At 51.4% G+C, this 128,716-nt stretch overlaps 1 pseudogene; it reads left to right on the plus strand.

Moving 5' to 3' along the window:
* The first annotated feature begins 22,687 nt into the window (after positions 1 to 22,687).
* Positions 22,688 to 120,208, plus strand: LOC141918807 (hydrocephalus-inducing protein homolog; annotated as a pseudogene).
* Positions 120,209 to 128,716: the final 8,508 nt, after the last annotated feature.

A 128,716-nucleotide genomic window follows, 5' to 3' on the forward strand; every position in this document is an offset into this window, starting at 1 on the left:
TCCAGGGCCAGGCGGAGCTGTGGGCGCAGGGTGGTGCCACCTCTGCAGAGAGCAGAGGCAGGCAGTGAGCTGGAGGTGGCCTCCTTGGGGTGCCCCCCCGGGCAGAGCCCTGCTCCCCTCCTGCCCTTGGGATGGGCATTGGTGCATCCAGCACACAGGTCCTGGGGCCGGGGGCCAGGGTGTCCCAGCCCTTGAGCCGGGGCCAGGGATGGGGCAAGGGCAGCTGGGTCGGAGGGTCTTACCGCAGCTTGGTGACCACCAGTTCCTCCTGGAGGAGGAGAAGGCGCCTCTCGCTCCTCTTGCAGCCCCGGGTCAGCTGCACATCTGCGCTCAGCACCGGCTCTGCATCGGCGAGAGCGTCCCTGCGGAGCAGAGCACGGCAGGCATCAGAAAGGCCGCTGCTGCGGGGCCCGGCCGTGCCCCCCTGTCCCCGAGCCACGGGGGGAGCCCACCTGGAGCCGCAGCAGCCGTTGGCCTGGCCCATCCTGCCCGGGACAGGAGGACCCTCGCTGTGCACCAAGGATGCGGCCCAGCCGGTGACAGCGAGGATGGGAAGCGGGTTGCCGGAGCCTGGTCAGCGCTGCTCGGCCAGACCCTGCCTCCTCCCAGTGCCGCTCTGTGCCAGCACAGCTCCGTGCTGCCGGCGCTGGGGGCTGTTGGCTCCAACTGATTGACAGCCCAACCCCAACGGACAGTGGGCGGGGCCACAGGCTGGGCGTTCTCTCCAGCATGGCCCCGCCTCTCTAGCATGGCCCCGCCTCTCTTGCCCTGGGGAGCCCAGCGCAGGACGGAGCAGAGGGAAGGACCCCTCCTCCCTCCACCTGCTGGCAATGCCTCTTGCCTTGGGCTTCCCCGCTGGCTCCCGGGCTCCAGCTGCACTTGGTGCCGCTGCTCACCACCCTCTGGCCTTGGCTGGTCAGCCACTTTCTACCCACCTCCCCCTCTCCTCAGCCAGCCCACGCTGCTTCAGCGTCTCCACGGGGCTATTCTGGCAGACGCTGCGGAAAGCCTTCCTCACGTCTGGGTGGACAGTGGCCACCGCACTCCTCTCGTCTCCCCAGCCAGTCATTTCACCACAGAAGGTTATTAGGTGGGGCCAGCAGGGTTTCTCCTGCTGACTCCATGCTGACGCCTAGTTCCAATGACCTTCGTTCCTTCATGTTTCCAGGATGTGCTGCGGCATTCCCAGCACCTCCATGAACACAGAAGCCCCTTTTCTCATCCAATATAATAATACAATAATATTATAATAATTATAATAATAATATAATGGTGCCTGGGACACACACACACACACACACAGAGTGACAGAGAGGGGTGTCTTGGGAGGAACCAGGCACCTGGGGAGTCCCCAGCCCCACTCTGAGGGAACCCAGGTGTCCGGGGGGTACCCTGGTGTGTGTGGGGGTCACTGGAGTGGAGGTTGGCCATGGGGGTGTTTGGGGAAGTTCTGGGGTGATTTGGGGTACATGGGCTGATTTGGGATGATATGGGGGGCTTGGGGGCATATGGGGAGGTTTTGGGGGTGATTTAGGATATATGGGGGTTTTTGGGGTGGTTTGGGGGGATATGGTGTTTTGAGGGGATATGAGGGTTTGGGGAGTGATTTGGGGGGTATGGTGGTTTGAGGGGATGGGGGGGTGATTTGGGGTATATATGGGGGTTTGGGGGGATATGGGCAGGTTTTGAGGAGATTTGGGGGTATTTGGGGAGATATGGGGGATTTAGGGGGGATTTGGGGGGGTTGGGGGGTATGGGAAGGTTTTGGGGGTGATTTAGGGGATATGGGGAATTTTGGGGTGATTTGTTGAGATACGGGTGGTTTTGGGGTCATATGGGGGATATGGGGGAATATGGGGGTGTTTTAGGTTTATTTGGGTGGTTATGGGGGTTTTGGGGGATGTGGGGTTGATTTGGGGGGATATGGGGTTTTGGGGGGGTGATTTGCTGAGATATGTGGGGGGTTGGGAAGATATGGGGGATATAAGGGGGACTTTAGAAGGATATGGGGGGTTAGGGGTGTAATGGGCAGGTTTTGAGATGATTTGTGGGGATATGGGGAGATATGGAGGGTTTCGGGGGGTTGGGTAGATATGGGGGATTTTGGGGGCATATGGGGATGTTTTGGGGGTGATTTAGGGGATATGGGGAATTTGGGGGTGATTTGTTGGGATATGGGTGGCTCTGGGGTCATATGGGGGCTATGGGGGTGTTTTAGAGCTATTTGGGTGTTTGGGGAGTTTTGGGGGATATGGGGCAGTGGTTTGGGGGGATACAGTTTATTTGGGGGTGATTTGGTGGGATATATGGGTGTTTGGGGGTACATGGGGGATAGAAGTGGTATTTTGGAAGGATATGGTGGGGTTTGGGGTGATATGGGAAGGTTTTGAGGTGATTTGGGTGTATTTGGGGAGATATGGGGGATTTAGGGGGGATTTGGTGAGATATGGGGGGGGTTTGGGGGCATATGGGTAGGTTTGGGGGGTGATTTAGGGGATATGGGTGGGTTGTGGGTTGATTTGGGGATATAGAGGAGGTTTAGCGGGTATAGTAAGTTTGGGGGTGTTATGGGGGTGGTTGAGGGGATATGGGGGTGATTTGGGGTTTATGGGGGTTTTGGGGGATATGGGAGTGTATGGGGAATTTTAGGGGTGATTTGGGGATATATGGGGGGGTTGTGGTGATATGGGGGTATATGGTGGGGTTGGGGGTATATGGGGGTGATTTGGGGACATATGGGTAGTTTGGAAGGATATAGGGGGGAGACCTGGGGGATATGGGGGTGTTTGGGGGATATAAGGGTTATTTTGGAAGGATATGTGGGGTTTTGGGGTGCTATGGGAAACTTTTGAGGTGATCTGGGTGGATTTGGTGAGATATGGGGGTTTGGGGGGTTATGGGGAGGTTTTGGGGTTGATTTAGGGGATATGGGGTGTTTTGGGGTGATTTGGGGAGATATGGGGGGTTTGGGGGTGATTTGGTAGGATATGGGGTGGTTTGGGGGGATATGGGGGATATAAGAGGTGTTTTGAAATGTTATGGGGGTGTTTATCCCCCACAAGATCCCTCCCAGTACCCCAGCAGCCCCCACTGGACCCTTCTTGCACCCCATTACTGTCCCCCAGGACCCCAATATCTCCCCCAGAAACCACCCCCAGGAGACCATTACACACTTCCCCCCCCCCCCCCCCCCGACACTAATAACCCCCTGAACTCCCCCATCACCCCAGTAACACCCCCCAAGCACCAAGACCCTCCACCAATACCTCCCTCAAAACACCCCCAGGACCCCAGTACCTCCCCCAGAACCCCCTCCAGGATGTCCCCAATCCCCCCACCTCGGACACCAATATCTCCCTCAAGACCCCCCCCGAGGACCCCAATAACCCTCCCAAACCCCTCTAGGACACCCCCCACCCCCCGACTCCATTACACTCCCTCTAGGACCCAAATAACCCCCTCAGGACACCAATAACTCCCACAACTCCCACAGAACCCCAATAACACCCCCCCAAGAATCCCCCCAGCTCCCAAATCCCCCACTCACGGCACAGGCAGGAGTGTGGGCAGGTGCTGGGGGGGGGGTCAACGTGCTGGAGCCCCCCTGGGGGTCCCCTGGCCCCCACAGGGCCTACTTCCTGCTGACAGTCTGCGAGGGCTTATGGTCTGCAGTGAGGCGGCCTAGGCAGGAGGTCCTCCAGCTCTCTGTGGTCTGCACTGAGGGGTGTTCCAGGAAGAGAGTTTGGTTCACCCAGCAAGTGGGAATTCCTCCTTTTAAAACACTCGCTTTGTTCTGGACGGCTGAATGAATAGTCTTCCTGCAAAGGTGGCACCAGCACCAGCACCAGCAGCACCAGCACCAGCACCAGTGGTGGTGGCTCCGGCCTAGCAGTGGGTGAGTGCAGGGGCTGGGGCCGATTTCCCTGGAGGGGGTGGTGGGATCCCTGGGGAAGGGGAAGCTTTGGTCTAAAAACCCAAACTTTTTCATGGTTCTGATTTTTTTTAAAAAAAGTTTTGTTGTCACAGTTTGGGCTGTTCAGAAGTTCTGATGTGTGTCTGTGCTTGTCCTTTTACCTTGAACTTGGTGGGTCTTTGCTGTCTGTAAGGGTCTGTTGTGTCTGCGGGGTTTATCTGTCAGGTTACCCCAGGGAAAGTGACTTTTACTCTTTATTTTTACTTGAAGTGTGAAGGAGGTGACGCATTTAATATTTTCTGCTCTCTGTGGTGATTTGGGTTGGGTGGGTTCAATCTGATGAAACACCTCAGAGTGGTGCTTCAGAGGGTGCCAGTCACCAGAGCCAAGAGGTGCTGATCAGAAACCGGCATTAAGCCCAAGGGCGAGAGCTGGCCCAGGCGGGCTCTTGCCTTCTGGCTGTGGGACAGTTTTTCCCAGCTTGGGGGTGCTGGGAGCCATGTGGGGGGGTGAGCATGGGGGTGTGCTGGAGCCCAGCCCCTTTGCAGAGCCCCGCTGCTCCTCTGGCTTTCTGGACGAATTTCAGTTTCTGTGCTGAGCTTCTAATTTGCACCTTTTCCAAAAGACAAATCCTGTTTGTTTCAAGTTGGAACAACCCTGCTCTGCTTTCAGAAAAGAATCTCTTGACATCTGCAGGCAGAGCAGAAGTCTCACACAATGAAGGTACAAGAAGTAATTGAAAAGTAATTAAAGGACAAGTTTCTGTGTGCTGGGATCCTGGGAGTGCTTCTGGTTGTGAAATCCGGCAGCAACACTTGCTCTCAGGCTGCAAACAGCCGGCAGAGCTCCTGCCGTGGGTGGCACTGCTTCAGCCTCCCCTGTCAGCCGCTCCTTCATCTCCAGCTCTCTGCTCTGCACCAGCTCTGCATAAAATAGTCGCTTTTCACTGCATGTGGCTGTGGATTGCTGTAAATGTGCTGTAACCAGTTGTTTTTTCCAGAGCTGGGGAGCAGATTCTTACCCTGTCTATACTGCATCTGCACTGTGAAAGCTTGTGCACAGTAATGCCTTGCTGTCTGTCCCTTCTGTTTCAGAGTTCTGCTGTCAGTTATTTAATACCCTGCTCTGGTTACTGTTGTCATGGTCCTGTTTTCCTTCATCCTTCACTGACCTTGCTGAGTAGCAGGCATCTGAAGGTGTTGATGAAAATGTGATGGAGCAGGAGAGGCAGCAGGACCACTGGCAGTGAAAGAGTTGTCAGGTGTTCAGTGTCACAGGAGAAGCAGCTGAGAGGTTTCAGAATGGTGATTTGTTTGAAGATGGGTCACACGGGGTCACCAGGACATCATGAAGTTTAATTTTGTGTTATAAAGGGATTTTCCACTCTAAACCTCAGGCAAGTAGCAGTTATTTCTTGGTATATTAAAAACAGTTAGAATTTCCTCTACTACTTCTGTCATTACCAGGTGTTGAACTGGCAGCTGACAACCCCAGAGGTCTCGCTTCTGTCTCACCATCTTCCACATCACACCAGCTGTTCCTGTGTGGTTCAGCTGTGTGCATTGCTGAGGCGCCTGCACACATTCCTCTCTATCCCATTGTTTCCTACGGGAAAAATGGAATTGGGAACAGTCGCACTCTGGGGATTCCATCCTGGGCAGGCAATGGGATGTGCCTGAAACTGTAGTTTGACTGTGTGGGGAATTATTGCAGAACCAGAGTGTAGGGTTGGGGAGTCAAAATCTTTCAGCAGCAATGAAGAGAGAAGTATGGGAAGGTTTCAGCTGCCAGCCTGCACACACTGGGTGTGCATGTACTCGAATGCACGGCTGCATTGCCCCAGGCTGCAGAGGTTATTGTGTAGAAAAGCCCTTGGTTAGTGGAATAATTCTCTGTTGGAATAAATCTGCATCTGGGCAGCGGAATGGGATATTTACCTTGTGACACAGAGGTGCCTCTTGGGCAAAGCAAAATACTATGTGATTTTTTTGACGAATGTTCATTTTCATTCTGATTTCATGCTGTCTGAACTGTTTTGTCCAATCCTGACTGTTCTCCCCAGCTGTCCATCACCCACTCTCATGTTTTGATGGCTCGTGTCACAGACAGCCTTGTGAAAAGATCTTGGTTATTTTTTCTTTCCTTTTTTTCCCCTTTGAGAAGTCTCATGAACTTTTTGCAGCTGTCCTGACTCTCCTTCCCTGTCCTCCCTGAGCAGCAGTGTGGCAGTTAGAGCTGGCCACCCCTGGGAGGAGGTGTGCTCTGCTGGCTGTTAAAGAGTTGGCAGTGCTGTGCGCTGTGCTCATCTCCAAAGCTTCTCTGTTCTCCCTGGGCAATGGATTTTAGTGTTCTGCCATTCCTAGTACAGTAACATCTGTACAGATACAGAACCTCTAGTTCATGGATTGGGTTCATGAACACCTGATTCTATTAATCTCCTTTGGAAGCTCCATTGCCCCACATTTTTTCTCTCCCCTCTTCTCTGTCAAACTGTTTCACAGCTGGCCTTCTTCCCCAGGCTTTGCCTCATCCCCTGGTCAGACTCGAGCTGTTCAGTTCCTGCAGGCCCAGCGGCTGTTGGGGGATCTGAGCTGCTCAGAGACAGCAGGGCCTGATCTCTAAAGGAAGGCAGATTTTGTGGTCTGACTCTGATCTTGCTGAAGCTGCTTTTGTCACCCTTTCAGAAAACCAACCGAGGGCTGAATCAGAGCTGGTGGTTTGCTGAAGGTACCAAAGAATGGTACCTTTAGAAGCCAATGCCTAATCCCGAGGACAACCTTAATGCTGTTGCTTTGATAACCTGTAGGAGGTATTTTATTGTGGGTTTTGTGTAAGGTGCTATAAAGCAATCCCATGCAGCTGGAAGCCAGAGGCAAGACTATTTATTTCAGAGCTTTGAAGATCTGTACTCCTGTGACAGCTGTCTCGCTGCTGCAGTGGTTGAGTTTTATTTTGCTTTGGAAAAACTGAACAAATATTTTCGTTCCATTTCCTTTTCCTTGAGTTGGGAGAATTCCTGGAAGTCTCCAAATCGAGTTAAGGGGTGTCTTCATCTTTTTTCCCTGCACTGGGCTGAGTGCAGCTCCCAGAAGGGCGGGGTTTGGAAGGCTGGGAGCGCTGACCCGACCAGTCCGAGAGGACTCCTGACAGCAGGGCTGGGCTGCGGCTGTGGCTGCAGGTACTGCGGGGAGATGCTGGTTGTCTGGGTGGGCTGACCTGGCTGGTTTGGTTGTTTTGAGGGCGCTGTACTCTCTGCACCAGCTGCTAATAAGGTGTTTTCTGTCGGCAGGTCTGGTGGCCCATCAGTCTGTGTTCTCAGAGATGAGCCCACAGGAGTCCCTCGCTGGGTCTTGGCTGCAGAGAGCTTTGTGGTATCTTGACAGTGTTTGATATTTCCCAGACAATGCTTAAACCTGCCAGTTGACGCTATTTAACACTCTCCTCTGTAAGAGCCTTCCAGCGGTGATGCCTATCAACTCTGGCTTTCCCTTCAAAGAATTGTTATCAAAAGCTGCTGTTATCTTTGTCACTCGCCAGATGCCACCAATGAATCTCTACTTTTGTTGCTTTGGGCTTTTACATGTTGCCTTTAATTAGGATGTGTGCTCTTCTGTCCAGGGGCTGGTGGGCAGCTCTCTGGTGACCAAATCCAGGAGAAAACAAGAGGGTTTACTGTATTACCTCTTGTACTTGAAGGAACAATCCTTTAGCCCGGGTGTCTTTGGACATGTCTTTTGGGAGGGGGCTACCAGGCCTCCAAATCCAGCAGTTTGTCAGTTTATTCTTTGTCCTGTTTGTGTTTTGCTTCTGGCCCTTAATCTGCAGCAGCAGATTGGGGCTGCGTGATGCACAGAGGTTCAGGGCAGGGTTACCTGTTCCTCCAGGACAGGATCTGCTGATTCAGCTCAGTATTTTAAGCAAGATGGAGCCGAATGAATCCTCCTCGTAGCAAGAGCTGGTAGCCAGGATGGATGAGCAGTTCATTCGCAGTTGCTTAAACACTGAAGGAAATTCTATTTGTATATTAAAAATTGCTTTCTTAACCAATGTTTAGCATCTTGGGGTCTCAAGGGTTAAAATACCTCTGGCAACTTGGATCAGTGTATGGGGATTTAAAAGTGCTCTGGATTAAGCAGGCAACTGAGTTAAACTGCATTTAGCTGATTCCCTGGCTGTGAATAATCCAGCCAACCCTGTGCTGAAGACATCTGGGGCTCGTCTGCTGTTCGCAGTGGAGGTTTCGGAGCCTTTCTCAAAGATGTCACCGCTCTGTAAGTTATGGCTGTACTGACCAGAAGTTAGGAGTCACTTTGGGAGTGGCCCCTTGTGATGGAGACTGGAGACCTCTGCTCTTCTGTCCTGGACGTCAGGCAGTGGCTTTCACAGTGGTCCCATCTCTCAGCTCAGCTCTGCTTTCCGTCATTAGGATACAGCTTTGATTTGCCAGGGGTGAGTGAATTGGACATCCCCTACTGCAGATCTGCACGAGACATACCCCTCTAGCAAGGTACAGGACAACCTTACAAATACAGAAAGCTGAACCTCCCACTAATTACTCAATGGGAATGCAGCAGGCAGAGCTTTTGGTCTAGATTGCATCCGTGCTGCTGTTAGCTTCAGGAAGCCAGTGCTTCCAGCACTGCATCTTCCTCCGTGTTCTCCCCCATGCCCTGGGCAGATCTCTGTTTCAGGGTTGGCCCTGCTGTTCCATGAGCTGTGCCCTCTAGGTGTGGTTATCAAGTGTTAGCACAGACTTTGGATTTGCGCTGTGTTATTGCAGTGGTTGTGTCAGTCAGATGTGGACAAGTTCTGAGTGCAGGTGTGTGGTGACTAGTCCCCGTTATTTGGCCTTGACTGCAGGAAGAACTGAACCCCTTCAGCCTTCTCAATCTGGGTGGCGATGAGTGATGGAAAGCAGTTGCATACTTTCAAGGGATCAGTGAAAGGAGGATCCTTTGCTCTGCTCCCTCAACTAAAATGCTCTGCTGGCAAGCAGCAGCTCTGGGTTTGCCTTGATTATTGCAGTGACTGCTTGTTGTGTTTAGTCTGCTGCGCTGTTATAAGCAGTCTCCCTGCGAGCAAGAAACTTGTGAGTGGCTGAGCTGAGATTTCCAGGTTCCTGATCAGAGGAGGGGCTGTCCCAGCCAAATTGGAGTTGGGTTCCTGATTGCATCCCGATAGAAAAGATTATTCATCCAGTGGGAAAAAAGCCCCAAACCGGAACTGCTGTTTTATTGTTTGACATATCTTAGCTGAGCAGATCTTGGCGCTCAGTACGAGTTACAGCTCTGCTTTTCTGAGCCCATGAGCTGGGCTCACTTACAGCTGGCCTGACTCTCAGGAATGCTACCTGCCTTCTGACTTTTCCTGCCTCATGGGCCTTGGGGGCTTCAGGAACCCTTTTCCTTCTTTCCATCAGCCCATTTACCACATGCTCTACTATCAGGTTGTTTGGGACTCTGGCCTCTCCTCAGTATTTTCTGGCTGAAAGAGTTTGGTTTGTACAAGCAACTGTCTGGATGTCCATCTCTGACTTGCTCTGTCTGTACTCAGCTGACAGACCAGGAAGTGGAACGGGCATCGCTGCTTCCCAGTTAACCCCCTCCTACCACTGCAGGGAGCTCCGGGTGGCTTTGGGGGACCAGACCTTACCATTCCTATAACGTAGGTGACCCTGACTGAGACTGGGACGTGCCCTTTCTGTGTTACTGCTCCAACCATCACCTTTAGTTTTTCCAGGAAAGAGAAACACAAAGAGATGTAGCCCAACATACCAAAAAGTCAAATTCTTCCTCCCGACTTTGTGGCGAGAGCCAGTTCAGCCAGAATCACTGACATGCTGCCCTCTTCTCTTCTGGCTGGCACAAGTCTGGCAGCCTGTGTCTCCAAGGGCTTCTTACTGAAAAGGCCCCAGGGCAGACGTTAGCACTTTAAAGTACTTGGAGCAGACACAAATCTGCACCAATTTGTTGCAATCACCCATATTTAAAGGCAAGTGGTACCTTTTATTTCCATGGGATTATTGGTCCATGGCACATCTGGCACTCCTGTGCACAAGGTCGATGACCTCCCTGCCTTTCTGCTGTACGCTGGGTTTGGCTTTTATCTTTGGTAGGAAGCAACTGGCATTTTGGTCTCAGCAGATGGCTGCTTAAAAATAAAAAAACACCCAAACTAGGAGACTTTCTCTTCTTTTCCAGGAGCCAAGGACTTTGAAGGCACGTGCTGAGGTTCACTTCCAGAACAAAGGCTGCAGGGTCACAACACACAGTATCTCTTGGAGCCTGTGCTGTAGCTGAGGACAAACGTCTGGTAACTTTAAAGGCAGGTAAAAGTTTATTGTGATCCAGAGAGGTGGGGAATCTCCATCCTGGGAGACATTTAGCGCTGCTGGACACATCCTGCACAATCTGTTTTAACTTTGAAATTGTCTGTTTTGCGCAGAGGGGTTGGACCAGAGACATCCAAAGTCTCTTCCTCCTAAATTTTTCCGTGTTTCTCTACCTGATCGTGCTGATGACCCATGCAGTCTGCTTTATGAGTGAAAGGAAGAGAAAAATCATTGTAAAACATGGAGAATTGTATCAATATTGCTGTCTGCTGCAAGCTCTGCCAGGGAGCAGATGCTAGCTGCCTTTTCTCTTCTAGATGAATTTGTTTGACTGGAAAGGCAACTGCTGTTGCTGTGAAGTGTCCAGATGAACCTGTACATAGACCTGGGGCAAGTGGGAGTGACAAGGGGGGAATTTTGGAAGGCAGGGAGCCCATGCTGGCAGCAGCCCCTGCCCTGCTCGGAGACCAAGCAGGACTCTGGGAGTGATGTGCTGGGGAGGAGCTCCTTGTATTGCTTCTTTCCTCAAGAGCAGCTGTTTCAGGCTTACCTGGATTATGACCATAATGAGAGAGGGTTTCTTGTTGGGCGTACATCCCCAGGAGGGGTTGCACTTGATGTCTGACCTTTGTTTTCATTTCATACCAGGTGTTTCTAGGCCTTGAAATTTTTCTGTGGGCTCAAGGGGACAGTTAAGTCAAAGAGGACGAGAGTAGGGAGACAGGATGTGTGCAAGGGTTGTGCTTTTGTGTTGTAGCTTTTGTGGGAGACAGACAAGCTTTGTGGGCCAAGAACAGCAGGACTAATGATGGGCATTTCTGGAGGGTTGTGTGCCTTCAGAGCTCTCGGCAAATGTCAGCCAGTTTGTCTGCTGCCCTGCAAATGCTGCTTGCTTGGAAGGAGAAATCCGACTGTCCCAAGTGAATCCTTCTCCTCAGCTGCTTTTCAGCTCACTTTGCCAGAGAGACTGAAAAAAGGGCTTCCCTTATGTGCAGGGACTGTGGATTGCATAGAGATACAGCCCAGCAAGCTTGAAAGCATGGAGGGGCCAGTCCAACCTCCCCAGGGCCCTCTCCCAAGTTCAGGGCAGGGAGGGACCAGTGTGTCCAACGAGACAGAAAAGCTCTCTGAGCTGTGGAGAAGAAGGAAGCTAAGCCCAGGGATCGAAGCTGCCATTATAGACTCAGATGTCCTGTCTGAAGGGAGGTTGGCTACCTCATCTGCTGCCTCTGCCTGGGGAGGGAGGGCTTGCAAAGTGGTGGAGGAGGGAGCTGTGTTCTGCCAGCAGCTGGAGCCTCCCAGAGTCAGCCTGCAAAGCTGTCACTGCTCTTGCTCATGGAGAAGAAGTGTTACTGACAAGCTGGCTTCCTGACCAGTCTCCTTGCTGGGCTGGTTACCCAGATCTGCTCCATAAGGAGGTTCATCAGTTCCCCTGCAGCCCAGCTATTCCTTGGGACGGTTTGATGTAGCTGGCTTGGTTAATACCAGATGTATTTTTAATGAGATGTCATTTGTAAAAGGAGTTCCCAGTGCTGGTGAGACCAGACAGGGAAAAACAAAGTTTCCAAACAGGTTTGGAAACCTCTGTCTTCTAGTCATAGGAAAATTAAACAGAAGCCATCTTTCTGCGTTCAGCCCAGCAACGTACTGTGAACCTGTCTGGGAGAAATCAGCATCCAGTTCCTGATTAAAAAGGTGGGAGCAACAGCCAGGGAGGGTTAAAAGAAGGTATGTGCCTTGAGGCTGTGCTAAAGGGAAACCCTAGATATTTGTTTCTCAGTCAGAAGTTCAGCTGATGGATGCCTCTAGAAGGTCCTGGTGCCTGGGCATAATTTTACTTGCCCTGCTCTGTTTTTCTTTAGAGATGGAGGATGCTGAAGGCTGAAGGCACCAGCTGGGTGCTTGGTGCCCTTCCATTTCCCTCTTCAAGGGTTTTAGGTGGGTGGCCAAGGCCGGAGGCAGGCAGCTGTAACCTGGCTGCAGATGTGCCGGGCATCGAAGCCCACAGCAAATGGGGAGTGTGACACCTCGTGTCTTCTGTGGGACAGGACCCTGCTTGTAGGCAGTTACTGGAGAAAATCTGATGCATAATAGACTTACACCTTAATTCTGCTGTGCAATATCATCTGCATCACAGTTCTATCCACCAAGCTGAGATGCTTTTTTCTCTGCCTTTCAGGACTGCTGTAGGCACATACTTTAAGGAATGCTGATCTAGCCAACATGCTGTAAGGATATGGAGAAGGTAAAGTTTGTCAGTAAAACTTTTTGTTCCCATCGAGTTAGTCTGGTAAAAGATACCATTTTCTACTAAGAAAGTTTATTCTGTATGTTGTGAAAAACACTAGGCTGCTCAGAGAGGCTGATGACAGAGAGGATAGCTAAGCCTCTCTGCAGCATTCACAGCACCGTGTTGAATGTGAGCTGTTTGCTTGTCCTTGTGACTTTGCCTTTTCCCAAATCTGTATTGCTGGACTGGCCTGGCAGGTAGGAAAGTTGAGTCCCTGTGAGATCAAACACCTTGCCTGGTCCCTGGCAGAGCTGTGATGAGATGAGTGCAAATTTGTGACCTTCAGTGTCACCCTTGGTCCATCTTAGGTGCTGACTCTGTCGTGGGGGGGATTTTTTTTCTATCTATAGGAAAGAGGAAAAAGTTTTGGGTTGGTTCAGGAAATGGGGAAGGTTTCTTCTCTGGCCTAGTTGCCCTGGAAGTTCCCGTGCGGTTTTGTAAGGGAAAGTGTCAGGGCTGTGTCTGTGGTGGAGCTCACGGGGGATGCTCTGGGCATAGCAATGAAGCAAACACCTTGGAGGGAAGGGTGGTGGATATATGTACCTTCTCTTATGCTCTTGCTTACAGGACATCACCTGGGTCTGCTGAGGCTTCCTGGAGTGCTTGAATACTTGAACTAGAGGCTGTGGGATAGGAGTGTGATTCCCGCAGGCCCTGCCGGGGATCCCAGCTCAGGTACCGGGACTTTGCTGCTGGGTTTGCTGGTGCCTGGAGGCAGAGATGTGCTGGAGAGGCTTGAGACATGGTGGCTGTTCCAGCCAGCACCCCGCTTCTCACTGTTTGCAGGGACAGGATGGTCCTGGATGTGGCACAGTCTTCACATGTTGTCTTTCCTGATTGCAGATGAATTTCTTCCTGACAAAGGATCTCTTATTTACCAAGATTTCATCTGCTCCTGCTGTTTACTGCCCACCTGAAATCCTCCTTGTCTCCTGCTGGCCTTGTTGTTGTCCTTCCATGATCAGCCAGTTGTGCCTCTGCCGCAGTGGGGCGAGGGATGGAGTCGGATGGGGTCAGTGGTTGGCAGGTGACAGCTGCTTTTGGTTTCCATCTGTTCCCCTCTTCCTTTTTAATGAGATCAGGTGCCAGGATGCACTAGGAAGACTTTTCAGTGTGAGAGGAAGTCACAAGTGGGGTACTCAGATCCCTGTTTTCATCCTTGGCAGAGAGAGGCTGCTCAAACCAAACCTGCACCCTCTTGAGCTGCTCCTATAACAGACCTGGTAATGGGAAGCAAAAGCTCTGCCGTGAGGCTGACAGCTCTGGGTTGGGTGGGTCTGTCCTGCAACGCTGAGCCTTGAAACTCGGAGATGTTTGTGCTGGTGGTCCCTGAAATGCAAACATGGCTGATTCTGGACCCACTGGGGTGCCTATCTTTTAATTTTTTATCCTCCTTTTTTTTTTTTTTTTTTTTTTTTTTTTAATGTGGCTACTGTCTTGTCTTCTAAAATCCCAGCTGTTTTCAATGATATCAGTGGCTTGGCAGATTCATTCTTTCAGGCCTTTGGTGCTCCCTGCACAGACCGATCAGCATTTCTGATGAACCAGTCTGATTTCACAAGTGGCTCCACTCCTGCTTTGTGTTTTGAAGGGTTTTCCCCTCTGCTTTGGAGGCCGTGTGCTTATTACAGAGCTGTTTTTTCACGAGTGGGAAGGTTTCTCTCAAGGAGAATCTGCAGATGTTTGGGGCTGGTTTTGTTGCTGGCTCTTTGATTCATGGTAGTTCTTGGGATGTGTGAAGGGTGGGAAGAGGTTCAAAGGAAGAACCCGAGGAGCTCGTTTAACAGTTCAGCTTGGACGATCTCTATGTGGAAAATGAAAACTTGCCTTTCTGCTCCCACTGCCAGGATGTGATGTGCTGGGAGTCAGCATGGAGACCTCGATCACGTCAAAGCTGTGGAGTCTGACAGTACTTCCACGGCAGAGAGCAGAGGCTCTTTTGTGGGGTGCACTAGGTGCCCTGTTTAAAAATCATAAAGCCCTGGCTCAGGTTCCAGTCCAGGACTGCCTCTGTGTGGCTGTTCTTTAACAAAACGCCCATTTTTTTTTGGCAAAAGACTTCTGGATACAAATGCAGTCAAATATTTGACAAATCCAGCAATTGCTTTGGGATTTTGCTTGAGTTCAAACTCAGCAGTTGTGGCTGTTGCATGGTTGTATTAAGCCTCTGAAGGCAACTGCCCAGAGCAGGTAAAACCACATTCCACTTTGCCTTTTTTCTTGATGCCTGTTCACATTGTAACTTCCTCGCCCAGCAGAGCTGGTGCCTTCAGGCTGCCCCAGCACCTCTTGGCACAGCCCGTGTGCTGCAGGGAGCTGCACCCGCTGGCCTGGCAGTGGCAAGGAGACCAGTTTGTCCCTTCAGTGCTTCACAAGGCATAAAGAAAGCAAGCTGCTCCTTTCCCAGCACTGCTTCTGAACACGCTGTGGTGCTTTGTAGCTGCCGTGACTGTGCCTGGGGCTCCTGTGGGCTGAGGCTGAAATGCATGTCACGGGCTGGGTTTGTCCCTTCCCTGTGTCCCACTTACAGCTCTTGTTTTTTCTAATCTTCCTCTCCTTTGCTTCAAATCACAGAACCAGATGTTGGTGTTTGAAAGCGCCCTGCAGGAGAGGTACTGGACCTGCTGGGGCTTTGGATGACCGATTTGCTGTGAAACCAGGAGCCAAGGAGACCCGTCCCACTGCAAATGGAGCTGCCAAGTGATGCCAGAAGCTGCAAATGCAAACCAAGCTGTGGTGGACCAGGTAAAGCACATTGTTTTTTTTTCTTGTCCTGGAGAAGTTGGAGGGAAGGACCACTTGTGGTATTTAGCGTGGTCCTTGGAGCTGACCATGGAATGATCTTGCTGGGCTGTGGATGCTCAGGTATTGCCATGGTTTTAAATGCATGAGATGTCCAGTGGTAGAGAGTTGCCATGTGCTTGGGCTCTGAAGGAGGCTCTGTGCCCTCCTTGGGTGGAGGAGAGGAGGGCCTGGTGCTCCCCAGCCTGTGGTGCCCCATGGCACAGGGTGGGATGGAGAATGCTCTGGCAGGACCCTGCCAGCTGAGGAGAAGAGCTGGGTGTGGAGGAGGAGAGACTGACCCCTGCTCTGCCTCTGTGACTGTGAAAGGTCACTAAGCCCTGCCCCTACAGTGCACTGGTACTGCAGTGTGTTTCTGCCCTCAATATGGTGGGGACTTAGGTGTCTTTTAGCTGCCAGAGGGAACACAAGGCCAGGAGAGTTGGGATTAAGGTAGAGTGAGCCCCAGAACAACTATCGAAGCATCCTGTAACTGTGTAGGTGATCAGTGCCCTTGACAACTGTCCACTTTCTTGTTTAGGCTGAGATGCCTAAGGGCAGTACCCTGCTGAGTCAGGCCTGAACCTCCATCCAGAATCGACCCATCTTCCTGTGGCGTTGTCTCCTGGCAGTCACAGCCTCACAGTTACTGCCTTGCTGACCTCCATGTCAGAGATTCCCCTTGAGCTGTGATTAACTTGTTGAGGCTTGTAAATTTTCTTCTGCATTTACACAAAGACAGCTGGCTGGATTAAATGGTTTCGTAGTATTACAGAAAAGGAAAACCTAGGAGGCATTACATTTGTTGGGGCCAAGGACTTTGATTTGTTTCAAAAAGTAGTGGGGAAAAATGAGTTTACTCTTTTTGGATTTCGTGGTTGCACCGCTAATGTCAGGGTGTGCAAAATGTAGACGTCTGAGATATTGTCTTCATTTAGAAAAGGAGTAGAGAACCAGCTCAGGGTTTGGAAGTGAGATGTAAAATAAACAGAAAGTGAGGAAAAAAATTGATTCCGAACATGGGAATAGAAAGGGAGAAAGCAAACCCAGGGCTGTGTGTTGAGGTGTGTGCTACCAAAAAAATCAATGTTCTCCCCTGCAATGTGGGATTGCATTGCTCAGGGGAAGGCAGGAGAAACATGTCTGAAAGGAGCCAACTTTATTTCCCTTCTTTCTCAGAAGAAAACAAGTACAAACCCTGCTTGGATTAGAGAGGATTATGGGCTGCCCATTTGGGAATTCATGTTTGGGACTTCGTGACGATGCAGCTGGGTAAGTGATCTCACTGCAGTTATTTGGTAGGAAACCTTTTGATAGCACCTAAAACGGTTTGAGTGTCGCAGTCAGTCCCTTCGTTGAGCGCTGGAGTTCTTCCTTCATGGGTTAAAACGGGGGAAGGGAATGCTCCCATGGATGGTGTAAGCTGTCTGTGCCAGCACTGCCCTCCTCTCCCTTGGTCCTCACTGCAGCCCTTGTCTTTGTCTTTGCTGCAGCTCCATGTCCTCTGCAAGACACCAGCTGTGCCCAGTTACTCTGTGGGTTCGATCTGGTGAGTGCAGCACTGATGCCAGGAAAGACATTTCTGATGTGCCTGTGTCACCCCCCAGGGGCTCTGGTCCTGGTGTCCAGAAGCTGGGCAGTGCCTGTGCTGGGGCTTTGTCTCGGAGTCTGCAGCAGGGCTGTGGGGGGACGCAGGCTGATGGTGCCCTGTGTCCTTCTGGCACTGCAGCAAGAGAAAGGTTAATAATGCCACACACCTGCTGCTGGCCTTGGCTGTACTCTCGTGTGTTTCTGCAGGAGGATGACAGCTGTCAGTAGCATTTCCCAGGGGATGGGGGAAGGATTTTCAGCCCTGTAGAGCAGCTCCCTGCGTGAACCAACAGTTCCCTGTGCCTCTGAGGAGAGCAGGGCCAGCAGCCTGCTTTGGTCAGACCCTGCTAGGATGGAGGAGGGTGGCTTGTCTGAAGTGCTGAGGGGGCTGGCTTGCTTCTGTGCTGGGCTGTGTGCCAGTGTGATCCTCCCTCCATGCCCTGGGCTGCTCCACATGTGTCCTCTTGGAGTCAGAAATGCAGGCAGCCAGCTGAGAGCCAAGTGTGAGCTGGGAATGATGGCTCCGAGCTGAGCTTACTGGTAACAGTTGGATATTGTGCAGGAAAGCAGAGGGGAGCTCATGGGACAGAGGGAGTGTTGGCAAGGGAAGAGGGGCTTGTTGGTCCCTGAGGGAGCAGAGGTGGGTATGTCCAACCCCAGGAATGGAGAGGGGGCAGCGATATAAACCCTGTCCCTCCTCTGACTCCATGGTCCTGAGCATCCACGGTGGTGAAATTTCAGCTTCTGGGCTCTCTTTTTGAAAGCGTGGGTCTCCCCTAGGGGTAGTGGCTGATGCTTCCTTTTGTGGCTGGCTTGCAAGCCTTCTTGGAACTGATAAGCCCGGTCATTGGGAAGAAGCCCGGAAGAGACTTGGTCCTCCTTCGACTTCCCTGTCTCAGCTGCACCCGTGTACCTGGGCAGGGAGCTCTGTGAGAGGGGGGATTGTCTGAGGAGTTTTCCATCTCCAGGCATGGTGAGGCCCAGGACTGGGTCAGAGAGCGGAGCAGGGTCAGCAAGGGACTGGCTGTAGCCGCTGCCCCGTGCCGGGGTAACGCACCCGGGGCTGCAGCTGTGCTGGAGCTTGGCGGGTGTGCTGGAGGCAGTTTCAGGACCTGCTTGCTGTGCTCACTGGGGGCTTTGGGCGTTGAGCATCCCTGTCCCCTCTGCCTCCGTGTCCCGGAGATGCCCGCCTCCCCCCACCCCCGGCACATCACCGCTGTTGCCATGGCAGTTTGGGGGCCAGCCAGGATGCCCAGTTGCCCTGGAAATGGGGGCAACAGCCTGTCTGGCATTGGGGATCCTCCCGTGAGTGTGTCCCCGTGGCCCTTGCAGAGTGAGAGAGGTGAGGGATCCTGGGGGGGGGGGGGGTGCCTGCGTCCCCTCCCCGACCGAAAGCCGAAGGGTGGCTCTGGGTGCCGGTGCTGCCAGGAGGCTCACCCATGGGCAGGGGGGTCTTGGGAGCGAGGCTGAGCAGGGACCGGGGCTGTGGGGGAACTCGGGGGGGGTGGTGACACCCCCTGCCCCATGCCGCAGGGCTGGGGGCATCCCTTGTGCAAGAGTGGGGTGCCTGGGGCAGGGTGGTGCCCGGGGCAGGGGGCCCACGGTCCTGCCCAACCTCTGCTGGCCGTGGGCTGTGCTCACCCTCCTGTGGGATCTGTGTCCCTGCACGGCAGCCGCTGGTCTGGGGAGGGTCTGAGGGGGGAGGTTGCCCCCAGAGCACAGGGCAGGGGGGGCTCTTGTGCTGGGCGAGAGGCACCTGGAGGATGAAGCACTTTCCCTGTCAGGGGCTGGGAGCTGGAGCCTCTTCTCCCCCCAAGCGGAGCTGGGCAGGGAGCAAGCTTTGCTCCCAGAGAGAGAAAGTGCCGGCCTGTCTCCCTTTCTTCCCCGGGGCTGCGGCTGTGAGTGCACCTGGGCTGTGGGTGAAACGTGAAGGGAGGGGGGCTGCCTGCCTTGCCGCCGCTGGCCTTGCCCGCCTTGGTTTACACACGGCCTTTGGGCTGTTTTGGCCTGGAATCTGTTTTGCATGGTGTGCACATGAGGGCTTAGATTATTCTTGCTCTGTCTAGAAAATGCTGTGGAGGCTGAGGATGAAAAATGCAGCAGGTGGCCTAGCTGGGAGGGACTGCAAAGCCAACTCCCCCTCCCTGTCCTTTCCCTGCATTTGAAATCCATAGGGATTTTCTGAGCAGCAGTTCCTGCGTACATCCAGGGAAAGGAGCAGTGGGCTTGGCAGTGCTAGGTCTACAGTTGCACTTGATGATCTTAAAGGTCTTTTCCAGCCTAAATGATTCTATGAAATGTGGTCCAGATGCCAGTAAAAGCATAAATAAAAAGGGAGATGCAAAGTTGCCAAGCCAGGATAGCAGAGATCGGATGCTGGGAAGGGGAAAATGGTGCTGTAAATACCTAAGGCGGGAGCTCCATAGTATGTGGAGCTCCATAGTATGTGGAGCTGGGGACTCTCCAGCAGACCCTTGGAAGGGACCCTTGGTGCATCTCACTGTCAGCGGACAGCTGAAGTTCATTAAATAACAGGAAGGTGTAACACTGGGCGCCTATTCATTCTCTCAACTATGGTAGAGCTTTTGTAATAAATTGCGGGATGACAGTACCAAAGTGATAAAATTCAGAGGGACTGAATTTTAGAGGTGACGGGTGAGGCTTCCTGGGTAGCGAGACTTGATTTAGAAAGCACTCAGCCACTTAGCTGTGGGCTGGAGGGGCAAGAGATTAGTCCTGGAAATCCTTCTCCTTTCCTGGATCCCTTGAGATGCTGTTTATGTGATAATTATAGCTAAGCAGGTGAATTCTAGGCAAGAAATGTGACCTTTCTACTTAAGCCTGAACAGGGCAAGATGATGTAACTGAACAAAATTGTTCAACAGCATCCTGCATCTCACTTGTAACAGATCTCCTCTATTCCTCTTCCAGCAAAGTGTAATAGGAAGGCAAATTAACCAACTACTCCAGAGGGAGATGGTTGATCTTTGCGTAAGGAAGAAGGCAGAGGCTTTATTGTGCATAGTGAAGCAAGGTTCAGACACCAGCCTGTGATCCCACAAGAGCCGCTGGGTGCAGTGTATTCTAGGGCAGAGTGTGCCCATCTATCCCCAGCCTTTAAGTTTGGAGGGCGATCAGTTGGTATCCGACAGCTCTGAGGCTGGTGCTGCTGCTCCAGCACGAGTGACGTGGGGTCCCTTGAAACAAGAGCTCTGGCACGGGGCACAGTGACAGCCACAGGATCTGTACAGGCACGGAGCTGTGCCTCTACATGGAACTTGCCTTTTTGTTCTTCATGTCCTTTAAGCACTTTGCTGTTTATTCTTAATTTCCCGTCCCTGTCAGCACAGTCTCATCAGAGCTCTGTTCAGTTTTATTTTACCAAGGGAAGCTGTTGGACACATGCACAAAGGGATTTGGGTGCCTGAGGGCCGTATGGAAGTGCTCACATCAGCTTCTTCCTCAGCACAGCTTTTGCCAAGCTCCCGGGCCCTGAAGGCCTTTAATCCCAGCTCTTGCTGCAGCATGGCCTTGTGTCCATAGGACAGGGCTGTGCTCTGGGGTTTCTTGCAAACACGAAAGGAACCGACAACCTTGTCCTTTCCTGAAACTGTAAAGGGCCCAGTACCTCGGACATGTACAACGCTGCAGCTGTTTTGGGGGGAGTGAAGGAGTGAAGTTACTGCCTTGCTTGCAGGCTGTGTGTAAAAGTTGAGGGGAAGAGAATGTTAATCTTTGCATAGATGATGTGGAACAGAGGAAGCAGGAGGGAATATGATCTGTGATTTTACTCAATGTCAGGATGCAAAAAATTTTAGAGTAGAGCTGTGTTTGAGGGCGCTGGTCTTTCAAGTCCCAGAAAATAAGTGGGCAAATCCATCTGTTCCTTGGTCCAGTTAGCCAGAAAGGGAGGGAAAATTATTTCTAGTCCAGAGTAGTGCTTAGTAAATGTAGATGTTTATCTTTGATTTTTGTTGGTTTGCCAAGCAGGAAAGTGTTCTGATTTTGTTGACACTCGGAGCAGCAGCGATCCGTGGGTTTGAGGCTGTTCATAATATTCTGAGCACTTAGTAAGGTCAGGCACGAAGTCACGTCGGGTCAGCTGCTCTCGTGAAGTGAAGCAGCTAAGTGACGTTTACCTTCCTTCTGTTCCCACCAAAAAAATTTAAAGAGTAATAAAGGACAGTTTGGATATTAATAGCGGTTTAGTTCATAATCCCAGTAAATGGGGTTCCAAAAGTAATGGAAGCGGGGGGAAGGTGAGAAGTGCCAGCAGGCCCTGGTGTGTGTTTGTGGCTCGACCGTGGCTCGTTTTCCGCTGTGCTCTGGCCAGCCAGCCAAGCCGTCCGGTTTTGCTGGTTGCAGAAGCATCTCTGGCCTTGGAATGAACACGAGGGATTTGAGCCAAGCTCAGCAAGGCCTGACCTCCCCTTAGCCCCGTGCCAGCCCCTGCACAAGGGCACTGGGCAGAGGCACTGGGGTGCGATGCATCTGCTGAGCGGAGCCCAGGGGGTGGAGCTGCTGGGTGAGGGCGTGGGGGGAGCCGGGGTTCAGTCAGGAGTTAGTGCTGTGCCTGTCGGGCTGCGCTTCGCAGGGTTAATTTATGACAGGGCGTCCCCGAGAAGGACAGGGGTGGTTGTGCTGTTTGTGCATCAGTGTGGGCCCGTGCCAGAGCCCTGCTGTGGGCGGGCTGGGAGGTGTGAGGTGGCAGCAAAGCAGCTGAGCTGGTGGAACTGGGATCCGGGTTAGGACCAAGCGTGCGGAGAGGGAAGCAGCTCATCCTTTTGGAGGGGGGTGCTGGCACCACTGTGGGCTGTGTGTGAGTGGCTTTGAAGGCTCTGTTGCCCCCCTCGGTGTTCCCCAGAGAGGGAGAGGTGGGGGATGCTGGGGGGGGTGGTGGCTGCATCCCCTCCCTGGCCGAAAGCCAGAGGGCGGCTCTGGGTGCTGGTGCTGCCGGGAGGCTCAGCCGCGGGCGGGCGGGGGGGGCTTGGGAGCAGGGCGGAGCAGGGACCCGGGGTGCAGGGGAGCTCGGGGCGGGGGGGGCGGTGTGTGTGACACCCCCTGCACCATGCCGCAGGGCTGGGGGCATCCCTTGTGCAAGAGTGGGGTGCCTGGGGCAGGGTGGCGCCCGGGGCAGGGGGCCCTCGGTCCTGCATTTGAAATCCATAGGGATTTTCTGAGCATCAGTTCTTGCGTACATCCAGGGAAAGGAGTGATGGGCTTGGCAGTGCTAGGTCTACAGCTGCACTCGATGATCTGAAAAGTCTTTTCCAGCCTAAATGATTCTATGAAATGTGGTCCAGATGTCAGAAAAAGAGTAAATAAAAAAGGAGATGCAAAGTTGCCAAGCCAGTATAGCAGAGATCGGATGCTGGGAAGGGGAAAATGGTACTGTAAAGACTTAACGCAGGAGCTGCCGCAGTAAATGATAGTATGTGGAGCTGGGGACTCTCCATCAGACCCTTGGAAAGGACCCTTGGTGGATCTCACTGTCAGCTGACAGATAAAGTTCATGAAAAGATATAGTTGTGGCTCGTGGGACTGCACCCACAGCAAAAGGCTTTTTTGTCTCAGGGAATATTTTTATGGAGTTTTACTTCTATGAATCTTAACTCTGCCACTTAAATATGGTCTAATCACGAAACAGTGTGGGACGGCCTTATGTTCTCCACTTAGGAAGGATGCCACAGCCTGGAGACACAGGTGTATCCTTTGGGTCTGCTGTGAATGGGATTCTGGATTTTCAAAGTCTCATTGTTACTCCTTCCAGGTTTGCCTAGTCATGGCCACTGGCAAGATTCATCGGTCCATGGGATCCTCCAAAACGGCTGATGGACTCCAGAGTAAGGTGGCAGTATGTTGTTATCCGAAGCTGGTCAGAGAGGCAGAGCAGCGTGTGACTGTAAGTACCTGCTGGGGGCCAGGTAGGAGCTGGGTTGACGCTGGAAGCTGCCCCTGTCCCTCCTCTGCCTTCCCCTCTGGTTGTCAGGGTGCTGTGGAGCCAGGCACCACCTCCCCAACTCTTTGCTGCCGTGCTTCTGTTGGAGGGGGCTGTCATGGTGCAGTGGGGGGTGGACTGTGTTGCTTCAGGATAAAGTCCAGGGTCTTGCCTGAACGTGCCAGCGGAGCTGAGATAAAGGAATGTACTGGGCATTGCACGGGAACAGCTGAAGCACAAACATCTGCTTCCGTCCGTCCTCTTTGCTATGTGGGCAGTAACATCTTCTGTCACGTGGGCATACCTGCCAGTGCTGCCCTGGCCACACCGCTGGGCACCTGGGCATGTGGTAGGCTGCTCAAACCACCTGGAGTCTTGACAGGACACGGCTGGTTCCAGATAGAATAGCTTCCAAAAGAGTTGTTTCATGGTATCTCGTGTCCTGTGTGGATCACAGATGCAGCCCTGCAAACAGCAGTGGATCCAGGGCGATTCCTCCTTCCCATCCACAACTGTCCCCTTTGCTGGCTGGAGCTCCCTTAACTGGAGGTCACCCAGTGCTGAGGCTCTGTCAAGGAGACATCTCTGTATCCTTCTGTGGAGGGGTCTGTGAGGCCAGAACAGAGAGAAAACAAGTGCTAATGGAAAAGAAATAATGAAAACTTGGACCCATTCCTCTCCACCTCAGTCTTGGCACAACGCTGCTTTTCTGCTTTCCTCTGACTCATCCAGCAGTGCCATCTCCACCTGCGTGTTGGTTGTGAGCACTGTGCAAGGGTGAAGTTAGGGGATGTCTGATATCTCCTCCCCGCTCTCTCCAGAGGTCTCTGACTCAATCCAGCAAAACTCAAGAGGGTACAAATACCCGAAGAGCAGAAATCCCCAAACATGTCACATCATCTCATGAAGGAGAAGCTAATGGGACAGAGCCACTTGCTTAGAGCGTGTGTATTCCGCTCTATATCATTAATTTACTGATGTTAAATATTTCAGCAGGTAATTTACGGGACTTCCAGGACTATCCTAGTGGCTGTGATCACAAATTACTCATCAGTGGCACTTGAACAAGAAAAGTCTTTCTGCAGAAAGGCATTTCTGTAGCTCTTGCTGGTGTTTTGCGTTTCAGCTGACTCCCTCTGCCTTCCTGAAGGAGATGTCTCTTACCACCAAGCAGAGGCTGGCCAGCACCCGAGAGATGAGGCGGCCCCGGATTACCCAGCTTCTAGACATGGGTGAAACCTCCCATCACAAGGTAGCCTTTTCCTGTCCTTTTCCTTGCTGTTTGATGTGACATTTGAAGAGGGTGTGTGTTTGTGACAGGAGTGCCTCCGGCTCATCTGAATACCTCAGTGACTAGGGCCTGTTGTCTTTTCAAACTGCTGGTGGTGGTGGAGTTCCTTCTGCTGGGGAAAGGTAGAACGTTTTTCCCTGGTGAGAGGTTGGAAGTCCCGATCTGTGCTAAGTCAATATAAATAACCTCTGCTGAAGTTGGTGGGTTTTGCTGGAGGTTAGCTGATACTGGGGGAAGGCTGGGGCAGGCCACAAGGGCCCGAGCTTGCCATTTTCCATCCTCCTGGTGAAATAGCCACCTCGTGCTTTGGTGTAGTCTCTGTCAAATGCTTGGGGTCATGAGACTCCCTCAACGGTGGCAGCATTGGCCTTTGAAGGCTGAGGGCCTATAGTAATTACTTAAGATTTAACAAAACCAAGTGCATTAATGTTTTGGGTTGGAACAATGTGTGGGACCTTTACAGGGTGTTAGATTTTGCAGGCTGCCAGATATACAGGGGAATTGCCCTGGGCAGAGGGGAGTGGAAGTGCGTTCTCTGGATCACTTAGATGTATGTTTAAGCTGCTTTTCTCACAGGACTGCTCACTGTAGCACACAGTCCAAACGGGTGGATCGCTGAGGTAGGCTGTTGAGTGGAAAATTGCCAGCAAGAGACCTGTAACCAATTGGTTAAGGATTGCCCTAGGCAGCACAGGAGGTTGGGAACGCATCAGATGAGCGCACACATAACTGGTAGCGTGCTGCAGGCACGAGCTGCCGTGTGAGCGTGGCTCCTGTGGAGCAGCAGGAGGCCTGCCTGGGTCTTTTGAGTGGGAACAGTGCAGCTGGGAGAGGGGAGACAAAGCAGGGAGGAATTTTCTCAAGTATTGCCTCTGCTCTGTGAACATTTGCGGTTTGTGTATATTTTCAGACGTGCTTCTGCGGTGGTATTAAATGAAATGGCAATAATGGAATATAATAAAGCATCTATTTAAAGCCTGTGGATAAAGGAGATACCAAGTCCAGTCTTACTCAAGTTGCCCAGTAATGCTGAGAAAAGATCTAAACCTTACCACTATCCAGCATTCACCTCCTTTGTCTTTTTCCCAACTACTGTGTTACTTTCTTTTTAGCCTTACCTCCTCTGGGACTGTGGTCTTCTAAGTGGTTTCTAGGCTCTCTATCAAAAAGGTATTTAGGGATGTGTGGGACTCGGTCTCTCTGTCTCAGAGTAAAGATCATCCCAAAATTGTTTCCCATGGAGTCTCGTGTAAATTCTTGGGTTTCGCTTGCTCCGTGAGTGCTCGTGGCTCTTCCAGGAAGTGCTCTGGAGCTGTGTGACCACGTTAGCACAGGGCTCTGCTGGCAGTAAGCGCTGCCTTGCATTCTGGAGAAGGAAACCTGGAGGAACACCCGCCAAAAGAGCTTCTTAGCTTGAGCCTGCTCAGTGTGGTCCAGAAACTTTTGATCAGCTCAGAACACAGGTGGGGGGCTGTTTCCCTAGCGTGAGCCACGTGGACGTACTCACCAAGAGACTGTACTCCACTGGAGATCGGTAGGATTCTTTCATGAATCTTTCTCCCAGCAGCTGACCCTCCTCTCACCGCTCTGTCTTGCCTCTCCAGTTCTCAGCAGTTGACCTGGAGCAGAGCTTGTTTCAGCCTTTTCCTTCAGAGGTGGTATTTCAGAACTACGTCCCCGTCGAGGTCTACGAAGTGCCACTGATTCTGAGGAACACTGACAAGGTAAGTGCTGGGATGCGGAGCTTTAACACTGTGCTGGAAGAGGAGAGTAGTGTAATTCCTGTGGTTTACAGCATAACAAGTTACCTGCTGCAGCACAGCACATCGAGAATAAAATGTCTCACCACCTTTATTTTGCAAGACAGTGGAAATCTTCCCATGCTGGGAATCCTCCCCCTGATTTTGGCCATGCATTGGTGGTATCTAACTCAAAGGAGCTTTTCTAGTCAGCATCCTTCCCCTTGAAAGCCCTGGATTGATGGGAATGTTGAGGGTTGTACAGTTCTTTCTGCTCTCCTGCTTTACCTCGAGTGTGCACCATGTGCTGGTGGCTCCCTGGTTAATCTCCGTTTCTGGCAGGACACCTCTGCCTCTCACAGCCTGTTTAGCTGCCTCTGTGCAGCTCACTGTCAAAGCCCAGGGCTTGAGCCTTCTCCATGCTAGAGGAAGTTATGGTTAGTGGCATTAGCACTCCAGGAAGGGTGTTTTGAAGCAGCAGGGGAAACGGACTGATTTAGCAGAAGCAGTGGGAGGCCTTTAGGTGCCACTTTAGGCTCCTGCTAAGCTTAATGCAGTTCTGCTCAGGTTTTTCTAAGCAACGTGGCTCTCTGCTTTCCCTTTGGAGAACCACAGCACATCCAGAGTAATGTTCTCTTGAAGGTCTCCACCTTCACTTGAAAAAATTGTGATCGTTTTGATATTTCCCGGGAAAGTTGAGAAGGGAGAAGTTGAAAAATGCCAGCAATGTTGTTGCACTGTAAGGAGGAAAATTGAGACCTTTTGAATTTCGGCAGGGGAAACGTTTGCTTGAATGAGGCATGTGCCAAGAGCAGCTGGTGGGAAAAGACAGGAGGGAGGAAAGGAGCTGAGTGGGAAGGTGCTCTGGGAGAGAACATTGTACATGCAAGGGTTTCTCTTGACACGTAAGAGTAAGTGTGCTGGAAGCAGAGAATGTTCAGAAAAAGAAAGGTGTAATTAAAGATACCGTTCTGTAATAAAGAGTAAGATGTGTACGTGAGAGGAGGGCAGGATGGGCAGGTGGAAGTGTACGTGAGAGCACGTGAATTAACCCCCCCTCCAAATCTACCAGTCTTGTTGGAAAACAAACAAGTGGACAAAAAAAGCTGTCAGGGCATGTTGCAGGTGGGGGAACAGCAAGAGAAGTCAAAATGTATTCTGAGATAACAGGTTTTGACAGGGACATGGTTGGAAATGGAAGACCCTTTGGCAAAGACAGTTGCAGGGTGGTCCCTCAGTTGTTCCTGGAGAGTCCTGCGCCATTCCTGGCCTGGCGTTTAGCTTGGGAATACTGGAAAGAGCAGCGTGGGTGCCCCTGTCCAAGGGATACCGTTCATGGGGTCCACGCTGATTCTGGGCACTCTTTGCTGTAGTATCCTCTGTCCTGATTAAAATGTGCCTCAGCTTCTCTTTTTTCCTATAGCTCTGCTTTTTTCCCATTAAGTCTTTTGGCTTCAGCTGCTCTGTTATCCAGACAGCACTTCAAAGTATTTGACGTTGCCAAGTACCAGCAACAGGCAAACAGTCAATTTGCTCTATTCATGCTTCCTCCAGTGGAAAAGAACATCTGCATCAACATGTCTGCTATTCCCAGTAAAAAATAATAAACTTGTACAGCTGCACCTTGTGATTTTTATGCCCTGTAAAGGGGAGGCAATGTGTGAGCTGTTGATTTTTTCCAAAAGGAGTTAGTTTTGAAGCTAGTAAGACCTCAGCCATTGGACAGCTCTGGTGTAAAAGTAAGATCAGCTTTAAGGAAAATCCTTGGCATATTTAAGTATACAAACATAGAGATGATAATCCCAAGAGAGGTGGTTATATTCTAATTTTGTTGGCTTTTGGTGATGTCCAGCAACATTGTACTCTGTCTCAAAGTCTTCTCACCAGTTTCACAGATTCCTCCAAATCACACTGACCTATACTGCATGGTAGCCTGAGGTTGTCTGATCCATAAAAATCCAGCTGACAGCAAAGTATATATTCCAGATAGAGGCTCTGTAATCATGCAAATACAGAAGTGCTTTGCTGTATAGTTACTGCTCTTCCCTGTGTGTTGTAAAATTGCTTTTCTGTCTTCAGGCTGCTCCTCACCACCCTCAGCGATGTTCTGGGTGGCTTTTGCTGAAGGTCTTAGCTCATCTCCCAAGGGACTCGGTGACCAAAATGTTTGTCTGCAGTGTGAAATTGGCTCCTGGAACTCGCTGTCCCAGGGCACTGCTGGGAGCAAAGGGCGTTTGGAGACTTCAGGACTTTCTTGGCCATGGGTTATCAGGCTCGAGCGGGTGGTGAAGAATGAACCTCCATTTTTCCCAAGCCTCACGTGCGTTTGTTGTTTATCAGCGAAGCTGCCTGTCAGTCAAAATTGCCTGTTTTAGACTTTCTGAGATGAGATTTGATGCTCAGGGGTTGATATCACTGTGCTAGAAAACATCTATTTGCTGTGTCTGTGCTTGTGGTATCCCAGAGGGCAGAAACTTGCAGCAAGGTGCCTGCCTGGACTCCTGGGTGTGGGGAGGAATGCCCAGAAATCTGCCTTGCCTGCACTGGCAGCTGCCTGGCTACAGGCACCAGGCAGCAAGAGCCTCCAGAGAGCCGAGAGTGGCTTTTAATAATGAAACCACACTGTGAGTCAGTGCTGGTCATGTATCTCAAGGCAGAAAATGCCTCTGAAGCCCATAATTGATAGGCCCAGCCTGGGGGGTTGTCTGGCTTTCCATCATTTTGGCAAGTTGACCGCTCTCATCTTCTGCATCAGACTTTCCTTGTAGTGTATTGATCTTCTCCCTTGCTTCTTTACAGGCCCCTTTAAATTCCCTTAGCCATCTCCTTGTTTCTTGTCTCCTTGTCTTTCTATGTTCCTCCTTTTGCTCTTCAGGTTTCCTTTTACTCCCAGTAAGGCCACAGTGTCTGTGGTCTCCTCCTCTTGCTGGTCTGCCTGCACGACTGTAGCACTGCAGCTTGACTGTCCCACTCAAACCCAGTATGTTAGTAGTGAATTTCTTCCTCCCCCCAGTATAACAGGTACTGTTTTGCCTTCAGGTCTTTCATCCCCCTCCAGAGGCATGACTGCTTGGGTGTGTGCAGGCAGAAGCCCGCAGGTTCTTTGGGCTGGTTGATATGTGGACTTGATTCAGGTATTATTGCTCGGGTGCTGCTGGTGTCTCACCTGCTCGGTGATTCCTTCACAGCAGGGCGTTGCCCTACTGCCTCTGGCCTAGAGCTATTTTGCCCTGGCAGGATGGATTCCATCCTGGTGTATTAGGTGAATGTACCTCTGTAAGGAACTGAAGGAATTGATGCCTCAAACATTCATCGACCCAGAAAACCTCCAGGACAAGCTGTGGCCTTTGTGATTAGTCTAAGGAATGTCACCCGAGGGAGCGGGAGTGTATGGAAGGCTGCACCCCCCACTCCCTTGCAGTTGTATTGACAAACTACTTATGTGGGCCTCAGAGTGGGGAAACTGAGTGAAACCAAAAGTTTCCCCTCAAGCACAAAGACCGCTAATCACTGTCTGCACTGTGTAAGCCCGGTACTGTGTGGCTCTATTGTGTAAGCCAGACACCATGCTTGCCTTGCTAACGACTTCGTGCCTTCACCATTGAAGAGGCGACAAGGCCTGACGAGAGGTGAGCATTTCTGCCCCAGAAGCAGAAGTATGTTAATCAGCTGATAAGATGAAACTGAAACTTTGCTGTGTGTGCACCCACCACCCAAGATGGTCGGACCTGAGACAACTCTGGATCCAGGGGTGCTGATCCAGATTTCTTTGACTCTCTTTCTCACCTTTCTATTTCTTTCCTTTCTTTTATTTCTTACAGATTTATAAGAGATCACATTGTTTATTATTCTTTTCCAAGTTTAAATTGTTTTCTACTGCAAGTAAAACATTTTAACCGGTCGTTTGGTGTCGTTTCACCTTAATTTAACCCAAGGGGATCACGGAACTGTTGCGACTTCCTGGGCTTCCAGTCTGGGTTGTGACAACCTCAAGAGTTAAAAGTGCTTTGGAAAGGTGGTTAAGGCAGGATGTCCCCAGGGCATGGCCAGGTATTTTCTCCTCATGTTTCCATATGAGTGGCAAAATCATAGTTTCCTGTCTTTCCTGCAGGTTTCTCAGCTGGTGAAGGTTGTCTTGGAGACGTCATCGTACTTCAAGTTCACCAGCCCCGGTGGTGTGTGCTGTAAGGTAGCACCTGGCATGTGTTCAACTTTCCGCATCCAGTTCAACCCTGAGGAGAACAAGGTGAGACTGGAGGTCCAGAGAGGTTGGTGCCTTCAGTGGAAGCTGAACCTGCTGGGCTGGATTCAGAACAGGGCATCTGCTGTGGGTTTTGAGGACTGTCCTGGTTCCAGTGGGGTTGCCCTGGATCTAGAACGGGGGGAAACTCTTTCCCCATGGTGAAGATTATGCTCTCATAGGCTGGAGTCTCTTACGTGTTTCAGGCCATTTTTATCCTTCAGTGATGGAACATTTAATGTCATGTCTGCTGGTTTCAGAGATAAGAGAGTCTTCCGTCTGTGGTGGGGCGGCCTCCCAAGGTGTTGGTTTCTGGTATCTGTCCAGTGCTGTGTGATTATGGGTTTGCTCCACTAACGGTAGATACAGAGATCTGTTTAAAAGTGACCTGTTATTTGGAAGACCCAAAGTGAGCCTGATCAGAGTGGGGACCGCCACCTTTGAAAACTAGAGTCACCTTAATGCCTAGGGTGTTGGACACGGTAGCGAGACAGCGGAACATTATGTCTGAAGTCATCGCGGTTTTTACGCACTGGTTATAGCCCACAGACTGCTGTGGGGTCTGCTCCAGGCTGTGGTCGGGCAGTCTGCAGCTGGTCCCCTCTTGGCACTGCAGGATGCTGTTAGCTGCTGCAGCAGGGACTGACGGGCTGTGCTTTCCCTCCCTGCGCTTCCTTGAGCGTTTACGAGGGAAGATGCATGTGGAACAGTAGGAAAATGGCAGGGTGGGGTACTCAGATAGTAGGTGCTTTAAATTCCCATGGGCTGCCCATCCCTTTTATTTTAGATGGCTTAGGCTGCAGGATTGAGTACAAAATTGCTAATTCAGAAAGACTTGCTGAAGATGAAACACTCTCCTGAAATGTGATACTCAGTTCTGTAGGACGTTTGCTGCAGTTCCCTTCCTGGTATTTTACCTTCCAAATACGAGAAGCAAAAGCCCTTCTGCAAGGTCCAGTGTGAATATTTGATATGTCTAGGGAAGAAGATCCTTCTTTATTCTTTTTACATCTTGGCTGTGACAACATCTGTTACAGCAACCTTAAACCCCAGCTGGTGGGTAGCGCTGGGTGTTAGTTGTTGTGTTAAAGCAGTATCTCTGTGTCTGTGCCTCCTCTGGCTGCCTTAGGTCCCTTCCAGGCTTGGAGGGGGCGGGTGTGGGAGAGCAGGAAATCCCAAGCGCAGAGGAATCTGAATCTGTTCTGGTTAAGAGTTTGTTGTGTGCAATTCCTAAATCAAATTATCTGCTTGCTGCTTCAACAATGATAAAAATATCAGACGGCTTCAAAGCACCAAGGAAAAAAGATCAGGACAGCAAGCGAGTGATAAGATGCAGAGGTTCCATCAACTCATGGATAAGAGAGCTGCTGGAGGTAATGGCTCCTGGCCCTACTGCAACAGTTTTACCAGTGATTTCAGCGGGGGCAAGGGGATACTTGCAGCCCTGCGATGGCACACCGTCCATCTGGAGATGGATCTGCTCCTCCCTACAGTTAAATGATTTGGGTGATTTGATTTGCCTTCCTACTGCTAAACGCCAGACAGCTGGGGGAACTGTCTGTCTCTTTTGTGATCAAGCCAATGCCGGGGAGTAGCACAGTTGAGTTTGCTCTGGCAGGGCTGTCCCAGTGTCTCCCATCTGCAGCTCCTGCTACCACCTGCCTCAGGTAGGCATTCTAACAAGGCATCAACCCTGCAGCAGAGAGGAAGCAAAGCTATTTCCCACGTCCCCTGAGGCTAGGTGAGCTGGAAAGGGAAGCTGAGATTAGACACAGGAAGAACTCTTAAGTCTAGGGTAGAGCTGGAATAGGCTGCTGAGCGCAGGGGTGGAATTGTTAGTGCTTTTAAGTACTTGTCAGACATCTTGCAAGAATAGTTTGGGTGTAGAGCTGAGCCAGTTCTGGGGTGGGGAGATAGATCAGATAGCTTCTTAAGGGTGTGTGTCCCCAGCCTTATCCCTATAATGCTCTGGGAAGGGGTGGGAAATACACACTTACCCTACGCTCACCTGAGATTAAAACAATTCCCGTGTCCAGCTTGTTAAATATTTCACCAAAGACTGCGTGTTGGTTGTGCCTGTGGCAAAGTCCTTTTGAAAATGCACCTGAGCATCCCCTGGCCAGTGTCAGTGAAGTCGCTGCGTTGCTGGGATTGGAGTTAGTGCTGTGGCACAGCTGGGTGCTTAGTGGAGCCTTTGATCATCTGTGGTGGTGATCGAAGCGGGTTCTTGTTACTACTGGAATCCCTTACATGAAATTGCTCTATTTTGGTGCCTCCGAATCAAAGTATCAGATAATTTTGTCTGGTTCTGCCAGCTTGCTGTGAAAGCAGGTGAATCAATGGGATTGGTTCTTCTTTGCAAGTTAACAGCCCTGTTCAAGTCATGCTGCAGGAATGAAAGGTCGCTAAGGTAAAAAGTACTTTGACATTGCTGGATGCTACTGTTAGAGTCATAGGAAACAGCAGTTTTTCTTCTGCCGTGGGATGGTACTGAATGCACTGTGCTGAGATTGTTTCTTTCCCTGCAGGATTATTTCTGCCAGCTCACCTGCATCACAGAAAGGGAAAAGTTTATTGTGCCAATCTGAGCTATAGGTGCCCGAGCTCTCCTGGACTTCCCTGACCAGCTGAACTTCTCCGTCTGTCCAGTCAAGTACAGCTCCCAGAAAACTCTGCTGGTTCGCAACATCGGTAACCGGGAGGCTCGCTACCGCATCAGCACTGAGAGGTAAAGGAACTCGTCTTCTTTGTGTAAAACACTGTTGCATGATAACGTGGTTGGTAAACAGTAACAACAAGGAACCAGAGCATCTGAGCTGCTGTATTGCAGCCGTAGCTGGAAACGGGCAGGACACATGGGGTTTGCTGTTGCTTATAGTGTTTTAAGTGTGTTAGGCGTTGGAATGGGCTGCCCAGGGCAGTGGTGGAGTCCCCATCCCTGGAGGTGTTCAAGAGTCGGGTTGACATAGCACTTAGGGATATGGTGTAGTTGGGAACTGTCAATGTTAGGTTAATGGTTGGACTGGATGATCTTCAAGGTCTTTTCCAACCTAGACGAAAAGAAAAAAAAAAAACCAAACAAACGCGTGATGCAACCTTTGATAAAACTCTGCATGCTGCAGCGAGGTTTTGTACTGCAGTGGTGTCTCTGACACAGCATCTTGCAAGAGTGATTCTGTTAGATTGAAAGAGCAAACGAAGGAAGGCAACCTGGCTGCCCGTGGGCTGTGTAAGATGCTGCGTGGCAGGCGACAGCTCTAGGAGCTCAGTTCCTGTAGACCAAATGCAGTGTTAAGAAATGGGCAAGCTGTGAGCTGGTGAGAGAGACATTTAAGAATTTACCAGCAGCTGTGTCTTTATTTGCAAGTGCCATTAGAGATCATAGATCAAAGTAATTGGTATTGAGGCTCTGACAAGAACACTGTGTGGTCCAGGAACTTTGTTTTCCAGTAGGTTTGGTCTGGTCCCTGGGACCAAATATTAAGTAGAATGAGCTTTTAGGTGGAGATGAGCAGACACTGGCTTCAGAACTGCACCACAGCCCCAAAGCAGCATGCTAATGAGGGCACAGGCAAAAGATGCAGCAAGTGTCTGGTGCATGAGTTGGGGGCCTTTTCTTCTAGAGCTTTCTCTCTCCCAGATTTCCTGGAGAGTGCTCGAATCTGTAAGTATCCAGCTTGCAACCTCCTGATCCTGAGTACCTTCTGAAACGGTTACATACCAGTGTCGGCCAAAGACACCCACGCTCTTGGGAGGCTGCAGGCACATGGTGTTCCGATGGTCCCGAATCAAACGCCTGACATGAGTTGTGTTGTGAACAGCCTGTCCTGCTCCTTTTGGTCTCAGAAGAGAGTCACTGGTTTCCCAGTTTGCTGTATGGGAGAGGGTGATGCAGCTGCAGGGAAAGTGGTTCAGTTGGCTGGTAATTCGTGGTGAGTTGCTTGGTCATGGAGGTCTTGGTGTAGGAGCTGAGGTCAAGAATGCAGCAAAGACCAGCACTCTGACTTGGTGCACCTGAGTTGCTTCAGCTTCTTCTCCAGGAAAACAGGGCTCAAAAGGCTACTCTTTACTTCTCTCTTGTGAAACATGAGGGTTTAAGAGGAGCTTCCACCAAAGCTTGTCAAGGCTATTTAAGCAGGCTTCTAGGATGCTATTTAAGGAGGCTTCTTCTTTTCCCTGTGGAAACACGTAGGCAGGAACTTGTAAATCACTGCACAGTTTTCCTCTGGGATCTCCAGATCTAGTTGTTGCCACCAAAATAAATACTCAGTGAAGTCCAGCATCTTTTTGCAATGTACTCTCCAACTCTTCTATTGAGTGATACAGCACATGTCGAACCCTGCTTGATATGGATTTTAAGAGTTTCTGAACTTCAGCAATTAAATATTTCAGTCCTGATTTGCAATAAAGAAATGGGAAGCATTGCAAACGTTTTATTTCAAACTACACAAAAAAATATTCTGAACAACTGGATTGGATGTGTACAGGGATGGAAAGCTGGTATGATTTCCTTTGTCAGCTGATGACATCTGCCATCTCTTCCATTTCATTGTGAACTTTTGAAAGCCACTTTGACATTTCAAACAGATGATTTAAATCTTTGACTATAAGTAGCATTTTATTCTAATTAAGTTGCCCTGACTTTCATTCAGATTTCTTAAAAGAGTATTTAAAAACACATGCTTGCATGTGAGAGGAGGAGGAGGATGATTAGTGGCGTAGAAGGGAGTGAGAGATCTGTGTAAGCTTAGATCCATCAGGTGACCTCTGTATCCTTTATTCTCTATCTAAACAATTTAAACTTGTGTTCTGGCCTGAGCATATTCAGGCTCTTGCCCATTCACAAGTCAGCTGCAGATGCCACCATTTCCTAGTCCATCGTGCTGCTCATATCATGTTTCCTTGCAGCTTTTCTCTGGATTTCCTTCTCTGTGGCACCAAGCATAACCTGTTTGCCTTCACCTTCAGTGCATTTTTCAGCCCATCTCCAATCCTAACCTTTCCCCTCAGTACTGAGAGCTCAGCTCTTGCATCTGGTCACTTCATGATGATGTTCCCTGCCTGTTACTCATTTATCTAAAGGCTTTGATGTTTTCTGTTGTGCATTTCCCTCCAGGGAAGAGCTCTTAAGTGAAGCCATGGGGCCAATTCAGCATCCTTCTGCTGTTCCCTGTTTGGAGCTCTCCCTTGCCATGGTTTCTACCAGAAGCATGGCTGCATTTTGACCACTTTTTCATGAAGGGAGAAAACCACCAAAGCACTCCCTGTTATGCAGTCTGGCTTTGTGCCTCTCCTCCCTCTGCATGTCCATACCCAGCTCTTAACTGCATAGCATGGTAATAAAAAATAATAATAGTATAAATAGAGAAAGTCTCTTCCTGTTGTCTCATTGTTAAGGCAGGATAATGAGTTTCTGCTCCATGACATTCACAGAGATAAATGTCATTCCAGTACATTCAAGTTGAAAATGGTGTCTGGAAGCAGATCTCAGTGCAGCACTGCCTTTTCTTGACATTGCTGACGTTGTGCTATGCCATGCTATGGGGCTAGAGGGGATCAGTCCGAGATAAGATCCATTTAGGAATGTCCCCAGCAAGCTCTGAAAGCTCAGGAAATGATCCTGCGAGGCACAGTGCCTCGAGCCCCCTTGCATCCCTCCCTGTAGTACCCATACGCTACGTGGAGGCGTGAGATTGGCCAGTTACCATAGGACGTGCAAAGACCATCCAAGGACATGAAAATAGAGCCTAGGTGCAGTGAAAGAGGGAAATACAGAGCTTGCGAGATGCTGACTCCACACAGGATTTCTCAGCACAGAGATGGAGTCTTGGATGCTTTGACTGTAGCAGACTGGGTTTACTAGAATGGTTATACTGCTTGACTTTGGCTGTTATACCATTACTAAAAAATAATATATGTGAAGATTAAACGACCTTTGTTTTTTTACCTGCATAGATCTTAGTGGACAGAAGAGGCAATTCAATCACCGGTAATGTTACTGTCTTCCTTGGATTTGGAGGTAGCTTGTAATGAAATCAATTGTCCCAAACTCAAATGATTTTATAGTGCACCAATAGACCAAAGAAAGGTTGGCTGCAGAAGATAAAGATGCCACGGCACTTGAAGTGTATTGCAGCCTCCTTGCACACTGCATGTGCCAAAGGTGTGGTTGCAGGAGAACAGGCGGCATGGTGGTTTGAGGGCCTGGGCCACAGAACTGCCAGCTTTGTTCACTTGTCAGTTGTGTTTCTCAATTCTGTCAGGAGCATTTGGCCTTTGGTATCATCATGGGATGCCCAACTGTCAAGATGGTGAAAGTAAGCAAGATGTAAATGCCAAAATATATCATTATGAAATTGCTTACAAATCTAGTGTTGCTTTCTTTCTGAAGGGCAATAACAGGCAAGATCTCGGCAAGTGCTGATGTGCAGGTCTCTCCTAAATTGGTGTGGCTAGATAAGTTTATACAAGCTGGGGACTGCAAGGTGCCATTGGGAGATCTGGACTTGTGAAAGTTTAGATGTCGTACAACAAAGCAAACCTACAAACGGACATAGTTAAAAAGCATGTCAGAAGAAAATGAGCTATTAAAAAACCTCCAAACCTTATCTTTTGTGTCTTTCAGGAGCAGTAGTGATTCATTAGAAGGGTAGATCTAATGATGAGAATTATCCTAAAGAACAGGTCACACTTAATGGATAAAAAACCAACGTCTAAATCACTAGCGTCATCTCTCAGCAGTGGTTTTCATTTGGCTATGACAATGTGTCAGGGATGTCTCCTTGGCATCTCTTCTTATCTGTAGGCTACAGGCAACAGCTTAGTGACGGTGACTGAAATTCAGGGGAGTTAAATTTAACCATGGAGCTTTCATCCTTGGGTCTTGGAGAACCAGGTCCATGTGAGGAATAACGAGCTCCTGCTACAGCACTAAGAGAGTTGTCTTGTGGGTACAGCATGGGGTGGGATGTAGGACATGCAGTGTCTGATTTGTGCTCCGTTTCTCAGTCCTGAGAACTGAGTCCTGAACTTGGTTGGATCCTCTTCTTCTGACAATTTGAAAAGATGAAGATATCTTCAGGAGTGTTATTCCCATCCTATCCCATCCATCTGAGGGCAGGAGTATGTAGCCATGGGGAAGGAGCAGGAAGGTGATGGGATGGGAGGTAGTGCTGAAGTGTTGCCTGGGATCCCCCTTAACTAGCAGCTTTTCTGTTCTGGCAACATTTCTGAAAAAAAAAAAAAAAAAAAAAGGAAACAAACAAAATCTCTGCCTTTCCCACACCAGGCAATGGTCCCACCCAAGCCCTGGCAGAGACCTGCAGCAGTCCTGCCATAACCATCAGTGCGGATTCAGGACCATGTAGAACAGCCTAGTTCTGAGGCTGGTGGTGCCTTGTCTTTCCTCCTCTCTCTCCAGAGTCTCAGGTCCAGCACACAAACATTGCAGGCCCCGTGCTTCGGTGGCAATGTTCTCGCTGGTTGTAATGGGAACAGGTCAGGCCCTTAATTGCAGCGATATCTCCTTAATGAGCAGAAACTCCAGCAATTTCATCAGCTGTCACTACTTACATGAGCAAAGTTCAGCTTGCGCATGGCTCCAGTTGTTCTCAATATTTTTGTGTGTGTTGCATTCTGTAATCATGGTAAAACTCTCCAGCACATGTTTTTAAGGTGACAAATTGACCGCCAGCAAAGCACTAAACCAAATAACTTTTGTTTTCTAAGTGGGGCTGTAGAAGAGCCATGAACCCCAGCTGCAGAAGCATGTTTCACCTGACTTGTCCCTTTGCATTAAAGCACTGAGTTTTGTGTCTGTCAGCCAAGAGCCATTTACCTGGTGACAAATAAGAATTGCTCATATTAAATTCAAAGTACCCCAACACATTTTCATAATTATTTTCAATGCATTGCACAGAATTTGCCTGGTGGGCCAAGCAAACAGTTATTGAGCTTGGATTACAACCCAGAGTCCCAGATTGCAGTGCTTGTGAATACACAGAAAACCTCCTGTTAAACTCGCCTTGATGTGCTCCTGGTAATGGCACTTCATGTAGCCAGGGGTTTAATGGTTCAGGATGTAAATGGGATCCCCCTTCCGTGTCTTGTTTCCGTGTCATTGTATTGCTCTAATCTGCGTTTGCACTTATTCAGCTTTTTCTGGTTGTTCCTTTTCTTAGAGCAGCTTTCGTTGTAATGCCGATAAAACATGCCCTTTCTTAGGCTAAACTAGGATGTTTTCAAGGTAAAAAAGTGAATTCTGCAAATTAAACCATAATTATTTTCTGGTCTTCCAGAAGGACACTTATTCTCCCTGTCTGATTCCTAGGCTGCAGTCTCACTGGGACAAGTAATGCCCTGACATTTGCATCTCTTGAGGTGGAGTTTATAGGTGGCAGAAAAAGACAGATTCCTGAGGAAGTCAGTGTCAAGTTGTGCAGGTAGATAGCTCTCACCATCTCTGTGCTCCTCAAAACCCATCCTCTGTCTGTATTACTAGTGGTCGGACTCCTGAGCCTCCCTGCAGAGAAGGGGATGCAGAGTATGGGGGAGATGAGGTCGTTTGACACCACAGGATGTTCGGAGAGCTGGATCTCTTCAGAAGTGAGAGTCAGTAGAGCCATTTCTGATCCTCTATGTTCTGGGTTTTTTTACTGACTGTGGCTTGTTTGCTTTTTGCTTGCACAAGTGAGCTGAAGTGGAGTAGACTGCAAAAGGAGTGTAGTCCCCGAATCGCCCACAGTAGCCCTGATGTGTCTCTTTCTCTGCGTTGCAGCCCCTCCTCTGTCAAGCCGTCCATTGGAACTCTTGGGATTGGCGATGCCATGCAAGTAACAGTGGAGTTTCACCCGCTGAAGACTGGGGATCATTCCAGTTCCCTGGTAGTTCACTATGACACAGGTAAGTGCTGGGCACTGCGTGGTGCACGCTCTCTGCATCCTTCAGAACAGAGCCCTTTCTAAGCAGAATAATGTTAAACTTGCTTTGCAAACTACTTCTGAAAGCTTTTCTTTCAAAACCTCTGCACGTTTCAGTGCTTAGAAGGGAGCAGATAAGGGACAAAGGCTGAGTCTGTTCTGTGTGTCCTGTGTGGCTGTGTGCTGGTCCATCCCTGGTGTCAGCATGGTGTTCTCCACCCAGCACGCCCCCGTGACAGTCATCTGCCATCATTTCCCATTGCTGCAGCCACCTTAATTCCCTCTCCAGGTGTGCCTCCCCTGTCCTTTACCTCAGGGAAAAAGTGACAAATAGTTGGTGTTTAGGGGGTTGTTAAAGTGGATCCCCTCAAGCAGGAATGAGATTTTTGGCAGGCTGTTTTGCTGGGAGTTGCTGAGTGGAGGAAGGAGGAACCTTGATTCTCCGTTGCAGTGCGCACATGCAGGTGTGAAGTTTTATTCCTAGACAATGCTCTGTTTGAAGTGTAACGTGGGGAATGCATGTCTCTGTCGGACTCTCTCTAAATGCCCCTGTCTCTTACACACCTCTGTCCCCTGTACTGCTTCTCCGTTGTCTTGCCACAGACCCTTTTTTTATGTTGCCCTCTACCCACCTACATCCCACACTTCACAGCATCAGGACTGAAGCAGCCAGGACTTGAGGGCTCTTGGGGTTTGGCAGGGAGTGCTCGCTGCCTCCCAGGATAGGTATAAAATTTATACTAGGGTACGAGAAGCCAAGCTCAGGCCACAGAAATGCTGTCAGCTTTGTAAGTCACTTTAAGAGTAAGCGGGAAAAACTCAAGAAAAGGTGTGATGTTAAAATGCCTTTGTCTGCCTTGGTTCAGCAGAGGTATCTTGTGATGCCGGTCGAGACACTTCCTCAGTTGCCTGAATGCATTTGGTGTGCCTTTTCTCTTGCCTGAAAGAGAGGTTTGTTTTGTCCCTATTCCTGAACTTTGGTCCTGGGAAGTGTGATGTTCTCACCTAGGTGCTGCTGTGATGCTTTAGCCCAGCAACGAGCATTTTATTGTCTTGAGTTTGTAGAAGTTCTAGAAATGCTCCTGTATCTTCCAAATGCTCTTTGTAGGCTTCTGAGTTATCACAGCTTTGTTTAATATTTTTCAGTCAATGACACATTCACAGAGAATGGTTTATGCTCACTCAGAGAAGCTCATTGGTTTGGGTAACACTGTCTTGACAGAACTACTGAAATTTCAGATAGAGAAGGACAAAAGGTGCCTCATTTGTATGCATATAGGGAACCTATAGGATAAACTTCAGAGGGATAGATCTTCTTCTGAGTTAGATCAGGGCTAACTACCCTAGAGGTTAGGGCTGTGGGGTTTATAGCATGTGAAATGAAAAGTCCAAGTGAAGAATCCAGGGCCAGGATCTTCACAGCTTGCTTTGAAAACCTGAGTCTTGTTCTTACTGAAACACCTGATTCCTCCATGGTTAATCTTTGAAAAAGTGATTTTCATGGATAGGCCACAGGGACCAAACTATCTGCTGGCTCTGGGATAGGCAACCTCCCCGGAACATGGTGCAGCCACCTGGGAGATGAAGCCAGGATTCGTTCCTGCCTGTCAGTACAGCACTGCAGTTATTTTTCAATAAACCACAGACTGAGAAGGAGAGCAAGGAATAATTAAGGGATTATCTCTCAAGCTTTGAAGCATACAAATAAGTAAAAGGCTGCTGAGATTAATTGCTGAAGTGAAACCGAAACATTTAATCAGTCTTAAAAGCTGCTTGTTGCAGGTGTAGTGCAGAGCAGCAGACAATGTTACCCAACCTGGCGGGGCGAGCCCTGGCTGATTTGTCCTGTGCTAAGTCAGACTGCCTGTGACTCGCATACAAAAGCAGCTGGGTTGCTCTTTCAGAGTCACCAACAGACTGTTTCTTAGGAAACAGAGGCACTAAGAGCAAAATATCAGTGTAGGGTGTTGGGAGGCATTTTCCTTGCTTTACTGTGTGTCTGTATTGACTTGCTCACAAGTGGCAGTAGTTCTCAGTGAATCACACTGTTGTTAGTGTGACTGACGCAGGATCAGGTGCATGGTGCGTGGGTTTAGTTTTTGCTGAACTTGAGTCAAATCTGTCCCTAGCATTGCTTAAGCAAACATGGAGCTCTTCCCTTTGCCTGCTATTTGGTTGATTAGAATTGTGTGTCCTTTAGACTGTCCTGGTTAGGAGTACAGGTGTTGTCCCCTAGATAGACTGTCTATGTGGTGGTAGTTGTGTTGCTACAAACTTTACAGGTGAGTGTGAAGAAAATGTCTTTGCTGCTAAAAGCATAATGATTTACAATGAAAATTTGACCTTCACTGCTTTATATGTCCAAACTCCTCCATTTCCCCCATGTACATGGGTCTGGGTGTGAAAAATCCCAGCTCATACTCCAGCTGGGAATGTAAACGTGTCAGGATGCTGAATCCCTCTCTTCAGGTAAAATTGGTGCTGGGTTTGGCTGAACCGGCTTACTTTGGTAAATGAGGCCACCCATGCAAGGGCTTGGCGCTGTGTTAGTGGTCACTGTACACATGCAGGAAACTCATGAAATCCCAGCCCTGGTTGTTTACTGCTGTTTGAGGTTGAATAAGTAACTGTAGCATGGACGTGCCAGCACGTCTGAACATCTCAGCTACCCACAAGGATAAAGCATCCGAGAAAAGCACTGCCTTGCTGTGATAGTCATCTGTGGTTTTGTGTAGGCTTTGGAGAAAACAACCACCTTTGTAGAGCTCTGTTCTCTTTCCTTTAAGAACCCCCTTTCAACCAAGGGTCTTGTCATCTGTCTTGCAAGGCTGGCATTGCAATCAGTGGCTTCCAGGAACTTTTTTGAAAATGAAATGAAAATCCTATTGATGAGTCTCTAGATCAAGCCTTTTCCTTTCTCTTTTTTCTCCTTTGTAAATCCACTGAGGCATGTGGACAGGCAGCAGGGTTTAACTGAGGTTTAGCCCTTGTTGTGCTGTATTTTCCATTCCTGAGATCACTCAAACAAGTTGCTGAGTGTTCTCAATTTGCACTGACTTCAGCCAGAATGGAGGAGGCTCAGTACTTGTCTGAGCAAACTCCCTACCTCGTTGCATACTTGAGTCGTCCCTGTATTGTGCAGGATACCAGGGTGGGAATACCGAAACCATTTTCTGATTTTAATCTTAGTCTTGTGCCAGTGTTTACAGGGACTCTGACGTTGCCGTGAGCAGCGTTAAGTTACTGTTGAGCTAAATTCATGGCAACAGACCGTGAGCTTCTGACGGCCACCGCTGTGTGCCACTGCCACTCCAGCCTGCAGTTGTTCATCTTCATGCACTTCTCCATTCCTTCCACACCAGGCAGATTTATAGTAGCTGCTTACAAGTGCTAAGAGGTGGGGAAATCTTCCACTTCCTAAGCAGCAGCCCCTTTTGAATCCAAAGCTTCACTGTAGTGCACTAATCGATGTAATTCTTCTTTATTTGTGTTTAGTGCTGGCAGATGGTTAGAAACTTACAGTATTCTTACATTATTACAGTTTTTAAAGAAGATCTTGTTTCCCGTGTTATCCTAAAGTGTAAGCCAGAATGCTGTACAAGAGGCTTCTCTAGATTTTCCTTGGTCTATCAGGCATTTAAAACCTTTGCAAAGGGATTTTTCTTTCTGCCTGTCATAGGTGGTGAGTGCACGTTGTGCTTTTTTTCCTCCGCTTGTGAGAATTCCCAGCAGTGTGGATGGTTTCTGTCAAACTTGTATGTTCTTGTACATCTGCTTCAAAGTGAGTGGAGGAAGTCGTATATTGTAGGCAAAAGAAGTGCAAATAGGAGTTTGTGCAATTATATGTTGTCTTTGCATCTTAATAGTAGCAGCACTGCAACAGGCCGAGGATTGGTAACTAATACTTTATACAGCTGATTGGTTATATGCTTTTATAGTTCAAATCACTTAGATTGATGGGTGAGTCTAGTTGGTCTCCAAAGTGTTCGTTTCTGTCAAAACAGCTAATAGGTAACAACTGTTTCCTGTCTTTGTTCCCCTCTTCTAGAACTGCTTGTAATAATGAATTTTTCTTATACTGTTTTTGATAAGGTCGTTCTGCTCCTTGCAGAGTATGGCCCCTCTCCAGGGCCTTGTGTTTCAAGAGAGATGATCTGTCACTTTGAGGGCAGATGAAGGGGAATTAAATTTGTGCTTCATTTGCTTGAGGTTTCTTTGCACAGCTTTGTAGCTCCACAACTCCATAACACCTCTCCGAACAAAAAGCCTGCTCCAGCAACCCATGGAGTTGACTGCGTGAGCACAGACTGGGATATATGTACTAGGAGGGTCACTTGGAAGTTAAAAATCTCCTTCTGGCTGTTTTGTTCATCCTCAGGCATGCACAGAAACAGACTTCTGTGTGACGCTGCATACCCCATTTTTAGCACATGAAAGATTTCTGGAAGAATGTGGTTTTCATCTCTTTGCAGGTCATCCTTGACCGCAGCTTGTCTACTCTATCATCAGTGGAAATCACTGACATGTTCTGAAGTGTCATTACCGGTGGATGTGTTTCAGGGCAGAACTGACCATTCATTAGCCTCCTTTCCTTGTGGATCGATCAGCATCTGCTGAGAAGCAGAAGAGCAGCTTGAAGGGTGACTGATTTATTACGTGGTCTATTGGGCATGTCTTTGCCAGGCAATCAGAATGAAAGTTCCTGCACTATTTTCCCCATGGCCAAAAGCAACGTTTCAGCCAGTCAGGTACCCCAGCGTATCGTTACTGTAGTAGCAATAATGGTTAAAAATAGCCCGTGGCATCCTGGGTATGCGGCAGTGGTCTTTCATCATCCGACGGTTTCATTGTCCTTTTCAATACGTTCTGCGAAGCTCCTTCATGCTGGGCAGGATGAAGCCTCCGTGCTGGCTCCCAGATATTCCTGTGCCAGAGTATTTCATCCTGGAAGGAGGCAAACAGTTCTTCCTAAGCACAGTGCAGAGGGGGTGATGGGGAATGCTGTGGGTGCTCGGTCACAGAAGGAGGCACAGCGAGAGCCTGACTGCAGAGGAGATAACTTAACGTGCAGGAGAGCTGTCTGAAGAGCCTGCAGCCTGTCCTGTGGAGCACTGCTGGCTGGTCACTGCTTTCCACCTCCCTTTTCATCCCCATCTGTTGTCTTACGGCTCCTTGCAGGGCCTCTGGGGTAGAGACCCTCTTCTTGCACTGTGCTGCGTGGGCTCAGTGGGTGCTTTGCCGAGGCTGGGGCCACACTGGGGACTCTGACTGTTACAGCAATAACTGTGGCCACAGTAATGATGAGGATGCTCTGAGCTTTGTTGTAGCCTGGGAATGGTTCTTTAGAAACACCTGTGTTAGCAGCAGCAGTTATTTAGTGGTGAGGTTTATAAACGAGGTCTGGAGTAAATAACGTGATGGTTTAATGATGTCTGAAGGCAGCTCCTGAACACCACCTCGGAGAAGCACTTACAAATGACTGTCGCTGCTCTGCATTTTGCTCTAGGGCTGGAAATACAAGCGTGGGGACGGACAGATGGCCTTTCTCAGGCCGGCGGAGACTCAGCGCATCTTGTAGGTGAAGCCATTAGCTTCCCAACAGCGAAACAACTCAGAGCAGTGCTCCTGACTCTGATCTAGTGGTAGCTCTGTGGGAGACACAGCAAAAACCACATGGTGGGGGGGCTGGATCAGGCGGTAGGTGACTTCTCCAGCTTTCCAGAGGTCGCTTAGCCTGGTGAAGTGACTTGCTTCTTCGGTGGTGAAGTGGTAACAGAGACCTCTGCATGCTGTTTGAAAAACAAGGATATGCCGGCAGTGGAGGCAGCTGGGTATGATAGTAGCAGGAGCAAAAGAATTACTTACCATATGTCGATATGGGGGTACAGTAACATCCTTTTGAGTGAAGAGCTCTGCTTTCATTGCTTGCTTGTATTTTCAGTGAAAAAGCAGCAGGACCTGTCTCTCTCCAGCTGCGTTCATAGAAGAGATGAGAGCAAGGCACTGTCTTCTGACAAACTGGGCAAATGAAATTACACTTGCTTTCCATGCTACCTAAATATTCCAAATTTGACTGTCATTCACTCCTAAAAAGATTTAAAATCCAAATTCAGCAGAGAGGGAGACACAGGGATAGAGGAAGAATATGTCTTGGTGAAGACAAAATGCATCAGGGTGCTGTTTTGCTTCTGTTCAGTCTAATCAATCTGGCTACCAGCTTCCTAATGTTTAGAGCAGTAATCAATGAAGGAAAGTACCAGCTGTTGAATACTAGGAAAGCGTTCTTCATAAAACCTGAAATTTGTTTTGAAATCTTGTTCAAGGGTTTGCTCATCCATTCATTGTTCTATACTTTCAGGCTAAACAAAACCTGTCTTTCTGTTTAAGAACAGTTTGTACTGCTCTGAAAATTATTCCCCCTTGCACCAGGATGATCATGTAGTATTAGAAGAATTCAGAAAGATGTTTTAGCTGTTCTGTAAATTCTCTCTTTGACTGTTTCCCTGCACAACAGGAGCACCACAGAGGATGACCCAATGCTATATTTCTCACTTCAAGATAGTGAAAAGTTATCATGGTGTGCTCAGATACCTGTGTCCGTAGTCACGCAGATGGATGCTGGGATAAAACACAGTGGTGTTTCTGCTGTGTCAAAGAGCATCGCTCAGGAGTGCACAACCCAAAGCATCTGCTCTACTGCTCTATAAAAAGTCTAGCTTTTAATTTCAAGTTCAGGCATTGCTTTGTTCAGGTTGCAGAGAAAAAGCTGTGTCCTGCCACCTGTAGGAAATGTATCAAAAGCATGTAGGAATGAGAGAGTTGACAGCCTGTAATAAGATCATGTTGTGTAAATAACGATAGGGCAGACACATCTAGATTCAGTAAATGCGCTTTCATGGCAGCCAAGCATCCCAAACCACACGCCATGGACATTACCCTGTCAAGTGAAATACCTAGTGCTATGTCGCTGTTACAGTACAGAGGGTTTTTTTAAAAAACTTATATATTAAAGAGCCAAGAGTCTTAAATGAAATGTCACATCTAATTTGAGACCCAAGACATGAAGCCTGCAGCCGCCCATGGCCGACCCTGGCAGGTCCGCTCTCTGTGTCAGCTCATTGGCCTGGCAGACAGATCCGTGGCTCCTCCTGACTCACTGGCAGCTGTGCACGCTCTCCTGGACCCAGAGATTTGTGGGTTTATGTATTCAGAACGATGCCAAATGCTCTCTGTGGTAGAAGGTGCTCCATCAAACCGTCCAGCTTTCAGAAGAGTCCTCGGTGCCTGCAGCCAGGACCGCAAGGGTGGCTGCGTCCCCAGCTCCTCCCCGGGAGAGCAGCAATAGGGGATGTTTAGCGAATTGTGTAGAAACAGGCAGTGCATATGCTTTCTCCCTCATGGGCTCTAGAGTTAGCATTTTTCTGTGCTGGAGGCTTTATTCTCATCACTGCTTAATAGCTTCTGATGGCTTTATCTTCAAAGAATTTGTCCAGTTGCTCTCTGGATTTACAGCTGTTAGCCTCTACAGCCTCCTGTGGCAGTGTGTTCCAAAGGAAGGAATACTCCCTGGAAAAGTGCTACCACTTTTGTGTAATTTCTGACTAATAACATTATTTCAGGCCCTCAGGTTCCTGTTTTATGACAAATAGTGACCAGTTTTTCCTTATTCATGTTTCCCAGGCCATTCATGCTTTTACAATCTCTCCCGTCTATCTCCCATATGATTTCTAGGATGAAGAGTCCTATTCAATCTTCTTATAAAAGCTGCTTCATACTTTTAATTGTTCCTTCTGCCCTTCTCTATTTAGCTTCAAATGATTCAGCTTGTTTTTTGAGATCAGAACTATACCCAGTATTTCAAGACGCATGTGGCCATGGGTTTAGACAGTGAGATGATGATAGTTTTCGTGGTGTTTATTTTGCAGTAGTTTGTCATCTTGATCGTTGTAGAGTGCTGGCTCGTGTTTCCATAAACCCGAGCTCGAAGCACTGTGCATGTCTCCCATTTCTTGGCTCCTGGCTCCTTTGTTTGCCAATATATGCCAAGGATTCAGTGGAGGGAGAGGCAATGCTTATAAAGCATACCCACCTCTGTAACCCTCCTGAACATCAGTTATTTTTGTATGCCAAGTTGTCCATTATAGAAAGCAGATTGCCCAGTCATTGTAAACATTGCTGCTGTCCTCGCAACGTAACTCATCTCTGGCCACAAGTCCCTACCACTCCAGACTCCCTTAAGAGCAGAGAAATTGAGGCTATACAGGCATGAAGACTGAATTCTCTGTGTGTGGAGATGAGTGAATGACTCTAGAGATCTACTGGTTTAAGGGTGAGTCTTGCTTCATTCCCCAGTGCCCCCCCAAAAGAGGGGGCTCCTTTTTTTTTTTTTTTCCCCTGGAATCAATGTGATTCTGCCGTGTTGTGTCTGGCTTAGGATTTCAGGAGTCCACCCAGCGCACATCCAGCTCTCTCCCTGTGTTGTTGCACGGTAGCCGTTTAAAGGCAGGTCCGTTCTCTGGCTGCCTTGCTGTGACCTGTGCAGTGAGGAGGAGGCTCTGCCTTTGCAGAGGGATGCTCTCCAGGCTATGGCCGGGTTGCTGCACTTGTCCATTGGGGCTGGCTCTGAGCCTTTAAGCACCACTCCACCGAAATGCCGTTTCTAGAGAGCATGTCTGATGTTTGCTGTTTGCATCTCACCTGGGAAACACTTGCCTGCAAGAGGAAGAGTGGGCTTGGTACTGAAGTTTGAGCTCATTTGACTCCCAGGAGTTACTTGGCTGGGAAGAAGGAAGGTTTGAAAGCTCTGGAAATGAGGGAGCCTTTGGTGGGAGTCTGTTCGGGAGGGTGACGTGCTGGCAGGTACTCCAGCAAGGCTCCAGTCGTTAGTCAGTTGATGTGCACAGCCCGGGACACTCTCCTCTTCAGCTGGGTCTGAGGTGGAAAGCAAAGATGCCCTCGCTCTGGTCATTGAATGGCTTGGGAAGACGCAGCGTAGACTTGCAGACTCAGGCATAAGCAACATGGTCCTGGCTGAGGAAATGGGCTTGCAGGACTGTAATGGGCAGGTTGGGGTGGGCCATGCCCCACCAGTCTCGTTTTGACATGTCTTCACAAACCCACAGCAAGTGAGGGCGCTGCTTCTGCAACACAGTGAAGCTCTCTTTTGTGTCCCATCCTGCCTTGGGCTGTCAGTTGTTCCTCCGAACCTCCATTTCCTGCTCACGTGCCCCCAGGCATCTTTGCTTGTCAGCAACAAGGGATCAGGAGAGACACAACACTGGGCAAGCCCTGACTGAGGTGGGACTCCTCAGAGTCACCCGAATGACTTGGATGCAGAATTCTCTGTGACTTGAGTGGGATGGCAACCCAAAGGCCACCTGAGCACATCTGAAAAATCTCACTGTAAAAATGTGACCTTGGGGATAAATCTCTACAAACACACCCAGAAATAAGGTGCTGACGGTGATGCCCAGGACATCCTCATTCTGTAGACGGGCATCTGTCAGGATGTGATAAATGTGCTGATCTGTGGAACTGCTAATATAGGTAAAAGCTGTAACAATTTCTTCTGTTACTGGTGGCTTGCTTTGTTCCTCGTACTTCGACCAGCAAGTGAGATGAGCAAAGATTCCCCTATGCTTTTTTCTGGGTGAAGATATTCACACAAGCCTTTATGGAGCAGCTGTAGATGTCAACATCGGGCTGGCCAGGAGCTCCCTGACAGTTGAGAAGACTTACCTCACGCTGTCAAACCACAGATCTGTGGTCATCCACAATCGGAGTGAAATCATAGTCCACTTCCAGTGGAAGGCTTTTGTTACTCAGGAAGAGGAAGATTATCAGAAGCTGAGGTTTGTTTGAAAGATTCATTTCAGTAAGATACACTGCCCAAGGGTAAAACTAATGTATGACCTCAAGGGGTGTTGGTGCATTGAATGGTTTAGGACAAGTAAACCATCTACGGCATCAGGTTACGTGTCCCTGGGCTTTAGGGTAATGGAGCTCAGTGCCTCCCATTCCAGCTCCATCCATACTCCAGCTGAGGATGGTGTTTTGGGGAGGAAAGGCTGATTGCAATGACTGGGTTTCCTCAGAGAGCAAATTTGCTTTGTGGGAGCACCAAACCACTGAGGTCCAGAGGCCCCTGGCTATGGAGGGTCCATGAGGCTGAGGAAAGTGTCAGCACTCGTTACCTGGGACTGCACTGAGTAGCAGCACTTAACATAGCTACAGGTAGCATAACTGTTATGATATTCACTGCAGCTTCTTCCACTCCAGCTTTGATAAGGTGGCAGGCTCCTTCTCCAGTAATGTGCAGGTAAAATGCTTCGTTGGCTCAGCAAGTTGAGGCCATCCTGCTGTAGGATGTTGAATTGCCTTGCACTGTCCCGGTTTCCAGCACAACGAGGTATTTCTACCCTTCCTCAGAGACTGGGGAGAATTCGGAGGTGAAGGGTTCTGCAGGGAAGGTAGGGCAGCACAGGACAGAGCGCATTTGGGGTGCAGCAGCCTGTGTCTTCATGGTGCTGAGAGATGGGGCAGGTTCTTCAAAGGGTGCCTGTGGTGAAGCTTTGAAATTCCCCTTTCAGGCAGCAGAGAAACACTTATAGCGCGGGGGGATGAACTGGAAATGACACTTAAAAGTTTGGGTGATTAAGGGAATCCTTGTGGGACTTTTCAGACTTGCATGAATGTAGGTGTATAGGAGTTAGCTCATAGCTGATCAGGAAACTGCCTTAAACTGGAGCACTTTTTAAGGGCTTCTGAGCCAATAAAGATCAACATAATTAGGTCAAAAATGCCTTGAAGGCCAAAACTAGTTTTCCTCTGTTCTCTATTTTTAATTACACAGTGTGTGACTTCCATGCAAGCTCAGTGTGTTAAAAGAAAATCTCATTACCTTCTCTGGGCACTTGCCTGGACCGTTCCTTTACCACTCTCTTCTCGCCTGCCTGTCTCAGATTGGACCCTGAGTGATCCTCTTTCCCCTCAGAGGCAACCAGGTTTCCCCCCAGTTCACTTCAACCTGATTCTTTTCCAATTACATTTGATCTCATGCCAGATTATGTCCTAGAGTCTGATCAGGATGTTTTTTCCCTCCTACTTGCAATCTCAGGGATGGTCATAGCTCCAAGGCCACTGTCCTGCTGTCAGAGAAGCTTTTGAGATCTCAGAGCAGAGAGGGCTTTTTCCATGAGAGGAGGCAGTGCAGGACCCTGCTCTGGGCTGTGACCCCAAAAGACCTGGATCATTAGAAGGTCTATCCAGGGGTTTGCTCTGTCTCCCTCCTGCAGGACTTTCTGGGATGTAATGGTGGAATTATTGTCGTTGATGGAGGTTGAGTTGAGGGTTGCTCATCGGTGGCTGTAAGCCCTCCTCACGTGCAGCGCTGTAGGTCAGCCATGGAGAAACATTTCCCACTGCACTCCAGGGGGAGCGAGCCAAAGCAAGTGGTTTTGGCGCTGGTGCCAGCCTTTGCCCAAGGCTCTGTCTGTGTACAGCTAGTTACGTCCATGACCGTATTTCCTTTTGAACTGTATTTGAATTTAGCTGAGTGATGATTGCTATCCTGTTTATACTACATTGCCTCGATCTGCTACACATGGAGCACTTCATAAGTGTCCTTACACTGCTGAGAGCTATCGATAATTATGAGTAAGGACACAGCTTACACATAGTGTATAGGGATTAACAAAGGATATCAGAGCACTCTCAGTTCACATATTGACCTGAGAAATGAAATGGTCCTCTGTGGAAAGGAGGCCAAATTCAACCCAAGTTTGATCACAGACATATCAATCTCTTCATATAACCTGGATGGATACCACGGCTGAATCTCCCTTCCAGTGTCATCTGTGAGCCTGGACACAAGGCTGGCAGGTTTAAACGGACTTTTTGAGTTTCATTGCACATAGGTACAGAAATTTTTTTGCTTCTTCTGTTTATGCAAGCAAAACGCCATATCCTTCAATCAGCCAGAGCCCTGGTTCTGAGTATTTGCATGGTCTGAGATGAAGAATGGCCACTGTCCGAGCAATGCAAAATCCCTTTTCATCTTGGAGTAAATCCTAGGATAATCTCAACCTCTTCTTCCTTTTAAAATAGGTGAAACTATTTTTTTTTTTTTTCAAGGAAGGGGATCATCTTCTCTTCTCAGTTACTCCTATATCCCATATAAGTCTGAGAGCCACCAATGTTGGCACAGCTGCAGTTTCACACCACTATAGCTGACAGCAGCATGATGTGACCAAGAGGTTGTGTCAGAGTGGTGGGAATATTGTAGAGAGTGGGAGCTGATCAGCTGAGCATTAAGAGCACGCTGCGGTGTGTCAGAGCTGGTTTTGGAGTGTGTCCCAGGGCTCCTGCTGCTTTACAGTCGGACTGTGTCTCCACAACTAGCTTAGCCTGCTCTTGAGCTCCTGAAGTGCGTTAAGGTGAGGTCCAGAAGTCCGGCTGCCCACAGTGCCGAGTCCTGGTACTCCATGTAGTGACATACGGACATAAAGTGTAGCGTGGCCTCAACTCTCAAGTGGAAACCTTTCCTGAATGGCTGTGTTAATGTTACGCAGTTTTCTCTAGGACTGAATATAAGTGGGCTACTGCATGAGTCTCTCCCCTTCTGTATTGTCCAGCATTATCAACCTTTTGATTTCCGTTAATTCCATTATTTATGGAACAATCAGGTTCACATTCAGTTTTGCTCATGCCTGTCTTTCCCCCTGGCATATGGGTGTCTTTACATCAAATGGTAGTAAGTATTTTCTCCTCTTTATCAAATGTAGAATCTAAAAATCCACTGCTGCTGGCTTCCACAACCTTCTCTCCAGTGACAGCCCTGTAACTTTTAGCTTGGGCAGACACCCTTCTTGCACTGCCATGTAAATCTGCTGGAGAGGCCCCCCAGAGATGGTACCTTGCTGCCTCAGACCTTCTGGCCAAAAGTGGCTGCTCTCTTCTTCCCACCTCTCACCCGTGATGTGTAGGAGCTCCCCACAGAAATAATGAAACCCTTGTAACAGGTGACTGGAGGAAATAATTGCTTCCAGAGGTTAAGAAGCTGGTGGAGGGAGAGTAATCTTGGAAACACTTTCTGGGTGGGATGGCTTTGCAGGGTTTGTGCAGAAGCTTTGTTGTGTCAGTGGACCATTAGCTGCCAGTATTTTCAGGTGCTGCAATCTGTAGAAGCTGCAGCAGGTCACTTCAGTCTGTATAGGGTTAACTTGCTGATGAAAATAATAACAAAAAAGAGGAGGCATGATTTTGGAATTACCGTGTGACCGAGAACATTTTGAGCAGTTGTCCAAGCCTATGGGAAACAAGCTGATACACAGCTCTGACTTTCTGAGCACATCTCAAATTTGGTTTATTTTTGCATCTACACGTGTTATGTCAGCAGAGGCAGCTGTGATAGAGGCCCAGGTGGCTGCCAAAGGACAAAGTCCTTGCAGTTTGCTGCATCCTCCCCACCACAGCTCGGCTGTAAGTCACATTGCAGACCCGTGGGAGCTGACTCCTTGGAAATGGCAACCAGAGGAGAGGGAGGACGAGGACTTGTTACTGTTACACTGACCTTGACAAGTCATCGCTATCCTGTCCTTGCCTGGTAGTGACTCTTCAGTGTCACGTGTGAACTCTGAGCTGATGGAGGTGGTCTTCAAGATGTCCAGGTTGCGAAGGTGCTACTGTTGTTGATCCAGAGGTTGGGCCAGGAGGTAACAGTGTTGTTTGTTGCTGCAAATCTGCACCTCAGCTGGGGAACCAAGCTGTTCCCCATCCAGATGAGAGGCTACTGCAGAGCACTTTGTTTTTTGGCAGAAGGCACCATCTCCAGTGGGAGCCGTGGTCCATCCCACAGCTCCCTGTGGGTTCAGTTATTTATGGAAAGAGGCAGATGTTGGCTTTGGCACTGCCTTTCTCCTAAGTGCCCTGAGCTGACAGGATGCACTTTGAGTGTCATTTTAGTACTTCTGTTGCCAGCTCTGTCTTTTGTTTCTTTGACTGCTTTGAGCAGTGATTTCCTTCCACTGCCTTCCCCCTCTGCAAAGCAAAGCAGGTGATTTGGCCAGCAGTTGGTGGTGCCTGGCTTTTCAAGACCAGCTTTTTCTTACTCAGACTGGTGGAGATCTAGCAGATTCTCATTATTTAGGGGCTGAGGGAGAAATAGGATCTGCATGTATTTACGGTTGGGCTCTTGCAGAGAGACCACTTGTGTAGCTGTGAGTCATGGTGTGCCATCCCCTCCCGTATCACCTTGCTTTATGCTGTAGCAAAACCAGGGTACGACAGCTGGAGTGGTTGTGCTGTACCATCATACATCCACCATCTGTATTTTATGCCACCGGCCAGTTGCAGCCTGTCTGAGGCCAGAAGTGTTTCAGCCAGACGTGTTGCAATACCATGTTCACAGCACTGCGTAGTTTTACATCTGTCCTGGTTACCATCCATGGTGGTTCTCCATGCTCTGACTCAACTGCCATCCTATAGAGAACACGTAGCCCAGGCAGACCGCTGGCTCCTGAGGTGCTACTGGAGTGTGAGCCAGTTTGGTTGCTTCGTTATAGCCCTAATTTAACAAAACGCCTCTACCAGATGCCAGTAAAGGTAAGAAACTTAGAAAGTTTTTTTGCAGCTGCTTCCAAACTCCCATAAATTTTGTTGATAAGTGTTGCTTGTTCCCTGCTCTTCACTGATGCTCTAAATAAAGGCTACAGGGCTGTGGTTGAAAACAAGAAATGTGACATTTGAAGACAAATGGTTTGCTGTCTCCTTCTGTTTCAGGAGGGAGATATCTGGCCAAATTCCTCAGCTGAAATTAATGTGATCTTTAGACCCCGAGAAGCCAGAGTCTATCAACAAACGGTCTACTGCGACATCTCAGGTACGGCTCCTTTCTCCTGCTTCTGTTGCCCACAGTGGAGGCGCAAGTAGTCTTGCAGCCCACTCGGTTCTCGTGTAGTTGGTAGGAAGGGTCAGTGGTCAGCAGGGTGCTGGTATGTGCCCACTGTCCCTGTGGTTTCCAGGTGGTCTCCTGTCCAAGGCCAGCCCTCAGGATGTGTCACTACAAGCCTGGATCACCGATGCCAGAACAATCAAGGCAGTGAAGGGATAGGTTTTCATGCCGTGGGTTTGCCAGCATTTGCTCTGCTGCCAGGTGCCTGTAGAGGCCAAAGAGCTACAGTGGCCAGGATTCAGGCACTTGAGGCTGCTCCAGTGGTTCAGAGCATCCTTCAGACAAAGATCCCACACTGTCATCTTAGCAGGCTTACGGAAGAAAATGAGCATCTTAGAGTTTAGCTGTAAGCCTTGCAGTCTCAGTTCCTTTGCAGCAAGGGGTGTGTGTATTAGCAGTATGTTTATGGCTTCTCTGACCTCAGCAGTGAGGTTTTCCATAACTGTTCAGCGTGCTTCAGGTAAGGTGTCTTTACAAAGCTGAGCTCTCGGTATCATGGTGGGCATAGGTGAGTGCTTCTCTCTGGAGATCACAAAGCCCTGTCTCATTTAGGTGCCACTGCAGGAGGTGAGCCCCGGAGCCCCGGGCACGGAGCTGTGTGTCAGGCACGGGCAGTGGCTGAGACGCTCTGCCTGCTGGAGGCAGTCTCAGACGTGCATACCGCCGTTAGCAGGGAGCTTCGCCTTGCCTGGGCTCGTACTTCTCGGCTCCTGTGCTCTTGTCTCTGATTGCATCAGTATAGATGGCGTATTTTTATCTTCTGTTTTGTGAGCTTTGTGCCTTCACTGAGTGGATTTCAGAGCTCATCTAAACACATGGGAAGAAATTCAGAGATTGTGTTTTAAACTCATCATCGCTTTTTCAGGGTGCAAACTGATGGCTAAATGAGAAACCAGCCCGAGGGGTTGGTTAGAAATTAGAAGCCAGCCCCAAGGCATATCTCTTGAGGGAAGGGAAGAGTCCTGTATCTCCTCCTGGAGCACCTAGAGCTGGTCCCATCCAGCCCCGAGTCAGGGAGTAGCACTGAGGCAGCCTGGACAGTCCAGGATAACAGAGGGAATTACTGTACTGAAGTGGAAATCTCTCCCTAGGCCGCGAGACCAGGCTGCCCCTGCGCATCAAAGGGGAAGGCACAGGGCCTCGGCTCCACTTCAGCTTTGAGCAGCTGGACATCGGGAAGGTTTTTGTTGGATTAGAGCACAGCTATGAGGTGATTCTGAGGGGCTGGGGGGTATCCTGATGACTCCCAGGGCAGCAGTGAGCCTCGTGGACCTGTGGGATTTCTGGCAACTCGGGTCATTGTGAGCAGGGAGTATTTGACATACTAGTCAAATCCGGGGGCTTTCCCAGAATCTGGATACTTCTGATGGGATCTGAAAGGTGCATATGTTGTTTGTGAAGCCTTAATCCCTGCTTTTTGGCAGCCTTCCTTGGAGATCAGCTGGGAGGCTTCATGTGAAAAAATACCCCCTTGACACATGAAAGCAACACTGGGACAAAAAGATAAATATTCAGAGGCTTTTGTTTCAGCCCTGGATGCAATACACCTTTGTACCCGGGCTGTTAAAAAGCAGCTGGAACAAATTTACTGTGTTTGAACTCCAGTCCAGTGCAGCCAGTTTTCGGTTAAGTGCGTGCTGCTGGTTCCTGAGAGTTGGAGGAAAGCTGTCCAGCCTCCTGGCTCAGAGCTGTGTCTTGCAACAGAACTGGGAGTGCTTTCCCTTGCTGACCAGTCTCCCGCCACTCTTCAGATTTGCTGCATCTCTATGAAGAGCAAAGCATTTCTGGAAATGAAGCAAAGGAATTTTCTACATATTTGCCTCCCCCTGCCAATGGTGTCAAGTCTTCTGCAAAAAAAATAAGATAGGGCAACTGAAAGAGGTAGATCTGAGGCAATACTTTTAAAAGCTTGACTGTGGCAGGGAAGGACACATTAAGGTGTTTTCTTACCAAAATATTGTGCTGTCTATGCATTTTTAATGGTGATAATTTATTGATTATCGGTTTATTATTTTCATGACTTGAGAAAATGTGACTAAGTAGATGATACTGTTAGTGCTGTACTAAGCAGCTAGACTGGAGGTAAACCTCAGCTCAGCGTTGGATCCCTAAGTGCAATTTGTAACTGAGGTGTAAAAGACAAGAGAGGAGAGAGTAGTTTTCAGGTTACCCTTGCAGAGCTTGAATACGTGAATATTTTTAACAGCAGCTGCAAAATTAAAAAATAAGGGACATCTCTCTGCTTCTGTCTCAATTTTTCTACCAGGTTTTACAAGGACAAAAGTTAGGGAAAAGAAATCCAAAGCAGATAGTTAAGTCCATGGAAATGGCAGGATTTCACCCTGCAGCAATCAGAACCTTTACCGCTTTGCTTCGGGTGAGTGTGTTGGTGACTGACAGCGTGCTGGTACTTGCAGCAGCTTGTGGGCATTTCTCACCCAACATGAGAAGAGCTGACTCTCAACAAGTGCTACGGGATTGTGTCACTTGATCGAGGCAGTAGATCTCTCAAGTGTTCAACAAAATACGGCTTAGTTCTAAATGTGCAGTTTGTTCTGATAACGGTAAAGTCTTAGATGGTGGCTGTGAATATTTAGGAAAGAGAAATTCTTTGGAATAGATAGAGCTGCTGTGCACCGCACGCTCATCCTTTCCTGACACGTCTGTTTGAGCAAAGACTAAGAAAGTATCCCATTAAAGAAAAAATAGAAAACTAAATTACATACCATAGCAGAGTTGGGGAGTGCTTCTGAAGTTGGTTGTAGTGCTGCCCTGAGGTGTCTTCTACATGCAGTAAACTTGTTGGCTGCAACATGTTCTGCCCTTGGCAAGATCGGACTCATCGGGAGCAGAATCAGTTGTGTGATGAATCACTAGTAATGCTGCAACTGCCCTTCCTTGCTCTTAGGGACAGGTCTGAATCGACTTGGTGATGCTGAGCAGCTCCTCTGCACTGCAAGTCGAAGTGGGCTACTCTGTGTCAGTGGAATAAACCCCGAGTGACTGTTTCTATGAAGCTGTCACTGCTTTGTACGAAAAACCCAAAGGCAGAACTTGTTCTGTTGCATTTTCTTTGCCAAGCAGCAGCACACAGCATCTTCTGCTTTTTACAGACATTAATTGCTTAATCAGAAGACAAATCAGCCTTCTGTAAGAAAGGAAGATTCCTTATGTATTTCCATTTTGCTTTCTTGCTGCTGCAGGTGGTCCTGTTTAACAAAGGAGCCATTGACACTGTCTTCAACTTGGTCCCTCCAGCTACAGCTCTGGGCTCCTGCTTCACCTTCCTCCCCCAGGAGGGCATCATTTTGCCGGACGGGCTGCAAGTCATCCGGATCTCCTTCAGTTCCACCATCCTGGGGGAGTTCACAGAAGAATTCAGGTTCAGTGTGAATGGATCCCCTGAGCCTGTGACCTTGACTATCAGGTGAGGAGGGTTACAGGAGCTTGGTGGGCACATCTGTAGCTGTCTCTGGGTAATCATCTCCCACCTACCTCATTTTAGGATGAAAAAAAGGTGTTGTCTAAGGTCTTAGTCTTGGCTTGGATCCTAGCATCCCCACACTAAGAGCCAGGGCTTTTCAATCTTGACTCCAGTTTGAACCTTGCAGTTGCAGCAGCAAATGAAGTGTAATTGTCTGTGAGAGGAAATCATAGAATTGTAGAATAGTATGTGTTGAAAGGGACCTTTAAAGGTCATTTAGTCCAACCCCTCTGCAATGCGCAGGGACGTCATCGACTCGATCAGGTTGTTCAGATCCCTGTCCAACCTGACCTTGGATGTTTCCAGGGATGGGGCATCTACCACTGCTCTGGGCAACCTGTGCCAGTGTCTCACCACCCTCCCTGTAAAAAATTTCTTCCTTTATATCTAGTCTGAATCTTTCCTCTTTAAGTATAAAACCATTACCCCTAGTCCTATCATGGCAGGTCCTACTAAAACGTCAGCCCCCATCTTTCTTATAAGCCCCCCTGAAGTATTGAAAGGCCACAGTAAGGTCTCCCTGGAGCCTTCGCTTCTCCAGGCTGAACAACCCCAACTCTCTCAGCCTGTCCTCACAGGAAAGGTGTTCCATCCCTCTGATCATTCTTGTGGCCTCCTCTGGACCCGCTCCAACAGGTCCATGTCTTTCAAGTGCTGAGGACCCCAGAGCTGGACACAGCACTGCAGGGGGGGTCTCATCAGAGTGGAGTAGAGGGGCAGGATCAGCTCCCTCAACCTGCTGTCACCTGTGACCATGCCTCCTGTGCCCTCAATACCCAATTTAACTTTCAAAGTCTTGGGTTCCTCTGGGAAGGAGCTTTGCCTTCATGGTTGAGGTGGGTGGCTCTGTGACTTTCCAGGACGCTGTTTGCACAGAATTTGGCAGCAGCAGGTTCTCACACGTCTCTGTGTGAGGGCCCCGGGGCTTTAAGTGACTACCCATGCTGGAAAACAGTTTGACTGGAGGCGGTACAGGAAAGGTGCGGAGATGCCTGCTGCCCAGTCCGGGTACCCAGGAGCTGGAGCGACTCCTTCCTACAGGTAGCTCATTCCCCCTTGGGCCACGGCAGACGCAGGATGGCATCAGCTTTGGGTGGTAGATGGTCTGGGCCACCCCCCCTGAACACACAGCAAGGCCAGCAGGGTTTTGAGGATGGAGCCAGCCTGGGTGACTGCAGCCAGAGGCAGTGTTTTTAAAATCCTCTGTTAATAATCCAACCAAATGGGTAGCAGCAGCCTCAGCATCATCTCTCATGCTCATGGGTTGGGACAAGCTGTCCTCTTGTGCAGCCAGCACTGTGGTACCTCCTCTCTGCAGCCAGAGCAGTGCTGACACGGGAGACGGGGAGCTCTGCGGCAGGTGCTGTCACACGGACTCAGGCATCATCCCGTGGGCTGGTGCCATGGCAAGAGATAATCGTCACCAAGCAAAGGGGAGAAGGGGGGAAAAAAAGCTGATAGGAGAGGCAAAGCTCACTTCTTAGGACCACAGCAGCATGCAAACTTGTCCCAGCTGGTCTTTAACAATGGGCTGGTGTGGTGAGATGACGTGGTGTAGGCAGGAAGGCTGGTGCTGGGTGCTCTGGAGCTGTGGGGATGGCTGTGCCTCCTCGGCAACCAGCCTCCTGGGCTGCTGCTGCTGGGAGGCACTAGACAAAGGCAGTAAAGCAGTGGGAGGAATCTGAGGTTGACTTTACCAATAAGGTGAGGGAAGTGGATAAAAAAGAACAAAGAGGATATTACTTTGCAAGAGAAGAGTGGTGAGTAGGTCTGTTGACCTCAGTAGAGAAACAATTACGTTGGCTTTGTGTTTGGAGGGAAAGTGCTGCTTTTTTTGGAATCAAGAGGGAACATTTCACAATCAAATAATTTATTCTCCTCTGTCCCTCCCCCAAATGGGTTACAGGGTGTTATTGCATGAGCAGCTTTCTCCTTGAGCAAGGGCAGGTTTTGCTGGTAAGGCTGCACTTATCACAGGTAGAATACAGTACTGCTTGGACAGTGCCTGCTGCCTCTGCCCCGCAGTGGCCTTGCTCCTGGGGAAGGAAGGAAGGAGTTGTCAGAGTGATGGTTGTGTTTTAGCTTCCCCACAGCCAAATGAAGTGGTCCTTTTTTCCCCAGTGATGCCCTGGCTCCCAGTGCCCAGCATGCCCTCCCCTTCCCTGTGGCCACTCTCTGCCCTGTTTGGCCAGCACCCCCCTGGGCTCAGTGCAGACCTTCTGTCTCAGTGAAAGAGGATTGCTGGTCCTTTTTTATTTATTTCTTCTCCATCCTTGTACTCCTCCTCCCTGGATGGTGGCTCCTATGCAGCCCATCTGATGGCACCCCAGCACACCCGCCTGCTCCCATGCAGCTGTCCCTCAGCAGCAATTCCCATTGCAGTCCTCTCCTCCCTGAGATGGCATCTGCCTCCTTGAGCTCTGTCTTGCCTTTTTCAAGGATCCCTCTCCAGCCCTTCTGTCATTCTCCAGCCCCACAGCTCAAGCTGTTTGTTTTCAAATGCCCTTGAGATGTCCACCCACCAGCTCCAGCTGACCCTCCCTCTTCGGATGGTTTTGTGCACTGGATTTCGTCCTCCGTGGAGAAAAGCTTCTGGTTCTTTTGAACAGAGGCGAGCTGGCTGGTGGGACACTGGGCTGCAAAAGAAGGAACGGGGATGAGAGTTCAAGCAGTTCCTCTCCCGCCTTGTGTTATCCTTCCTATTCTGCCAGGACCCTGATCTCCCTTCACGCATGCATTACTTAATGCTACTGTAAAACACAGTTGTTGCCAAAACCACTGCCTTTTCCCCCATTCTCTTGCAAGCTGCAAGCTCTTCAGCTCTGGGTTGGCTCCTTGCCTGAGCCTTCTGGGCAGTCATTCCAGTTTAACTTCCTAGAGCACAGATCCGGTGCACTCAGCAGAAATGGCAGTCATTTCCCCACTTGCCTGGCAAGACTCATCCTTGGCACTTTCCCGGTGTCATCTCCAGTCGTGGCTGGTTTGGAGGTAGTTTTCCATTGTCTCCTGGCAAATGCTGTGACGGAAAGCGTGTCTGCTCCCTTTGCTCCATCTAGAGTAAGCTGCTAGGGCTTGGGAGGTCAAGTCTGGTTATGTGAGGTCCCTGGAGAAGGAACTTCACCATCAGCAGGGATTTGGTACCTGGCCCATTCTTAGGAGCTGATTCAGCTGCAAGAATCAAGAAGTAGTGTTGGACTGAAACTCCTGAAAGTCAGTTTTTGAGTGCTCTTTGACTATGCAGTCAGAAGGTGCCAAGACCATAGGTGATTATTTGTTACTTGGAAACCAGCCTTATGAGGTGCTGGATGCTTGTTTCTTTGGTGTTTGGAAAGGGATGCTGGAAATGGGACAGCACGGAGGGACACAGGTCCCTCCTGCGGGGTGCTGGTGTCTGTTCATGTGTAGAACATGTGGATAATGACAGTGGCAGTCCTGTGAATAAAATGAGAAGGCACTGTGCACTGTGGCCCTTGATTTTTAACTGAGGCAGAGCTGACATTGATTGTCATCAACCATGAAGTCAATTAATGAATGTGTGCAGCTTCAAGTACTGATTTCAGTGGATGTGAGTGAGTTTTGGAGTATGGAGCCTGTCTGCTGAGTTTAAGGACGGGCGAGGTGGTGTGGTGGGTTCAGGACACCCATGTTTGGCGGTTTAAGACGTGTTGCTCTTGGATGTTTCAGCTGGTGCACTGGTGACAAGCTGATACTTCCCTCCAAGATTCAACTGTCCTCTCTGTAGAACTGTTGCTGCTCTTCTCAATGGATGTTTGGAGCTCCCCTGGATTCATGCCTCAAAGTCCTGCATGTGTAATGATTGTGTGGATCGGGTCTTCTGAGAAAGGTGTTCATATACTCCATGGAAACACCAGTTCCAGCTAAGAAATACCAAAGCAGGGAACCTGTGGCTGGGAAGGCTAGTTACAATGAGACCCCTTTTGTGTGGACACCTCTGTCCATCACATTACGGGTGGGGAAACTGAGGCACAGAGCCATCACTTGTTCAGGGACCTTCATTGGGCCAGTAGCAGCGTGAGGGCACACCCTGCCGTGGTGCCCTGAGCCTCGGCAGCAGCTATCGGCTGCTGACCACTTCGCTTTGGCTGCCTGCTGTCCACATGGGTGCTGTGCTGAGCACAGGGGTGACAGGTTGATTTGAAACCCACCATGGTTCCGAGAGCAGCTTTTACCCACCCGAGCGGTAAGGAAAGCTGAACGCTTTGCCATTCTCTCTAACCGAGCCAGCGCCTCCTCTGCCTGTCTTTGTCCTTGCAGGGGCTGTGTCATTGGACCAACTTTTCATTTCGACATCCCTGCCCTCCACTTCGGTGATGTCTCCTTTGGTGAGTGTGCCCTGGGCTTGGGCCACGGGTTGAGAGCTCTGTGAATTACCAAAATGGAGCACTTTAACATAAGATCATGTCACTTGTGTTCCTCCATAGTAGCCTTCAGGGTGTTAAAGCCAGGACTGCTGGTTGCTTAGGCGGTCTTGTGCCATCGTGAGATCAAACAGGACCAAAGGGATAGAAAGTCAGTATTTTCTGGTGTCCTCGTAGTCTATTCAGCCCCAATCTCCCAATCCTTGGCAGCAGAATGACTGTGAAAGTCCTTGTCCCAGAAGGGCCCAGGGGACGGGACTGCAGCAGAAGGGAGTTTAAGCCACATACTAGCCTGTAGCTGCTCTGGGTAAATGTTCCTGTTGCAAGGCAAGGATACCATTTACCTGCCTGACCTTTAGTGCGAGATGTTAATTAATGCTGTGAGGGCCCCTCGTCGTCACCCACCGGGTAACATGCCCAAGCAGTAGCTCTGAATCAGGCACTGATGTCCTCGGACCATGGGCTCCTCCTTCCCCACCACAAGCAGAGCTGGTGGCTGAGCATCCAGAGCGTCTCCGTTGAAACGCAGATTCTGGTTCCCCATCTCAGTCTCACAAAAGGCTTTTTACTGAGATGATCTGCAGTTTAAATGTGAAATCAATTGTGGATTGATTGAAGGGCCATTATCATTCTGTGCCCAGGATGCCTCTGTGTTTTCAAGCTATTCATGGACTTTTTAAGAAGACTCATTACCTTTCCTGAGTTGCTTCTCCCCTCCCTCCATCACCACTCTGCCACTTCTTTATTTTCTTTTGAATAAAACAACAAGAAACACACCAGGCAGAAATGTGGTTATGTAAGAGGAGATTCATTCTCCTTAACCTCATTTCATTAATAACGCCTTCTCAGCTGAAGGCAGCTATTGTATTTTTGCTTCTTTTAACTGTGCTGATGACTGTTGACCGGCATCTGGTGACTTTGGTCTCATTTGGGACTGTGAACTCTGTGTTTGTCCTTTTTGTGCCACTCCGGCCTCCCTGCTGGAGGAACTGCTGGAGGTGGACAGTGGTCACTGTTGTTGGACATGGAGAAACTCCCCACTGTGGCTGCAGTTGGTTTCCCTCCCTGTCTGTATTCAAACGACGCTTGGTAAGCAGGCCACGGGAGATGTCTCCTTCTCACAGAGCTGGCCAGCCAAGCCAGATGTCCACGCCAGAGCAGGCTGTGGGCTGATGTCCTGTCTCTGCAGAACACCCCTCCAGGTGTGGTTGTGTCACTGGTTTTCCATGAGGGAAGGCGAGTATCACAGCTAAAGTGATGTCGACCTTTGCAGGCCAGTGTGCAGTGTGGAAGCCATGTCCCATTTGTTAGGTAAGGTGGAACATGGCTCCTGCTGATTTCTGAGCAAGCATCAGGTTTGCCTCCACTGCGGTGGGCTGTGAGTTGTCATGTGCTCAGTGTGGTAGCCCCAGACAGGAGATGCCTTAAGGATCCTGCCTAGAGAAACTGCGTTAGAGTGCTTTGCATCATGCTATCCTTCCCAATTTCATCCTTCCTTTCTTTTACTGTAGCTTCTCCTCGATGACTTTATATACTGAAACCTGTGGGAGTGTTCGCAGAGTTCAGGGCATTTTATGGATTGAATTTTCAGAATAAATGGTCTGTCTGCATGGACACTCGTAAGTGAGAACTAATTGGTGCTGGTTTGGGGACAGGTGAGAGAGCTCCTCACAGTTAGAGAGAGAGAAACTTGTGGTGTTCAGCATCACTAAGAGTGGGCATTTCCAAGGAAGCAATCTCTGTGATCAGCGTAAAAGGGAACTTAAGTGACAATTAATTCCTTGCGTAGCTTCTCAGTTAGCTGTACTTCAGATTGAAAAGAGCTAAACTCCAAACCCAGTTTTATCATAACAGGCTATTCACACCAGGAATCACGGGACAGTTGGTGCATAAATTCATATTTGTGTCATTTTCCTAGGTTTTCCTCACACCTTGTCGTGTCGCCTCACTAACACCTCCTTGTGCCCCTGACCTTCAACCTTCACATTCCTGGGGATGGCTTGGGAGAGCCCAGTGTCAGCAGTTTTGTTCAGATGTCAGACAACACTCGCCTACTCCGGAAAAAGGGAGCCCAACATCGCCTCAGGCCAACTGAATTTACCATAAAGCCCCGCGGAGGGGCCATCCGCCCCCTGGGATTCCTGGATATCCAGGTATGGGAAGAGTCCAGCCATACGTGCTCGGCGGGTGGAGCTGGAGATTCTCTGAGGGATGAGAGGGCTTTAGCACCACTAGTTTTGAGCATAACGCGGGTAAGATACCTGCACTAGTGTTAGGCTTCCGTTAGCTGCGTTACTCTGGGGCTTTTCTGAAGGACCACTGCTTTGTTTCCAAAATCGTAAGCTGAAGATCATGTACCATATGGTCAAGTACAGAAGCCATTCATATGTTTTTGAGAGCTGCTTTGAGCAGTTTCTTTGATTTAAAGTGGGCAGAGGAAGGATGAGGACAGAAGGTGGCTATTAAAAAGAGAGATGTCATTATATAAAGCAGTTTGCTTTTCTTTCTGTTCTTATATATCCTCTCCTGAAGAGCAGAATGAGTTGTATTCACTACAGTGATCTCCAGTGGGGACTGAAAAAGGTCTGGCAGCCATGAACTGCACAGCACCTGCTGGGCTGCATTTTGCCCTCAGCTTCCCAATGTAAAGCTGAATCTGTTGAAGTTAACAGATTGACTCTGGATTTATGCTGTTGTAGTTGAGATTAAAAATTCGTCCCTTAATTTTAATACAGTGGTGAGTAGAGCATTAATGTAATCGTGCTTACATATGCCCTGGTAAGGGCAAGGTGTATTTAACAAAGCAGATTTGTCAGAAGACTTTTGTTGCTCCCAGCAACTGTGCTCTGTACATGGACCAGCAGAAGAGTTAGGGCAAAATCCTCCCTCTCCTGCTTGTGGAACAAGAACCGGAGGACAGCACACATGGACGATGGCTTTTGGGAGTGATGAAGTGTTTGATGCTCTTCTCTTCCACCAGGTCACCCTGTGTTCCAACACTGTGAAGAGCTACGAGCTGGCACTGGTGGTGGACGTGTGCGGTGTTGGCAAGGCGGTGTCGGCGCTGCTCCTCACAGCCAGGTATCAGCGCTTTCCTTGCAGCTCGTCGTCTCTCCTCGTGCATCCAGCACCACGCTGCCTTGCACGTGGTTTGCTGACTCCATCTCCAAATGACAGGTGTTGCTTAATGAGCTAGTTCTGCCCAGCTAGATGTGAGATTGGCAGTGTTCTGAAAGCAGCACCTGTACTCCACGGACAGGCATGGCCCTGAGCCTTTTTCTAAGGGGAACAGTAATTATATTCATTATTGGCCTGTTTTTTGGTGCTTGAGGTGTAATAAGTTTCCAAAGGGCCATCTTTCCTCCTTCCCGCAAGTGGTGGACTTGTGCTGGGTTGCAACCAAAATACAGCATTCATTTGGGCCGCAATGAGCAGCCTGCTGAGAGCTGGTGTCTGGGTCAGTTAACGAAGATGCATGCGAATGGGAAAGGGGCTTATGGCAGGACTGGTGAGGGAAAGCTCAAAGCACGATTGTGTGAAGGGGAAAATAGTCCTTGATGTGAAAGGTGAGCTCAGGTTTCTCTGCTTCCCTCTGGTTCTTTTGAGCACTAATGTTCTCAGACTTAAGCCAGAAGTTCTTGCTGCAGCCAGATTCAATCCTGTTGTGCTGCAGTGGGTGTTGGTTTGATTACAAGAGGGATGAGTTCACTGTGCTGTTCCCTCTCCCAGGCAGAGTCATCCAGTCAGTGCCTGGGCTGCAGTTTTGTAAAACAAGTGCAAATGGGGACAGACAATGCATGGAGCCGTGGGGGTGCAGGAACTGGGAGAGGGTGATCCCCCACTGCCTAAGGCAGGGGGTGGCTTGTGCCCTCCATCGCTGGGGCAAAGGGCTGAGTTCTCAGGCAGGGCAACAGCAGTGTGGGAGAGGAGGGAGTCATTTTCACTGAGACACTGGAGTCTTGTGTTCTTTGAGCCTTGGTGAGCACTGGTCCTCGGTGGGAAGGCTCCCCCAGAGCTCACGCCTTGCTGGGACTGTTGGGAGGGTCCTTGCAAGCCTCCTGGGGCAAAGAGCGAGCAGAGCTGATCAGGCAGCTCTGGGACAGGGCACTGTGCGCTGCCTGGGCACTTGGCAGCCTCTGCGAGGCTGAGTCCCAGGGTTTTGCCCCACCTTTACAGGAGGTGGTTGAGTCAGAAGAAGTTAAAGGTGGTTTATCGCTGTAGGGGTATTAAGTGTCTATTTGACAAATGTGTTATGCTCTATTTCATGCTACTTGGGGAGTAAACGAACTCTACATTCTCTCGGTATCTCTAATTCCCTTTTGGTCATCTCTTTGCTTAGATGCGTGGTTCCTCTGCTGCGAGTACTCAACCCTGTCGTGATGTTTGGATGGTGCTTTCTAAAATTCCCTTATCAGCAGATGCTGACCCTTGTGAACGACAGCAATCTTCCAGGCTGCTATAGGATTCTCCCTCAGGTTTGGCATTGCATCTGCCTCCTGCCCTCAGATGTTATCAAGGGGTTTATTAGGGAAAAAAACGGTTTTGGATAAGACCTTGCTGGTTTAAATTCAAACCTAAAGGTTGCTGAGAAAAGGAAGCTACCTGAATATAACTTCAGGAAGCAGTTAGACAGGAACCTACCTGAATATAAACTTCAGGAAGCAGTTTAAACTTTTTAGGAAGCAGTTTATATTCTAGTCTTTGGGGTGCTTTCATGCAGGAGAACATAAAGGGTTGTGAAAAGCTGCTGCAAGGAGGCTGCCAGCCCAGGAGTGGGTGTTTGTGGGTGCAGCAGCTTTTAGACCCCCTGAGGATGCTAAGCCCATACAAGTCTTGCATCTTGCTTTGTACCTTTCTGCTTTCTCCTGGGGATTTTTGAAAATGTGTGTGAATTGCCATTGTGTAGATGTTGAGGAGTTCAAAGTTTCCTCAAAGGTCACTCCTGTGTGTTGCATTTGACTCTGTCCCTTACAGGAACACAAGGAGGACACTTCTGTGTGGTACTCCAGCCCCGTGCCGTGGGGGATTGTCCAGCCTCACAGCTCGGTGGAGGTCCCATTGACCCTGGAGGCCCAGGTGACAGGAGAGCAGGACACTGTTGCTCATGCTGCAGTGTTTGGGAGCGAAGGATCCCCTCTGGTGAGTTCCAGGGGACGTGGGCCTTTGTGCGACTCATCTTGGTGGGGTGTGAAGCGTAAGGCAGGGTTGCTAATTCCGGGGATCCTTCCCGGGAAAACAAGAACTTGTAATATATGCTGGTGTGGACAAGGAAAGAAGGGGTTTGTGGCATACGCAACAGCTAATGCCTGTGAAACAAAGAGCTTCACTCCACAGTCAGAACTGAGTATAACTGTTGTTCAGCAGGGATTCTTTATTCGCAGCGCTGGGCAGCACTGGGGATCACTCCACCATGAGTGCCACGCTTACTAACAAAACTCTCTGACTAATATACACAAAAAGCATACGTATGCATCAGGTTTCCTAGAAAAGACAGTCTTATGCTAATGGGTTCTCAGAATTCATTTACGTAGTCTGAGCGTGCGTAGTAAAAATAGAGCGAGGGTCTTCTCCCCCCCTTGGTGGTCCACATCACCTTCCTCACACTGTCTGCTAGCTGAACTTTAGGTTTCCCATGTCCATACATGGTCATGGAGTGACCTCATCCCTCCTTCAGCTCCTGTTTGTTTTGAGGAGGTTGGTTTAAACCGGCTTCCAGTCGCTTTTCTTGACACTGGCATCTTCTCAGGCACTTGTCTTGCATTTTTAGGTTCCTGTTATCAGGGATGTACTCGGAGTTTGCCAGACTGTCCAAGGCCTATTTTATCTCCACTAGGCAAGGAGTTACAGGTTTCAAGATGTTTTACCAGTGGGTAAGATGTCAGAGGGTAGTTAGGAAAAGAGTATAAATGAAATTATATACATTGCAGTGAAATATGGGAAAAATAAAAGCTAGTGAAACACAAGTGATGGTTAACGTTAAAACTAAACATCCTACTTTACTGGTTTCTATACATTAACAAGGTCAGGAGGTCTTGTAATTTCAAGTATACTCGCAGCAACTTCCCTTCACCTAGAGAAGAGGAAGGATGTATCATCCTAGGTGGTAATCTAAGTGTCTGACACAGCATTTAATTACGGTAGGTCAGTCGGGATAAGAGGGCCAGTCTGGAGCCCAGAACAACCCCTGGGTCTCGTACTCTGCTGTGCTATTAGATGAACAGCACTGGTGCTTCGTTAGGCCTTTTGTTCAGGAGCACGCAGGGACGTCCCTGAATCCTGCTAAGGCAAGTGCTGTGTAAGAGGCCATGCTGAAAGTCAGGGCCATCACGTCTGAGAAACATCCATCATATCTCTTTGCCAAGAGCCCCAGCCAAAGACTCATGAGTCTCCACACCACTTGCACATGGAGCACAGAGACTTTTTTTTCTACTAAGTTTGGAAATGGATGAGGCAAAGCATTCCTGGACTAAAGCCTCCTGAAAGATGATGTCCACATTCAGGCATACACAACAGCAGCAATGACAACAAAATGTAGGCAAGAGAATGTTGTCTGTAGTGTCCTGACTTCATCTAGCTGAAATCAAAAACAAATATAGTTAATTAAACTTTAATTTAAGATGATATCAACTTTTGAAGCAGCTGTTTTAAAACGTCTTCTCATCTCTCTGAGCATGAAAGAGGATGTCACAGGATTCCTGGGAACCTTAAGCTTTCTGTAACAGAACGAAAGGCTGACATTTTGAAAGTAGTTACAGGGATTTAAACTTTTAATAAAACAAGTGGAAATGATGCTGCTAAATCTCCTGAATGCCTCCTGAATGTTTTTAATGATGTGAGAAGGTGGTTTAGCCAAGGGATCCACATTCCTCCTCCAATAGTCTGTGCCAGTTCTGCAAGAACAGAACTTTTGGGTCTCAGACTGTCAAAAGAAAACAATACTGCTTGAATGATGTAATTAATAATTAATGCCCATTATCCATATAATACCAGGAATACACATATGTGCAAATCAGAGGCAACTAACTTGTGTGATCTCTACTCTGAAGGGCCTGCTTTGCTTCTGACTTGTGCTGGCTTTCACAGGTGTAGCTTTGGGGCTAAAGTCACTGTCCAAGTGTGCGTGCAGCAGCAGAAGTCAGGGAGGGTGGTCTGGGGCAAGACTGAGCAGTAAAAGGAGTGGGAGCAGGCACAAGGTAGAGGAAGGAGAGTTAACAGTGTGGAGGAGGTGTGAAAAAGCAAACACAGGAACCAGGGTTTCTTTATCCCCTGATAACGGGAGCTTGTGCTTTTCAGATGGGATCAGTCCAGATCCCACACTTGCTCCAGGCCTTCTGTTTTGGTTTTACAACACTGAAAAAACTTCAAACAGCCATAATTATCCCCCAGTCTAGGAGTACCCTTAGAGCTGTCTAATCATTTCAAACTTTCTCTGTTGTTTTTTTTGATCTTTCCTACCTGCTTTCTGGAGCAGAAAATCCATTTAGTGAGCACTGGAGAAGGAGCAGTTGTCTACGTGCACCCAAGTAAGATAAATTTCGGCAGTATCCAAGTTATACAAGATGCTTCCCGAAGTCTCCAACTCTCCAATCAGAGTGTCATCCCTGCATCCTTCAGGGCAAAGATGGTAAGTATCTGTGGGGCTATTTTCTAACAAAAATGACTGACAAGCAACCTGTGACTTGATTTTTATATACAACATTTGCATATCACTATATGATTGAGAAAGCAACGTATTCCATCACAATGCAGCAAGAGGAGCCTGGCTCTGGGGGCAGTTTTAGCTGGGGGACCCCTCAGTAAAACAGAGAATTTGCATAGATGTTTGAGCAGAAATGAGTCTGGATCATTTTTGCAAGTTCTCCCTTTATTTTGTGGAAGGTAATTTATCTCTAAGAGTCATGTGTTTGGAGCTCTGAGACCAAGAGAACGCTGTGGCCCTTTGCTCCTGAAAGGGCATGGGTTTCCGCACGGTTTCCCTGTTAGATCTGCATTTGCTTTCTGTTGAACTGCTGTTAATGATAGAGACTAGGGTGTGAGATCTGTCCTCAAACTGCTCGCAGTGAGGTGAGTTTCACACCTACTGGGGGTCAAACCAGCTGGGTTGTTGCACAAGAATGTACGTGTAAGGGTCGTGTACCTACGGTGGACTGTGTCGCATTGCAGAGCACCTCTGGAGACTGGCTGCAGAAAAAGGCTCTTTAATTCATGGAGGCTGCGTAGTGTGAGAAGCTGCATAGCCGAGGGAGGTTGGGTTGCTCCCTGGCAGGGGGAGCAGGGCTGATGCAGCCAGGACAGGCTCGTGTGCTGAGGCTGGTTGGGGTGTGCTCCCCACTGGAGGGGGGATCTGTGAGGGGCTTGAAAATGGGTTCAGAGGAGGTTTGTTCTTCTCCATACTAGGTGGGTCAGACTTCTGGGGCTGGTTAGCCCAGACCTGGCACTGTGGACTTGGTGTTGTGGATGGAGCATCAAGCAGTGTGTGAGAGTACAGGCTCAGCCTCCTGGGCCAAGGAGGGGGCTGAATTTCCCTCGTGCTGCTTTTCCAGCTGTTTGGGGGATAAATGTAACCTCAAAGTGGGGGACTCCCAGAGCATCTTGCTTTGATTCCACAATGAAAACCTGCTTTCCATCTCTGCAGAAAGCAAGCTACCTGGGGTGGGTGGTACTGGTGTACGAATGATGGGGTTTGCGTGCTCATACCAGGCACTGACCCGCAGAGCTGCTCAGGCACTGCTGTCCCGGTCCCTCCCTCCCCGGGCAGCTTGTGGTGTACCCGGGGGGCTCACAGGGTATATCTGCCTCTGCATTGCCTCAGGGCCCTAAGGTATGGGACTGGGCAATAAATCCTATCCTGCTTCACTGCGATCTCTGCAAATATGGTGGCTAATCAATAAACAGAACAATAAATACGAGGTGGTTCAGGGATGGTTTCTTTCCCTGCAGTAAGGGTGGGCTCTGCTGCTCCATAGTCCCCCCTGCTGACCCCACAGGCTTGACTTACCCCACGGTGAGCATCTCGGCTTCTCAGGACAGCTGCTGCTATCATGGAGGTGTTCAAGGAAGCAGGTCCTGAGAACCTGCTCGATCAGTCGTTTCAGCAAGGGCTCTTCAGACTCTTCAGCACCCTGATGCTGAGTGTGCTGGGCGGAGGCAGCACTGCGGCAGGCGAGGTGTGCTCCAGCTGCTCCCCTGTCCTCAGCAGGTGCCTCCTTTGGTGCTGCTTTGCTGCCTCAGTTGAAGTTTTGCCATTTGCTGCTGCCTTAGGCTGCCTGGCCATTTATTGATGGGAAGAAGAGAGGACTGAATAATTTTGGAGATAAATTTGAGATGTAGTCAGGCATCAGGGTGAACTGCACATGTACATCTGAGAGCAGAGGCTGTCCCTTAGCCTAGGTGGTGGGTGACTTGGACATCCTGCATCCAGTTGCGCCCCTGAACCCAAGTCTTGTGTTCTCTAAGATGGAAAAGCTGCTGCTTTGATTTCCTGCTTGGAGATTGCTGCAGGACGGTGAGCTGTGATTTCCCTCTCTCCATTTGATGGCTATTCTCGAAACTGTGGCTGTTTGCAGTTAGGCTTATAGATCACAGTCCCTGCTCAAAGGAAGGAGCTATGATTGAAATTTTCACAGCAGCATTGGATCAGCAATGTTACAGCACGCTGACTGGCAGCTCAACAAACTGAATGAGATTAAATTAAGGGACAGCAACAGGGCAAGTCAAAGGTTGGTATCTTGTTCGAAACAGGAAAGGAAAATGCTGTAATGCAGATGGTCATGGTGCCACCTTGGTGGTGGTATTAACCATCACATGCAAATTGCTGTTCCTGTCAAGCCAAGATTTCTTCTTGCTCTATGGGAGAAAAGAGCGTTATCTGAGCAAGCCAAGATGCTCTTTTGTGGATAACTTCACTTTGGGGTGGTGACTTAAGGAATTACCTGGAGTACCCCTCGTGCACAGGCTTCCCCGTACCGTCTCCTCTTCTCTCTGTTGGATGAGTTGAGTCTTTTATATTCTGAGTTGTGGGGAGCAGCACTGAACATCTCTGCCACCAGAAAGAAATAAATAAAAAACCTCCAAGTCTGTGCATTGAGATGGGGCTTTTCTGGGTTTGAAGAAGAGCATAGGGACTTTGTAGCCTAGTCCTCTGTTGGCTTATCCCTGTGTGCCAGGGTGTCTGCAGGTCTGTGACCCCTGGGACCAGTGTGTCATCCCGTGCTGAATCCTGTGTGTGTCTGACGTACTTTTCCTTGTCAGATTGCTTTCCCAGCTGCCAGGCAGCCCTGTTAGAGGATCCTCTGGATCCTGCAAGGCAAGAGTTTGAGCTTTTTTGGGTAGAAAAGACTGGAGGAACAGGTCAAGGTGAAGGGGCTGCTGCAGCTTAGCTGGGACTGATGCGACCTGCTGAAAAAGATGGCTGTTTCTCCTCCTTGCTGCCGCTGTCATCTTCTTTCCCTAAGTGCCTGATTTTTTTGCCATATTGACCAGTACAAAAGAGTTGTATTGGTTAATGGAAGTGTTTGCTCTCCCTGCAGAAAGGCAGAAAGGAAAAAGCATCGTTCTTTGATCATTTCCTACTTGTTCTTTGTCACTCTGTCTTCTTGGGGATCTTTTATTCAGCTGCTAAGAATGACATCTCTTGGCACCACGGAAGGCAGCTGCATATCATGCCTGTGTGATCAGGAAAGAAAAGACAGAGGTGTAGTTTTTGTTAATCAGTGGCAGCTTTCTTCTCCCTGCATAACCACCATGCTGGGTCTCTCATGTGCTACCATAGGGAGCCAAACGGTGGTTTCCCAGTGCCTTGTAATGAGGGAGGAGGGAGAAGACCTTTCTTGGGATTTCCTCTTCTTATGACAGTCCTAATTTGGGGTCCTGACTCCTTCGACCTGATCCTTGACCTCCCTAATCCAGAGCCCTGTGCTGCTGGTGGAGCTTGCTGCTGCCTGGTTTCCAGCAGCGGTCATACAGCCAGATGTGTTGTCTTCTTCAGGAGGGTGCCTGCTGAGTAGATCCCCCTCCACCTTCCCAGGGACGAGCTGCCGTCAGATTCAAGTGGAGCTGACATTGCAGAAGAGACACAGGTTTTTTAATTTAAAAAAAAAAAAAAAAAGAAAAGCTGTAACTGTTTATCTTCTCACTGGGATTCACTGAAGAAAAGTCAATTGATTTTCAGGCAGTGTCTAAAGGCTCATGGTCAAACGTGATGTAAGCAAGGGGAGGACACGCAGTTCCCATTCCCGTACTTGCCTCTCTCCTCATTAGTGCAGGATTTGTTTCGTTTACTAATTTCATTGCTTAGTATCTCAAGCTTTTGACAACATTCCCTTTATTAAAGAAATGGCCATATGGAGAGACAGCAAAACATGGAGATAAACTTAAAAACAGTGCCAATAAAGGCATGCTGCTTTAGTGATTCTGTTTCCTGTTCTGGCTGATGGGCAATTTTGCTGATATCCGAGCGAATTGTTCAGGCTGTGGGGAGGGAAGGCTTTGAAGAGCGTGTTGGCATTGTTTGTAGCTCTCTCCAACTGAAGTTGGAGCAGACTTGAATTGGCAAGAGGGGCTGGTTTTTAAATCTACTGTAAATTGCTTTTTTTTTTTTTCCTCCAAGCATCTGAATAATTAGCCAGCCTGTCAGTGTTTGGTCGTAGCAAGACACAGGCAGACAGACAGTGCTGTGCCCTTCAAATGATATCTGCAATGCTATTTAGAAATGAGTGTTAAATTAACTTTCCAGGATACGGGCAGCACTGGCCCTGAATATGTGGTCTCTTCCAAGGTGAGCAGAACTTCTGAAGATAAGATGCACAGGCTTAACTCTTTCCAGAGCTGTCCCACCAGAGCCTCGTGGTGCCCCAAAAGCTCACCTTTAGGCTTAAACCATTAGTTTATATTTTAAAGGCCATGTTTTGCTAATACAACAGTACCAATTTGCTGATTTCCACCCAGTTTGGTCTTGCCAGAGCTGGAGGGAACCATTCATTGTAGCCAACTGTGCCTGGAAACACACAGCATCAGTCATGAGCAGGGGTCATGGCCAGGAGCGTCAGTCTTGTCCTGGTGACCGGTTGTACCAAAACCTGAGGAGGGTGGAAGGCTCTGTCCCTCCCAGTGTCACACAGGCTTAGGTCCAGCAGGCTTAAGTCCAGAGCATGTGGCTCTTGGAAAGGGGAGCAGAGGTGTGGAGGAGGCCTTGGAAAAGGTGCCTGAAACCTGGCCACAGGGGAGAGTTTGGTTTTTATCACGTAAGGTATCTTATATGAGTTCATGCCCTTTCAGAATTTCTGTTTTTCAGTAATGGAAGAAATTGTTATTCTGCTTGTCTAGGGAAACTAAGCTTTTCGTATCATGCTGCACCTGTTGGTTAACTGAGTTAAAGAAGGGTAGAATCTTCAAGGCAGTTACACTCCTACAAGCACGAGTGACTCAGCCGGGTGCTTTTCCCAAAGGAAAAGCAGGAGGAGTTTGGTTATCAAACCAGGTGGCCCTGATCTCCCCAGCCCAGCAAGGAAGCGCAGATGGAATCTGGAGGGGTGAGCTATGGACTGAGGACACAAATGGAGACAAGCTTCGTTAGCTCACTCAGCAGTCTGCTATTGGCTGAACCAAGCTTGACAAGTTAGGCTCTGTTGTCAGTGGCAGTGAGTGCCACACTACTTTTTTTTTAGAGGCTCTGCCTTTTGATTTCATAAAACATCCCCTTGATGGTGCTCTGGGGCAGAGGCTAAACCAAAGTGGTCCCCATCTGTGCTTTTGCTGAGGAGATGCTGGTGCTGAGGTGCCAGGAGGCGGCTGGTGGTTGGTGGGAGCATCTAGCCAGCCTCATGCCCTGACCTCCACCTCCTGCTGGGGCTTGGGGCGGTTTGGGGCTCTCTTCTGCCACTGGCAGTTTGTGTGGATAAAGAGCAGCTTCAAAACGAAGAACGCAGGGTCCTCCCCCTCAGGACTGCTGAAACACCTGGGACGAGGCTCTGTGCACAACTGATGTAGGATGGGGTTTTATTTCCCCTTCTTGTGCAGCCTCCGTGAGGAGCGATGGGCTGACAAAGGTGTGAATGCTCTCTCTCTAGAGCTGTGGCTTGGTAAAGTACAGCTGCATTTTTAATACTGAGTTCTGCTTCCTCTTTCACTCGTGCAAGGCCAGAATGACCAGATCACTTTAATTAACTACCTTTAAGTAGCTTCAAGAGAACTGAGTGTGGTGGCTCCTCAGTTGTCCCTTAGGGGAGCCATCCATCTATCCCATCCCTTCCTCCATCCCTCCATTGATCCCTCCCATCGATCCCATCCATCTATCCATCCATCCATCCATCCATCCATCCATCCATCCATCCATCCATCCATCTCTCGGATGCACGGTGGTGTCTTATAACCAAATTTTGGCAGCTCTTACTCGCAATGGAAATCTGTCCTGGGAGAAGCTAATAATCTCAGCATTGAACTTCTTGAATAAGTGATTGATCACCACCCTTGCCTAGCACTCAGGGACTCTGTGCAAGCTCCTACAGGGACAGAAGTAGCCACCGTCTTTGTCTATCCAGGGCACAGGGCGACTGGGTTGTGTTCTGGAGCATTCAAGGATAAGCGAGTAGCAGGGACGTTTTCAGAAGTTAGATCGTGGTCTTCAAAGTGGGGGGATTTTTTATCGTGGCTCCAAGAGATTCCTTGTCTCTGGGACACAGCCTGGATCCACGTAGGCAGAAGCTGACCTGGAAACCTGAGTGAATCTGGCCCGGCAGAGCCTTTTAGTCCTGGCAGGTCTCCTGTTCAGTGGTGCCCCGTGCTGCCCCTTGGCCCCACACCAAATGCTAACCGAAAGAATGAGGACACGATGTGAATCCTCCTCCTCTGGAGTGGGCTGTTGGCCCTGGCTTGCCCTGGGAAATTCAAAGTCTGGTTCCATCGAGACAGCCTATCATTGTTCCTCAGTCATAGTTTCTTGGGTACAATTTACTGCCTGGCTTGTTGCCAAGCTTTGATAAATGAGCTTTGCCAGATAGCAGACATGCAGATTCACCTCTGGAGCAGAGCTATTGGGTCTCATTTTCCAGTGAGCTACCATGAATCAGAGGGCAAAGAAAACCTAACACCCACCAGCTTGAACGTGTTGGCTGGGTAGCCCTTGGCTGGTGACAGCGCAGTGGATGCCTCTGAGGCTGGTGATGGGCTGTGCATGGGATGCAGGAGCAGCAGAGGAGGGTTGGTGGGATCCTGTGTGAGGCCCCAGAGTTTACCCTGTGCCAACGACCTTCCTCCATCCCACTCTCATCTTGCTTTTTTTAAGACTTTCTTTTGCAGCTCTAGAGGACAAATTAAATGGAGTGGAATTGATTGATTTTGCCAGCACCTGGAATAATTTTGATGCCTTTGGCATGCTCCATCCTGGGATGCAGACGTGCAGACCTGACCTGCTGTCTGTGCAGGGCACAGCCAGCCTAAGGAGCTAGCCTAGCTGGGGCATCCTACACACGCTGCTGGGACCCTGCCTGCTCAGCAAGTTATTGCTTCCCTGGCCCCCAGTCTTACGCTTGCTAGCAGAGGTCGCTTTGGGGGGTTATTTAAAATGCTTCTCAAGACTTCAAAGTGCTGCTTGGTTTTCTGATGCTCTTCTCCCTTGGGCTGGCTGGTGTCCTGTTAGAGCGGAGTGCTGCCAGTCTGACGGATGGAAACTCGAGCTAACTTCACCTGGATCAAGCATTTGCTTGGATCATGGCAGGATCATGTTGCTTTCCATTAAAAAAAAAAAAAAGTGTGGGGGCGGAAAACCTCTTCTCTTAGAATACTGCAGAGTTTTGGGTGAGTAGTGCCTGTCATCCCAAACACAGCACTGAACTGTGGGGTGCAGGCACCACCACCACTGTGATGGACACTTGGAAGCTGTACACCTGCCTCCCAGTGTGTTTCCTGCTGGCCAGAGAGCACTGTGTGCATTTCCTCTCTGCAGGCTTGCTCCCTGGGAATGTGGTTTTAGAGGGGCTGGAAGTCCAGCACCTTCACTGCCCCATCCGTGGAGAGAGGTCCATGAGAAACCAGAGGGAAGAGAGTGCTTGGGAAGCTCGGGCCATGCCTACAGGGCACGTGCCTTCCGGTTTGCTTTCTGCTTATTCCTTTACTGCTCTGCTATGAACATTTATAGCTGAATTTTCCAAAGCAGAGGTCACTGGGGCACCTCACTGCAGCTGGTGATCAGTGGGAACCGAGTGCTTCAGTTCTTCGGGGGCTGTCGAGAAGCACTGAGTAACTCTTGGGAAAGAAGACGTTGGTGTCAGGGTTTTGATCAGCCGGTTTTGCAGAGTCATTCTTCAGGCTCTCAGCAGTATCCCCCAGCCGTGTGGCTGCTGCGGTGGGATTTGAGCAGTCCTGGCTTCCTCTGGCCTTGAGCCTTTATGCCAACCCAGCCACCATTGTCAGGAAGCCAAGAGAGGTGAAGTAGCTTCCTTTGGTGTGCACTCCAAAAGAGAGACTGGAGGGGGAATAACCTCCTCCTGAGGATGAGCATCCCTTGGATTGGGCAAAACTGGGTTAATGAAGTGAATCTGTTAAAGGAAGGTAAAATACAGGTTGTAGAAGCTCCTGCATAGTTGCTGTTTTCAGACACTAGCTTGGATTTAGGGAAATGGAGCCTTTCTGATTTTTATCCTCATATCTTTAGTCCTTCCTTTTCCTGCACCCCACAAGAGACCAGGGTCCATCGTTTCCATGCTAAGTTAGTGTTTGGCTTGTCTTACAGGCTGGCTAATGCTCGTGCTGGAGGATTGAACCCAGTGAAGGAGTGATTCCCCCCGAGACAGAGGTGTCTGTGGCTGTCATAGCAAACTTGGATGACACGGAGAAATTCAAGGACAAGGTGAACCTGTTCATGGAGAACAGCCACAGAGAGCCCCAGACCTGCCTGCCCTGTGTTTAAGGTTCAGCCACTGAGGGTGGAGCTGATGCCAGGCAAGACTATGGAGATGGTGCTGGAAGGCTTCTCCAGCACTCCCCAGGTGAGGTCCCCCCCGAGGGCTGAGCCTTCCCCATCAGGAGCAAGTGCTTTCAAGAGCCACAAGTTACCATGGCAGCACCAGCTGCTTTCCTTGCAGGCCACCATCAGTTCCTAAGGCTTTTTCATGTTTCCATGGCTACCGTAAACCCAACCTGCTGATACCAAAACACAGGCTGAAGGAAATATTGCTACTTCAGAGGCAAATGACAGGTTACAAGGTGTCATGTGCTGAGGCAGAAAGGAAGGGCAGAGAAAATAAGTTACGCTTAGACTAGGAGCACAGGCAGAAAGTAAATAAAAAAGTGCAAAGTAATGTATTTGGGGGAAGCAGTGAGTAAAACAAAACACCTGTGAAGGATGGGAGGGTCTGGGAGTAGCATCGTTTTTCTTCTATAGACAAACATGGGCAGAGGGCTTGTCTAGCACTGAGTCCTGGAGCAGAAAAATGAACAGTGTGTCAGCTGTAGTGATCGGGGTGATGTTCATCCATGTGGGAAACTGTTCGCAGGGATCATTAGAATTGACAGCTTGGCCTTTGTCAATATTTCCATAACAGCTCGCCCCAGTCTCTCAGCCAGTCCCGGGGTCCCAAGGGCAGGCAGGTCTCGCAGCACCCTTGGATGGCAGCTCAGAGGGGGAGATTTCAGCAGGATCACTGGGTGTTCTCCTCCCTGGACCCTTCTTTCCAGGGAAATCCAACTCTCCAGAGAAGCTGCCAGCTAACCCTGGTGTGCATTCCCCTTCTCCAAGGTCGCTGACCACAGATATTTAGGTGAATGTGGAATAAATCTGCATCAAGCTCCTGCTGATACTTGTGTTTTGAAAGGTGTTTTAAAGGATTGCCTTGGTGGTAGCTTGAGGAATACTCGATTACTCACCTAGTTGACTGCAATGAGACTGTCCCTGTGCAGTTCAGAGCCCAAAGGTTTTGCTGAAATGGGGAAAAGGTACCAGAAAGGAAATAAAGTGATCAGGGTGCAGGTGAGGCTGTCTTGCCTGGAAAGCCAAAAGGGGATCTGTGAGCTGAGCTGTGGCTACCTGCCTCCTGCAGTCAAAGCCAAACCCTGGGAGTGGGCTTTCCACTTTCCTCAGGTATTGAGAAGTTTATACTCTTGAGGTTGGTCAGAAGCCCAACTCCCTGCATTGCACACGCAACACGGATGATTTTGAGTCTGTGGACTCTGAGGAGCAGTTGGGTTGTGGTGTTGAATCAGAGGGAAGAGTGAGAAATGAAGGGAGGAATTTGGGGAACTGAAACCATGAGAAATCAGGAAAAAGTCTTAAGTGTAAGAGCATCCAGCTTAAGCAGAGGGTTTTCATGTGAACTGCAAGACATCTCTTTCCTGGGGAGGTTTCTTTTAAAACCAGCTCTAGGAGGGCACAGTACCTGCTAGGAATGAGTGACCCCCTCTTTACCTGAAGGCAGTCTGGCTATTTGGGTTTTTCCCATGGATCCTGTCCACTAAGCTTCCAAGGGAGGGTTTGCTAGCATTGGCCCTTCTATCACCTGTTTTCCTTAATATAGTTGTATTTTTTTTTTTTTTTTAAATCAGTTCCTACAGCTTTCTGTAAGTATTATGCTTGGCAGTGGTACAAATCAGAACAGTAATCCTTTGGGGCAGGGACTATTACAATTGTAGGCAGCACATGACTCACAAGGGCTTTTTGTGGATAGTGGGGTGTAGCATTACGGACGTTTGAGAGCAGAATAAATGGGATGCAGCATAAAAAGAAAAGGGGGCTGTTGAGGAGCCCAGTGGATGTAAGTTGATGGCGGTAATACGGTCTGTGGCTGGGTGGGTAGCAAATGCAGTGCGTTTTCGGGACGCCCTGCTGGCCCCCGCTGGGTGACGGCTGACTCCTCCGTGCAGGTGGTGAAGGAGCGGCTGCTGTGCCACGCCGTCGTGGGGAGGAAGGCAGGGAAGGCACAGATAATGCAAGTGGATGTCACGTGCGAGTTCATTGCTCCCGTCCTGCAAATGTCCTCCAGAGAAATCACTTTCCGGGTGGAGAAGGTAAGTCTCTGGGTTTCATCCTGGCATTGAAGAGCATGGCTGATGACTGAAAGCCTGGTGGGGGGGGTGTGCTTGTGTTCAAAGGAGGAAGTTAAATGGCTTCTCCAAGTCTGTGGGACTTTGACTATTGAGCTGAGCTGGACCAAGATTTTACCATTAACACTGAGATCAATATTTTGCTCCTCTGGGATTGGGAGCAGTCCCACCAGCTGTATTCTGCCTTGCTGTATTCTGCCTTCATGATGTGGAGACAGAATTGAACTGCTGAGCCAAGGGCACAGGGCGAGATGTGTGGGACCCACGAGAACAGCTTGGGCTTTGCACAGCCACCTCGTGTGCTGGGGCTGCAGGTGGGCGAGCAGAGTGCTGCAGCTGAGCGATGCTAAACCCCCTCCTCATCCATCCTGAGGTGCTTCATAAAGTGAGTGAGGATGTTTTTAGAGATGGGACTGGTTTTTAACTTCACCCAAGTAAAACTGAGATAACAGCTGCTCTGCTGAGGGGGATCGTGGCTACTTCTAGAGAGACACCAGTTCCTGTACTCAGTGTGAAGGGAGGTTTTTGGGGATCCTCCAAGGCACAGTGATGTCTGAACACCGATCCTGTAGGGAAGCTGAGAAGAACTGAGATTCCTGTCAGCTCCTCAGGCTGATGAGAAAAACCTGTCATCTCTTGTCTCCCTTTGCCTTCTCTGCTGTTGGTATGGATGCTAGCTCTTTGCAATTCCCCAAGCTTCACCTTTTTCAAAGGACCCGCAGACATCCTTCAGCTGCAGTGATGATAACACCAGCGCAGAGCAGATGCCCTTTAGTCTCTGGATCCTGACTGCTGCATCACCTTTCCCTCTCCTGCGACGTGTCTGAAAAAGAGAAGATATTTCATTATTTAGTTTCTGTGTTTTCAGGTCTCTCCTCTGGTTCCCAGGCTTCCAGAGAAGCACAAAATCCTGTGAGCAGGCAGTTCGGGTTTAATTAGAAGCTTTTCAGCTATCCCTGATGTCTGCCTGTGGTCTGCTTGATGCCATGTGCTCTGATTTATCGAGTGTTATGACACTGCAGCTGTTTGATATCGATACATCCAGAACCAGTTTCCCAAACACTGTCTAGTTGATATAAACCATGCAGGAAGCCCAGAGCAATGCATAAACAGGAAAAAATAGCTTAGGTGGAGCCAAGCTTTGAGGCTACAGACAGCTTGTCACTGGAGCAGGGGCAGCAGGACACCCATTGCAGCCCGACTCTTGAGGTTTCTAGTTGGCTGTATGTGCCTGTAGATGTTCAAAGCTAACCTTAGGCTGCTGCAGGCTCTCTACTATGGGCCAGATCCTGCTCGCTTTTCTCCTCTGACCGACATCACTGCTTTTATGAGGCTACTAGAGCTGATAAGGTTGTAAGAAATTACTGTATGTGAGTGAAAATCATCTTGTGCCATTCTTCTCGAGAGAGGATACAAAACTGGAGACAAGTGGTCTGGGTTCACGTTCTGCTATTGATCTTGTTCATGCAGCTGCCTCCTCTCAGGCTCCTATTCCCTCCTCTGTATGCAAGAGTGTTTCCCTGTCCCCAGGGGATGCTGTGGTTTCTAAACACGAAAGGCATCTGATATACTTAGAGAAAAACCACCTAGAAGGGTAGAAAGTAATAAAAATAGTAAATAGAGGTGTATGCCCTTTGGGGTTGAAAAACTTCACATTGTTTTTTTTCCATGTGTCCTGTTTCTGTAGCAACCCAGTGATGTCCTAACTCTGCAGTACCAGCCTCTTTCTTTAAAAAACGCATCCTCCCTGCCACTCAGCATTGTCCTGGCCTTAGAGCAGCCCTTCTTAATCTGCAGTGCAGACCAGCAGCCCCTCTCTGCAGACGTTCAGGTGAGCAGCCGTGGGCCTTCCTGATGGTGGGGTTTGAAGAGGGGGGCGTGTGGTGGTACGTTTCTGTTGGGAGGTCCTCTAGTAGAGAAGTTTATTCTTTAGACTCAGTGGTAGACTGGCCTGAACTAAATCAGATTTGAAACGAGCTGCTGAAGGAAACGAACTATCATCTGAACTGGGGAAATACATCCTGGCTCTAAGACGTGAGGAGAGGGGAGCAGGCAGCTAGGTCTGGGCAAGCCGTGTAGTAAAGGTGTCTCTTGGAAGCCATCGAGCTCTCCAGCAGCCATTCTCAGATAACCTCAAGAGCAGCTTGCTTTCTTCAAGGGCAGCCCTGCTTTCAGGAAGGCTGAGGAAGCTCCTCCAGCTGCTGCCTGGCCCCTGCCCTGTTGTTGGTGGAAGGTGTTGGACATGGGCTCTGCTAAACACTTGTCGTAGACATGGCCACCACTTCTGTGCTGTGCCAGTGACTAGTCCCTGCAAGGGTGAGGCTGCAGTGCCATGCTGCTTGTGCTGTGAGGCTAAAGGAGTTCCTCCAGAGTTGGGGCAAAAGGCCCTGGTGTGCCAGAGTGCTGATTTAGTTGTGTATTTAGCACATAGCTTCTGTGGGTCCTGAATTCAGCAGAAGAATATTTATTTTCCTCATGTATTGATGCAGAGCACAGTGAGATGAGCCTGAGATAGTCTCAGACAAGAGCGTGGTGGGGCTTGCAGTCCGGCGCACACTGTGAAGGGAACACAGGATGAACTGAGAAGCCTACGCTGGGGTCACACATTGAACATTTACACGTTTTGTGCTGCCAGACCTTGGGACTTCATCACACTGATGATTAATACTCTTCATTTCCTTGCAGCCCGTGAAGCTGGAGATAGGGGAGGAACTTCATCTCTCCATCAGATTTAACCCTGCTTATGAAGAGGATTTGTGTACCCAGGTAGTAGAGAAGGTTCTGAAGATACGATTTCTTGAGCATCCTCATGAGGAGCGGGTCACGGTTTGGGGAGAAGTCTACTTTCCGAATCTCCATAACCAGCCCACGGCCCTGGACTTTGGCTGCATCTTGAACAACACTGAAGGTGTGCGTTACATCGAGATGACCAACTGCAGCCCGCTTCTTGTCCAGTACCACTGGGCGTTCCTGATGGACAGCCACGTGAGCCAGATGAGGTATGTGCCCCTTTGCTCTCTCCTTGCAGCTCTTCTCCTTTCTCGTGTCCTGTTTGTGCTTTGCAAAGACCAAGGCTGTTTGCCTGTGATCTGACAAATTGCTTTCAACTTTCCCTGTGGGAGTAACACCTACCAGCCGTGGTCGGGCTTAGGTTCTCAGGGAATAAGTGATCTCCACCAGTTTGACGCTGGGAAGGAGACAACGTTCTCCAGCCAAGCTGGGGCTGTGAGATGCTACCAACACTTTTTGCATTGTCCATAGCCTAGAGTCCTACTTTATTTCTGGAGCTGCAAACCTATACTTAGGCACTGGGACAAGCAGATATATGATTTTTCTTTCCTGCCAACCCTATGTGTTGTCATTTTACGCTAAGAACCTACACAGGCACTGCCACCAGAACGATGTGCTGCTGCCCCAGTCTCTTGCTGCTGCTTTGCTGTAGCCCCCATACTGGTTCCCCTGGGAAGGAAGGCTGGTATTGGAAAGCTGCTTTCTCAGACCTTTGTGGCCTGAGGCAAACACCACACTGGTGAAGTGAATTTTCATCTGTTAAACTGCTCATCACATTCCCCAAACAGCTATTTAGTGTTTTACAGGGAAACGGCAGGTTCTGCTGCAGCTTTGGGTCCAGCTGTAGGTGTCGGTGGGAGCACTTGTCTGAATGTCTGTGGGAGGTGGGGCCATCCAGCACTGGGCTGTGGTTTCCAAGCCCAAGAAGAATCTTGCAGTCGTGCTGGAGCACATTTATAAACACATTTCCAGCAGTTCCTCCTGCTGTGGCCTCTCTGCATAGCACAAAAGTCTAGTCTGGGCAGTTTTAATTACAGTAGCAAATGGTTTTTCCATAATGCCCTAGGAAACTGAGCAAAGTTAACCATTGTGCATTGAAGTGCTGCCATTACAAATAATAGAGATCATCAATAAACAGGTTTGTTTAGAGAATTGGGATCTGGCTCAGAGGACACAACCTACTGGGAACTGGAGATTAGCTATAGCTATGAGGAGAGCTTGGCAGAGAAGACCTGGGCACTGGGCTAGCCTGTTCACAGCCGGATCTTACCGAGTAACAACCAGTCTTTAGTGTGGCCCTTCTTGATGCACGGCACCTTCAAGAAGAGACCCTAACATGCAGAGGAAAGCCCGCAAAAGCAGGTGGAGGGAGGTGGGCAGGGAAGGAGGAGCAGAGCTGTAAGCTCTGCTTGGAGGCCCCATCATCTCCTGGTAAATTAGATTAGGATTTAATTGCAAGCTAGAGGGAAAATCTAATTTTGATGATAGAACAATGCATATATTTTATAATAACAAAGAAGCAAGCATGTTACAGCAAAGCCTGTGTGGAATTAATTTCTTCTGGGGCCACTTGCTGACCAGTTGCCTGTCTATCTTTACTCTTTTCTTTTTTTAGAACCAATTTAGGTTTTTGGAAATGTGAATGCTGAATCAGTTTTCAGCTTTTAATTACCCTGTCTCCACCTAAACTGGCTTAGGACCCGAGCCTGCAGGTGCTTGTTCTTCCAGGGGATGCTGAGTCACCCAACTCTGCTGAGTCGGTAGCAGTTAAGGGTCCTGAGCATCTGGCAGGATAGCAGCCTCTGCTCCGAAGGGTTTGGCATAGCCCCTTCACTGGCTCGTTAGCACTGGGGGCGTTGTGGCAGCTCCCTTTTCTGCTCTGTATGTTAATTAAGCAGAAATGTACTTTCTGTGGGTCCCTCAGCAGACACCATGTGATTCTCCGTGGCAGAGCTGGAAATGAAGATGGTCTCCAAGCTATTAACACCTCAAGTTGCTCATTAAGAGCCTGGCAGAAGGGCAGCATGTCAGATATTATTTCTGGTCCACATTAAGCACTGTTAGTATTCTAAATTATCAGATCAAACTCACCCAGTCTGACATCGAGGGAATCAAACATCAGGACTCATGAAGGTGAGATCAACAGAGTTTAACCATCCATCCATCCGACCTTGCTGGAGCCGATCATCAGAGACTCCCACCATCAATCAGACACACACGTTTATTTTGGCCAGGAGAGAAAAATGTTGTTCCTCTGCCTGGACAAGACTGCGTGCTTAGATCTTTTTTTCTTCTAATTGTTCAACCTATTTTTCCTACTTACCCTTTAATCACTGCTGCTACTTTGAGCAGAGCAATCATATAAGTAAGACAGTCCAACCATTGCTGTGTGGTTGGACGTGCCCAACTCACGCCAACCCAGGTCCCTTCTCTGGCACTGCTGATCCATAAATCTCTCATGGTTACTCTTCTAGACATCTACGTGGTTAGAGACAGACTGAGAATACGTTCTCCTCACCCTTTGGGCCTTTGATAGCTCAAAGCTGAGTTAAGCCTTTGCACCAAGATGTTTTCTGCAGCATTGGAATGGGTCACCAGAGTCACCCAGCAGGAGACAGTAGGTCTGGAGTCAAATTCGGATATTTTATCATATTTCTTACCTTAAAGGTTTCTTCCTGAAACACTGATATGTCCCCCTTTCCAAGGGCAGTATCCAGCTCCTCAGCTCTGTTTGGCTTTCCCATCAAAAGGAAGACATTAAATCCCAACGGATATACAAGGATTTTTTTTTGAGACCTGTGACAAAGGCTGCCAAAGGCTCATCCCCAAACTTCGCTGTTCTCTAGAGTTTTCATCCTCTGTTAAGGACCTGTGCCTTGTCACTTACTTTGAGCATTGCTGTTCCTGCATCACCTCTTTGTCCCCTTCATGCGAGACACATTTCCTTCCTGGGACAGAGCTGACACACACCAATCAGTCCGTGTGCCAGGATGGATCAGCAGGGAGCTCTGCACCTCTGTGGCACATGTCAAACCCCCTCTGCGTATTGATCTGGCGTGTCTGGAGAGTGGGAACTTCGTAGCTACAAATCCAGCGTAATGAATTGCCAGTAGATTCTTTGGGGAAAGGGTTTGTTGAGCTAAACATGTAGAAAATTACTCTTTCCTTTCCATCCAGGACTTTCTCAGCCAATGTGTTTTGAACCAACCAGGAGCCTTTCTCCTCCCAAGTGGGTCTTCCTACAGCATTAGTAACTTCTCATTCCTCCACCCTCTCTCCTTCCATGTCCCCTGGCAGGTTGCAGTGCAGGGACCCTGCGAGCCAGATCCCAGCCTTGTTACTGACCAGAAAACCCCAACTCTCTGTTATATTTGATGGGGTTTCTGCTTTGTTGTTTTTGTAACAAGGAGGAAATGGAAAATGCAGGCAGTGAAAAACAGTGCAAGGCAAAAATCTGACAGCAGTCCTCTGTCAGCCACCGGAGGGGAGAGGTAGCAACAGCAGCAGCGAGCATGTACATCTGAAATGCACCCATCCACCGTGCCCCTGGTGCTGGGGAGTCTCAGATGGGTGACAGTAGACCATACCCCCTCCTCATCCCCCAGTGCTATCAGCTCCTCAGGGCAGTACGTTTTGGGCTTTGGTAGCCCCATGGGTGCTGCTTTTCCTGCTTAAATCCCGTGGGTAAGTTAGAAAAGGGCTGAGCCGTGATGGAAATGTGCTGCTGAATGCGGCCTTCAGCTCCATGTGGTTTGGCAGCAGCAGAGAAGCGTTTTGCTTGGTGTAAGGGAGAAGTGGCCTCTTATTTCTCAGAGATGGAGTGTCTTGGAGCAAGGACTGGTGCCAGGCAGGCTTCACCTCTGGGGTGGCAGCTGATGGAGAGGCTCTGTGCTTGTGGACAGAGACACTGGGGAGCTGGAGCAAGGGAGACCTGGAAATTTGCTGCCTGTTGCACCCAGAGAGAATGGAAGGTAAATAAAATGATTGCCAGGGAGGGGTCTGGAGCCAGGCGTAAGCGAGCATATGCTGTTACCAAGTCTATCTTAGAGACATAAACCTGCATACTAGGTGTGGTACAGTGATGCTTTATCGGGACAAAGGTTGGGGGGGTGATGATTTTCTATTTGCAACATGTCTGTAAGCTTCTTTCTTCTCTGCTGTCACCATGCACCCTCCATCTCTGTGCCTTTTCCGGCACGGTGCTGCTCTTTTCCCAGCTCACGTGCTGGCGAGTCAGCCAGCCTGCCCCAGGCCTGGGCATGGCACCTTCTGGTAGTGCTCCTGGGAGCCTGACTGCAGGTTTGAGACAGCTTCTGCTGCCCCAGGGCTTCTGACTGCCCATTACGCTGTCACACACCTGGAGGACTTTCACCTGGGCCATTGCAGTGGAGGTTGGAGCCCAGAACAGCTGCGTGAGAATTGCTTTAACTATTACTCTTGGGTTTTCTGAGGCTCAGCCTCCTCCTTTGCACAGGGTGACAGACTCTGAGAGCTGTCCTTCGCCTCAGGGACTGGGGAGCAGCCCCAGGCTGTTGGAGGAGCAGATTGAGGGTAGGGAAGGCGAAGGAGAAAACATTGGTTGGGTGAAAAGCGCTGCACGTCCTACCCAAGGTGCTGTCGGGCAGCTGACTGTCTCAGGACAAAGTGTGGGAGGTGTCCCAGTGTCACCCACGCCCCGAGCAGGCTGTGGTGGGATGGGGGTTGCCTTCTGGTTTTGTAGCCGGTCAGCAAACGCTGTCTGGAAGGTGACGACGTCTTGCTCTGTCAGCGATGTTCAGCTAGCAAACCTGGGGAGCAGCTGACTTCTGTCTTTGCTTTCTGGACATCTTCATTACCCGGGGCACGCAGCAGGAACCCAAGGTACGTTTGCACTGCAAACAGCATCCTTCTCCCTATAAATGATGTTATGCCTCTGTGGCCTGGATGACTCGTCCTTCAATTCCCTCTGGGCAGGAGGCTGCTGCTCAAGGCCGGTCTCTGCAGAGCTTCAATGTTTATGAAACAAAATGTTGATTTTTTTTTTTTTTAATTTTTCTGTTGTTCATGGGAACGGCTTGCTGTCACAGCCTGGCTGAGGTAGAGCGAGAGCATCGATTCAGGGACTGCTGCTATTGCTTCCCCATCATCCCTCTGGTAGAGCACTGAGTAGTGAAGCCACCAGATGAAATCTGGGGGGCAGGATGGGCTATTTATAGTCCTCTTTATTTGCTGACCTGCTGTCACTGCATGTGGCAATGAGGAGTACGGTGACAAAATTTTCTAGACCTTGTTTCTCGTAATTTCACCAGCTGTTTCTCACCCTTCACTCTTTTCCTGCTTCCAGCAAGCTATGCATCAAACAGCTTTCCTTAAGGGAAAATCCCTCTGAGCCCACTGGCATCGTTCTGCCCAAGAGTGCCATCTCTAGTATCGCTGTGCTCTTTCCTGGTGCATCCCTGTCTTCAGAGGGTAGGTGAGAAATCTTTAAACTCTTAGAAGAAGAGGCTCAAGCCAAATTTGAATCCAGGTGCCAAATCTTCACATCTTTTTGGGTGTAAATCTGCACAGGGGATTTTTGTGCTGATTCCTTCTAGTCCAAGGTGCTGCCTAGTGCAGAGGTGATGGAGAGCCCACCTTCCCTGCTGGTCCCATCATCAGCCCTGAGCTGGCTGCTGCCGAGACAGGGATGGGCAGCAAAAACCCTTCCAGAGAACAGGGATTTTGTTCTGCGTGAGGCTGGACACTCACAAGACAGTGAAACTGGTGCTCATCCTTGTGTACAGCCACTCTTTCCCCTCGAGAGGCTGATATTGGGATGGTGGATGGGCAGGATGGGTTTTGGGTGGGTTTCAGATCTCTTGCTGCTGACTGGCTGGTTTAAGGCAGATGAGGAGAATACCAGTCAGGGAGATCATTTCCCAAAACATCATCGTGTATTTCTTTTTCAGAAAGGGTGGGATCTGCCTGGCATGTGCCAGTGTTTTCCTCTTGTATCACCAAGGACACAGGAGACTGTCCCGGCGTGGAGCAGAAGCAATGCTTGCTGTTCCTCTAAAAGCCAGAGCCAGTGTTTTGGTCCCACAATGGTTTCTTTGCCAATGTTTTCTTTGGCCACAGCCACCAGCTCCATGTGCTCTTAGGTGAGGAGCCACTCCATGCTGTGATAGACTCTGTTAAATGAGCCTGTTATAAAAAAATCATCTCTTATCCACCTGGTCCATCTCTTCAACCCTGAAAACAGCCACAGTGGGAAGACCTGCTGTTACTACTGCCCTTGTAGCTGCGCAGGAGCATTGATTCGTAGAATATCTCAAGTTGAAAGGGACCCATAAGGATCATCAAGTCCAACTCCCTGGTCCTCGCAGGAGCACATAGAATGAAATCATATGACTAAGAGCATTGTCCAGGTGATCCTTGAACTCTGACAGATTGCCACGCTGCTTGCAGAAGCAGGTGGTTTGTCTTTGCCAACTCAGAGAACAAGTAGCAGTTGGGTTAAGGCAGTATGGACCCCGTGTTCACACAGGCCAGGTGAGGACTTCGGGATGCCAGGGATGTATCACCATAAATCTGTGTCTCCTGACTCGGAGATGGAGGCAGCCAGGGGCAAAGAGAGGGGAAACCTTCAGCTCTCTACAGCACAGCAGCCTGGGGAGGACTTCAGGTCCCAGGGAGATTTAATGGGGCTCTGCAAAGAGCGGGGCAGCCCAAAGAGGTGCCCACCCCAGAGTTAATGGTGTAGGCTGGTGCGAGAAGGATTGGTTTATTTCCCACCATCCGCTTCCTGTAGCAGGAGGCAGGAGTCCCGGGGCGTTGGGCACCCCAAGGGTCCTTCTGGGCCAGCTGGCATGTCATGCATTTTGAGAGTGCCTAACTCAATTAATGCCGCCTTTTCAGCTGCTCTGCCCTCGGGAGAGTCATCTTTCTCCTCTGTGTGAAACCCTTCCAACTGTGAGCTTGCTTTGCTTGCTTCCTCTTTGGTGGTACCTGTCACCTCTCCCTCACCCACTTGCCTCCATCACCCCACAGCTGTCCCCAGCTGTCCCCGGTGTCACCTGGACCAGGCCAATCCTGTCTGCTCGTCCCTTGCCCCGGCCCCAGGAGCTCAGTGGGGCCATTGGACTGTGAGCACGTTTCCTGGGAGTATTTCTGCCTTGCTCTTGGTAAAGCAGGGGGTAATTAAGTTGTGCTATGGGAGTGACCTTTAATAATAACCCAGCAGTGATGTTAACTCGCCTTTTACACAGGGTGAAAGCCATGCACATCCTTAAATCTGTGATTTCTGCTGGTGCCACAAACCCTGCTCCTCTGGACAGGAGATGGATGGCGGTGCTGGTGTACTCAGCGGGGTGGAGCTTCAGTGTCTGTCTGGGTGATCTGGGGATGCGACCCTCGGAAGTATATGAAACTGGAGCTTGTTTTGGTTTGTTTCTCCTTCTGAGTTAGTTATCGTTGCTGCTTTACCTTCTCCTGTCTTTCCCTGTGGTGACCCGCTGCAGAGCCCCATTGGGAGGGTGCGCTGTGGCATCGCTGCCTACCCCGGGCATGCTGGGCAGCCTGCACCAGTGCGGGCTGGTGGAGACACCTCCTGGGGTTCAGCAGATGCTGTCAAGATGAGCAGGGACGTTTCCTTCTAGGTGAGGACTTCAGGACATGCACCGTCATTGCATCTCCCTCCTTTTCCTCGCTCTGCTCTTGGCACCGTGCAGGGACAGTGATGCGAGGTGGTGGGCAGAGGGGCCGTGGTTGGCTTTTCCTGTGGTGCAGCTGTGAGCCCCTGTGCTCTGGAGGTTGCTTGGTCAGGGGTTACGAGGTCTTTGCGTGCTGCCGCGGGGTGCAACGAGGCACCCAGAGTTCATGGGTGCCTGGGCAGAGCCCAGGTACCTGCTGGTCCTCAACCCCCAGGATGCCCCAGCTCAGGCTTGAGCTGCTTTCTGGCTTCCTTTAGGGTGAAACTGGCCTGCCAAGCCCACCCAGCCTGGCCCCTACCACCTCAGACTGTCCTGTTCACCCCTTTTACAAACTTGTTGAGATCCAGCTTCGGCCTCCTGCAGCCTTTCCCTAAGGAGAGGAGATTGAGAACCTCTCTCTTCCCAGGGCCAGGAGCCTCCTGCTTGCCTTTCTAATCACCCAGGAGCATCCTGCTGCTCTCAGCTGGTTATGCTCAACCACTTCTTCTGCTCCCCCCTGTTTCCTAGTATTCTTCACCCTTGCAGACACACCCTTTGTGTTTCCAAGCTCTAGCGCTTGTCCCCCTGAAAGCATCCTGAAATGGTGAGTGTCCAGATCCCTGCCACAAAGACGGCTGGAGCACATCTCTCCTCCTTTGCTATCAGTCACGGGAGTCAATACAGTCGTCTGTTGGCAGAGATGATTTTTGAAGCATCTGGTACAATTGTAATTGGTACGGATTACTTTAAATAGCATCTGCAAAATACTGCTGTCAGGGCTTGTTTAATTTTGAACAAAGACTGTAATTGTATTTATTGTTAGAGCTACTGATTTGATCGGAGGGACCTCTGGGCAGAGTCGGATTGAGAAGCATTTTTCTATCTGATAGAGAATCAGGAGCTCACCTGATGCTTATAAATCACCTGGCTGATGTGCAAAGCACAAGGAAGGAGAGGACTTACTGGGTCATGCTTTGCCATCTGTAAAAGCAATGCAAGTCAGAATAACTCCGGTAAAGTCAGTGGAGACTTCGTCCAGGGCTGTGACCTGTCAAGAGAGGGAAGTACTGCTGCCAAAGGATGATCTCCACAAAGAGCCACTGTGCCTGCGATGCCAGTGGTGGCTGGCCCTGGTCCAGCTGCAGCTGAACCAAAGTGCCTGAGGAGCTTTAGTGCCTGTCCCCTGCAAAACTGGACCAGCCACATCCTGTGGAAGTACTCTGGGAGAGGCATGAGCCCTGTCAGATGGAGCCTGAGGGGCCTCAGACCCTCCTCTGACTCTTCTCATCGAAAGTGATGGGATGGTCAAGGTCTGTGGGCTTCAGCAGGAGCCGAGGAGTCTTGTGCACCCAAAAATCAAATCCTGTGGCTCCTGCTTAAAGGTGCTGGCGAGCTTTGGTTGCTGCCCCAGGAACATGAGACACTTCACTTCCGCTGCATCTATTCCCACACAATTTCTGCTTTCAAACAAGAAATCAAAATTCTCCCTCATCTCTCAAAACTGACATTTTTTTGACTTGGATAAGTAAGTGGCTGTTGAAATTGTGTATGAACTTCGAGTTAATTAATACTTGGTCACAGTGGGACCGCTCGCTGCATTTAGATGAATGCCAAATCCAGCTTAATCCCTTCCAGCGTGTGCAAGACAGGAGTTGGAGGTGTCGGATCTCACCGCAGCAATGTTGCTTCTCTTCTCTGTCTCTCTGCTGCCTGGTCTGAATTTCAGTGGGTGGTTCAGTAAATACACAAACCTTAGCTCAGCAGGGGAATTTATCCAAGCAAAGAAATAGGCTTCAGGGCCATTTGGATGAAATGCTGTTCAATAGTCACTCTTGATGAGGGCAAACCCTCACCACTGCCTTCCTCAGCTGCTGGCCAGTTGGCCCAGCTCAAGCCCAGTGTTCCCACACCGTGCACTGGAAAGGCTTTTGGTTTGCACCTGTATTATATTATTTTGTTTTCAGCAGCAAACACTCTTGAGCTGTCTGTAGCTGGCTCCAAAGTGCCTTTTTAATATGCATCTGATGGCCAGAAGGAGAAATAAAAGTGCACTGTAGGGGCCTGTAACCTGTTCAGGTGCCTCATGGGCATGCGGTCTCTGGTGCTTTTCCCTGTGATGACCTGAGAAGAGCTCGTGCTTTGCTGGGAGGCTTATTTTAACCCAGTGCCGTGGCTAGTGGGGGCACCAGTGGGTGGTCCTTGGGGACCTGGGCAAGGATGCTCCACACGTGGGTGCCATGCACTAGGGAAGCAGTCTCAGCACCGCTAAAACTCTGGCATTTAATGTGAAGGGGTGGTGGCTTCTGGCGCATGTCCTTGGTGCTGGACGGGGCTGTGGGGAGCTGGGGCACTCCTCTTGCAGCGCTGCAGGGTTGGGGGGACGGTCCTCATGTTGCTGGCTCTCGCACAGCCTCAGCCAGCCAGGTCACATCATCCTGTGTGAATCTTCACATGTAGTTTGCAGAAGTGGTGGGATTTCTAGCTCCTCTATTTTGGGAGGTAGGTGTGGGAAGCTGTGAGAAGCTGTGGCCCTAGCAGGCTCAGAAACCAAGAGACAGGCTGAGATACTTTTAACAGGAGGTTGGGGACAGTGGGTGACACAAGGTTGTCCTGGCCTTAGCAGGAAGGACTCCTCTCCCCCTGGTGTCAATCCTCCCATACTCCCATTAAATCCCCACTGTTAATTCCTGGATGCATTTTGTCTCACCTGAGGGGTGGCCAGGTTGGGTGAGATGGACATGGAGGGCTTAACCCCTTGCTTTCAGCCCCTCCAGCTCCAGGATGACCTGCTTATGTCAGGAGACTCCCATCTTTCAGCTCCATGGTGCTGGTGGAGGCACGTCCACAGCCCTTCAGCCCCTCTGGTTTGGGATGGGTCCTCTCTGCAGGTGGAGGAGCTGCTCTCTGCTCCTTGCCTACCTCCCTGCATTCACAGCCTTGGCCAGAAGGTGCTGGAGGGCAAGAGCTGCCTAAAGCTTGGGCTGATGCTGAGCATCTTGTTATCTTCCCCTTTCTTCTCCTTTTTGAAGACAACCCCCTTTTCTTCAGCACCAGGAAGATTTCTTGTCCCAGGGGTCAGCTTTCTATTGACACCTTGGGTTCCTCTCTCCCTTCCTTTTCATGTTACATTTCTTGTTGTTCATTCTGATTTCCCTCACTGGAAAAAGTCCCTCACCATGCTTTGTGCTTCTCCACAGCAGGGCTCACTAATCACATCATATCCCAGCACCAGGTCCCAGAGGCTTCTGCTTTAGAGAGAAAAATATTGTTGTCTAGGCACCACGATCCCATGAAGTTGCCTCAAGCCATTCTATAAAACTAAGGGTAATTTCATAAGTGATTGTGGATTTTGCATCTTGGGGGTTTACCTCTCCTCAGGAGCTGTTCTTAACCTACAGTATTTATCACAAGCAGCTCTGAGAGCTGCGCTTTCATTTCCTGGCTAGGATGGGTCACAGCTAGCAGTTTTGGGACCATCACCATGACAATGGCCAGACCCATGCGCTGAACTGGTGCATGGACTGGTGTGTAGCTGGAGAGCTTCGAGGTGTTCCTGGCCCTGGGTGTGTCTGCCCCTGCGCTGCGGGCATCTCCCTATCACCAGGGACAGGCAGCGTTCAGCTGCAGGCTGCCCGGAGGCACCGTTGTTGCAGATGAGCTGGATTTATTTTATCCTGAGGCAGATGCCCAAGGTAGCAGCTGCTGGAGGTGTTGAGCAGGTGGGTCACCCCTCAGGGCACCCCAATACTTGTTAAGGTGCCTCGGCTGAGAGGAGCGAAGGTTGCACTGGTGGGACTGGAGATGGGCGATGCTCTGCAGGGGCAAGCGCATGCCTTCGTCCCCTCCAGTCCTGCTTTGCTCTTCCACGTGGACAGTGCTGAGGTCGCCTTTGGTGTCCCCCATGTGGTCCCAGTAGCAGGCAGAGGGGGGGCTGGGGAGGAGTGACAGCGCTGCTGCTCATCGGTCCCTGCTTGGGGCAGCTCGCCTGGGCAGAGACTTGTTCTTGCATGTGGTTGCAGGAAGGACAAGTCAGGTGGGATCTCTTGGGTGTTGTGAGGCACAGAGCCTCTAACCCAGAAATGGAAACCAGCCTTAGATGATGAGCTGCAAAGCTAGAGACAAATACTCATTTGGGAGCACGTCATTAAAGGCACTGAGTTCCCAGCTGGGAAGGAAGCACCCACATTGCTGTAAAAGATGGGCCTCGTTTGCCCTCGGGAACACTTGCAGATAGGTGTGGTGACAGGCAGGCATGGTTCCAGTGTGTCCTCCATGGGGCATCAGAAGGGTGAACAGAGTTACTGTGAGCACCTGCTGCAATTTGAAACAGGGAATGTAGTCTGAGTCACTGGGAATGTTTGAAAATGTTAAACCGAACACTCTTTACTGACACGTGTTGGTCCAACTATCAACTCAGTCCTGTCAGTAAGATGAGCTGTTGAACTGCTTTGCTGAATCATTTGCCAAATTGGTCCTCAAATGGTTTGCGTTTAGAAGCTGCTGGGGAGGTGATCATGCCGTTGGTAAGTGCCACATCGGTTATAGCCTTGTTTCAGCAGAGCTGCTGCCCTTTTAGCGCGAGGTGCGGTTGGAGCCGTTGTTTCACAACCAGGGAATACCGGCAGCACAGCAGGAGCTGAACCTTGTCATCGGCATTTGCTGTGTATTGATTAAAAATGACCAAAGCTTCCTTTCCCGGAGCACCAATCGCTGCTGCTTCGGTGCTCCTCAGGGATCAATGGGCTGTTCAGTTGTGAGTCTCTGCCTGGAGTTGCTCAGCGTGTCTTTCCACGCTGCCCCGTGTGTGTGGGGGTGTCCTGTACTGGGCTCCATGGGTGCCCCCGCACGGTGCTGGGCTCTGTCGGGGTTAGGGCACAGCAGGCTCCCGGCTTATCCCTGCTCCTGCCGTACGGCACTTGGAGAAAGCCTCGGGCATTGCTGCTTGCTTGTGCTGACCTGCAGCTGCGGGTGGGTGACAGGGGAAATATTCCGGATTAGCACCTGGTAGAGCTGCAGAAGTTCTTGCTTTGGCCCTCTGGGTGGGGGAGGCACAGTCTGCAGCTGTGGGTGCTTTCAGGAGGGCACTGGTGGGTCTGCACTGGCTTGTTGCTGTCCGGATCTGCCCCTTTGTGTCTCAGGTTCACCTTTTCGCACAGTTTGTGTGTCTCTTCCTCTCCTGCTGTGCTTTTTACCTCCCTACAAGGCTTTCACCTGTGTCCTCTTCCATTTCTCCTTGCAACCAGTTGCCAGCTGCCTGCACTGCCGCTATACCAGCGTCATCCCTAGGCAGCCCCATATGCTGACCTGCTCCATCCTGGTTTCGGAGCTGTTGGGTCAGACCCGTTACTGAGTTCACACCACCAGTGCCCAGCCGGGGGCCGCATCCTGCTGAGGAGCTGTTCGTGCAGGCTTCCCTCCCTCCCACTGCAGGTCCACAATCAAAGTTATGTTATTTTCCAGGTTCAGCCCTCCAGTACCTAAATTTTTCATCAAACCCCAACCACCAAAGGAGGGGGGAGCCTGGTCCAAGTGCTCGGTGTCTGCAGGGAGCAGCTGCAGGGATGGAGGTGTGGAGGAACCAGCCAAAGCCCTGGGAGCCGCAGGGGATCCTGCCCAAGAGCCAGCAGATGCAGATGACTCCCTGGAAGCAAAGGTAGATTTTCTTGTACACCTACTGCTTGCGTTGCCTCCCCAAGCTTGCCACCAAAAAGCCGTGCTTGTGCCCATCCCCCTTTTTGCTGCCCTGCTGTCATGTGCCCTGAGGGCGGGCTGGTCAGCAGGGCCAGTGGCTGGACATGGGGCTTCTGGGGAGGGAGAAATCGGATAGCTTTGCTTGGAGAAGCCCTCTCAGATCCTACGGACCTATGCTGAGTTTGGGGTTTTTTTGGCTTGTTTTTACACTGTAAAATGAAGCTTTTATCTGCATCATGATGTGAAGGCTTCCAGTTTCCTTCCTGTATCAAGCTGTGCCAAGTACTGTGATCTCCATGTACCACCTTCTCAACCCCAGCTGGAGCCGCCTGTTTTTATGTCTCTGCCTTCACCCGAAACCTGCAGTATTGCAGGGATGGCCACAGAGCTGTCTTTGATAAAATGAGACTTTGCAAAGTCATTGTCTCTTCCTCCTGGCATGGAAAATGGCCTTTGGTCTGCTGACCTTCCTGGTGAACCTCGGTGCTTTGGAACTTGACGTCCGTGCTAGTGGGAACTGGCACCTTGTTCTGCATTGTGTGGGACAGAGGCTGCTCCTGGGGCAATAAAAAAGGATGCAGGAAAGCATGGGAAGTTCTGAAAGCACTGGTGTTGGCATTAAGTTCAAGGAGAGGGGTTGCATCTGCTCACATCCAAATATCGGTCATTTTAACATTATAACTGCACATTTTTTCTGAATCAGGAGAAATGATACCCTGTAGACGTAAAGAATAGTGTGGCCGAATGTTTTCAGATAGAAGGGTGGAATCATCTTTATTTCCTGCTTTGTTGCCATGTATGCAGAAATAAAGCAAAGAAATTCAAGTAGATATGGCTAAGTAGGATCCAAAAGTGCCTCAAAGGATATGTCTGGATTTCGGCTTCATCTTCCGCTTGTGTCACTGTACCACATAACCTCCCTGGGGAGGTGGGAGACCATAGGCCTAGGAAATATGCGGGTTAGAATCTTTGGGAACAGGCGCTTGGCAAAGCTTTGCTAGGCTTGAAAATGTGAAGATGAGAGAAAGAGCATTGAATCTTCTGATTCTGAGCTTCATCTACCGGGGAGGTGTAGCCTCTGATTAGGTGTAAAGATGTCCCATAAATATTCTTGCAGATTCTGCTGATGTCAAGGCCCCAGCACAAAGCACTTCTTCACGTGACTGAAGAAGCAGGTATTACTACATTTCAAAAGCACTCACAAAGCCCTCGCTTATTAAATTAGGGATCAGAAGCCCAGGGATGAGGTTCCTTTTGAAAGATGGCACCTCTGAGGTCAAACACCAGCTCTCAGCTGCTGCAAGACAGAAGAACACCTCGGCTGCCTTCTTCAGGAAGGTGTCGTTCAAGAGAATGACCTGGTGGAGATCCTCAGCTCTCCAGCACTGATGGCTGCACGAGATGAAACCTAAGCACTCTCTGAAATGGAATAGTTGTGCCAAGTCCTTATTTTCCTGGTTTTGATACTTCTCACTTGCAGCTGTGTTCCTGTTTTTGTCATGAAGAACCTAACCTGTCGAGGCATGGGGTTCTGGGCACATTCCTTGGGCAGGAGTGAGCGAAGCTGGGCTGGCACAAGGGTGCAAAATGCCCTTGAGGTCTCTGCCAGGACTGAGGGCTGAGTGCACTCAGCTTCCCCATGCAAGCTTGTGCGTAGGAAGTGCAGATGGAGCCCGTGTCTCACCTGTGGGTGGGCTTGGACCCACTCTCAACGGATGGCACGGACATACCCATACTTGATTTGCACCCAGGTCCCATCTCAGCTGCTCCTGGCTGGATGAGGTGGTGGAGCCTGCAGCAGAGTGGTCTCACCCAGACCAGCCAGCTGCTTACTGCAGCCCATGATGCTTGTTTTCCAGTTGCTGCCATCCACTGCTGCGGAGCTGGAAGGTGCTGTGGAGACTCAGAGCCTGGTGGGGATCAACAGACTGATGCAGTTTGTGGAGGCAGAGCCCGTCACCTTGGGAATGGAGGAGGTAAATGGGAATCCATCTTGTGCCATGTTTCCAGTGTGGCAAGCAGTTATGTAGCCCCCCCTCCCACTGGTGGCCCTCGATGCTGCTCGCAGAGTGGCCTCACGTCCCTCCAAGCCCATCGCACAGCGCTGCTGAAGCAACTGGTCACTGGAGAGGCCACGCAGGACATGTCGTAGGGTTGACCTGTGCAGCAGCTATGGAGGGCATTATTCATCTTGTTGCTAATCAAGTGGTCAACAGGAAATTTCTGCAGTAGCTTTTGCTGTAGCATCTTGAGAGAGCGCAGCATGCAAATTGGAGAGAGTGAAAAGCATCAGGAGTCAGATGAGCTGGGCTGGAGTCCTCCCTCCCCAGCTCTAAGGGCTTTCACCTCCGAATACTGTGTTTTTCTTAAGGCAGTAAAAGGTGCTTTTAAAGGCAAGTTCTGCAGTAAAGAGAATTTCTTGCTGCCAGGAGACAGCCCAAATTACTTTAATATGTAGTGTATTAATTAATGCGTTAATGAGTGAGTATGGGAGAAAATTTTTCCCGTGGCCCCTCCGCTGGTAAGTGGAATGGATACAGGATGAGATTAGGGTGATTTTGCCTGTGTTTGAGGAAGAGCCCCCTCCAGCCACGTCTGTACTTCGCTCCAAGCCATGGCTGCTCTTCTGCATCAGTTTCCATGCTCGACATCTTGATCTCTCCTCGCCTACCTCCAGGTTTTCGATGTCCTGCTGCTCTACGGTGTGCTGCAGCCAGGTGAGAGCCAGCGGGTCATGTTCACCTTCTTTGGCTACACAAATATCGTCGCCCATGTCATGGTGCTGTGCAGGGTGGAGGGAGGCCCGACCTATGACATCGTGCTAAGTGGAGAGGCTTCGCTCATCAGCTACCTCCTAGACATCACAGAGATCGACTACAGGCTGCAGGTACCACACGCTTCTCTTGGCCGAGGTCCTTGTCGTGAAACCATCACCGGCGGGTTGCCACCCACCTAGGGCTAGGGCTCTCTCCCCTTCCCAACTACTTTGTTGGCTCTATGGCTTGGAAGTACAACCTTGGAGTGATATGTCCTGCATTCAAGCTGGTTTTTAAAGGCCATCTCCACCCCCCTCCAGCTGGGAATTCCTCCTCCTCAAGGTAACTAACAGCACCTCCTGGGGCAGGCAGGGTCCCAGTGGTGATCTCCAGAGGGACGTGCCCCAAGACATCCATCTGCTGATCCACTCCTAAAGCCTGAGGTCCAAGGAGGTGCTCTCTTTTGATGTTCTTGATTAATCAACAAAATAAACGAGGGAGGAAGTTAATTGGGCTTCCCAGTCACTGTAGCTGGAGAGAATGTCCTAGAATAATCCCCACTTCTTTTTGGTTAAAAACCCCACAGATATTTCCAGCTGTTGCCCTGTCTCCCATTTTGCTGTCACTGCAGGTGCTTTTTCTTCTGCAATGTCTTGATGCCACCTCCTTTGTTCCAGCTGGGTGTGAGATGACACCATGAGGTGCAGAGAGCTTGTCTCCTCCTTGGTTTCCTTATGACTGATCTCTGTGGTTGGCATTGCCCCTCTGCATGCCGCCATCAGTATCTGTTCCTGTGTAGGGCTAAGGGGTGCCCTGTGGCGGTGGCTTCCCCAGGTTAACCTGGGAGACTCAAGTGCCCGTACCTCCTCTGCCTCTGCTTTTCTCCTGTGTTGAGTTCATTTGCTCACATCCCAATGAAAGCAGAAGGAGGTTCCCAGTATCAGGCCTGTGCCTTCAGCTTCCCACTCCTCTGTCCTCTCTTCAGCTGTTTAACAAAGTCACCGAAGCAGAAGTCACCCTGCCGAACAGCGGGAAGATGGGATTCACCTACGTGGTGCTAAGGCCCAGCGCAGGCACCGCAGACAGCCCTCTGCCCGGTGTGCCCCTGGTCCTGCCCAGCACAGTGAGTACGGAGGTGGCGCGAGTGATTGACCCTGGCTCTGGGTCAGGCTGCCCAGGAGGGGGTTGTAGGGGAAAAAAAACAAAATTAAAATAAAATAAAACAACCCACAAAAGCAGACAGGAGAGACAGGGCTGCAAGCAGCTGCTACTGGGAGGCAGGGAGGGTCAAGCAAGCGTGGTCCTCATCGCCCTTCATGGCCTTTGCCGGCGGGTGACCCTGCTGTCACACAGCAGCCACCGGCCGGAGGCACCAGTGCTTCGGTGGCTCTGGGGACCCCAACTGCTGAGTGCTCCAGCTGTGCGGGCACTGGGGTCGCACTGTGCCGGCTCTCCTGAGAGTCACCTTTCCCAGGGTGTGTGATTGGACAGGGCTTACTCCTTGTCCCTGCCTGTAGCACACCCTGCCAGTCCCCTGCCAGCACTGAGCGGGACTTAAATGCTCTCACTTGGGCATGAAGCTGCTTTGCCAGAAATTGTAGCAGCCCCTGTACCGGTCCCCCACTCCCCCAGCTTTGCTGCTTCGCAGCAGCTTTGTGGGGCAGTGAGGGGGCCAGACAGGAGCAGGGCTGGAACAGTGAGGAGAGGACTTTGCAGCATCTCACCATCCCAACTTCTCAGTCCTGTGTTGCTGTCTTTGGGCTGGAGCAGCATTCCTGTCTAGTGCCTTTTTGCAGTGGGAAGAGGAAGCCAAAGGCGTTCACATTTCCTCATGCCTGTCTCCTACAAGGGGTGACACACTGATGCCCTCTTCCTGCGAACTTCCAAAGACCCAGCTCTGCTCAGACCCGTGCAATCAGTTGCTGTGACAGCCCCATTGGCACTGGCAGCTTGGCAGGGCTGGCTTTCGCTGCAGCTGTGTTCTGCGCTGCACCAGGGGCTCAGGGGACCAAGTGGCAGGATCTGTCCCGCTCAGCAGCTTCTCCCTGCAGCGTGAAGGGGAGTGGGGAGCCGAGGGTCAAGCCCAGTGTGCAGAGGGCGAGCCGAGGAAAGCTGCGGCTGTGTCCCGTCACCCCAGGCTGTGTTGCTGTCTGCTTGCATTTGCTCTCAGCCTGGCTGGCGGGAGCCTAGCCTGGGGCTCAGGCAGCTTTCTGGAAGCCTGGAGAGGAGGTGCCCTTCCTGGCAACACCTTCCCTAGATCTCGTCCTAGTCTCTGCTCCTGCCTTTCCAGAGATGCATGTTTGCAGGTCACCGTGAGTCTGGATAGGCTCACGCACCCCCGGTGTAACCGCACAGGCAGGAGGTGTTTGGTTGGGATCATTTATAAGGGGTCAGGCCCTTCAACACCAGCCTGGGAACCGCTGATGTGCTGTGGCAGGAGCTGCTGGCCATGCTGAGAGTGTGGGCACTTCCCTTATTTTGCATAGTGGCTGGTAAAAGAGCTTTTATTTCTTCAGTCTGGCTCTTGCTAGCAGAGGGTAAACACCGCTAGGGGCAGAGCTGTGCTCATGCTGAGCAAGGGGCGGTCTGTGGGTCTGTCCTGGGGGAGTGCATCCCTACGAGCCCTCTGAAGGACCTGGTGTAGGAGACTTCAGCTTCTGGGTACAAGAAAGCTAGAAGGCGATGTTGTCTGATACTTTCTTATATATGAGAACCTGCCTTCTCTTCTCGGCGTGTCTGTCGTCTGAGCCATCCCTCCACCAAACCCTCTTTGGTTCATTCCCTCCCTCTTCTCCCACACCCTGCAGGGTTAAGTTGGACCTGGCCAGGAGCAAGTCCTGAAAGTCTATTACCTGCCAGGAGTGCCTGGAGCCTTCTGCAGGACTTTCCAGATCCAAGTGGGTCACCTAGAACCAGAAGAAATCTCCCTGAAAGGAGAGGGGACCTTTCCCAGGATCTACTTGGACCTGTCCAGGAACATCAAAGGTGAGCATGGCCTGTCTGCTCCCCAGGAGGATCCCCTGTTTCTCCTCCATGTCAGATGCCCGTAGGGCAGCTCACACCTGCCTCCATGGAGCCTGGAGGTTTCAGGGCTGTCAGACCAACACTCAACCCCCTGGTTGCTTCCTGAGGCTCTGGCAGATGAGCCCGTGTGGGCTTTGCCCCAGGAACCATCCTGCAGAGCTTACCAGCATGTGTCGGAGTCCTGGGAAGGTGGTGGCTGGACAGAAATGCTCGGGAAAGCTGAGCACAGGCTGGCAGGGATTTTGGCAGGGTTGGATTTGCGTCACATTGCAGGGGATGAGATGCTCCTATGTGGGGAGGAAGATGGGTGGGAATGAACATCAGGGTTGTTAGAGGAAAAGCAGCATCTACTTTCCATACATTGCTTGAGGAGGGTGTTTCTGGGAGAGGCCAGAGTCGAGGAAGTGGGGCTTCCCAGCTTAAATAGGAATGGCGCTGTGCCACGCTTCTATTTGTGTATGTTTTCTTCCTTCAGGAAATGAAAAATATGAGAAGGTCCTCAAGGAGGTGATAGAAAAGATGGAAGACAGCCAGAGAGAGGAAGCAGTTGTTCTGGGGGAGGCTGTGGCCGCGGAGCCACCCCCAGATCCCTTGGATGCCATGGTGAGAATGGCTGCTGCCCCATTTGACACGTGCCTCCCTCCCCTGGTGTCATTTGGTCCCCTGCAGCCCACAGCAGGCTTCCCGGTGCCCTGCTGGCACTTGGGACCTCCCTGCCCATGATCCTGCATCAGGACACCCAACCTGCCCATGATCCTGCATCAGCTCAGCATTGCCCCCAGGGCTGCCCCAGGGAGAGATCCTGAAGACCCTGCTCAAGTGATTGAATTTATGGTACTTTGGGATGGAGATGTAGGTCATCACTGGGGTATTTGCTGCTCACAACCCAAGCCCTGCCAGGTTTACAGAGCTTAATAGCAGCAGCCTGACTGCCCTGGGACTGTGCTGCCAGGACTGATCTCTAAGAGACAGCAGCTTTATCGTGGCTCCCTTTACGAGAGAGCTTTTGTCCGAGCTGCTTTGGCACTGGCTGGGGCCAGGCAAAGACTTGGAGCTCTGGAAGGTTCACGGCTTGTCTGTCTGTTTGTCTGGCCAGATCAGCTTTTGTAACAGTGACTGGGCAGGCGAAGATACTGGAGTTCATTGCCCTTGAGATGAGGCCCTGACTAAGAGAGCAGGAGGTGTCACAGACACTGAGCAGCAAGACAGAAGGACCCCATCACCCCTCTCAACACAAGCAGGGGGGAGCCTTGGGAAGGACCGTTGCTAACCAGCCACTGCCTTTCCTTCCCTCAGCTGGACCCTCGGCTGCAGATGCAGATGGAGCAGATGCTGATAGAGGAACACGCCCTGGAGCAGCAGAAAGCTCTCACCTCTGGTCCCCCAGAGGCCACTGCCTTTGACCAGCACACTCGTCAGAGGCTTCTCAAGTTAGTAGGGCCTCTTGTACCCTATCTTCAGGTGCCCCAAGGGTAACACCCAGCAGTGCACCCCTGCTCCTGAGAGGTCCTTGTGTCTGCAGAGCTGGGGATAGTGGGGACTTCAGAAAGGGTCTGATCCTGGTAGCTTTGACATGCTCCCTGTGAGCAGCTGAGTGTCCTCACTTCCACAGAGCCACCCTGAGCTTTGGAGGTGCTCAGCTCCCCACAGGCTCTGGGTCCTGCTCTTAGGGCTGAGGGGGTCCAGTGCAGAGCATCAAGCCCTTCCAGAGAGCACCAACACCATCCCTGCTGACCAGCTCTGAAAGAGGCAACTCAAAGCTGGCATCTTTGTTCCAGCTAACAGACCACACTGCGCAAAAAGAGTAGGGAACTGCAGAGGTTGACACACCCTTGACAAACCCTAAATCAGGTGGCTTGGATGCTGGTGGGACTGCAGGGCTTACCTCGGTAACTTCCCTCTGCTCCTTCATGAGGAGGCACGGGCATGGTAGGCTCCAGTTCAGGAAGATGCTCTGCAAAACAGATCACGTATGTGCTTTCCCAAGTGTGATTGCTCTGGAAAAGGACCCTCCCGTGAATCTTGTAGGTGTTGATTACTGCATTTGTCGGTGCTGCTTTGGGGACAGATCTGGTTGCAGAGCAGTGAAGATTTCCTGTGCAGGCGAATCTTATGACAAGGTCCTGAAGCCGTTTCAGGCTGGGGCTGTACACCAGGCTTAGCAGTTTCATTGAGACCAGTGGAGGTCCACTGGACTTATCTACAGTGGCTTTCTATAGCAGAGGAGCTGTGACCAGTATTCATTTTAAACTAGTTTTATTTTAAGGTCCCACTGGTAGGTGATAAAACCTAGGTCCTATGCTCCTCGTGACTTACCAAAGTCTTATTACCAGGTGGTCAGGCCTTGGGTTTCATGGGCTTGAGTTGAGTTTTTACAGCAGCGAATCCAGAAATACTCACTTTATTTGCGTCTTCCATGCTCTTGGAAATGTAGCCAGGCTGTGGTTTAAGGACTGTCCTTACTCCTCCTTTCAGAGTTGAGCTGCCCGAGTACCTCCTGGACTTTGGGTACGTGATTCTCGGTAACACCCCCACGCACGTCGTGAGGATCACCAACACCGGGCAGTTCCCTGTGTCCTTCCACACTGATAGACGGGTCCTGCGTGACACAGGTAACCGGTGCTGGAGAGACTTCACGTGGGCTTGAAGGAGCTGTCTCTGACAGATTAGCTTAAGCCACTAGACATGGGGAGTTTTTTTGAGTGCTTGTGTGTATAACTTTTTCCTCCTTGGGACCCTCTGCCTGGTGCTTTAGAGCCTGAGTTCTCCTGGCCAGCAGTGCTCAGAGACCCGGCCTGCCTGTGCCTGCCCTAACACTTCCCTGCAGGGGCTGGATGGGCTGATCACCTTGGTCACCTCTCAGCATCTTCTGCTCTTGGCTACCATGAGCATCATCTGACGGGCACTCCATGGGTTTGTGTTGCAAACAGATGGACGTTTTGTGGTTTGGAAGTGCTTTGTTTAAAGTTCATAATGCCATAGCACTTCTGTTCAGCCTTTATTGAGAAGACAGCCTGTGAGGCCCTCTGTTGTATCAAAATAGGCTTTCTAAACAGGCCTTGACATAAGGCTGCAGTACCAGCAAACGGTAACTCGCCGTGTCTGAAGGGTGATCAGGTGCCTCCTCTAAATTGTTTTTCAGGGAGTACCATGGCATGGGGGAATCGTAGTTGGAAATTCTCCTTTGGAGAGGTCTGTGCATCCTTCCCTGGGATGCCTAGTGAAGGAATGGTTGGAGCTCCTCAACTGAGATGTTTCCTTTTTACCATGTGGGTCTTGGATTCTGACTGTGAAAGCCCTTTCTCCTTGTATGGTGACAAGGGAGAAGGAGTGGCAATCTTCTCCACAGGTACAAAGGGGTCCTTCACAGAGCTGCCAGCCAGGACATATGGCCTTAATGTGCTTGTGACACATTCATGTCTATTGTGTATCTCAGCTGCTTTATTTTCATCTGTTCAAGGTTTCAGTGTAGATCTGGACCACGTGAAGCACCTGCTCTGCTGCGAGACCAAGGTGTCTGAAGTGCGCTTCGACCCACAGAGCGCCAACCTGCCACTGGGAGAGGTGGACGTGCTCCTGCCCATCAAGGTACGTACGGCGTGCTTCCTCACCCCGCTGTGCCCGTGCACCTCTCGGGGCAGGTGGAGAGTCGGTGACAGCAACAGATGTCACCGGGGCTCTCAGCTGGATGCTCGGTCCTTCCCTAGGTAGCAGGAGGCCCCACGTTCCATGTCCACCTCCATGCCAGCGTGGCTGTGCCATCCCTCTGCGTCTCCAGGGACAGACTGGAGTTCTCCACTCTCCAGTGTGGGCAGTGCCAGGAAGAAACTGTCCAGCTCCACAATCAGCTCCAGGTCCCCTGTAACTGGCTCATCACTATAAATGAGCCTGTTAAGAAGGTAAAGCACAGACAATGCGTAACACGTAACTTCTCGGTTGGGTTTTCTTTGCCTCTCTTGCCCTTTCTGCCCCTGTGGCTGCGTGAGCACTTGGGCCACAGCTCATCTGAGGAAGCTTTGGAGGGTACAGAGCAAGGCTGGCTCACCTGGACCTGTGCATTAGCTGGTGCTTCACTTCTCTGCCACCTTCCCCCGTTCCTCCTCTTCTGAGGATGGTGCCTCCCCATCTGCCAGCCCTGCCTGTTTTCCCTCCAGTTCTAGGCCACAGGTGGCCTCGGCTGGTTTGGCTGTGGGTGCCCTCAGCACCATGACAGTGTCTCAGAGCACTGGAGGAACCGAGGGTCTGTCCTCGCAGACCAAGGAGACCTCACACAATTGTTTTTTTGTTCTCAGATGGACAGACATTGGCCAGCGAGGATGTGTCGGAAGGTGCCCCAGAAGTTGAAGGCCCAGCCCTGTGTCTTCGAGGCGCTGCCCTCGGCTGGATCCCTCGCTCCAGGACAGCGATGCAATGTGCGAGTCAGGTTTTCACCCACAGAAGAGGTGAGATCAGCAAGTGTCACCCCCAAGAGGTCTGGCAGGGCAGTGTGGTAACGAGAGCCCAGCACAGGGAAGAGGAGACGGCGTCTGCCTCCACAGAGAGCTTTCTGCAAGCACCGTACCCACTGTGCCTCAGTTCCCCCTGCAGCACACTCTTCTGAGAGGGGCTTTGAAATCCCCCTGGGGAGCTTGCTCAGCATCAGGGCACGGTGAGGTGGCTGCCTCTCGGCGCATGGGGGGAAATCTGCCTGTTTGCCCTCGTCTCCCCCTTCCACAGGCCTGTTTAAGGCTGCAACGCCCTGGTGCAGAGCAGCTGGTGCGCTTGCAGGGGATAACCCTGGAAGGGCCAATCTAGGCAAGTCCTGCTGCTGGTACCAGCAGACAAAACAGCCACCAGGCACCTTCCTGGGCACGGCAGGACAGTCGTCTGCAGTGGTGTGCTGCCAGCAGTCCCTGTGGCTCTGGCCCAGCCTGCCTGCACGTTCCCAGGCAGTCTGGGAGTCAGGTGAAATGATGGGGCATTCCCAAAAGCAGTTTGCCTGTGGCCACTGTGACTTGGAAACTGGCAGTGGGTAACAGGATGGACACAAGTGCTTCCGTGCCTGGGAACAGTCCCAGGGATGTTTTAATTGCTGTAGAGGTGTAACCATCTTGTGTCTGGCTTTGACCAGAGCCAAACACTGATCAGAGAAGACGACCCTTATTTCTAGCCAGTGAGAGCTCATCTGCCTCATTCATAGAGCTGATGTTTGCCTGATGCAGCAGTGCCAGGACTGTGTCTGGGCAACATAACCCTGAGGACCTTTCTCATGAGCATCACACTCCCTCGTGACTAGGTGAAAACATCTGACAGTGCATTTTAGATTCGTCTGACACCCAAATATCCAGTTACACTTCACACCAGGATTCATCCCAGTTACTCAGAGCCAGCATGCAGATGCTGTAGCCCCTGCTGGAAGTAAATATCTGTTTTCTATTCCCCTTAGAGGTACTGGTGACACCCCTGCCCTGGGGCAAGAGTTGAATTTGAGGCCCTGTCACCTGGGACTTCATGGAGGAGCTTTCTGTGCTTCTCTCTTTTCAGAAGTCCTATAGAAGTGAGGTGAAGATTACCATTTGTCAGAGCAGCCAGCACCTCCAGCTGCAGGTCTCGGGGTGTGGGCTGGAGCCACAGCTGGAGTTCAGCCCCCCAGTGCTTGAGCTGGGACCGTTGCTGCTGTACAGCTGTGGAGCAGAGGGGACGGTGGTGGTGAAGAACCCATGCAAGTTCCCCATCGAGTTTTACTCACTGGAGTTCGACCAGCAGTACCTTGCTGAGGAGCAGGTGAGAGGGAAGGTCTGGTCCCCTTGTGCACGCTCCCGTAGCTTCACAGTGCTCCAGCATTCCCGGGTTCGTGCCAGGGAGATGGAGACAGTCCCCAGGGCAAAGTCTGGTGGCATTTCAGGGTTAGCCAGCTCTGCTGGCAGACTGTGGAGGGGCTTGGATAGTCTGTGTTGTTAGAAACACGTCCTGCATATGGCTTCTCTTCCCTACATGCACAGATCCTGCAGACGCTTAAAGACTATGATTGCCACAACACCTTATTGCTGCCTCTGCGTGCCCCGGGTGAGAAGCTGCCCCCTGAGGTGCTGGAGTACTATCAGGACCAGAAGAGGCTGCAGGATGAGCAGACAAAGTCCAAGACTGCGGAACCAGCAGGCCAGGACAACGGTGAGGGTTTGGCATTGGCTGTCCTGAGTGTGGACACAGCGGGGAGTCCAGCCCGCACACCCCAAGCTCTCCATGGGAAGCCCAGGCTTTTAGCAGCCACCCATTCCCCAGCTTGGTGGAGGAATTCCAGCATGAAGGTCTGTGGCTTGTAACACGCATCCCCTACCAGCCCTGAGTGCAGCCAAAGCAAGCTCATATCTGCCTACCATGGACCAGGGAAATAATCATGTTGTCCTCTTGTGTCCCCTAACCACAAAATATAGGATTGGATGAGTTCTTCAGCCAGCAGGACCAGGTCTAATATCACCAGCTATCTTATATTTGTTCCTTCCCAGCACCAAAAGCACAAACTCAAAATCCCCCCGAGGGCAGAGACAGCCTGGACAGACTTCTCCTTGGGAAACTTTCCATCTTTTGCACGTAGCCGTGCAAAGTGGCAAATGTCAAAGAACAGATTGCCTGGCCATGTCCACCCTCTTCTTCCCTCCCTGTGTCCTTCCTCCTCAGCAAACTTTGAAGATGTCCAGTCTCTGTCAGATCAAGGAAGAAAGTCCTCTGCTGGGATCATTCACACTGTCTCATCCCAGAGCTCATTCATTTTCCCCTCCGTGTTTGATGAAAGCCAGTCCAACAAGTGGACTCTAAATCTGAATGCGGAGGAGGAGGAAGGTGTTGAGAAAAGACAGGGGATGGGTAATGTTGCAGACAGGGCAGGGACAAGTGAGAGGCCAGAGAGGTTCTCCCCAGTTTTGCCAAATGAGCACCTTTTCCCCCAGGAGCTGCTGGGATCAGGATGATGCTGTTCCCTTTCCTAGGCAGGGCAGCACGATCTCTGTCCTGCGTGACACTGCAAGCGAGATGGCTTTTGGTGACCTCCTAAGGGCGAAGGTGGGAGCTCTTTGCAAATGCTGTTACGGTGAATTCAGAGCCCAGCTACATCTCCTGGTATAATATTCCTAAAGCATCCAGCTTTTGGATAATGGTTTGATCCACAAATGGAGCCTCTCCCTTGGGACGGTGTAAAATGCCTGGTTCTGCCTGTCCCCCCTTTACTCAGCAGGACCTGGGACCAAACTCCCATGAGGACCATGTTGACAGGGCACGGGAGATTTGGCCCAGTCCTTTTAGGTATTCCCAAATGCTTGCTCTTTCCTCTTTCTGCCACCCCATTTCCTATACTCTGAACAGGCACCTTGATCACCATCTAGGGCAGACCCTGATCTGCACAAGCCTAAAGGAGGGGCATGGTGAGACCTCGGTGTGGTGTTGGTTTCAGCAGAGTCTTCTCTCCCAGGATCTGAGGGGATGGGGAGGATGATCAGGATCATAGGTAGGCAGGAAGCTGATTTTTCTATCTGGTTCTGCACAGCAGAGCATCGGCAGAGCATCACCAGCAGCAAGGCAGCCGCGGGAGAACTGGCCGACAGCCCTGTCTATAGGGCCATCACCCGCCACTTTGGCATCGATATCTCTGCAGAGGGGCGCGCGCGAGGGATCGTCGTCATCATCCATGGGGCACCCCTGACAGGTAGGTGAGCCACAGCCCATGTCTGCAAGGAGTGGGGAAGCAGGAGAGACACATCCTGGTGGGCTGTGGTGCTTGGTTGACCAGTTGAAGCGAAGCGAGGTAAGCCACAGCTCTGCTGGTACATGAAATGGTCCCAGGCCTTCACCAGCTGGGGCAAGTGCTGTGGCTCACCCTGTGTCCACACAGCTAGGCTATCGTTCCCCCACACAGGGTGGCCACGTCCCCGTTGCTTCGTGGGAGCACAGTGCCTAGTGCCCATGTTGCCTCATGGGAGCAGTCCCTCACCCACGCTGACCCCCAGACCGTGCCCAGACGCTGTCTGAGGCAGCGCTGGCCAGCACAGGCTGGTGAACGCTCTGAGTGGTGGCGGGACAGGGCTTGAAACAATGTTCTGGCCCAGGGTTGAGGTCACCACGAGGGACAAAGTGCTCAGCTGGATGTGAGGTGGAGGTGATCCTCCTGGCTCTAGAGGAGAATGCTTCTAGCCATGCTCAACTACCTCCCTCATGGTCTCCCCTAAAGGGGCACTTGATTTCCGACTGTCCTTGAAACTTTGAAATCCTGTCTGGGGACTTTCTAGAGCCTGTCCTGAAAATGCTTCACATGCAAGTGTCACCGAGCACTCTTCCTCTCTCTCAAGGAAAGACAGCAGCAGCGGTTGCCCTGTCCAAATATTATGGCACTGCCTGCTTGTCCATCGACACCGTGGTGAGAGAAACCATCTCGGACAGGAGCAGCTCAGCAGGGCTGTGCGCCCGGGAGCTGTGCATCGGGGCTGCCATCGAGCAGAGCTGCAAGGAGGCAGAGGGTGCCGGTAAGGAGAAACGCTGGACCTAGAGCAGCGCTTCAGAAACCCACCATGACCATCCACTTCTGCTTGCTCCAGAGAGGAAGTCTGACAGCCCTTGGGTCTCCTAGGGAACATGGGTGCAGCATGTAGAAATGCAAAGCCATTTCATAAAGCATCTCGTGTTATTAAAAAAAATAATCTCTGTTTTAAGGGCTCAGACAGGGGCACTTTTACTGCCTCTGGGCTTCTCAGCACATACTCCTTTTCCTAGGAGTGGTGAAGCACACCTGTATTTTTCTCAGGGGTTTTTTATATTTCCTCAAAGCTGAATCCAGCTGGCTCCTCGTGGCCATCATGCAGAACTGCTGCCCACTTTAACAACAAAGAAGCCCTCTGAAGCTGCTCATTAAGCACTAGACAACTGACTTTGAGTGTGGCTTCAGAAACATGAGAGGAAGGGAAGAATAACCTCCCAGAGTTTCAGATAAGACATGCTGCAGATGAGCTCTTTTCTCCAGAGGTTTTCCTATACACACTGTCAGGTCACACAGCTCGTGTATGTGGTGCTGTTCTCCACCTGAGACCAGAGACTTTTAGAAAATCTGGTTGGGCAGTTGGTGCCCCGCGCTCTGCAGGGTGAGGCCAGACCCTGGTTCTGGTGGGGGAAGTTTTGCATTGCTCTGCTTTGAACCTGGTTGGGTTGGGAGCTGGTGGAAGGAAGAAGGGTCTGGGCTTCAGGTGGGGTTATCCCATGCGGAGGATTTAGCTCCAGTGGAGATGGGGGATGCAACTGGGGCAGGGCTGCATGTTACCATCTCCATGTGAGAATGCAGGATGGGTGCAAGGTACACAAATGATGCTCCTGGAGGGTGGAGCCTTGGCTTGATCCATAGGGGAGCTAGTGTGCAGTGTCACCTGAGTGCACATTTGTGAGGAGGGACGTGGAGCTGTGCCTTAAAAACTCTCTGGCTTTAAAATCCAGTATCAGATGGTGTGCTTTACCATGCTAATAAGAGAAGCAGGGCAGGAGCTGCTTCTGGAGATCGGTGCTGCTAGTGCCCAGCAGGCTGGGAACAATGGCCGTGTCCCTTCCAGGGCGCAGGGCTGTGCCCGTTGGGGTGGAAGGTGCCTGCTTGCTCCCCACTGAGCGTCTGTCCACTCCACAGGTCACAACGCAGATGCGTCCCTCAGCCTGCAGTTCGGCACCAGGGCCAAGCGCAGCCTAGACATGAGACGGTCCAGCTCTGTGGACAAACTCAGCCTGCGGTCCGTCAGGTCCTGAGGCCAGGTGAGCGCTGCGGCGGGCAAGAAGAAGACAGATGGCCCCACACCCCAATCCCAGAAACAGCATCTGATGGATCTGACAGACTCCCAGGTGAAGCACGATCTGCACTGGTTAATGCCTGGGACCTTTCTATTGCCTCTGAGAAGTGAAGGGGCCACTTCCAGTGGAGGCTCTGTGTCACCCAGAGCCTGGTGCAGGGGTCTATAGTGCAGAGAGCCAGCTGGGCAGGCTGGGTGTGGCTCGGGGTGGGAATGAAACCCTGTGCTCTGGCAGAAAAACTCTACGGCATCTTAACAGATTGTTGGCAAAGTGCAGTCCTGGCTAACGTGACTGCAGCAGTGGGCAAAGCTGCCGGGTGCTGCGCTGGGGGCTTGCGAGCTTGGGTCTCTGCTGGCCACGGATGCACCCTCCAGCATGGTCCCCTGGAGCTGCTGGCCTGCAGTTTTGTTCTAGTCTCCTGCTAGTGAGAAACCCCAGCTCCAAGCCCAGCAGTTGGAATTGTTTGGGGGTTTCCAAAGTGGTTGATTTTTCTTGTGGTGTTCAACATTGCAGGGCTCATCAAGTTCTCACCTCTCTCCCCTTCCCTGCGTTCCTGCACAGCGATGGCTGAGCATCAGTGGCAGCACATCAGGAGAGCTGGGCTTTAGGAGCTGCGTGCTGCCCGAGGACCTGCTGGTGGCCATCCTCTCTGAACGGCTGCAGGTACGTGGGGTGGGGGCAAATGGTACGTTCTTGCTACAGAGAGACAGGCAGCGAGGTACAATTCAGAGAGGAGGAGGGCTGTGCCTGCTCTTGGAGGAGTCCTGGGCTGCGTGCAGGGATCCGTGGGTGAAGCTGCAGATGCCATAAGCTGGCAGAGCGTGGGGAAAGATCAGAGCTTGTCTGAGCTGCTGCACTTGGAACTGTGACGGCTGGTGATCTTTGACATCAGGCTTTAGTGACTAGCTGAGAGCCCAATGCGTGCGACAGCTGACTTTCTCTTCCTTTTCGACTTTATCTGCAGCTGAGTGACTGCTACCAGGGAGTGGTGTTTGATGGCCTGGAGACCCCCTTTGCACGCAACACGGCGTCTGCTCTCCTCTGCCTGCTCAAAGCTGTCAGAAATCGGCCTTACATCTATTTTGTGAACCTGTTCCAGGATTATGCTTCTTTGAAAGCCAGGGAGATGGCCGCAAAAGAGCAGGAAGGTGAGACTCTTCGTCTCCGTAACTCTGAAATCTTCTCTCTCAAGCCCTCAGCCTTACCCGTGTGCATCTGGGTTACCAGCAGAACTTGTAAGAGATGTTTTTATTAATCCTTCCACCTTCTGCCTCGGTGTAGCCAGCACTCAGCTCACAGCTGCTTAAAATTCAACAATGCTGAGGCTGACCTCAGTCTCTAACATTAAAGCCTGGGCACAAGTGCAAGCTGTTGTGGCTCAATAACTAATCACTGGCCAGCTGTCCACAGTGCTGGTGCATGTGAGCCAGGCAAGGCATGGGAACTCACTGGCCAGCGATAGTTTGGGGGCTTATCTGAATTCTGAAGCAGGGATGTGAGCTTGCCAGTATCTCCTGGCAGGATGATAGGCTGGGTCAAGACAGAGTTGTGAATCCTGGCAGCTCAACCAGAGCAGCAAGCTCTGCTTGCAGGCACTGATGGTTTCTCCTTGGTCTGTGCTGAAGGACAGGAGTGGGAGGAAGCTGCCAGGAGGGAGAAAGCACGTCTCTGGGAGATGGAAGAGGACGAGTATGATGCCCTCACCGAGGAGGAGAAAATTCAGTTTGATAACAGTATACTGCAAGTCCAGCATGAGAGGAAGAAAAGGTCTGTAAGCCTTCTATGGGTGCCTCCCCAGGATAGTGTCCCCAAAGGGTTTCCCTGCTCCGGAGACCTTGGTTGTGCTCAGAGGGGTTACCAAGGCCAAAAGCATTAATTACCAGCAGCACAAGGATTGCCAGTCCCACCTCCCTGGTTCCCAGCAGAGGAGGGACCTTCCTCCGGTGACATGAGAACATCTTCTCTCCGTTTTAGTGGTGAGCCCTTCGGCTTTGACACTGGCTGCAGGGAGCTGGGCTCTGTGCTTCCCTTGCCACAGTGCTTACAAGTGTCTCTAAGTTAATTATGTTTGTTCTCATCTTCATGGCCCTTCTTCTCCAAACCAGAGGGGTTGTGGTGTGGGTTGGTGTGAGGCGCAGCTGTGCTGGCTTGGTTTGGATCCCAGTCCTGCTGTAGGTGAGGGAGGCCCTTGCACTGCTGAGCTCCCAGGGTTTTCCTTACTGAGTGACACCAGCCACAAAAGCTGGTGTCTCTTAGGCTCACCTTCAGCTGCAGCAGCAGGTGAGCCTGGGAGAAGCTCTGATCCAGCAAAGCAGCCCTGTTCAAGAGGATACACAGGATAAGCTTAAGCCCCTATTAACCTGTGGTGGTTTGACCTTGGCTAAATGCCAGGTTCCCACCAAATCGCTCTATCACTTCCCCCCCTTCCCCTTTTTTCTCAACAGGGCAAAGAGGGGAAAGAAAATAACCAACCCTTGTGGGTAAAACAAAAGCAGTTTTAATATAAGCAAAGCAAAGCAAAGGTCCGCGCGCGGAAACAAAAAAAAAAAAGAAAAAACCAACAGATTTATTCACTACTTCCCATTAACAGGCGATGTCGGGCCTTCTCAGGAAGCAGGGCTCCAATACGCGTAGTGGTTGCCTCGGAGGACCAAGGGTGACCCACCCCCTTCCTCCTTTCTCCCAGCTTTATACTGAGCAGACGTCATATGGTCTGGAATATCCCTTTGGTCAGTTCGGGTCAGCTGTCCTGGTTGTGTCCCCTCCCAAGATCTTGCCCACCCCGTCCCACTGGGGAGGGGCGGGGGGGGGGGGAAATGTTGGAAGGAGCCTTGGTGCTGTGTAAGCACTACTCAGCAGTAGCCACAACACCAGTGTGCTATCAACACCCTGCCAGCTCCCAACATCAAACACAGCACCATGAGGGCTGCTACAGGGGAACCAATCCTGGCTCAGCCAGACCCGGTACATAACCCCTGCCTGAAACTTGGGGAGGGACTTGCTTAAAGCGAGCCTGTGTTTCAGCACTTCTTTCAACCCCAGCTGAAGTTTGTTTCCCTGGGAGGAGATCACTAGGGCTGCTTCAAACTGTGATTTCCAGGACAGGCAGCACAAGTTTCCCATGGTCCCAGCTGGGCTCCAGCAGGAAACCTGGTTGTTTGGAGCCTGTTTTGCAGGAGGGCAGTTACTGCAGCCTTTGCTTTCTGATTGATATGGCTAAGGAGCAGGCTGTGCCCAGGGAGAAGGGCTAGATAAGCCAAGTATTGGTGCAGGGATAAGCAGGTGTTAGTGATTTGTGAGCTGGTTTAGTGATTTGTGAGCTGGATATTGAGAGCTTCAGGCTCCAGTGTGGAGCAATGGTGGATCAGTCTTTGGCAGCATGCTGGAGGTGTCCAGGTGGACCTTATTGGAGAAGTAGTGCAATTTAGACCTTGTGACAGCAAAGCCTAGATTTGGCTGGCCCTGGAGGTCCCCTCCCACTTCCCTCACTTTGGATGTCCCAGCCTCCCCAGGTTGAGGGAAGTCCACAGAGCTGGTCTAACAGTTGTGCCTGGCCTTAGGGTCAGTGAATGAAGTGTGGGACCAGATAGGATTGCAGCGAGCCCTGATTTCTGGCGGTGACTCTCGGGGATGTTTTCTGTTTGTCTTGCTGAAGGAAGATGGAGTGGCTGGCTTAAGAGCTTGAGGAAAAGCACCGGTGGGAGCTCGAACGCTTGAGGGAGGAAGAATTGCTGAAGAAGTTGTCTAAGTGGGCCAAGAGAAAGCTTGGAAAAGACAAAGAAAATGCTTCAAGGAAGAAAAGCGAGCCTGGAGTCAGGCAGGTGGGTGGTTGTGTTTATAGAGAAGAGTGAAAGCCCTGGGGACCCGCCTGCCGAGCCGTACCATTCCTGGCGAAGCCAGCAGCCACCCGCAGTGCTGGGGGTGAGTACCTGGCCATCAGCAACACACGGGGCTGTGCTGGGAAACAGCAGCCAGTGTTTGATCGTGCTGCTGCTTCACCAGGGGTATTTTCGCATGGGTTTGTTGGGTAGAGCTGTTCTTCTAGGGTCATGCTGCCTTCGAGTCGTGGCTTCACGTAACTCCAAGCCCTAGATAGTTTTAGTTCAGCATTTCTCCCCGTTCTGCATGTGACTTACACCTCTGAGCCATGACCCGCCTGGGATGTGGTGTCTTTTGCTACCTGTCTGGCAGGAGATACCACCAGGCCCTTTAGGTATTCATTAGCAGCCAGACTTCCCAAAGTGTCAGCCAGACACAGGGATGGATGCTCAGCACACCAGAAACGTGCCCGGAGGACTGCACAGGAGTAAGGAGGTGTCTTAAGTTCCCTGTTTGGGTTGGGGAAGCTGTTCTGTTTCTCAGCTGGTTTGCAGGACTCCTCATCAGTCTGGCACTGGGGAGTTTAGTTTCAGTTGAGCTCAGCTGGGTACCAGCTGCGTTCTGAATTGGGATTTGTAGAGCACCTAGCACAGGTCTCAGATGAGGCGTGGGGTGCTATTGCAAAGATCACCGCTGTCCTACAGCATTTGAGTTGGTGCTTTGAAATGCTCACAGCTTCTTCCTGCTCCTCCTGCCCAGAATACGAATGCATCCACTAGCAACACCAGCGCATCCACCGGCAACCTGTCCAATGTCACCGAGGGGGGAGAGAAGAAGGGATCTGCAAAGGAGGATCCAGACTCTCTTGCAAGTAACAAGGAAGATAAGAGAAAGCAGAGCAAGGCTCCCCCGACAGAGGCCTGCCCAGTGGAGGTTGTGCAACCTGCAGACCCAGAACAGGGGGAAACCAAAACTGAGGCGCAGAGTGACAGCGAGAAGAACTTGGCCCTGAGGTTTAAGATCTACGAGGCATCACAGAAGGATGTCACACACATTTTGTCATCCTGGGACAGGGCTCAGGGTATCCTGCTGTCCCCTCTGAACCAAGAGGTGATGCAGCACCAAGTACAAGGCCAGCGCCAGCATTTATCCAGGCGGAGGAGCCGAAAGGACAGAGAGAAGGAGCGTCTAGAAAAATTGAAGGCTCTTGAGGACTCCAAGTTATCTGGGCTGGAAGGGGAAGGTGCAGAAGGGTCAGCCAGGGGCCAGGACGTCGGGGTGCCCTGCTTGGACATCCAGGTGCTGAGCTCTGCAGATGTGACTAGGGCGATCCTGGAGAGTGGCAAGCTGCCAGCGGCAGAGCAGGTAAAGCCCTTGTGAGACTCAGATGCTGAGCCTGCCGTGGTCTGGGCCCTGGTGCATTGTGTCCAACCAGGTGACAACAGCACAGAGCCTTGTCCAGGACACTGATGATGTTCCACGATGGCTTCACAGCAGCCACGTGGCTGGGGAAGTTCTTGCCATCCCTCAGATGGGTTGAAAGAGGGAGGGCTCTCTGTTAGAACATCCTCTCTGTTTGGAGAGTTTCCCAGTCTGGAAATCATTAAAAATGGTCCCAGGGCAGGGCAACTCCTGGTCATTGTTTCCTTCAGCCGAGTCACTCAGAGCTGAGATTTCTCTCTAGGTCCCACTTGTAGGTCCTGGCACTGCTCTGGAGCCTGCCCACCCCACTGGGCACAAAAAAGCACTGTACTCCATCTAAATAAAAAAACCCATTGCCAAAAGCTCAGTGCCTTTCAGGAAGTGTGAGGATGAAGGCGACGGGAGTATAAACAGGGTTTTCTCTTATGCTTTAGATCCTGGATGACCTGGGACTGGGTTCCTCGGGGCCTCCCATTCCACCTACTGCTTTTTACTCTGTGATCCGCTACCCGGAGAAGCGGATGGTCCCTGCAGCAGGAGAAGCCCTCTTCACCTTTGTGGTGCCAGAAGGTGCCACTGCAGAAGAAGGAAAGAAGGAAACCAGAAGTTTCTTGGACGTCCCCGTTGTGCCTGCAGTGAAGGTGCCAGGGCAGGGGCCAGGCTGGATGGGGGCATGGGGGGCAGGTGGGATGGAAAAGGATCACTGTGGAAGGGCAGTGAAGACATGATGGGGCCCCGTGTCTGCAGGCATCCCTCCTGTCTGTTTAAAATATACAGCTCTGCTTGAGACATAGGGCAGTTCTGTGAGATGAGAGAAAAAAAAAAATCAGCTAAAACCTTCAACTTCCCTTGAGGAGAGGGTCCTGGGCAGGAGGGGTGTTGTAGGAGAAACAAAGTCCCATAAGGAAGACCAAATCCATGGGCAGAGGTGGTTGGTAGTTTATTCTCCCTCCTGTCTGTTAACAAACCTGCAGCTTTCTCTCCAGGATGGGGGTGTCTCAGGGCAGGTCTCACCTCTCTCCCTTGGTGTGAAGGTGTCAGAGGAGCAGGTCACGCCAAGCAGGGGCCGGTCGGGGAAGGAGAAAGCCGCGGGCAGGCGGGAGGCTGTGAGGGAGAAGAGGAGCTCCAGCCGGGGCAGGAGAGGTCTCCAGGCGCCGGGCACGGGAGCACCCACGCGGCCCCCCGAGGCACACCAAAGCGACACAGACACAGTCCCATTCCCGGGGAAATCCGTCAGGTGAGCTGTGAGGGAGGAGGTGATCCCTCTGCTTCACGTCCATCTTGCCAAATGGGGTCCATCATCCCCAGCTCCACAGGGACCCTCTGCCAGTGCCTCCACGGGATGGCGAGTCCATGAGCCTCCTCCTTCTCTTGTTTGCTCATTAGCAATGTCTGAAGCCTCCTCTTTAATTGCCGGGCTGAGCAGCTGCCGGTGGATAGTGCCTGCCCACGGTGAGGTGGAACTGAAGGTCCAATTCAGCTCCACGGTGCTGGGGCAGTTTGACCAGACGCTGCATTTTGAGGCCCTGGGGACAAAGCGACTGTACCAGGTGCACTGCAGGGGTACCTGCCTGTATCCCACCATCAGCCAGGACCCATGGTAAGGCTGGGGCGTGGGAGCCTCCCACACTGCTCCCACCTGAACTCAGATCCAGGGCTGCCCCTTGTGCCCCAGTGACCTTCTGGCTTGGGCAGAGCATGCGGCCTGAGCCGCCCAGCATCTCTTCTGTGCTTGGAGCTGGGAACCAGTACTGGTACTATGGGAGACCTCGGCTGGTCCGAGGGATCAGAATGTAAGTTTGATATTGACCTTGAACAGATAACCACGTACCCTTAAGAGGCTTGAAAGTCCCGAGAAGAGCTGAGTAAACAAGATTAAGGAACTGCCAGACTGGAACTGCCTGACCGCAAGGAGAGGAAGGTTATCGAGGTTGCGGCAGAGAAGAGGTCATCCAGTCATGAACTGTTAGTCTGTAATTAAACCAATCATATATGGACACATACTCTTCATAAAGTTATAAAAAGGCTTGTTAGAATAATAAAGTAGCCATTTTTGCACAATTTGGTGTTTGTCGTGTCCGTCTCAACGGGGGGCACTGGGATGGTTACTGGGACGTACTGCAGGGCACTGGGACATACTGGGATATATTTGGGAATGCTAGCAGTGTTATTGGGATATATTGGGGAGCACTAAGAGGGTCATTGGGACATACTGGGGGCATTAGGAGGGATACTGGGACAGAATGTAGGGCACTGGAACATACTGGAGAGCACTAGGAGAGCCACTGGCACATAGTGGGGGGCACTGGGTGTCGCGGTTGATAGTATTGACACGGTGATGGTTTAGCAGAAAATCTGGATTTATTAATAACTAACAGCAATTTATCATTACAAAATAATTCAGAAATGCTGAAAGAAAGAAAAGCGACTTACTCACAGATTCTGAACTGCCCAGATTCACACTCCCTCGCTTCCCGGTGCCTTCATTGATCCATCGATCCCTGCGCATCCACCAACGGACAGACACCCAGAAACAAGGGTCCGTCCCCGCCATGAGCAGAGACCGAGCGGGTGACAGAGCAGCGAGCTCAGAGAACATTTCCCTCCTCTCGAGGTTAGAGCCAATCCTCCCAAGGCCTCGGCATTCCCCCGCGGGCGATCCCTGCGCCTCGAGCGGGGGGACCTCGCCCCGGCCTGCCCTCAGCTCTGGCAGCAGACAACACCTCCAGGGTTTGGTCCCTGCGAGGCTCCAGCTCAGGGGAGGTGCTGGTCACAGGCCGCTGGGATCCAGGGGAGCTCCAAGGGTCTCCCTGGGGGTCGCAGTTTAGAGGGTCCAAGATAACTGACTTTTGTCAGGTCCCTTCTGATGCCGTCCAGCAGCTGCACAAGAACTTGATGGATGTGCAACTCTGTTCTTGTTCCCATCTGGCCCCACCCCAGGCCCAGGTGTGCCAGGCCCTGAGGAGATGAGGGGCTGTTAGAGCCGATTCCCAGCAGGTGGGAGGGCAGGAGCCAGGCTCAGTAACGTTCTCAGTCCTTATCTCCAGAGACGGGGCACAGCTGGGGGAGGTGGGGGGAATCACACCCAGCACCAAGCACCCAACCAGGAGGGGCAGGGAGGGGTGAGAATTGCACCCCCACACCACCTTATCCCAGTTGTTGAGACAGGAGACAGCAACAGTCAGTCACAAACGAGCTGCCGGAGCGTCACAGGAGTTCATGGCACTGGCACCAAGTCCAAGTGCGCTCTCTGCCAGCCCTGTGCCCTGTCCCTGCGCCAGCCCCCCACTGCAGAGGATTCCCTAGAACCAACGGGATCGAGCAGCTCCCCACCCCTGCCCCTTCCCCGTTCCCAATGAACACCGCCCCAGCACACCCGCTCCTCTGAGCTCCTCACCCAGCGCAGAGCCCAGCCAGTGCCCCAGGAACAGCACTGCGATGTTTCCAGCAGCGTCACCGCCTTCCCTCTGCAGGACGGGCCATGGCCTTGGGTGAGCCCCGTCTGATGGCATCGAGGGACTCCTGGCATGGGGCTCTGTCTGGCTTTTGGAAGGACAGAGGGCAAGAGGCTGATCCAGGGTAATTCAGGTGGTGTAACACAGAAGGAAAATAGCCCCCTTCGAACCACATTAACACTTCATGTTTAAAGTCACATGGTTTGTTTGGTTTTTAATTATCCTACCCAGGTCTGAACGCTCAGGCCAGCAAAACCCCTCTGCATCCCGCAGCTTGTTCCCTTCAGACAGCACCAGACCACCTTTCACAGGAATAACTGCTTGCCACGGTTCTCGAGAAGCACTTTTGCTTCGAGGCTCACGACATCACCCTAGAGACTCCTTGTAGCTGATAACAAAGGGGTCACCCCGCCCCGCATACCCGGGGGGGCGGCCCTGCCCGGAGCAGGAGCAGCCGTTCAGTTCCCCCCCGGCCCCGAACTCACAGACACGCCCGCAACGAACATCGTACTTCTACCCGCCCCCCCGCGGCACCTCCACTCGCAGCGGGCACCGAGGGCACGGACGGGGCGTGCGGCGACACCGGCACCGGCTGCCTGAGCGACGGTGGGACGGGAGGACCGTGCCGGGGGCGGGGAACAAGCTTCCCCGAGCCCGCTGAGCCCGGCTCCGAGAGCCTCGGCCGGCGCCTCGACGGCCCCGGCCGTCCCGGCGGGCTGCCCTCGCCCTCCCCGTGCCGGAGGGGCCGCGGCACCGGGGACCGATACCGGGACCGGCAGCGCCGTCGGCGGCAGGTCCTGGGGCGGGCAGCGACACACCGCGGTTCGGTCCCGGGGCGGACAGCGAGGAACCGGGGGCAGTCCCGGGGCGGGCTGGGAGGCACCAGGGGCGGTCCCGCATCGGGCAGCGCCGCCGAGGTTCGGACCCTGCAGCGCGGCACCGGAGGCCGGTCCCGCGGCGGTCTGGAAGATACCGGGGGTCGGTCTTGGGGCGGGCTGGGAGGCACCGGGAGCCGTCCCGGGGAGGGCTGGGAGGCACCGGTGGCCGGTCCCGCGGCGGTCTGGGAGATAGCGGGGGTCGTCCTGGGGCGGGCTGGGAGGCACCGGGGGCGGTCCCGGAGCTGGCAGCGCCGCCGAGGTTCGGACCCTGCAGCGCGGCACCGGAGGCCGGTCCCGGGGAGGGCTGGGAGGCACCGGGGGCGGTCCCGGGGCGGGCAGCGCCGTCGGGATCCGGTCCCGGGGCGGAGAGCGAGGCACCGGGGTTCATTGCCGGGGCCGGCAGCGCCGTCCGGGTCCGGTCCCGGGGCGGGCAGCGAGGTACCGGCGGCCGGTCCCGCGGCGGGCTGGGAGGCACGGGGGTCGGTCCCGGGGCGGGCTGGGAGGCACCGGGGGCAGTCCCGGGGCGGGCTGGGAGGCACTGGGGTTCCGTGCCGGGGCCGGCAGTGCCGTCCGGGTCCGGTCCCGGGGCGGGCAGCGCGGTACCGGGTTCCAGAACCAGGGCAGGCAGAGCGACACCGGGGCCCGGTGCCGGGGCGGGCAGCGAAGCACCGGGGGCGGTCACGGGACGGGCAGCGCCGTACCGGGTTTCGGTCCAGCGGCGGGCAGCGAGGCACCGGCGGCCGGGCGCCCCCCCCGCCCCGCTACCCCCTTCAGCAGGTCCTTGTCCACCGTCTCGGGCCGCAGCTCCTGCAGACGCATTGGCCGGGGCCCCATCCGGAGCCCGAGGCCACGGACCGTGGCGAGCAAGAGGGCGATAGGGGCGGGGAGGAAGAGCAGGAGTCCTCGTCGGGGCGGGCTGCGGGGGAGCGCGGGGAGAGCGCGGTCAGCGCCCGGCCCCCGCCGGCCTCGCCCGGGGGCTCCGCGCCAGCCCGGGCTGCCGGCACCCGCGGGGCTCCCGTCGCAGAGCAGCAGCGGGTCGCGCCTCCACCCCACGGCCCGGCCCTACCGCATCCCCCAGGCGGCCCCGGGACCCCGCGCCAGGTCTCTGCTCCCAGCGCCGGCAGCGAAATGTTTGTGTTTCCCAGCGGGTGGCCCGGCGGCGCGGGGACCTGCCTCGGCGGCCTCATCCCCCGCGCAAAACCCGCCTGCGCGCCGCGACAAAAAACCGGCGAGACCTCCCCCGTTCGCCTTCCCCGCTTGCCACAGCCTCCCCCCGCCGCCCCCGCCTAAACAAAGACCCGACCTACACCGCGGCCTGAGCAAACCCGGCGGAGGCGGCGGAGCGCGGGGCCCGCGGGAGCGGTTTGTCCGTCCTGCCGCCGCCCAGAGCCCGAGTGCGCCCCCCCGGAACGGGCACCCACCCCCCTACAGCTGCCTCGCCGCTCCCCCCCTGCGCCCCCGGGGTCCCGCCAGAAAACCTTCCTCATTCAGCTGAAAAAGGAACATCGGAGCCGCCCGGGGCCCTTCTCCGGTGCCGAAACGGAGCCCGACACCCCCGGGCGGGGCTAATGAACCCCCGCGCCTCGGCCGCGCCGCGGGCAGAGGGTGCTCGGCGCCGGCTGCCCTCAGCTCCCCGCAGACCCGGGACAATCCCCAGCCGGGGGGGCCGCAGGCTGCTGGCGCCTTCCCCCGCCAGCCCAGCCCTCCCCGCAGAGTTCCCGCACCCCAAACGCTGCTGCTGCTCCCGGCACATCGCGGGAGAATAAAGCAACAGCGGGTCCGTCGCAGGGGCCGTAAATGCCCGGGCGCTGCTTCTCTGCGCCTATTTAACTCGCCAGGTGTCTTTAATTAAACTCGCCGCTGTGTTTCCATCTCCCGCCGCCCCCCCTTTGTTTCAGCTCCGCCTGACAAGAGATGCGAGACACGCCGCGGAGTCCCAGGAAAGCAAACTGAGACTGGTCGGTCCGTCCCTAAATACGGTCCGTTTGAGAAAAGGGAATTCTGCTCTCGAGCAGCTGGAGGAAAGGAGAAGCCCCGTGTTCTTCTCCCCCTAAAAGCCATGATCCTTGTTTCAAATCCTCGGAGCCGGTTCTGCAGGACCGTCACTGAGCGAGGGGCGGGGCCGAGCCGCGGGAAATCCGTTTGTCCCGCGCTAAACCCGACCTAAGCCCGGACGGCACCTCGCTGGAGTTTAGTCCTGACGCCCCCCACAGCCGCTGCCACGGCGAGGCAAGCAGGGCTTGGGGGGTTTTTCTGGCCGCGACCAGGCACGGCGCGACCGCCAGCCCAGCCGCGGCACGGCCCGGCACGGCGGGCAGAGCGGGGGGGCCGGGGACACCGCCGGACACCCCGGCCCGCCCCACACCCCCGCCGCCGGCCCGGAGGCGGCTTTCAGGCGTCTCCCCGGCGGGCCCGGGGCGGCCCCGCGGGGGGGAGGTCTCGTAGCCCCGGGAGGCGACGGGCAGAGCGCGGGTCTGCGCCCCCGGCGCCACGGGGTCCCGGCCCGGGGTGCCCCCTGGGGTCGGTCTTCGCTCCCCGCCCGCTGCGGGGGGACGCGGGCCCTCACCGCTCGGGTGCGGCAGCGGCGGAGCTGCGGCGGAAGACGAACCCCGGGGGGTGCGGAGGAAAGCGCGGCGGGGGCGGGGGCCAGGCCTCGGTAGGTGGGGGAAGCTGCGCTGCGACGGGCGGCAGCTGCGCGGAGTTTCTGGCTCGCCGGTCCTTTTTCCGCGCTGTCAACGAGTCCGTTCGGGGCGTTCGTGCGCGCTTCGCGGAGGGCTGCGGGTTCGGTTTCTATAAAATCGCTCCCTTTCCGCACGCCCGCGCCTTTCCTTTCTGAACGACACAGCAGGAGGCGCCGATGAAGTCAGTCCGCGCGTTGTTCTCCGCGGCGATGGCGAGCGCGCAGCAGTAATTCATGGAGCGGCTCTTGGAGAAAAACCGCGTGCGGGAGGTTTCTCCGCGTTTCTTCTTGTTTTCGGAGCCCGCGGTGGCGGCCAGGGGAAGGCGGCGGAGCAGCTCTGAGGAAGCGCCCGCGCGGTTGCGAGGGTCTCTGCGGCGGGGGGGGGGTGGAGGGGGTGGTGCCACGCTTTGGGGGTGCGGGGCTTGGCCGGGGTCCCCCCGAGGCCGGGGGTGCTCCGCGAGAGGGGAGAGTTTTTTGGGGAAAGGCGCGTTATTCCCGGAGCGCGCGGGGCGGGCGCAGAATGCGCAGGGGCTCGGCTCTGTGGCTGGGCGCTTCTGTCACCTCCCGCCACAGCCCGGCCTAGACGGCCCCGGTACGCGCCCACAGTATTTCAGCGAGCGCTCCCAGCACCGTGTTTTGGGGAGGGGAAGGCAGGCGGACACGCCGGCTGTGGGGAATTCCCGATTTCTGCGCCCGCCCCCGTCCCGCGGCCGCCGTCTCCCGGCGCACCGGAGAGTGCCCCCGCCTCGGACGCCGCTTTACTCCGCGCTGGGCCCTGCGGAACGGCCCCGCGGGGCAGGCGGGGGGGTGTCCCTCGGCGGGGAGAGGCGGGAGGGAAGGGGAGGCCGGGCCGGGCCGGGTGGCCCCGGGCTGGTCCTGTCGGGGCCGAGAGCGGAGCTGGGGGGCTCTCACGGGACCTTCCCCGCGATGGGGGGGCGCTGCGCCTGGTTCCGAGCCCTCTCTCTGACAAGAAACACAGGGATGGTGGGGGTGCTACTCAGCGGCACGTAGGAGAGAGCCCTGAAATCCTGGACGGTAAGACACAGCACGAAGAAAATGGGGAGAATTGGGGCTGTTCTAGCGAGAGGCTGTTGGCCCGCAGGGCTCTTAATCCAAGACTGCGCCGTGGTGCCAGTGCGTGCGGCTGAATGTTTCTCTCTGGGGGTTGCTGTAGCGAAGCTGGTTCTGCCTTAAAACCCCCCCGGTGCTGGGCTGCCCGCCGCGGGACTGGACCCCGACGGCGCTGCCCGACCCAGGAACGGAACCCGACGGCGCTGCCGGCCCCGGGACCAGCCCCCGGTGCCGCGCTGCCCTCCCTGGGACCGGACCCCGACGGCTCTGCTCGCCCCTGGACCAGCCCCCGGTGCCTCGCTGCCCTCCCCGGGACCGGACCTTGACAGCGCTGCCCGCCCCGGGGCTGCACCCGGTTCCCCGCTGCCCGCCCCGGGACCGTCCCCTGGTGCCGCGCTGCCCGTCTGTGGAGGTCTGAACTCAGCCAGTAGCCAGACACTGCTGTGTGGCCCGGCCGTTCACCTCCCCCTCCCCCTCTGGTAAGACAGGGGAGGGACAAAATAAGAGAATTCGTGGGTTGAGTAAAAGGAAAGTATTTACTAAATATAACAAGCGAACAACAGTAACAATAGTGAGTTCAAAAAGGAAACGGGTACAATGCAGCAGTGGTTACCGAGCGCAGCAGCCGCCCCCACAGCACCAACACCACCGGCGAGCAGAGGGCGAGGGCAAGAGAGAGACCCCGAGCGTGAGCCCAGCCCCTGGGCATGACATCCCATGGGATGAAATACTCCAATGAAAATTAACTCCATCCTGGTTGAAACCCGGACACCTGTGCATTTTTTGCAGGTTCTTGCCAGGCAAATAACACAGTTGAGCAGAAGTCCACCAATCAATGCACAGAGTAATTATCTGCTGATGGTAATTACCAGGAGAAGCATGGAGGAGGGGGCCTGTTGATGTCATTGCTGTATCTAAGGGGAGAGCAGCACCAGGATGTTCTGTGGGAGTGCAGCATCTGTTACCAAATCCAGATGTTGCTTGAATAAGGTGTTTTGAGGTGCAGTAAAGGTGTCCCTGCTCTGCCAAACAGGACTGGTCGTTCCGCAGTGCAGCTGGCAGTGAGCCTGCCCACACGCAGCCTCCAGTCAAACCTCCTTATCTGCTGTGGCTGCCCAGTGCTCAGTGGAGTTTGTCAGTGGCTCTCACCCACAGAAGCATCCATCCTCGCCTTGGTCGGTGTGCTGTCCCGGGATGTGAAGGGCAGCACTGGTTATGGACCGAGGGAACTGCTTTTTCTTTCCTGTTATGAGATGACCCACGACTTCGCTTTCCTCCCTGATACTCGGGCTGCCAAAGCAGGCAAAGTATCGACCTTTTGTTGTATCAAATCTACCCCCACCCCGGCCCCGCCCCGGCCCTGCCCCACCCCGCCCCGCCTCTCCCTTTCCCTCCCGCCTCTCGCCGCGCTCCACCGTTGCTCTGATGGGGAGAAGCCGTGGCCGTGCCCGTTGTTTTCTGTGCAGCTCGGCGGCGCGGCCCTCGCCTGGCGGAGGTGGGTGCCAGGGCTGGCCCGGCTTGGCAGGGGCTCTCCGGGAAGGCGTTGCGGGGCTGCCAGCCCCTCGCTGGAGGAGGGAAGGAGGCGACGGTTGCGGCCTGGGGGTGGCGGAGCTGGAAGCCGTGCTGGGGGCTCTGCATGGCGGGCGGGGCTGAGGCCTCTTCCCCCTGCCTCTCCCAACTGCGGCCGCGGTTACTCCTGGCGTTACGTTGGGGGAAAGGCTGTGGAGGGGCGGAGGGGGTGAAAACTTTTAGGTGCTGCTGTGGGGCTGCAACTGGTGGGGAGCGGCCGGGGCCATGGCAAGGCCGTGCGGCAGTGTCCGTGAGAGCGGGAAACCTGCGGAGCCTTGCACTGAGAGACGGGCATCTGCAGAGGGAACAGTCTTCGTTTAAATCTCTTTAAGTGTAAGTACTGATGCGTTATGGTTTTATAAGCTGCCAGCTGTGAGGTTTGGAGCCTTTCCAGGCCTTGTGCTGCCTGACAGCGCTGCAGGCTGTGTGTGTGCTGTGAGCACGTTTGGCTTTGTGTGCCATTCTGGATCCCCCTCGGGAGGTGTCTGCAGCTCCAAACTCTGCTGACACCATAAGCAGAATTACAGTGACATCTCCCCGCACACAAGTACGTTGGAGGCCCCAGCCAGGCAGTGTGCCCATTTCCCACAGCACATCTCAGGTAATGACAGTGCTGTGTGACTGACACAGTGTGCAGACAGATGGACAGTCGATCTTGTCTTTGACCTGCTGTTAGTGGTGGGACCTGACTTCTCTGAGTGCTGGGCTCACAGGAATGCTTTGAATTCCAGCTTGGCTCGCAGAGCTTCATGTTTGCCTTTGGCCCCTTGGGTAAAAAAGCACAGAGTGAGAGCATAATCTTGACAAATCACACTTTAAAATAAGCTTGTATTTAAAACAAAATATAAACTGTCAGTTACCTAACAAATATGTCTCCTGTCAAGATCTGGTAAGAGTTTTGCCCTGTGACTTGTGTAGCTGATGAATAAGACTTCTGGATCAGGACAGCACAGGTATGTTTCTTTCCAGTAGTAGCTTATTCCCAGCTCAGTGTTTGTTCAAGCTTTGTCAGTATTTCAGGCCAAGTTTTTCCTGGTTTTCATATAGTTGTCTGACAAAAATAAGAACTGTAGATTAAACTAAACGTTGCTGCTTAGTTTATGTATTGCTTTACGTCATTTGCATCTTGGTGAAGTTTGTCTGGCTTCATGAAGTCCTGTATCCGCCTTTTACAAGGTAGATAGGAGGGCTGAGCTGTTAACTGTTCTGACACCAAAGTGCTGTCATCTTTCAGGTTTTTTGCTGGGGGGAACAAAAATATTACGCCTGCTTAATAGGCAACACTTTTTCTGAGCAAAAGGTCTTTGAACCAGCCCTGGTCTGTCTGCTGTTTTAATGAACACTGTGTGTTCTCCATTAGTATTTAGAGACAAAACGTATATGCATGGATGTAGCACAGACATGGGAATGTAGTGTTAGAAGACATTGACTCATCATGTCCAAAGCTTCAAAACTGTAGGAGCCACGTGGTAGGTGTCTAATTGCTGGAGTGCTTGCTGCCACAGTCTGTGAGTCTACGAGCCCAGGGAGTTGCTGTCATAGTCTGTGAGCCCAAGGAGTTAAACTTAATCCAGAACAAAAGCTGCCAAGCCACATCTGTAACATCACAGGAAAAAACAGTTGGAGAGTGAAGTGCAGACAAAATATACTAATATTTTGAAATGAAATGCACTTTTTAAAGATTATTTTGAAATCTACCTGTCTACTATCAACATTGGATCAATTTACTTTCATTTTCTATAGCAAATTTTCACTGGCCAGATTCTGAGATGCACAAAAATCATTAAATTTTGGATTAATAAATGAATTGCTGGTCTGTAAAATGACTGAAAAAATTACTAAAAAGCAGTTCTTTAACTTGCAGTCTGACATGAGGTCTTCTGATTTTCTAGTGTCCCCTTAATAGCTAAAACTATCTGCTCATCTTTCTGAACTCTGTCATGTATTAAGCTACATTGTGTTATATTTATAATACCAATTATTTATCAGGTCCTGCAGAGATAACCATGAAGTTTGGGTTACTCTTGCAATAAACTTTTATTCTAAATGGCCACTATAATGGGATGATGGAGAAATGGATGCAGAACAATATGATTGTTTGGTGGTTGTGGTTGTTTGGGGTTTTTTTAATTATATCTTCCTTGTCAGACATGGGTTTTAGCAAGGTTGTGGTATATGTATAAGGCCTTTTCCCTGGTAAACAGTTGCTTTGCATTGGAAGAAGAATGGCTGGTCTTGTTTCA

The sequence above is a fragment of the Strix aluco genome, chromosome Z (genome assembly GCF_031877795.1).
Source record: "Strix aluco isolate bStrAlu1 chromosome Z, bStrAlu1.hap1, whole genome shotgun sequence".
Taxonomy (NCBI): Eukaryota; Metazoa; Chordata; class Aves; order Strigiformes; family Strigidae; genus Strix; species Strix aluco.